The sequence below is a fragment of the Mus caroli genome, unplaced genomic scaffold (genome assembly GCF_978045245.1).
Source record: "Mus caroli unplaced genomic scaffold, Mus_caroli_1 scaffold_11, whole genome shotgun sequence".
NCBI classification, from domain to species: Eukaryota; Metazoa; Chordata; class Mammalia; order Rodentia; family Muridae; genus Mus; species Mus caroli.
The window spans coordinates 104985055-105125474 of record NW_028227266.1 but is presented as its reverse complement, the minus strand read 5'-3'; the positions used below and the strand labels follow the sequence as shown (position 1 = coordinate 105125474).

The 140420-nt window shown below is 48.9% G+C and overlaps 6 protein-coding genes and 1 pseudogene across 13 annotated transcripts; 3 read left to right on the top strand and 4 right to left on the bottom strand.

Moving 5' to 3' along the window:
- The first annotated feature begins 18400 nt into the window (after positions 1-18400).
- Alas1 (5'-aminolevulinate synthase 1) lies at positions 18401-31713 on the top strand. Its single transcript, XM_021171165.2, has 11 exons — positions 18401-18545; positions 19366-19585; positions 22298-22531; positions 23840-23989; positions 24286-24508; positions 26002-26186; positions 26888-27067; positions 27440-27604; positions 28940-29208; positions 30099-30261; positions 31455-31713. Exons 2-11 carry the CDS (start codon positions 19387-19389, stop codon positions 31613-31615), a joined length of 1929 nt encoding a protein of 642 aa, XP_021026824.1. The 5' UTR covers positions 18401-18545; positions 19366-19386; the 3' UTR covers positions 31616-31713.
- A 7120-nt stretch (positions 31714-38833) lies between these two features.
- Positions 38834-43072, bottom strand: Tlr9 (toll like receptor 9). The gene is made up of 2 exons (XM_021173346.2): positions 43006-43072; positions 38834-42190 (listed from the first exon to the last, which is right to left on the bottom strand). The coding sequence occupies exons 1-2, from the start codon at positions 43006-43008 to the stop codon at positions 39095-39097; spliced, it is 3099 nt and encodes a 1032-aa protein (XP_021029005.1). The 5' UTR covers positions 43009-43072; the 3' UTR covers positions 38834-39094.
- Positions 43073-50506: 7434 nt separating this feature from the next.
- On the bottom strand, positions 50507-62894 carry Twf2 (twinfilin actin binding protein 2). The gene is made up of 9 exons (XM_021172214.2): positions 62731-62894; positions 59090-59167; positions 54056-54234; positions 53585-53680; positions 53098-53202; positions 52871-52996; positions 51663-51813; positions 51437-51558; positions 50507-51077 (listed from the first exon to the last, which is right to left on the bottom strand). The coding sequence occupies exons 1-9, from the start codon at positions 62753-62755 to the stop codon at positions 50910-50912; spliced, it is 1050 nt and encodes a 349-aa protein (XP_021027873.1). The 5' UTR covers positions 62756-62894; the 3' UTR covers positions 50507-50909.
- Positions 62895-66680: 3786 nt separating this feature from the next.
- Positions 66681-71035, top strand: Ppm1m (protein phosphatase, Mg2+/Mn2+ dependent 1M). Of its 2 annotated transcripts, XM_021172167.2 has the most exons (10): positions 66681-66948; positions 67675-67798; positions 67959-68213; positions 68616-68728; positions 69076-69160; positions 69253-69371; positions 69535-69598; positions 69816-69923; positions 70035-70186; positions 70524-71035. In XM_021172167.2, the coding sequence occupies exons 1-10, from the start codon at positions 66725-66727 to the stop codon at positions 70666-70668; spliced, it is 1389 nt and encodes a 462-aa protein (XP_021027826.1). In that variant the 5' UTR covers positions 66681-66724; the 3' UTR covers positions 70669-71035. The 2 variants fall into 2 exon arrangements, with proteins under 2 accessions (XP_021027826.1, XP_085684097.1); XM_085827971.1 differs by lacking the exon at positions 67959-68213.
- Positions 71036-73170: 2135 nt separating this feature from the next.
- Positions 73171-75225, bottom strand: LOC147002142 (oocyte-specific homeobox protein 8 pseudogene; annotated as a pseudogene).
- On the bottom strand, positions 75036-95400 carry Wdr82 (WD repeat domain 82). The gene is made up of 9 exons (XM_021172222.3): positions 94925-95400; positions 89401-89498; positions 85474-85540; positions 82425-82524; positions 81844-81960; positions 81301-81456; positions 80824-80893; positions 79659-79801; positions 75036-77550 (listed from the first exon to the last, which is right to left on the bottom strand). Exons 1-9 carry the CDS (start codon positions 95083-95085, stop codon positions 77521-77523), a joined length of 942 nt encoding a protein of 313 aa, XP_021027881.1. The 5' UTR covers positions 95086-95400; the 3' UTR covers positions 75036-77520.
- A 10396-nt stretch (positions 95401-105796) lies between these two features.
- Glyctk (glycerate kinase) lies at positions 105797-111227 on the top strand. 7 transcript variants are annotated; one of them, XM_021172315.3, is made up of 5 exons: positions 105797-105811; positions 108190-108605; positions 108808-108959; positions 109518-109693; positions 109995-111227. In XM_021172315.3, exons 2-5 carry the CDS (start codon positions 108229-108231, stop codon positions 110859-110861), a joined length of 1572 nt encoding a protein of 523 aa, XP_021027974.1. In that variant the 5' UTR covers positions 105797-105811; positions 108190-108228; the 3' UTR covers positions 110862-111227. The 7 variants fall into 7 exon arrangements, with proteins under 7 accessions (XP_021027974.1, XP_085684096.1, XP_021027972.1 ...); XM_085827970.1 differs by lacking the exon at positions 105797-105811 and adding an exon at positions 106079-106095; XM_021172313.3 differs by lacking the exon at positions 105797-105811 and adding an exon at positions 107944-108043.
- Positions 111228-140420: the final 29193 nt, after the last annotated feature.

Here is a 140420-nt window from a genome sequence, read left to right as displayed (position 1 = left end):
CTTTGGGTCCTGGAGGAGGAGAGAGGAAGCCCTTGTCAGCCTCCCTGGGGCTCACCGTGTGGTCCCTCAATGGAAGTCCATCTGTGATGCCTCAGGATAAAGCCAGATGCCCATCAACCACCTGCTCAGCCCCTCCCACCTCTCTACCCTCACTGCATGCTCTACCCAACTAGGACAACTTCACGGCCACTCTCCCACCCTGTTCCCTGTAGTCCCCTTGCCTAACAAATACTATGAGGAATGGGAGGATTCCCGACCTCTACCTTGAACTTGGTCTTAAATGTCTCTATCCTTTATAGTCTCGCCTGATCTCTGAACAGGAACTTCCTCGGGCCAGTTTTATCTCCCCTGGGGCCCCCGTCTTGTTCTAGCTGGGGGATCTGAATTCCTGGAGGAAAGACCCATTTATGTCCTCTCTTCATCAGGTATAATGGGCAGAAGGACATGGGCAGATATGTGTGCACATGTCACCACTGACAATGTATGTGCGCATAGTAACGAATATTCTGAGGATGGGTGCCCTGCGGATCTATGGCTCTGTATCCGTGTGCATGTGTCTATGTGTGAGTCTATGGATTTATGTGGTTGTGGTGTGTGTGAGAGCGTGTGTGTGTGTGTGTGTATGTGTGTGAGTGTGAGTGTGTGTGTGTGTGTGCCTATGTGAGACTATATATGTACCCATGCCTATGTATTTCAATCTGGGCTTTTCTGGTGTAGCTGGAGAAAGGATTAGCAGCAGTTCTCTCACATGGGTTGTGATGCCTTTGTCAAACCTCTATCTCCAAACATATTTACATTATGATTCATAACAGTAAGGAAATTACGGGCTTAGGAAGTAGCAACTCCATGAGGTCAAAGCACTAGGGAGGTTGAGGAGCACTGGATGAGAGGGGCTTTCGTTCACATGGAGAGTAGTCCTGTGTGAGGGAACACAGGAGGGTAAGGGAAGGAGGCAGGGGAGGAGATGGACAGTGACAGGTTTGTTACTATGGTGAGTGACAAACACTGCCACTGAAAGTCCCTGGGACATTCACGCAACAGTGCCCAAGGCTTTCTCTGAAAAGTGAGCCAGTCCCATTGTCCACCCATTCCCAATGGGCACAATTGGGCCTGGCATTTCCCTTTGGTCCCACACATGGCCTCAGGCCAAGGAAAGACCTCAGGCATAGGATCTCCAGTCAGAGTAACTGGAAATAAGGTTTGTTAAGGCAAAAATGATAAGAACGAAGGAACCAGGTAGAGAGTCAGTATAAACCATTATTCTATATTCCATATGCCCATGTTCATGAGTGTGCTGCTGTCCCGTCATGCTCATGGGCACAGGGACAGAAACCTCTCTTTGACAACCTCTGTGAATTCACAGAAAGATTGGTACAGCAGCAAGCAGGCTGTGGCCTTGCCCTTTTTTCTCCACCCTCCCTGGCTCAGGGTCTGCCAGATCATGCCAAGCTTCTACAGATGTGACCAGATCGTCCTGGCCCTGCTCTGGGAGGTGTCAGCAGCTCCTGTCCTTGGGCCAGAATGAAACCTGGGGTCAGAGTACAGTGTGTGCCGGGTGAGAGGATCAGGACTCCTGTTGAGAAGACAATGAGTCTTCCTGGGCCTCTCTCTCTCTCTCTCTCTCTCTCTCTCTTCTCTCCTCTCTCTCTTCTCTCCTCTCTCCTCTCTCCCCTGTGGCCCCCAGAGCCTTTGAATGTTGTGCAGGGGTCATCAACCTCCTGTTCATAGGCAGTAGGGTATGCTGGGTATGCCAAGGAGGGGCACCTTCCCACCTCCATCCAGATGTTGCCTCTCTGAGCAGTATTTCTCTATGCTCCACCTCCTTTTTTGTATGGCTATCTTACCTTCAGTGTCCAGATATCCTTCTTATGAGCCCAGTCTCATCTAGGATAAGTTTGTTTAACCTGACATAACTGATATTTGCAACACCCCTATTTCAAAATAAGATCAGATTCGCCAACACCAGCGGATGCGGTTGGGTATCTTTTTAGGGCTGCTATAATGCCTGATACATGCCTACCTGTCAACAGGTGATGTCTTTTTTACATTAAAAAATGATTTATTTATTCTCATTTTATGTGCCTTGGTGTTTGCCTGTCTGTTTGTCTATGCGAGGGTGTCAGACCTTGGAATTACAGGCAGTTGTGAGCTGCCATGTGGGTGCTGGGAACTGAACCCAGGTCCTACTGGAAGAGTAGCCAGGGCTCTTAACCACTGAGCCATCTCTCCAGTCCCCAACAAGTGATGTCTTAAACAAAAAAATAGTGGCTAGGGGAAGCTGAGAAAGCTTAGACTGACAGAGTTTCCATGTATGTATCCACATATTCACACGAGCAGCTGTGTGTGTTGTGTGTGTGTGGGGGGGGCAATGACGTATGCACAGGAAGCAAAGCATTCCTCACAGTGTTCCACCCAAGAGGTCTGGGTCAAGTCACTGGAGGACCTCAGTTTACAGCCAGGCCCAGGGCAAAATAACAACTTCCTCGTGGAAAGGTCACCAAGCTTTAGTCCTCTGAAGTTTTCTAAGGAATGTTAAACAAGGCCACCACTGACATCATGTACAGATAGATCCACAGGAGCCTTGTACTTCCAAGGCTGCCCAAACCCACAGCTCTGTCTGGATGGAGGAGGCGTGTGTTGTTGGGGGAGGGTGCAGTCCAACTGGCATAGCCACTTGTGGAGTCAAGGATCGGAGAACCTCGGCGGAGATTATAGACATCCACCTCCAGGCAAAGAAGGAGTAGATCTGCCCCTCCCTAACCCTTCTGTAACTCTCAGACATCTAGAATCAGACTGGCTCAGCGAAACCTTTTTCCTCACAGTTGCCCGTGGGAGTCCTCCTGGGCCAGGTGGCTGGGTTGGGATGGGATGGGAAGGCTTGTGTCTCTCTGGTTCCTAGTCCAGTCAGAACCTTCTGGCTTCTGCCATGGGACAGCCTATGAGCTTATCAGGTTCCTGGTGGAGAGCTGGGTGAACCGAGTTCGTTTGCACTCCCTTGGCCTGTGTGTGTCTTCAGGAACAGGTCATGTTCCAGGATTTAGGACAGAGGTTAGCTGATAAGGCCCATGGAGCCCGTGATATGACCCGTAGGTCACTCCCTCTGCCCAAGTCTAGACACTTGTTTCCCTCTTTAGACTCCAGATCAAGGACTCCAGATCTGTCATGGACTCAGAAAACCCCCCAATACCACCCCACGCCCCACCCCACCCCCGCTGCTCCCTCCTATGAGATAGTCCCACCTTCTCCAGCCTGGCTGGTCTGAGAGGTCCAAGCTCCAGGAACTCTTTGAGGGTGCTCCAGGCACCCCTCATTTGATAGCAGCTCCCCACCCTCACCCCTGAACTGGACACTGTGAAGTGAAGCCATCAAAAAGCCTTAATTAGTCTCCTGGAGCTGACAGAGATGAAAGAGATCAATAAGTTCAGGGGTATAGAGGGAGCTTGAGAGCAAGCTGGGGAGGTACAGGGGATGGCAAAGGCTCTGGAGGTCATAGAGAGTAGACTCTAGGACAGGGGAATAAGGGGAGAGAAAGCCAAGAGCTTGCTGCACCAAGTTGGAAGGAGCATTGCAGACAGAAAGGCAGTGGTGGCAGGGGCCTCAGGTTGGGATTTCTTGGTTGAACTTAAGGGACAGAAAAATGAGGGGCTATCAACAAAGTGGCTAGGCTTTGCAGCTTCCTGTGAGGAAGTTGCTCCTGGAAGGGAGACTGCTTCAAGCTGTGGAGGGACTATGCATAGTTTGGGCTTTCAACAGGGTTCTCTGATCCTACTGTCATATGCCACAATCACACGGAAGAAGTTCTGGCCGAGTCAAGAACCCTGGGCCAGGGACTGGAGAGATGGCTCAGTGGTTAAGAGCACTGACTGCTCTTCCAAAGGTCCTGAGTTCAAATCCCAGCGATGCATGGTGGCTCACAACCACCGGTAATGAGATCTGATGACCTCTTCTGGTGTGTCTGAAGACAGCTACAGTGTACTTACATATAATAATAAACAAATCTTTGGCTTGGAGCGAGCCAGCAGGTCTGACCGAAGCAGAGTTGACCGGAGCGAGCAGAGGTCCTAAAATTCATTTCCCAACAATCACATGAAGGCTCACAACCGTCTGTACAGCTACAGTGTGCTCACTTACATAAAATAAATAAATAAATCTTTTTTAAAAAGGAAGTTTTAAAAATTTTCCCAGAGTGATCCCCAGAGGGCAGGGTTGTGGGTCCTAGGAGAAGCTCATTGTACCGGGAGTGTCTAGGGCCTTTTGTTTTCTGTTTTTGAAGCATCAGGGCCCAGGTTGTTAAGCACATTGACAAGTGTTCTTCCACTGAGCTAGGTCCCCAGCCCTTAAGGACTTCTCGAGACCTTTAACTCCACGAGACCGCACCAGAGGCTCTGAGGACGGGCCTGTGCTCAGCTGTGTGAGAAACAAGGCACACTTGATTCACTCCTCCGCCCAATGCACACAGCCTACTCACAACTCCTGCCAAAACCCACAGAAATGAAACAGCTCACCTTTCTTCAGCATTGATGAATTATATAATGTGTCAACTTGCCAGACCACAGAATGCTCTAGAACACCCAACAAACAATCTTGGCCACATGGAAAGAGATCAGTTCGGAATGTTGTTTGTATTCTCTGGCTCCCACCGTGTACCTGGCGCTCAGTGGACATTCAATTGCTCTCTGAAAAAAAAAAAAGAGCCTCCGTTGCCCCATGGTGGCCCTGATAGGACTTGGGTTAGGGACATATCAGTTGGCCTTTCCTCAGGCTCAGGGACAAGGGAAGTTGGCTACAGAGCCTCGTACACCAAATCTCTAGTCAGCCTGTGGAGGTTGAGCATTTGGACAGGCGGCCTTCCCAGAACAGTGACCATCTGTAGGTGCTAAGTGCCCACCCTGACTGAGTTCATTGCCTGGTCTCAAGACAGCTTCTCCTGAAGGCTTTTTTTTCCCCCTTTTGTTCCCTGAGCCCAATCCTCTGAGCACAGACAACATTATTTACAGAGGCTTTAAATGGGTTCCAGGGGCCATCTCAGGAAGCTGGAGAGTCACTCTTCCAGCTCTGTAGGCAACAGCACACCAGACCTGCCTCAGGGAACATCTTTAAGACCTCAGGAATGGCTGGATTCTCCTTGTTTCCAAGAATACCTTGCAGGGATCTTTAGCAACAGGCTTTGGACAATGAGATTGGAGTAGACACTTAGGGAATGCCAGAGGAGCCAAAGCATTGGAAGTGCCCCTATCATAGGAGCTGGGGGAGACTAGAACCTCCTCTCATTCCCATTCCTATTGGTGGGTGGAGAAATTGAGACCCAGAAAGAAAGGGGGGCTGTTATGGTCATTCAGTTTGATCATACTATCCCAGAGTCCACATTCTGGACAGTTTAGACTTTTTCAGGAGTACTGAGGGCCATCAGGACAGCTCTGAGCAGGGAGCTACTGAGGTAAAAGGAGGATGACAGGCAGGTCTCATGATGCCCCTGAATCCATTGAGAATGCAGTTGACAACATATTCCAGCAGTCTTCGGGGATCAACATGGTAGAGGTGAAACAGTATAAGGTTGTGACCCTGTTCATCTCAGCCAACTTGAGTCTGACATACCAAGCATGGCACTCTATGGCTATCCAATCTGGGGCTCACGTTGGCTACATTGTCATTTGTAACAATGTGACACTGTGGCTACTTCAGACAGCTGGCTTTTGTGGTGTTCTCCCTGTAAGCAGGGGCACCACGGGACCATGGACCTAAGTGATAGGTGATCGTGTCTCTGAGTGCTTGTGGTCTGAGACTGGGCACATATTCAAGAGCTGTCCAGGAGAGTTAGTGCCTGTGAATGTAATCAGCAGGTTATCCTAACAGGAAACTCACCATAAGATCTTTCAAACCTGAATTGTCACTTTGGAGTTGGCCAGGATTTTCTGCCTGGTAAGGCACAGGCAGACTGTGGGAAAACTTTTTGAAATACAGTTACCCAATATGAAGGGACTTATTATATAACACCCAACTTGCCTGGCCACAGAACATTCAAGATCACCAGTAGCCATCTAGTCAGAGAGGAAAACACCGGTTCAGAGTGCTGGATTTGTGGCCTCTGACTCCCAGACTGCACCTGGTGCTGAGTGACCACTCAGCTGCCCTTTGAAAAATGTCTCAGTTGTTCCCATGGTGACCCTGCCCAGCCATGCGGTCTAATGGACAGGCTTGAGAAGAGTATGGGAGAAGGGCCTTCAGGGGACACTGGAGTCTGAGGTGAAGATCGGCCACATGTGATGTGGTCAGTCTCCAAACCTCTACCCTAAGTCAGTCCTGAGGGGTTTCTACGGATTTCATACCCACAGTTTGCTGAACAGGCCAAGAGTGAGAATGGGCCTAACCAAGGGTCAAGGGTCAAGTGTAGCAAGAGGTTCTGCTGCCACTGCTGTGGACACGTTGGAAAGCTTGGATGACCTTACATGCCTGGGCAGCATGCATGCGGTGGCAGGGTATGCAGGCCTGGTCGCTTATGGAACCATTCAAGGCAGACTCTTGAGAGTGTCCAGGCAACTGGGTACCTGGTAAATGACCTCATTTCTGTTCCCCAGCCTCTCTTCAGGCTGCTTGCTGACTATGCATCAGCTTCTCTTTGCTGACACAATGTGCCCCAAGACTCTGGGACCTAGGAACATCCCCATATAATCCTCATTCATTTATGTACTGCGTCCATCCAGGCACTCATTTATTCATTCAACAAACACTCACTGAGCATCCTGGGGAAGATGGGGGCACCAGTTTGTTGTGACCCCCAGGTCAGGGTAATGGAGGCACGGCTCAACAGACCTCTGTGTGGGAGGCTAAGCAAAGAGGAACCTGGGGCTCACTGGGCTTGTGGCCGTTAGCTGGGGGGAAGCACCGAGCTAGTGTCACAACCAAGCCAGATGGACTCAGGAGGTTGAGTAAATATGTGGCAGTCCCCTCCCACCGGCATGTCCCCCAAGACTGGCTCTAACATAGTCGCCCTATGGAGCCTCAAGGCCTGCTTTGCCCAAGCTTGAGTCCCAAGGCTACAGAGTTGTCTTCACATCCTACAGAACAAGGCCCATCCATCTCTTGACTGGACCCTGCACTCGAACCTCCATGTTGTCTGTGCTGGGTGACAGTGTTACTGCTGTGGCAGGCTAGAAGCTGAAAGGTCCTCAGCCTGTCCCACGAACAAGCCCATCCCCCACCCCACTAACAGCCCATCCCACTAACTCCCTCTCCTCCCACCATCTTGTCTTTTTTTGAATAGCCTGACTCCTGAGGTGACCTCAGGCTGTCTCATCCTTTTCCTCCCTCATCCTGTCCCAAGAAGCTGTGTCATGGTGCTTCCCACCATGGCTCTGAAGAGAATCCACAACCATGGGATGACCAGACTAGGATCTCTCTACCCCTCAGTCTTCAGCAGATCCTATGGAGATAGCATCTCCTGGAAAGCAAGAACTGTGGAGCTCAGCCACAGCCCAGCAGTCCCGGTGGGGTTATTTTCTTGACAATTCATTTCCAGACAGATTATCACTGCAAACCACCTAAGAAGACTTTATCATGCAGGAGCTGGGGAGATGGCTTAGTAGTTAAGAACACTTTCTGCTCTTGCAGAGGACCTGGGTTTGGCTCCCAGAACCTACACAACAGCTTACAAACACCTGAAACTCCAATTCCAGGGCATCTGACACCTTCCAGCCTCTGAGGGCACACAGGAGGTGCATATACATGTACATACACTCATTCATACATACACATAAGAGTAAATAAATAAGTGGATAATTAATTGATTAAAGCATTTATCATCTCTCTGGGGATGTGGATCAGTTGATAGAAAGCTTGATTATCATGTATAAGCCCTGAGTTCAATCCTGGTACTGCTTAAATCAGCTTTTAGGTAGAGGCAGGAAGATCAGGAGTTCAAGGTCCTTGTCCACTACCTAGGGAACTGGAGGCCAGCCTTGACTAGAAATGCCACGACAAAAAAAAAAAATTGTCATCCAAATATTAACAATAGTGGCCTTTGCCTTGATAATCTATGGTTAGAGGGTCTCAATCACTATTCCTTGAAGTGTTTTAAAATGTTGTTAGTGTGTGTGTGTGTGTGTGTGTGTGTGTGTGTGTGCATGTGCATGGTATAGGAGTGCAGGCACACGTGTGACGGTCAGAAGACAGCTTTGGGGAGTTGGTTCTCCTCTTCACCTTCAAGAGGGCTCAGAGGATCAGGTCATTCGGCTCTCATGGCAAACACCTTTACCCACTGAGCCCACCCTCTATCTGTTCCCAGAGCTTCTTGGTGGTATCCATTTGTTTCTTATGGTGTGTCCAAGCCACCTGATCCCTTAGTGCCTGAAGTTGTTCCGGTCTACAAAGCAGGTAAGTGAACGAAGCTCGACCTCAGTAAAGAAGTGCCTCACCCCACCCCACCCCAGGAACACCACACTCAGGACCTCTAAGGGCTTGGAGGACTGGGAGCTTCCAGCTCCTCCCATAGCCTCCCAAAGGCGTCTATGCTGCACATCCCAGGTCCGTGTTTCAAATACCTTAGCTTCCTAGCGCTGCAGGGACCTGGGCCAAGCTTTCCGGCTGCCCTTCCTCTGTTGATTCCGATCTAAACCTCAAAGCCACAAGACAATTCTGGAGCAATTAAGTGTTGGTGTATCATGACCCCCTGCTGGTCTTGCCCAAGAATCTGTTAGCTCAGTACCAGGAATGGTAGCAGGGTTTCTGGCCTGCCTTCCCCCCACCAGTGTCTGAGGGCTTTCATTGAACCCAGCAGGAAGTCCCAGAAAGAGAGAGCCCATAGTGAACCCCTTGGATAGCTTGTGAGGAGGTAGGTGACAAGGTAGAGAGTGAGGTCTGCCTGGACTCCTGACTACAGTGCTGAAACTTCAGCCACTTTCTGGGCTGGAGAGATGGCTCAGTGGTTAAGAGAACTGACTGTTCTCCCAAAAGAGAATTGCCAGCACCCACATAGCAGCTCACAACCATCTGTAACTTCAGCTTTAGGGCATTCAACACCCTCACATGGACATATGTGCAGGAAAAACAATAATATATATATATATATATATATAATTAAAATAAGTAAATTAAGAAAAAAACAGAAGAGTCGATTTCTCAATCCTCAATTTTGTTATCTGTACCCAACAACTGATGCTTCCTGCCTGCTGCTCTTGGTACAGTTGAGCCCAGAAAGGCCTTGCCCCCCTGAGCAGCCTTGTCCCCCTGAGCTCTCACATCAATCTTGTGTAAAGAAGGTATCAGTGATGATTCTCCTGAGAAACAGAACTGATAGGATGGAAGGAAACGGAGAAATTGACTCATGTGATTTCAGAGACTGACAAGTAGAAGCGTGGGTGGACTGAACGCTCTGGCCAGACTTCTGCCTCAGCCTCTGACTCGAGGCTCACTCTAAGGAGATCTGTGTTTGCTCCAGAAGCCTTCAGCTAACGGATGGAGGCCCTCCCTCCTTATCCAGAACAATCTCCTCCATTCAAAATCAGCTGTGCATTGAGGAAGTGGTGGCGCACGCCTTTAATCCCAGCACTCAGGAGCCAGAGGCAGGCAGATCTCTGAGTTCAAGACCAGCTTGGTTTACAGAGCAAATTCCAGGACAGCCAAGGGCTACATAGAGAAACGAAGCAAAATAAACAAACAAGACCAGCTGGTCACATTGTGTTAGATACAGCAATATCCAGACTAGTGTTTAAACAGTTAACCCAACAACACAGCTGAGGTGACATGGAATAGGTGACCATGCCAGAACTCACTTTTGTGTGTGAGGAAATTGAATCTCAGGGCCTCTATTGACTGCTTGAGGCTGGAGAAGGGAATATTGAATGTAGACACTGGATAGTTGCTTACAAGGATCAGGCTTCAAACACACTCCTGCCTGGCTTTCTCCTGTCCGAGACGGGTAGTGACTGTCAGACTTCTGCTGTTAGAACTCAAAAGGGATGGAGATGTTGTTGGACCTAGGCAAAGAGGCAGAGAGAGGAGGATCCTATTTTCTATTTTTGGAGGAAAGGTGTGTGGCTTGGCTCCTTCCAGAGACTCCCAAGTTGGGGAAGAAGGCCAGAGCCACTGACCCTGCACAGATGTCAGGGTGGAGGTGGGTGGGGTGGGGGTGGGGGGATGGGTGGTGTCTTCAAGTGTGTGGGGTCTGGAAAGAGTCCTGCCTGCTGGGGTCTTGGCTGGCTATGGAGTGATCCTGGGACTCCAACTGGAGCAGGCATCCAGAGCATAGAAACACCTCCACTGAGACCCAGTACCCTCAAGGCAGTCACAGTCTGACTCCTGCAGCTTCTCACTTGGTTGGGAAAATGAGTCTTAAAGGCAGAGGCTAACAGTTGGCCTTATTCCCTCCTTGCTGGCTGTATACAAGTTATGTATCCTGGGTTCTGTCCCATTTAGGGACTAACTGTGGCATTGTCCTGTACAGTTTCTTGAAGGGGAACCTGAAGTTGGCAATAGTCACAGCATCTGGCCAAACACTGTAACATGTTCGCTAACTGCATTTTTAGCAACTGCCTGCCTTCCAACTGTCCTCCCTGACAAACCAAACACACCAAGATCTACTTCCCTTCCGAACTCCTAATCTCTCCCTCCGCACCGCCTCCTCTCTCTTTGAGACAGGGTCTCTGGTAGCTCATTCTATAGCTCAAACTGACCTGATCGCACAGCTTGTGTTTGCCTTTGCCTCCTGAAGGCTGGGATTAAAGGTGTGTGCCACACCACACTATAGCCTTTGCTCACTCCTCTCGGCTTCTCTTCTTGTTCTAGGGTCCCTCTCTCTCACAGAAAGAATATAGGGTAGCCCTTTAAATGCCTACAATAGACCAAGGTCCCAATTGTGAGTGATAATCTCATTGCTTAGGATAAATGGGGAAATTAAGGGGTCATGGGAAGGGAATGGAGGTGCTAGCCCCAGACTCTGGTCAAAGCCTTTCAGTTGGAGCACAGGGCTGATGAGATGGCTCAGCAGGTAAGGGTGCCTGCTGCCAAGCCTGGTGAGCTGAGATTGGTCTCTAGACTCCACATGCTAGGAGAGAGCCAACCTGAAAGTTGACCTCTCGTAGCCTCCACGTGCATGCCTTGATACATGTATGTCTCCTCCAAAAACGTTAAAAAAAAAAAACAAGAATTTCAATACAACCAATGGAATTTGCTACGAAGATTGCCTACACAGAGACAACACTCCTTTCATACAAAGATATTTTAATAAAAATGCTGAACTAGCAATGAGTTATGCTAAGGCCTAGGTGTCAGCTGTGAACCTTTCTAAAATCTCACAGGAAATTTCTATTTATAGTAAAAGATAGATCTTGACACCTCTTGTGAGACTCTTGTGACTCTCTGCTTTTAAATCTTAGACTGTAATCCTGTCCTGGGCACTTCTAGGTCTACCCCACCCTTTCATTTATCAAGAAGGACCATGTCTGGTGCGCTTCTGCATACCTTTGACCTCAGAACTCGGCAAAGGCACATGGATCTTGGAGAGTTTGGGACCAGCCTGGTCTACATAGTGAATTCTAGGGCAGCCAGGGCTACACAGTGAGACCCTGTCTCAAAAAGGAAGAAGAAGAAGAAGAAGAAGAAGAAGAAGAAGAAGAAGAAGAAGAAGAAGAAGAAGAAGAAGAAAGGAGAAGGAGAAGAAGAAGAAGAAGGAGGAGGAGGAGGAGGAGGAGGAGGAGGAGGAGGAGGAGGAAGCCATGTGTAGTGGTTGATGGTTCACACCTTTAATTCCAGAACTAGGGAGGTCAGGTGGGTCTCTGAGTTCAAAGCCAATTTGGTCTACACAGAGAGTTCCAATATAGCCAGGGCTACACAAAGAAACCATCTTGAAAAACCAAATAAATAAATAAATAAAGGACAAAGAAAGAAAAAAATTAGTTTCTTAGCAACCATTTGGGACGGACTTCTAAGAGCTCCCAATCATGTATGTGGCTTCTGCTAAAATGGTTAAGCACCACTCCCAAGAGGTCCATATCCACGCTTGGGTATGCCTTATTCTCCCCCCAAGACCCCCCCTCTGACCCCAGCACTTCTTTTTTTCTACCAACTTTCTATTTAAACTATGCTAAAACAACAAAACTTTAAACTTTCTCCCTAATTTAACTCAGCTTCATACTGGCTCATCCTGAAATTGTTTTCCTTATCAAAATCAAGTCTCTGTCTGTGTGTGTGTGTGTGTGTGTGTCCCTCTCTCTCCGACTCTCTCTCTGGCTTTCTCTTCCAGGCATCTGGGGAGTAGAGGTGTCTTAGTCAGGGTTTCTATTCCTGCACAAACATCATGACCAAGAAGCAAGTTGGGGAGGAAAAGGTTTATTCAGCTTGCACTTCCATACTGCTGTTCATCACCAAGGAAGTCAGGACTGGAACTCAAGCAGGTCAGGAAGCAGGAGCTAATGCAGAGGCCATGGAGGGATGTTCTTTACTGGCTTGCCTCCCCTGGCTTGCTCAGCCTGCTCCCTTACAGAACCCAAGACTACCAGCCCAGGGATGGTCCCACCCACAAGGGGCCTTTCCCCTTTATCACTAATTGAAAAAATGCCCCACAGCTGGATCTCATGGAGGCATTTCCTCAAGGGAGGCTCCTTTCTCTGTGATAACTCCAGCTTGGGTCAAGTTGACACACAAAACCAGCCAGTACAAGAGGTCTCTGGAAGAATTCTCAGGCTGGCAGGCAATGGCTGACTAACAGTGGAAATCTGGCTGCAGAGCCACCTTCTCATCTCTGTCAGACATCTCTCTCCCACTTTGTCTGATAGGCTCAGGCTTCTCTAGGGTCCTTTCTTCATGTTCCTCTTCCACAGGAGGTCCCCGAGCCTTCACTAAATCCTTAACAAGCCCTGGTAGTCCTGGACTTGCTTTGTAGACCAGGCTGGCCTTGAACTCACATAGATCTGCCTGTCTCTGCTTCCCAAGTGCTGAGATTAAAGGCCTATCTTAGTCTTAAAATAAGTTTGGGGCTTAGGTTTAGGCTTATGCTTGTTTTAGGTTGCCTCTCCTTGACATTAGGTCTTAGCTGTAACCAGAATCGACCTCATCCCTCCTTTTCCCTGAGCCCCCTGGCATACACCAGGTCTTTCCCAGTACTCTGTCTTCCCAGTAGCTCAGGAGGCCATCAGCCAAAGTGAGAAGAGAGTTCAAGGATAGCCTGTGTCTGGATGCAGAGGGGAAGGTGGCTAATAGGACAGAGGCTTGGCCTGGGAACTTGCCCACTGATGAGAATGCCTCACTAAAGTCTTTGGTGGGTGAGGGCACCAACCAGCACAGAACATTGTCAGGAACAATGACAAGAAACAGCCTCCCAAAAGAAATGGCTCAGTAGGTAAAGGCACGTACTGCCAAGCCAGAGGACACATACACATGTGCTCACACACTCACGCACACACACCCACAGCAACACCTTATTTCAGAAAGAGCAGGCCATGGGGCAATCCTTATCTTTATTCCCAGAACTTGGGAAGCAAGGGCAGAGGCGGGCAAGTTTCTGAATTCTGAGGGTGACCTAGAAAAGGAAAAAATGTTAACAGATTTGACAGTTTCCTTGACTAATTGGCTGTTCATCACCTACACATCATGGACCAAGGGGGATCATGTCATCACGAAGTTTCGGCAGGGGCATCTGAAGTGGAAACTTGGGGGTTCTATGGATAGTTTGGCTGGGGCAAATACGTGAAGGAACATTTTGTTAAAGTGGACTCAGGTGTGAAAGGCTAAGGGCTAGATTCTGGGAACCCTGGAGCCCTCTGGGCATCTTATCTCTAGAACAGTGTTAGAGGTGGATTGTCCACTGAGGATCCCAATCCAGATCTGCCTCTGGAAGCATCAACAGCCTTGTTCTGTCGTAGGAGCTCCACCAGAGAAGACTACTTAGACATGGGCTTAAGCCAGTAGAAAGTGGCTATTAGGGGGCTGGAGAGATGGCTCAGTGGTTAAAAGCACGGACTGCTCTCCCAGAGGTACTGAGTTCAATTCCTAGCACCCACATGGTGGCTCACAACCATCTGTAATGGAATCTGATGCCCTCTTCTGGTGTGTCTGAAGACAGCGACAGTGTATTCATATACATAAAATAAAATAAATCTTAAAAAAAGAAAGAAAGAAAGAAAGAAAGAAAGAAAGAAAGAAAGAAAGAAAGTGGTTATTAGCCAGCTGGCTGGGGACTACGCTAGGCGTTTGGTATCCCAGTGTGTAGCTCTGAGCTCTGAGTCTTTCTTGGTGTGAGCTTTGAATGGCATGCTCCAGTTAACAAGAACAGTAAGCAGAACTGTAGAAGAAAAAAAAAAAAGATTAGTACATTTTGAGACTTTCCCATAACTGTGGACTTTGATGGATTAGGCGTTTGTCTGTGAGCTTAGCTTTACAGCCTGAGTGGTATTTCCATCGTGGGGTCTGTGATACTAAGGTCTGGGGACCCGTCACAGCTCCCCTCCAGCTGGAGCCCCTAATCCCACCCTCAGCTTCATGAGCAGAAGTCAGGGTCTACACTATGCCCCCAGCCCCAGGTCAGCCAGGGCCTGAAGTCATTCCAAAGGCAGGGGCAAGGCAAAGCAGGTGCCTTGATCCTCCTGCTCTCTGGAAGCTCTGAATCCCATCTCACATAGCAGCTCTCTGACACTGAACCTGGAGTTCATGTCTCCAGCTCTCCAGGGCAGAGCTGGGCTGCCAGGTTGCCCCTCATTGACCACTGCACATGTGGGTATTGGTGCAATATGCCCTTCTGGTTCAAGGCTGCAAGCAAGCAGAGGCAGCCTGGGCTGGCCACGTTTGTTTTCTTTTTTAGTTTTGCATTGCTGGGCATTGAGTGCAGGACACTGAGTATGCTAGGCAGCACTGTTCCCTGTCAACGAGGGACTCCTTGAGGGGAAACTGAGGCCAAGAGAGTGGCAAGCAGTAAGATTGGCTAGTAAGCTCGTCATGTAGGGGGACTGCTGGAAACAGCTTGTGGGGCCCAGAGCAAGGGGTGTGGGGGGGAAGGCTCCGGGGCTTGACATTTTCTTTCTGCCTTGACTGCTGACCCGGTGTGATACGCAGCAGCCCCCCGACCGTGACAGTGACGCAGGCTGGCTGAGAAGTTAGAAAGGTCTCAGTGTCATTTCCAGAATGAGGGCTGACCTTGCTTGAACTCCAGCGGTTTGGGTACCCGTGCTCAGGGCCAGGGCAGAGGATAAGAGGAGCTTATACTGCATTTCAGGAGGGGTTGTGGGAGGAGGGAGGGAGGGCGGGGGAGGGAAGGGAAGGCTCCTTGGAGAAGGGAAGACATGGATGAAGAGAGAGGACGTAGACCAGAAGCAGCAGCACAGGAGAGAAGACGGCAGCTGGATCAGCAACAAGGCCCACCTGGGTACAAAGCCAAGGCAGGTGAGCCCAGAGCGGCTGAGGCCACTCCCACTTCGCAAAGGTGGACGCTGAGGGTATGGAGCCTTAAGAAACTGGAATGCAGCAGCACTAGGATTATAACTCGTAGACTTAGCTTTGTCCTTCGAGGTCTTAAACATGAACCGCTGGAGTGGCATAGCCAACACCCACAGCACCAGAAGGGTCATCTGTTTAAGATACAGATTCCTGGTTCAAAAACATGGAGGCGCAGTTTGAAGCTAGAGACTTACGTTTTGAGGAGAACCTTGGTAGCGGCTCTTTGGGTTCTGACACTGTGGCTCATTTAAGGCCTCTCTGGTTTAACCCCTGGCCCCAGCTCCTGGCTGTTGTATACATGTGGCCAAGCTCTGTAGGCTGACTCACATGCCACGCTCCCCTCCCACAGGCCTGGGATTCTCCACTCCTGACTTTACCCAGCAAGTCTCCAGCACCATGTGGACCCACCCCTCCAGCCAGCACCAGCGCCTGCTTCTCTTCAGGGAGCCTTCCTGGTGGCTGGAATCTCTCTCCTTCCGGATGACATAATAGATCCTCTATGTGGGATTGTTTACAACATCCTACTTCACTTTCCCCAAGGGTGGGCCTCTGAGCCCCCTACCCTCCCACACACACATTAAACAGGAAACATCCAGAGAGCTGGATACATACCCAGTTTAAACAATAAGCCTCTACAGTCACGACTTCACCCTCACACTCCCACCAATGACAAATGGGGCTGGGAGAAGTTTGCTAATGAGGAAAACCAAACCTTGGCCGTGAGGGCTGAAGCCAGTTGAGATTCAGAGCTGAGTTTAGAACTCATGTCCATTCTGCTACTCATCACTGAAACAGCTTCCAAAGACAGCCAGGCAGCAGGCACTATGACCCCATTGCCCAGATAAGGAAAGTGAGGCCCAGAGCAAATGCAATCGCTCAGCATCAGGTCTGACTGACTTCTGGTCCAAGTGCAGGGCTTCTCTCCTTTCCCTCTGACTGATGGCAAGATGGTAGGCAGAGCCCTTATCTTGGTGTGCCCACGGTGCCACTTTGGACTCAAGGGCTTCCTCCAAAGTTCCAGACTCACCACACCGGTCTTACAGTTAAGTGGCGATTCGGAGGGAGATCAGGAAGTACCTGGACACGCCTCCATCTTTATCATTCTGGACTTTGTTCTTCTTCTTGATGCCCAGCTGGGATGCCACAACCAGAATGGTTCTTTCCCCGATTGCAGGCGGGCAGCTCTTGGCTGGCACAGGTCCAGCCTAACCCAGTCTGGGGCAAGCTGAGAAGGGTGTGGAACGAGGAGGTCAGGTTAGCGTGCCTGAGAGACTGCCAAGCCCTACCCCTCAGGTGAGGTCTCGGGAGTTTAAAGGAGGCAGGACTCAGCTCTGGTCTCCAGGTGAGGAACCAGCCTGCCTCCACCTTAGGCTTAAAAGCCACTGTAGAATAAAAGCTAGGCTCACTCCTGTTCATGATTAAACCTCTGTTTCTCAAGGATTGGGCTATGCCCCACCTATAACCTTACCTACAAGTGGTTTTGTGCTGCCTGTTCCAGGAAATGGCAACCAGGTCTTTGTTTCAAAAAGTTATAACCGTCGGGCAACTCCACCTTTGTTTCAAAACGTGGTTGTGTCTCTCTGTTGTCATGACCACCTTATGACCACCTCGCAATCATGTCTGTGTTTCAGGAGATCCTTATGACTAACTTGTATGCTTATGTTCTGCCCCTCTAATCCCACCTATTTCGCCCACCAAATTCCCCATTTGGAAACACCCCACCCCTGAGCTATAAACACCTCATCTTCCTTATGTCCAGTGTTGACCTCTCAAACCCTGCCTTAGGGGAAGGCAGCCTGGGTACAGGAATAAGAAAAGCTTGCTTCAGTTGCTCGATTGCTTTCATAAATCTGACCGTGATGATTTGGGTCAGGGGTCCTTCTCCTCTCCTCTTTTGGATTAACCCAGGATGCCTTATTCTACACCCTTTTCAGCTTGTGCGTCACAACCAGCAAGGACTTTGGACAATGCTCCATATAAAAACCAAACCAAACCAAGAGCTAATTAAGAGTTGTGCCGCATGTTATAATCCCAGCATTTGAAACAGAAGCAGGAAAACCTACCAAAGTTGGAGGCCACCTTGGCCCACCAAAGCAAGACCCTGACTCAACAAAACAACAAAAACAGGGTCAGGGATGCAGCTCAATTTGGGGAGTCTTTGCCAAGCACGCAGAAGACTCTGGATTCAATACTCAGTGTTGTATCCTCTGGGTGTGGCAGCTCCTACCTGCAATCCCAGGACTGGGGAGGCAGAGACAGGATAACTCTAAGGTTGGCTACATAGCAACTTTGAGGTCAGGATGGCTTGACTACATGAGACCTTGTCTCAAAATAAAACCCAGAGCAATGACTTATAGCTGTTCAATCCTGTGTCAGGCCCCACGCTGCCATAACACCCTCGCCATCTGAGTGACCAGAACTGTGGAGCTATGAGCTTCATCTAGCCATTTCCTCCAATCGATCACTCTTTTCTTCAATTCCGACAAGAACGTGCCACCACTGGGCTCCCTTCTGTGGCTGCTTCTTCAATCCCGTGTCCGCAGCCTCTTAGCGCATCTTCTCCTGGGCCATTCTATTCTTGGGCCATCCATCCATGCAGCAAAAAAGGCCTGTCATCGAACCAAACAAAGCCAGGCAAGCCCTTCGTTGATAGGATCTTAAGACCCTGGCCCGAAACCCCTTCCTATATGCCCAATAAACCCATTTTTTAGCCTGTAGATTCCCTTCCCGGGTGGGGTTGGTTTACGACCTACAGCGGGGGCGCAGGAGTCTGACGCATGCGGCAGTTCGTGGAAGGTGACAGAGGGACGAAGGGAAGGGATCCAAAAAGGGACTTGCCCGTCCACCGCCCTGCGCTCCTGGCTCCCGCAGCGTAGGCCTGAGACACAGTCCCAGGAGTTGGAGAGGAGCTCATACAGAGAGGGACCTGGCACCCTGCCGGGCCGGCTCCGGCGCGCGCGTGCGCGCGGCAGGCCGCACCCAAGGCGCATGCGCGGCGGTCACTCTGGTTCTATATTTAGGGCCGCCAGGGATCGCGGCCTTAGGCTGCTCGTGAACAAGGGCACTTGTCGGTTTAGCGTCCTCCGCTCGAGTGCCTACCGCCGCCTCGTCGAGAGCCCGCGCAGGTGAGGGCCGCGCCCGGTGGTCGCGGGAACCCGGCGCGCCCCGCCACCGCGGCCACATGCCCCATCCCCCCTCCGGCCACCACCTTGGCTCAGCGTCCATCCCCTGCTCTTTATCTCTCTACCTCTCGGGCTACCTCAGACGCCCAATTGCGTCCCCTTCTGACATTCGGCATTTGACAGGCGGCTTCGGAACTTCTTTCCTACCCTTTCCATTCTGACCCCAGGGAGCCTCTGACTCACTGCTGACCCCCTTTCACCCCTCCGACTCTGCGTTGTCTGGCCCTGCCCCTGACCGAGTCAGCCCTGACCCTTCCCTTCTTTCTGCCTCCTTTCCCGGTTCCAGCTGTAGGGGCATGACCTTGTCTCAGGGACTCAGGGCTGGTCTAGATTCTACCCCCTTCCTCCGATTGCTAGCATCCCCGGGAGTTCTCCCTACCTGGATAGGTGACAGTGACTTCTCCCCTAGCCTCACTGTTGTTCCTGGGTGTGTGCTAAGATGTCTTAAACTACAATGTTCACTCCTGGAGGAGCCTCTGGCCTCCTACACCTGTTCTGCCTTGTTCTTCATCTCTTCTACACTCTTAAATATTAGTCGTCCCTACTTACTCTGGTAAACTTGCTTGGTGTGTGTGTGGGGGGGGGTGTTGGAGGGTTTCTGTAGAGGTAGAGAATGAAGAAGGTGTGTGACTGGGTAGAGTGTGGCTCCCATGCCTTTACTGAGCCCCATGTTGGCACCGTACTTAGTTTGGTTTGCTTCTGTATTGAGTGGGATGTGTGTCCGGGCCTCCCTTGACGTCACTCATCACGGACTCTTCTACAGGATCCAAGACACTTTGCAGACATGGAGACTGTCGTTCGCCGATGCCCATTCTTATCCCGAGTCCCTCAGGCCTTTCTGCAGAAGGCAGGAAAGTCTCTGTTGTTCTATGCTCAAAACTGCCCCAAGATGATGGAAGTTGGGGCCAAGCCAGCTCCTCGAACCCTGTCCACATCAGCTGTCCACTGCCAGCAGGTCAAAGAAACCCCTCCAGCCAATGAGAGTAAGTAGTTGGCAGGGAACGAACACGTCCTTGGTGGTGAGGGCCACTCTGAGGGGGCCTTATTCCATCAGGATCAGCCCTTGAGGGTGGGGAGCAGGGGGGTGTCATCTTGCGTAGCTGTCCCTCTGATTCCTGAGTTAGGGCCTTCTGGTGCTCCTGGCTTTAAAAGGAAGCTGCTCAGGGTTCTGGATTGTATACCAGGTCTGCTGGGCCCTGGCATTTTCTCATTGACCCTTTTCCTCAATAAAGATTTGGCCTCTGGCTTGTAAAGTAGTAATTTTAGACATCTGTCTAGTGTCTCGAGGCAGGGTCTCACTCTGTATCGTGGGCAAGCCCGGAACTCACCGTGTAGTCTCGGCTGACCATAAAGTCATGACCCCGAGTGCTGATGTTACAGGCCTGAGCTGCCACTGCCAGTGTGGTTCTTGCTTTAATTTTTTTTAAAAGATCTGTTCACTTTATTTTGTGTGTATGAGTGTTTAGCTGCACTACATGCATGCCTGGTGCCCCGGGTGGGGGGGCGGGTAGAAGAGGAAGTCAGACCCGCTGGAACTGGAGTTACAGATGATTGTGAGCCACCATCTTAGTGTTGGATAATTGAAACCAAGTCCTCTGGAAGAGCAACGAGTGCTAACCACTGCGCCATCTCCCCAGCCCCCTTTAAGCAAAAGCAAAGCAACAAACAAACTATATATATTATATATATATGGAAAATGTATATGACATTACTATTTTAGGGCTTTTTTTTCACCAGAGTCTCATAATATATATAGCCCAGATTGCCCTCCAACTTATGGCAATCCTCCTGCCTCAGCCTTTTAAGTGCTAGAATTATCAGCATGCACCACCTTAATTACAGTGCCCATTTTAATCACTGCAGTGTGTGATTCAGCAGCTTTGCATGCATGCACTCGTGTTCTGCCAGCACCAGAACTTTCTTCATTCTCCTAAACTAAACACGGCCATTAAACATTAACTCCCATACTCCTTCCCCTGGCCTGGCAGCCACCACTGCGCCACTGTGCCTGTTGCCTTACATAAGTGAGACATGGTGTTTGTTAGTGTTTGTCAGGGTGTGGACCTGTCTCATACAGATGGTGGGCTTCTCCTCAGAGTCTCCTGCCTCCGTGACCCGCTCACCTTCCAGGGTTCTTCTATTCAGTGTGGGCCTCTAGCACAGGAGTGTTTATTCTTCAAGTGGGCCCGACTCAGTCCTTCGAAGGATTTCCTGTCAGGACTTAGTTGTCTTTTCTCAGAATGTCCGTAGTGACCGTATTTTGAGGCAGAATGCTCCTTTTCCCTTCCATTGTCTACACTCTCACACAAACAGACCTGCATTCCTTGTAAAATTACGTTAATTTCAAAATACCATTTCTTGACTTCCCTTTATAGAGAATGTTATGGAAACTGTATTGAGACACCTTTTCCAAGTTGTAGAAAGAGCAGCCAGTGACTCATGGGAGTATTCCAAAATGATGAAGGAAGACTTTTCTAGAAGGAAGGTGAGCGCATTGCTCAAGGGCTCGAGGAGTGACTGTAACTTAGAGCACAGAGCCAGCCTGCTGTGCTAGGTCAGCAGCTTCCTTTGATGAACTTAGATGAGAAAGTAGGTGAGCCGTGTGTGAATGGAACGTGTCGGGCTCTTAATAGTTCCAAATAGTTTGAGGACAGTTGGAAGATCTAAGGGATATCCAGCTCTTTCTCTCTTCCTTCCTTCCTTCCTTCCTTCCTTCCTTCCTTCCTTCCTTCCTTCCTTTCTCTCTCTCTCTCTCTTTCTCTCTCTCTTTCTTTCTTCCTCTCTTTCTTTCTTAAGAAGTTTTTTCCAAAGGTTATTTTATTTTATTTTATATGAGTACATTGTAGCTGTCTTCAGACACACACCAGAAGAGGGCATCGGATCCCATTACGGATGGTTGTAAGCCACCATGTGGTTGCTGGGAATTGAACTCAGGACCTCTGGAAATCAGTCGGTGCTCTTAACCGCGGAGCCACCTCTCCAGCCCGAGAAGTCTTTTTAGAACTGGTTGAGCTTTATTAGGGCTCTGTTCAGAGCCTAGGAAGAGGCAATGACTGTGTGACAAGCCCCGGTTGCCTCGGAGAGTGTACTCTCCTGCAGTGTGCTGAGTGCCCATAGGATAGAAATTGCTGAGAGTGATCCACTGAGGAGCATTTGAGAAGAAGTGCACACATAATCACTTAGGAGGCTGAGGCAGGTGGATTGCTGAGGCAAGCATCATAGCAAGACCCTGTCTTACACAGATGAAGGGAGAACATTGGGTGGTGCTGGAGAGATGGCTCAGTGGTTAAGAGCACTGGCTGCTCTTCCGAAGGTCCTAAGTTCAATTTCCAGCAACCACATGGTGGATCTGATGCCCTCTTCTAATGTGTGCCTGAGACAGCTACAGTGTACTCATATAATAAAATAAATAAATCTTTAAAAAAAAAAAAAAGAACATTGGGTGGACTGGAAATATAAAATAGTGCTCTTGGAGAAGTCCTGTTGGTCTGAGGTAACCTGGACGGGCCAGTCAGCCCTTCAAAAAGCTACTGTCAGTTGAGGCAGGTGAGGACAGACGTTAGCAGCTTAACAAAGGTAAACCTGGGCGTGGATTATAGACTAGAGTGAGTATGAAGTTTGAGGCGATAAGGGAAACTTGCTCATGCACTCCATGAGCAGGACTGGGGCCTCATTCTTTCCATTTCCTTCCTCAGAAGAGAAAACTGCCAAAGCCGCAGTCCAGCAGGCTCCTGACGAGTCCCAGATGGCACAGACTCCAGACGGCACGCAGCTCCCGTCTGGACACCCGTCCCCCGCTACAAGCCAGGGCTCTGGGAGCAAGTGCCCTTTCCTGGCGGCACAGTTGAGCCAGACAGGCAGCAGCGTCTTCCGCAAGGCCAGTCTGGAGCTCCAGGAGGACGTGCAGGAAATGCATGCTGTGAGGAAAGGTAACAGAAATGTCTCAGTGGAAAGAGTGAGGCAGTCCTTGGGGCTCCTGGGACGCTCCGGTTTATATGCGAGCTACTACTAGGCCGTGTAGCAATAATGTGAACACCTCCTCCTTTGTACCAGGAAGGAAGGAAGGCCGGTCCTCAAGCTAGGCAGCCCGAACTGTATTGCAAAATGTGGAACTTGCTTTCTGGTGAGGGTGTAGGAGGCAGCCAGCTTCCCAAAGACATGCTTACTCTCTGGAAATAACCTGCAGTCTTGAGCCGATATCAGCAGTGGTTTGTCTCTTTGGTCCTTCCTACCCTTTGTCAGAGTAGAAGGTGGAACACTGCAGTAAGTGCTAGCCTAGGCTTCCCAAGCTATGTGTCCTGCTGATGGTCATGGAGGGACAACCTTAACCCCATCTGAGCTCCCAGCAGCCCCTAAAAGCCTCAGTGTGCTGAGAACGGCGGCACACACCTTTAAGTCCAGTGCTTGGGAGGCAGAAGCAAGAGGATCAGTGTGAGCTCTCGTCTGCGTGGCCAGGGCCAGGACAGCCAGAGCTGCATGGAGAGGCCCCATGGGGGAAAAAAGACGAAGCCTCTGTAGGCATTGCTGTCTATTAAAGAAGGATGCAGGAGGGGAGCAGGCGGCCTTAGGCTATACTCATGTGCATTGGAACTGGTTGGTAGCAGTGAAAACAGAGTCATTCTGAAGCCAGTTGGTGCACTAGACACTCCGAGGCAGAGGGGCTCGAGCTCCAGGCCATCCTGGGCTATAATAAGACCCCATCTCAAAAAGCCAAAAAGAAGCCAAGTACCGAAAGCCCATGTAAGAAGCAAGCTGAAGACAGAGACATTCCATATACTCCAGCACAGCATGGTTGGCTTTTTTTCATGAAGTAGGCAATGAGTTATGTGTTGGTTTTGTTTTGAGACAGGGTCTCACACTCTGGCATCAGATTTACAGAGATCTGCCTGACCCCACTTCCCAAATGCTAGCGATGAAGCCATGCACCAAGACACCCGGATAATAAGCTATGTTTGAAAAAAATGATTTTAATGAATATGGATGTTTTGCCTTCATGTATATCTGTGCACCAATGCATGCCTGGTCCCGAGGAGGCCAGAAGGGGGCGTCAGATCTCCTGGAGGTGTAGTTACAGACAGCTGTGAACCACCATATAGATGCTGGAACTTGAACCCAGGTCCTCCAAAAGAGTAGCCAGTGCTCTTAGCCACTAAGCTATTTTTAACAGTCTTCTTAGAAGGTGTCCTGAACTAAGAATAAAAGGTCTGTCCTCAGTACCTCCTGTTGCTTTGTTACAGAGGCTGCTCAAAGCCCAGTGCCTCCCAGCCTGGTTAACGTGAAAACCGATGGAGAGGATCCAAGCCGACTGCTGAAGAACTTCCAGGACATCATGCGGAAGCAGAGGCCAGAAAGAGTGTCTCATCTTCTTCAGGATAACTTGCCCAAGTGTGAGTCTGGTTGTCTGTGAGTTTGTGTGTCCGGCTAAATGTGACGTTGTGTGGTGAGGAAGAGTGGCGGCCACGGCTGTCCCTCGCTTGACTACAGTGGGCTTAGTGGCAGTGTGGCCAGCTGGGCACTGGCCTCAGTCTCCGGTACCCATTGTCTGCGCGCCGGACAGTGTGCCAAACATTCTAGTCTGGGATACAGTGCCCTTAAATGACCGAACTGAGATTTGAACCCAGGTCTGTCCTTAAAAAAAAAAAACAAACAAAAACGAACTCTCTTTTGTTTGTTTGCACTTCAGCTGTTTCCACTTTTCAATATGATCATTTCTTTGAGAAGAAAATTGATGAGAAAAAAAATGACCATACCTACCGAGTTTTTAAAACTGTGAACCGGAGAGCACAAATCTTCCCGATGGCGGATGACTACACGGACTCCCTCATAACCAAAAAGCAGGTGTCGGTCTGGTGCAGTAATGACTACCTAGGCATGAGTCGGCACCCACGGGTGTGTGGGGCTGTCATGTAAGTAGCTCTCAGTTGTCACCTACCACAGACGTTATTTGGCAAGACTTAGGTGGTTTATACAGCTAGACTTTTTTTTTTCTTTTTTTTGGTTTTTCGAGACAGGGTTTCTCTGTGTAGCCCTGGCTGTCCTGGAACTCACTCTGTAGACCAGGCTGGCCTTGAACTCAGAAATCCGCCTGCCTCTGCCTCCCGAGTGCAGGGATTAAAGGCGTGTGCCACCACGCCCGGCATCAGCTAGACTTTTTATGGGAGAACATTTAGTCTCTGAAAGTGCGCCACAGTGATCCACTCCTGTTCTTTGTAGAGCCTTTACAAGAATTTTGGGATTGAACTCAGGTCGCCAGGCTTTACAGCAAAGCTCCTTTACCTGCTAAACTATCACTCTTAGCCTTTGACAATCTCTACAGATGATATCTGGGGCAGAGGGTGTCTCAAAAGACAAAGATGGAAAGGCTGTGAAGGAAAAACCTAATGCTGACCTTGGTCCTCCAAGCACACACCCACCACACCCCACACTCACAAATACATAACACACAGGGGTGCACACGCATACACACGCACACACACACACGCGCGCATGCACACACATGAACACTTTGGGGCTGGCCATGTAGCTCAGCTACCTGTAAAACATCCCTGCTCTTTTAGAGACACTCTAACGTGCGGATAGTGGATAAGGCTAGTGCAGTAGGCCATGGTGAGAAGCATGCATGTGAGCGATACTAGATACGATCGACAGAATGCTCATTCTCCTGACTCTGCAGAGAGGACTCGTTTATACAGCGTTTAGAACCAAGAGTTTGAACAAAATTTTTTAAATAAAATAAAAAATAAGCTGGACATAGTGGTGCATGCCTTAATTCTGGCACTGAGGGTGCAGAGGCAGGAGGATCCCCGTGAGTTCAAGGCTAGCCTGGTCTGCATAGTGAGTACCTGAGGGCTACATAGTGATACCCTGTTTCAAAAACTAAAAAAAAAAAAAAAAAGAACCATGAGTTGTCTTGCTTGCTTGAGACATGGTCATAGGTTTGTGTGTGTGTGTTTGTGTGTGTGTGTGTGTGTGTTTGGTTTTTGGTTTTTTTGTGCTAAGATTACAGGTACATACTCCATGCCTGTGTATGCAGTACTAGGGATTGAACTGAACTCAGAGCATTGTGTATACTAAGCAAGTGCTCTATCAGCTGAGCTGCACCCTCAGCCCAAAAGTGTGTGTGTGTATGTATGTGTGTGTGTGTATAAGTGTATGTGTTTGTATACGAGTGTGTGTGTATTGTGTATCTCTTGTTATGTTATGTTCTTGTAAGTGTGTGGGGGGTGGAGGGGTGCCCTGAGGTCGGCATTAGGTTTTTCTTCCATGGCCTTTCCGTCTTTGTTTTTTGACACTCACTCTGGCCCAGTGCTGGGGTTGTAGAAATGAAGGCCCTCTGGGTTTTAAATGAGTTCTGGAGATGTGAGCCGTGGAATTCTGGTATTTTACTTGTTTTTAACAGGGAGACTGTGAAACAGCATGGTGCCGGAGCTGGGGGAACTAGGAATATTTCTGGAACGAGCAAGTTCCACGTAGAACTGGAGCAGGCACTGGCCGACCTCCACGGCAAAGATGCGGCGCTCTTGTTCTCTTCCTGCTTTGTGGCCAACGACTCCACCCTCTTCACCCTGGCTAAGATGATGCCAGGTAAGTACCAGTGGGACCTAGCACAGTTGAAGTTTCTGCATAATGACAAAGATGGTGTCTACAAAGAAGGCCCACTCCAGTTCAGCCTGTTGGCCCTGTGTCAGAGCGTCGTCTTGAGCACAAGGCGCTGTGTTGTGAGTTCCAGCAGATCATAGTCTGTGGTGGCTGACACATGAGGAGGCCCTGTCCTGAAGCTCCTGGCTCAGGAGTGCTTCATATTCTAAGACATTCCTCTAGCAGAGTGCTTCGTTGCATTTAGACATGTGTGTCTTCATAGCTTTTGAAGTGAGGTACCCATATTTACTACTATTACCTGTGCTTAAAGATCATTTTTGTTTTTTGGAAAGTCTCACAGTATAACCCAGGCTGGCCTCAAACTCTTGATCCCCCTGCCTCAGAATGCTGCGCTGTCAGGCATATGACCTTGTGGCTTTAAAGACAGTGAGTTAGTTGTCCATGGCTTTGGGTTTTTGTGTTTCCTGATGCTGAGATGGAACCCAGGGCCTCAGCGCCTGGGAATCGAGTGCTGAGAGTCTTGCAGCAGCCACGGTGCCTCTGCCTTTGCATCCTCCCAGTGCAGAAGCATGAGATCGTTACTGTGTGTTTCTAAGGCAGTATCAGCAGAAACAGGTTTGTTGCATGGTCCAGGACTCCAATTGTCTTGATGCCTCTGCCACTAAGTAGTACCTTTCTCACGTCAGGCTGTGAGATTTACTCTGATTCCGGGAACCATGCCTCCATGATCCAAGGGATTCGCAACAGTCGAGTGCCAAAATACATCTTCCGCCACAATGACGTTAACCATCTCAGAGAACTGCTGCAGAGATCCGACCCCTCAGTCCCCAAGATAGTAGCATTTGAAACTGTCCATTCAATGGATGGTAAGTATGTGCTGAGGGTAACCTGAAGCCTGGGATGCAGAACTGGGCTTGAACTGTTTGAAAGTGTGTGGCTCTGGGGACGTAGCTGCTTGACAGTGTCTGAGGTCCCGTACTCAACTCCAGAAACAAAAATAATATGTTTCCTTTTGGTTTGGCATTTTTTTTTTGCACTGGGACTCTGTAATTGAGAGATGTTATATGGATGGGTAACTGGGTGTTCTGTGCTGGCTGTTGCTAGATTATATAACCTCGTGGGACAAGAACTGGGGGAAGTTCATTTTCTCTCTGGTACTAAAAATGACCCCTTAGAATGTAAGGCACTTTGCTTTGGCACTCACCATTGTTACTGACATTTTCCTTGGCTTTCCTCAGGAGCAGTGTGCCCACTGGAAGAACTGTGTGATGTGGCCCATGAGTTTGGGGCAATCACGTTTGTGGATGAGGTCCATGCAGTGGGGCTCTATGGAGCTCGAGGTGGAGGGATCGGTGATCGGGATGGAGTCATGCCAAAAATGGACATCATCTCTGGGACGCTTGGTGTGTGCACGGGCTTTGTGGCTCTTGTCCTTTCACGCTGAGCTTTGGGTATATACCAAGGCCAGTTACTTGCTGGTCTAACTTGTACCAGGACCGGAAGCAGGGAGGTAACCTGTAAAGCCTGGGCTGTTTTGTGGTGAATTTTGTTTTCTTGAGATGGGATCTCAGCCTGTAACCCAGGCTAGCCTTGTTTCTCCCATTCTGAGTGAAGTTTTCCATCTGAGTGAATGCTAGCCCAGCTTTGCCAAATCCCTGGGCATGTGGAGGCTCACAGACTCCCACAGCTAAATATGACAGAAATTACATTTCTTGTCATCTGAGGTCATTCCACCCATACTTGACTCTTAGTGTAATGCTGGATTCAGAAGGAGGGGGGATGCCAGTGCTCTTCTGCCGGGCATTGGGAAATGCTGTGCTCTGTGCCCAGCACAGGGACTGCTCTGGCTCTCCAGCCCGCTCCTCTCCCCACGCTGGCACCCTGATGCCCGGGCTTCAGTCCTGGCCGCATAGCTCACTCGTTTTGTGGCCTTGGCTTATGAGCTGACCTTCTCAGCCTGTTCCTCATGTATACGATGAAAATAGCAATAGATCTATATCAGGATTCCTGTAGAGAAGGGAAATGACCTGTTTGCCTGTGGGAATGAATTGTTAAGAGGATGTAGAAATTTGAATGTTTTTTATCTTAAAAAACAAAAAACAATCCACCCAGAAGTTTATAAGGCAGTAAAAAGCCTGTGTAGTGGTCAGCTGAATGCCAAGCTAAAACCACACTTAAGTTAGGGTCAGCAAGCAAAACCCAGCACCTTCCAGCCCTGTCAAAGGAGTGAGAGGTCTGCCTCTCACAGACAGACCCAGAGATGCCAGGGCAAAGCCACCTTCCTATTCAAGTGCCAAATTCCAGTTTGTGATGTAGGCTTGCTGGAGGTCTATGCAGTAAGCCAGAAAGTGCTGGGCAGAGTAACTTTCCACTCCAGGAGTTTGAGCCTACTTAATCCTCTTGTGGTTCAGCAAAAAATGTTCCCTCCAGAAGACAAAGTTAAGGCTCCTGAGAACCCTTCTGGAGTCCTTAATCCTGAAACTTGAGATACAGATTATGTAAGGGCCTTGACCAGAACAGAAAACAATCCTGGCCCCAAGTCAGCCCTAACAGGTTCTGAGTGTTTGCACTCAGCCAGCAGATGCTAACTGCCGAGAAGCTCTTGTCTGCTTGAGATGCCAAGTCAGGCCCCAGTACTGCAGTTGGTGTCTTAGCTTGGTGACTGCCGCAAAGTCAGTTCCTGGAGGCTGTGCTGTGCTGCTCATGCGGGCCCAGCCTAACAGGACTTCTCCTCCCAGGTAAAGCGTTCGGCTGTGTTGGAGGATACATTGCCAGCACAAGTTTGCTGATCGACACCGTCCGCTCCTACGCTGCGGGCTTCATCTTCACCACCTCCCTGCCACCAATGCTGCTGGCTGGAGCCCTGGAGTCTGTGCAGATCCTGAAGAGCAGCGAGGGGCGCGCCCTTCGCCGCCAGCACCAGCGAAATGTCAAGCTTCTGAGGCAGATGCTAATGGACGCTGGCCTCCCGGTCATCCACTGTCCGAGTCACATCATCCCTGTGCGGGTAATGGTCTGACCACAGGAGGCTCTCCTCCACACACATGACACTCCACATGACAGCGTTCTGTTTCTGCCTTCCTGAAGGGGTTGGGTAGGGTGATTGAGGGCTGGAACTGGTGTCCAGACTGTAGTCAGTGGCCCTTTGCCATGTCTCTCTGTCTTCAACTGCCTGGCTTGACTTCACAATAAGTCTTTGAACCCAGCAGGCCCAAGCACAGTTCCCCTGCACCCCGCTTCCCCAGAGCACTGACCTTAGGACCTTAGCAGGGTAAACAAGAACATTTGTGTAGAAAACTCTAGAAGCCTAAGCATGGGCAGCTTTGAAGTGTGACTTTCCACTTAGTAAATTTCTTTCTTTTTTTTCTTTTTTTTTTTTTTTTTTTTTTGGTTCTTTGAGACAGGGTTTCTCTGTATAGCCCTGGCTATCCTGGAACTCACTTTGTAGACCAGGCTGGACTTGAACTCAGAGTGCTGGAATCAAAGGCGTGCGCCACCACGCCTGGCTTCCACTTAGTAAATTTCAAAGTCAGTTGCCCTTCCCTCTACATACCATGTCCCTGTTGATGTCATAGTTAATAAGAAAGTAGCTGGTATAACCAGAACTGGGCAGTACCTCCTGGGAACAAGGATGTGTGAAAAAAAAAAAGTCACTTTCTTGACCATGTAAGGTCTGGAGGACAGCCATGTGACAATTCCAGTATCGCAGCCCACCATGCAAGTGCCAGCTCCCTTAAATCACACGTGTTCAGGGAGAATTCCCCTCCCCCAGGCTTGCACGCTCTGCCACAGTCTGGCCTGGAGCCTGAGCCTTGTCCATGAACACTGTGTTCTCGACTGTGTCTGCCGGATTGGCCTTCCGTGTTCTGACCCTGCTCCTGCTCTGATGGGTCACAGGTTGCCGATGCTGCTAAGAACACAGAGATCTGTGATGAGTTGATGACCAGGCATAATATCTACGTCCAGGCCATCAATTACCCAACAGTGCCTCGCGGGGAGGAGCTCCTGCGGATCGCCCCCACCCCGCATCACACCCCGCAGATGATGAACTTCTTCGTGGGTGAGTTCACACAGAGCGATGGGAATCTCTACCTCACTGTAACTGCACTCCAGGGAGCCCACATGAGGCTCCCGCAAAGTTTTTGGTGGTATTTACCCTAATGCATTCAGACAAAATTGGTTTCTTCTTGTTCCGAGTATCTCACTGTGCCCTCAGATGCCACACAATGGAACTCTAAAATTAGACAGTAGCAAGCAACTCACTTTAAGGTTGGAAGATTCATCTGGAAGCTCCCAGGAAACATGCTGCCCCCCATCTCCTCTCTCCTGTCTCCTGCATGCACGGTTGTGGCTGTTCACACTTCCCCGAGCTGCTCTTCTTTCCCGACCTGTGATCCTTGAGGTTATCTGTTCTGGTGACTGTACTGCTCCCCCACCCATGTCCATTCCAAAGGCAGAGTCTGGAGTGACTTTAGCTGTAGGTCATCATGGCCACAGAGGAACTTTGCCCTCCTGGGCCCTCCCTCCCACGTCAGTATAACTTCCAAGGACGGATTTTATGTTCAAGATGCTCAGAGCATTTCTGTTCGATTTTGGTGCTGAGGCTGAACTTGTGGTCTTGGCACACTGCATGCACACTCCACCCCGGGGTCCACTCCCCCAGATGGCCCACCCCCCAGCCTCCCAGACATTTGTGTTAGTGCACTGGTATGCAGCAGCTAACTGAAACTGGTTTGTGAAGTGAGACCCAACTCTTAGAACAGTGCCCTTGAGATTAATTGACATACCATAAAAATTTACCCTCTTAAAGTAAAGGATCAAAGGGTTTTAGATATATGCACCCTGGTGAGAAGCCATCACCTCTGCTATGCCCTCACTCGTGTTCAGTTCCTTCTACCAAGTCCCTCCAACCCCTGGCTGCTCTCATTCTCTGGGCGTTTAGCGTGTTGGACCATGTGAGCGATGTGTGTCGCTGCTGCTGTTTTTCCTTACATACTCATCTGTAAGACTGTCTGTCCTGCTGCATCTACAGCCTAAGCTGGCCCAGAGCTCACTGATGCCCTCTCTCACCCGCCTGAATGCTAGCTCTGTTCCATGCGTCAGTGGATGGGCATTTGGGGTACTTCCACTGTCGAAGTCTTAGGAATGGGGGGTGAGCATTCACGTGCAGATTTTTGTGCGGCCATGCACTCTGATTCTCTTGGGCAAAAGATCCTGTGATGTTGAAAACAGCAGCCCTGTCTCTCCCCACAGAGAAGCTGCTGGTCACGTGGAAGCGGGTCGGGCTGGAGCTGAAGCCACATTCGTCAGCTGAGTGCAACTTCTGCAGGAGGCCCCTGCACTTCCAAGTGATGAGCGAAAGAGAGAAAGCCTATTTCTCAGGCATGAGCAAGATGGTGTCCGCCCAGGCCTGACCCTGACTCAGTTATTCACCAACCCCAGGCCATTACCATACCCACAGAGTAGCCAGAATTGTCTTTATATGTGAAATAAATTATATATTAAATCTTAATCTATAGTAAAGTCGTAGTCCTGGTTTTACTATAGAATAAACTGTAGCGTGTTAGGTGTTTCTGCTGTTGACCACTGAATGAAGAGCTGACTTTCATATGTGGTCTGTAGTATGGAGATATACATTGTAATGCCTGCCAGGCCACCTGCTGGCCTTAAACCTAACCTGGCAGACCCAGCTGGCACCCCAGAAACTACAAGCAGTGATAGCACCTGCTGTAGGGTTCCCTTCACACTTCTGCCTCAGACCCAGAAGGGGCAGTCAGTGTGCCCACAGTCCTGTCGCAGCTCTCTCCTGCTTTCCCTCAGCCGCTGCCTCAACCTCACACTTCCCACTGAAAGTCAAGCCTGAAGGAGAGCCCATCTATGCTTACCAAGGTTAGCAGCTAGCTAGCTCCTGACTCCTTGTCATGGCCTCTGCAAAGGCGATAGAGGCTTTGTGCATCTCCTCCACCCTCTGCACTTGTATTTGGGTCTTGCTCTTTTTATACAATCTAAAAACACCCCTCATCTTGTCATGAGTTTTCCCCCTCTGCTGACTGTTTCTCCCACAGGCCTGTAGCAGGCATCACCTATCTGAGCAATAGCCAAGCTGCCACCCAGGCTAGACCCTTCACAGCTGCAGCTGTCTCTGTCCTGCTGTTACCCAGGCTAGACCCCTCACAGCTGCATCTTGGTCCTGCTGCTACCCAGGCTAGACCCCTCACAGCTGCAGTTGTCTCAGTCCTGCCTTTGCACAGCCCTGGCCGATCAACCTGTCAGCCCTGTTCCCTGGGGAGGTTGCTTTTGGCTTGGCACATTTTACCTGTCTTGCCAAACCCAGCCACTGGCTCTGCTGCTTCTCCTTAGACCCTTCGGTGGCATTTGAGTGGTGGGCCTTGGACTTTTTACAGCTTTCCCATCCCAGTCTAAGCTGTGCCAATCACTGCTCCCAGGAGTGTTCCTCTTGAGCTGGGTGCTTCTGTGAATGTCAGTGGTCCTGCTCCACTCAGTGCTCCACTTCACACTCCCTGAGGCCTCCCAGTCTACACCGTGTAGAGAGCAGCCTGCCCCGCCAGCCTCATTCTGCACCAGGTCCTCCCTGGCTGGTCACTGGCTCAGGCTCTCCAGCTTCTCGTCGGGAGTCAGCCCTGTGCTCTCTTACATAAATAGCAGCAAAGCCTTTCAGGCCAGGCCACCACTGCCCTCACCTGCCTTTGCCGCCACCCCAACAGCAGTGTGAGTGGTCTTACAAAACCACAGACGGTGGCTACCGATGAAGCCTGGTTGGCAGAGTGCTTCCTAGTATAGACAAAGCCTGTCTCAAAAAAGAAAAAAGCGAGAACCACGTTTCATATAGAAACCTCTTGGGTGTTGTAAATGCGCTGCATCCTAGACTCCTCATGCCAACAGACTGGGCTCCTGGCAAACTCGCCCATTGGTCATTCCACCCTTGCGTGTTCGCTCTGCTTTGTAGTTGGCCTTCATGTCTGCCTGAGTTCTCTGTACTAGTCCTCTGCCTCAACCTCCTGCTCTGGATCATAGTATTGAGTCAAGACAAGTTTCCATGCCGAGGCAGGCAGATCTCTGTGAGTTCCAGGACAGCCAGGACTATGTAGAGAAACTCTGTCTCCAAAAAAAAAAAAAAAAAAAAAAAAAAAAAAAAAAAAGTTTTTCCTAAGGAGACCTCCCCAGGCATGCTAACCCAGCCACCCACTCTGTTGCCAAAATTCCTTCCCTTAGAAAAATGTATAAACATCCAACCTCTCATCCTATAGTCCCCATGACAAGCCAGGGAAACAGGTCATTAGGCTTCCTTACAGAGCAATGGGTGAGGGTTTATGGCCACGAGTGTGAGTGACAACACAGGCACACTGGGAAGTTGACACCCAGCTAGAATGATAGGTCCCCTAGACCTGTGAAGATGGAGTCCCCTCCCCTTCTCCTTTAGCCCTTCTTAGATACCCCCAAGCCACACGCAATTAGGGAGAATTACATACAACAGGTTGGGAGGGGTGGCTGGATACTTGGGATGAGAGTCCCATGAGCCCCCCCACAAGAGTCAACACTTCCAGCCATGATGCTCTCTGGCCAGCAGATGGCTGCAACCTGACACCTCCAAGCTTTTCTCTACCTCCCTTACCCACCCCCACCCCAGTGCCCTGGTCTCCCCACCCGAGGCTGCTTCCTCCCTGTTGTAACATGGCTTTGACGGTAGGTGCCTCATCTTTTCCATCCTGCCCCCTCCAAGTCCAGCACAGAGCCCAGGATTCAGTGGATGCTGATAAAACATGTACTGATTGGAAGAGGATCCCAAGGGCATCCAAATCCCTTAGGCAGAATAGGTGCCCTGAGGAAAGGCCAGGGGGCAGGAGGTGAGAATCCCAACCGTGAGGTCCATCTCACAGCTGTAGGTGGGACAACTGCATGTCCTAATTGGGCAGGCTTAAACGCTGAGGCTGGGCCTGCTGGTCATGTCCCTTTGCTTCACAGTACTGTGGCGCATGGCAGCATCATGGTCCCATCAGATAAAGGCATCCTACCCAAACGAAAATCACATCACCCCAGAACCACATCATGGTCCCTTCCTGACCGGCTTTCCCAGCTCTGCCTCTTTCCTCCAGCTTCCAGAGCTGTCCATTGTGCCTCCCGTTCCCACGCCTAGAACACCCTCCACCGCCTTTCCTTCAAGTGGGATTGTTTGCCTCTGGTGGGGGCACTGTCTGAATGCTTGGGCAGACCCACTGTTCCTCCATGAGACGGGAGTGCACATGAGACAGGTGAGCACATGAGACGGGAGTGCACATGAGATGGGAGTGCACATGAGACGGGAGTGCACATGAGATGGGTGAGCACAGTCTGTAGGTGCATTTCCCCCTCCTTGTTTCTTGGGGTTCTGAGAACACAGGATGGAAGGATCTGCAGGTATCAGATGAGACATGGAGATGTTTAAAAACATGACAATTGAGAGCATTTCTAAGCCAGGCTAGTGTGGAACTGTAGGAAGCCATAAGGTTCATTTTCAAGAATGTTTAGATGTTCAGGACACAAAGTGCCAAGAGAAAGGCTGAGTTGTTAAAACCTTAGTAGACCAGCAGGGGGCGTAGCTCAGTAAAAATAAATGTCTTGCAAGCATGAGGACCCGAATTGGCCCCCATCCCTCTTCAAAAATGTCATGTATGACGACGGTGCATTCCCATAATCCCAGTGCTGTGGAGGCACAAATCACAGAATCCCGGGGACTCCTTGGTTAGCTAGTCTAGCTTAATTAGTGAGCTTTCGGCCAGGAAGAGGCCTTGACTCAACGGAGGTGGACAGCGTCCCTGAGCATGACACCTGGGATGCCCTCTAGCCTCCACACGCACCCACAGGTGTCCCCTCACATGCGCACACACACACAGACCATTTAGAGCTACATGTGAGATGGACACACACTGATCTTGGAACTGCCAGAGAACAGCCTTGCTGTTTTGGGAGAGACAAGCCCGACACTGGAGCGAGCTTCCTGCTTCTGTTTCTGGCTGTGGTTGAAACAATCTCAGAGTCCCTCAGCGGGGACTTTCCCAGGCTCTCGGGCTGCAGACTCTAGTTTTGTTTCATGCCATGTTTTCTCCAGGCCACCCAGGTTAGAGCCTGCCTAGGACTTCAAAAGTCAGGGACCGTACTATCTTTTACTTAAGTAGATGAGAGGGGCATCATGGCAGAAGCCCCTGTACTTGAGTCAGAAAGAAGATACAGTGGCAAGAGTTCAGACAATAGCAACACACACACACACCAGTAAAAGAGGAAGAGGACTATACTTCCTTCATGGCTATACCCTGAAGGTACAGTGATGGGGGCGGGGGTGGGGGTAGGGGACAGGGCAGCTTGCAAAATCAGCAGTTTGTTTGTGGCTAGCTCGAACACTCTCACCCATCTCCCCACCCCACACTCCACTCCCACTGGCCTAAGCCAGCCTAACTGGTTCAGGCCTCCAGACCCCAATGCTATGGGCTTCTTCTTCTTCTTCTTCTTCTTCTTCTTCTTCTTCTTCTTCTTCTTCTTCTTCTTCTTCTTCTTCTTCTTCTTCTTCTTCTCTTTTTAGATTTATTTATTTTTATGTATATGAGTTCCCTTTAGCTGTACAGATGGTTATGAGCTATCTGGTTGCTGGGAATTAAACTCAGAACCTCTGCTTGCTCAGGCCCCGCTCGCTCAGACCCAAAAATTCATTCACTATTATACATAAGTACACTGCAGCTGTCTTCAGACACACCAGAAGAGGGCATTATCTCATTATGGGTGGTTGTGAGCCACCATGTGATTGCTGGGGTTTGAACTCAGGACCTTTGGAAGAGCAGTTAGTGCTCTTAACTGCTGAGGCATCTCTCCAGCCCTCTTCTCTGCTTCTCAAAGGCTGGATTTGGTGTGGTGGTGTTGAAGACAGTGGTCTTGGGATCAGGTTCCTGAAGGCTCCAAGCACAAAACTACCCACAAGTTCAATATACTTGTTGAATACAGACCTTGTCCACTGACAGCGGCTGCATTCTGAAGTCTGTGCTGTACAGAAAAAAAAAAAAAAAAAAAAAAAAAAAGAAAGAAAGAAAGAAACCCAGAACTGGGAGTGGTGGTCTACACCTTTAATCCCAGTACTCAGAAGGCAAAGGCAGGGTGATCTGAGTTTAGAGGCCATGTTGGTCTAGGTAGCAAGTTCCAGATCAGCCAAGGCTACGAAGTGAGTTCCTGTCTGAAAAATACAGGAAGATAGAAAGAAAGAAAGGAAGAAAGAAAGAAAGAGAGAAAGAAGAAAAGAGGGGGGAATAACACATGCAACGGGACAGCTCAGTGGTAAAGGCCCCACAATAAAGAAACAGACAAACATAATAAAAATGGCTTAGGGGCCAGTTACAAGACCCATCCAGTTAAAGCCCTTGCCTCTGTTGACACAGAAACACAAGTCTTGACATGAAGAAGAATAAAAGGTAGTTTATTCTGCAGCCAAATCCAAGTGACCATGTTCCAGGAACACAGATTAGATTACTTCAAACTCCGAGTGTTCCAATGTGGTAACAATTTGATGAATTTTTTTTTTGGTAGTAATAGAACAAAAAAAAAAAAAAAAAACACAAGTAGAATCGTGGAGGCCAGGCAGTGGTGGCGCACACCTTTGATCCCAGCACTTGGGAGGCAGAGGCAGATAGATTTCTGAGTTCGAGGCCAGCCTGGTCTACAGAGTGAATTCCAGGACAGTCAGGGCTACACAGAGAAACCCTCTCTCGAAAAAAACAAAACAAAACAAAACAAAAACAAAACCATGGAGTGATGGCACATGCCTTTAATCCCAGAGGCAGGGGGATCTCTGTGAGTTGGAGGTCAGCCTGGTCTACACAGTGAGATCCAGGGCAGCCAGAGCTATATTGTGTGTGAAACCCTGTCTTGAAAAGAAAAAAAAAAACAAAAAAAACAAAAAAACAAAAAAAACAATACAAGTCCAGGCACCTTTCAAATACACCTTTCAAATACACAGTAAGTTGGTGGGTTCGAGCAAAGTAAGGGGGCAGGTATGTCTCAGCTATTCATGTCGGATGCTACAGGATAACATTGGCTTTTCGTTGGTTGGAAACGGTTTTTGTTAAGTGATTTATCTGGTCAGTTAGATAAGTAGCCAAGGGATGACTACTTAGAGGACTAACCGCAGCCTAAGATAAATTATAATTAGGTTCCGGACCTGCACCATTCTAACTTCTGCACAATGGTTGAGGTTCAGGAAACAGAGAAACTCCTTTCCTGGAACTTATCTTCCTCTCCAGCTGAGTTCAATCTCTGCACCTGGAATGCTGAAAGAACTGACTCCTTTGTCCTATGACTGCCACAATCCAGTCCTGGCACTTGGACACGCCCTCCCCATACATACTTACAAAATAAATGCAACTTAAAAATTTAAAAACAAAATCTGGAATGGTAGTGCCATATCTTTAATCCCAGCAGGCAGAAAAAAGTAAGTGGGTCTCAGGCTGAGTTTAAGCAGGTCTTAGAGATAAGTGCATGGAACGGGCCTCGGCCCTCTGCAGCTAGATAGCAGTTTACTTAGGTGTCTTTTGATATCTGAACAGAGTGACTCAGCATGTCCTCTAGGTGGAAATGGGAAGGGACAGGTTATGAATTCATCTTAATAGGTGTGTTCAATCTGTGGCCCCCTGACTGATGTATCCCAGGTCCAACACAAAGCTATACATTGACATTTTTTTTTTTTTGGTTAGTTTTTTTGGTGTGATTTTATTTTTGCTTTTAACCCATTACACAGATGTCAAATGTGAACTATGTCATGTAGGTGACAATATTTGTCATGATGCCAAAAGGTGGACACGGGGCTGGGAAAGCAGCTTGGTTTGTACAGTGCTGGCCAGGCAGGCGTGACAAGCTGAATCTGATTCCTAAAACCCACGGGAAAAGGGTGGGTGTGGTGCGCGCCTTTGTAATCCAGGACGGGCAAGCTGCAGAAGGTGGATTGTTGGGGTGCTCTGGTCAGCCAGCCTAGGCTCATTAGGGAGCTCTGGGTTAATCAGAGACTCAGTCTCAAAAAACAAAATGTATAGCACCATGAGAATAACATGTGAGGTTGACCTCTGGCCCCCCACGAGCACATATGTGTACATGAACCTTCATACATATGTACACACATACATGCACCACACACACGAACAATACACATGCACACATGCACATTACACACACAGACTTGTGCACACACATACACACACACACAAAGGTTGAACACACCTTTGACTCTCCTCTGGCTCTCCGCTCCTTGCTGTTACCAGCCCAACCCTAATCAGGGCTGGCCTTCTTTGCCCAGCATAGGCTTGGCCACCAGAGCCTGCAAGCGTCCCCCTTTTTCTACACACCTAGGAATGAACACTGCCCTGCTTGGGAGTTTTCTCAGGACCTTGCTGAGGGTCAAAGACAAACTAGCCTTTCATCTTCTCTGCCCTTAAAACAGGTCAGTAGGTGAAGAAGGCAGATACCCTAGATCACTACAAGATAGAGAGGTGTTGACCCAGGCCTTCAGGGAGGGCAGGGCAGGGTATTCAGAGAACATGAGAGGAAGGGAGGGAGGGAGGGAGGGAGGGAGGGAGGGAGGGAGGGAGGGAGGGATACAGAGACAGACAAAGGGGGGTGGAGGGGCAGAGAATGAACTCCAGTCCTGTTCTGTGTGGGTTTGGTGTCTATCTTCACTCTCCTGAAAGATAGATGCATGGGAAGAAAATTACCCTTTACAGCCAACCTTTGCTCTGTGGGCCTGGTGGCTTGGTAGCATATATTGCGCACTTGCCAAATAGCGGTGTAGTAAGACAGAGCAAGGCAGGCAGAGCAACCCGGGAAACAAGCATGAAGATGCAGCTGTTTCCAGCTGTTGCTCTGAGCTATTCTGCTGTAGGTCCCCGGCAGAAGTTCTGGTTATAGAAGTGGCGGTTGTCCCTAGTCAGGGCTGTACTCAGCTGGGCCCAGAAGCCCCCCTGCCCGTTGGGCTGCTGGGGCCAGAAGAGCACACTCTGGCGGCAGAGACGCTGGCGCAGTCGCACGTAGCGGGAGCGGTGGGCATCCGGACGCAGGATCACCAACACCACCACGTCCTTGCGGTCTTCCAACAGGCGCTGCTGAGCCAGCAGGAAGCTGGTGCGTAGGAGGCCACTGACCCGGTCCGTGTGGGCCAGCACAAACAGAGTCTTGCGGCTCCCATAGATGGAAGCCCAGAGGTTCTCGAAGAGCGTCTGGCCAGGCAGCCAATCTCGGTCCTCCAGACACAAGCGTAGGGCTCGGCGACCGCGCCGCTCCTCCAGCCGCACCCGCAGCTCATTATACACCCAGTCGGCAACTGCGCTCTGTGCCTTATCGAACACCACGAAGGCATCATAGGGGAGAGCTTGGGCGCTGCGTCGGCTGCGGGCCAGCAAAGGTAGCCATGCCAGGCACAGATGAAAACAGTACCAGACGTCCCAGCCGCAGAGATGGTGCAGTATAGGCACCACCATGCCCACGGCCACAGCCAAGAGTGAAAGGCCAAAGCAGTCCCAAGAGAGGGCCTCATCCAGGCACAGCCGCAGGTCCTGCGCGAAGATGCTACGGCCCTGCAGCTGGCCGGGGCTGCCACACTTCACACCATTAGCCAGGCCAGGCACCTTGGTCTGCACCTCCAACAGTAAGTCTACGAAGGCTGCCCCACAGGCACAGTGCAGAGGGTTGCTTCTCACGTCTAGAACTGTCAGGTTCATCACGATGGGCCCAAACCAGGAGCGATCCACCGTCTTGAGAATGTTGTGGCTGAGGTTGACCTCTTTCAGCTCAACCGCCAGAGCGAAGAAGGCTGGGACCACAGAGACGATACTGTTGCTGCTGACATCCAGTTTCTGGAGGAGGGTGCCATTAGGCAGGGTGCCATTGGTCAAGGCCTTTAGCTGGTTGCCTGCCAGGTCTAGGACTTCCAGGTTGGGCAGGAAGGACAGACTGGTCCAGTTAAAGAAAGATAGGTAATTGTCTCGGAGGCTCAGCCGCTTCAGGCTCTTGGGGAGGTTGTCGAGGTCCTGGGGCCGGAGGATATGCAGGTTATTTTGAGACAGGTCCAGCTGCAGCAGGCCACTCAGGCCTTGGAAGAAATGGACATAAAGGCCCCCCTCATCCCACATGCGGCCCATACCGTTGCCGCTGAAGTCAAGAAACCTCACTGAGTTGCTGTCGAGATGTGAGGACACACGGGTATGAATGTCATTGTGTGCCAGGCTAAGGCTGTGTAGCATGGACAGATGGGCCACAAAACTGAAATTGTGGCCTATACCCTTCATGCTAAAGGGCTGGCTGTTGTAGCTCAGGTCCAAGGCCTGCAACTGTGGTAGCTCACTGAACGATTTCCAGTGGTACAAGTCCAGTTTGTTATGGGACAGGTCCAGCACCTGCAGATTTGTCAGCGGCAGGAACTGAGAGCCATTGACAGCCTGTGCAATGGAGTTGTGGCTCAGGCTTAGACACTGGAGGTGTGAGAGATTGACAAACATCTCTGGCTTGATAGTCACCAGGTTGTTCCGAGACAGGTCCATGGTGAACTTGAAGTTCTTACACCTGTCCATGAAGTTCTTAGAAGCAGGGGTGCTCAGTGGAGCTGGGTGAGGATCCGCAGACAACAGCTCCTCCTGCTCTGCATCATCTGCCTCTTCAGGGGCGGCTTCTGACAGCATTGAAGGCCCACTGATGCGATTGTCTGACAAGTCCACAAAGCGAAGGGCTCGGAAGGTACCAAAGATGCTGAGCTGTGCCTGGTTGATGAAGTTCATTTGAAGATGCAGAGTGTGGAGCTTGGGCAGATCGGCCAGCCATCTGAGTGTGTACTTGTTGAGCAAGCGGAAGAAGATGCCGTTCATGTTCAGCTCCTGCAGTGACACCAGGTTCTTGAAGGAACTTGCCAGGTGGAGGTGGGCAAAGGATACCTTCTTGCGGTAATTGAAGGACAGGTTGAGCTTGCGCAAGCGAGTTAGGTTTTGAAAGGCATTGGTGTGGGTGATGCTTTCATAGAGAAAGTTCTCGCTTAGGTCCAGCACTGAGAGGTTGACCAGACCTTGGAACCAGGAAGAGTTCAGTGTATGGAGAGAGCTGTCCTTCAGCACCAGGCCTTCCAGATGGCTCAGGTGATGGAAGGTCTCAGGGTGCAGGTGGAGGGACTTTTGGCCACATTCTATACAGGGATTGGGGGCATGGTCGCAGCGACGGCAATTCCCACCCACATCAAGTACTCGAAGGGAGGTCAGATTGGCCAGGTCTTCAGGCCCCAGCTTGACAATGAGGTTATAGGACACCAGGAGGTACTCCAGGCTGGGGGGCAGTTGGCGGGGCACCTTTGTAAGGTTGTTATACTTCAGAGACAGATGGGTGAGATTGCTCAGGCCCAGGAGGGCGCCTGGGGTCACCTTCACCGCTCCTGTGCAAGGGTTCTTGTAGTAGCAGTTCCCGTCCATGAAGAGAACGCGCAGTCTGTATAGGCCGGCGAGGCTGTTAGCATCTAGAACCAGGATGTTGGTGTGGCTCAGGCTCAGATTCACCAGGGAGCTGGGCAGTCGGGGCACAGTAGTGATACCATTATAGCTCAGGTTCAGCTCCTCCAGTGTACGCATAGCCAGGAAGGTTCTGGGCTCAATGGTCATGCGGCAAGAGAAGTGCAGGGGGCTAAGGCCAGTGGGTGGACAGTTCCACTTGAGGTTCAGCTGCCGCAGGTTGGACAGGTGGACAAAGTCAGAGTTATGCAGGTGGTGGATACGGTTGGAGATCAAGGAGAGGCTGGTGATGTTGGAGCAGGATGCTGCTGCAGAGAAACGGGGCACAGACTTCAGGAACAGCCAATTGCAGTCCACCAGGCCATGAGGCTTCAGCTCACAGGGTAGGAAGGCAGGCAGGGTACCCAGGGCCAGAGCCTCAGCCAGCACTGCAGCCTGTACCAGGAGAGACAAGGGGTGCAGAGTCCTTCGACGGAGAACCTGTGAGAGCCAGGGCTGAATGAGCAAGTGTCTACTGTCATTGTACACTCTTCTACCCTCTCTTCCACACTGGGACTTTCTTCAGGGCTTTCAAGTCCTCTCCAAGTGTCTCCCCACTGCCCCAACAACCAGCCTCCTTCTAGCTACTCAGAACCACCATTTGGGTTTAGGCACAGCCACTCAGAGCAAGGACACAGAACCAGGACTAGGCTGGAATCCAGGCCCCAGACTTGGAGCTTTTGCTCAGAACACAACCCGTAGCAGAGCCAAGACAGCCTCCAGCAGGCCTACTGGGGCTCTCCCACTTTCTCTTCCTCTCCTCTGGGGCCTCAGCTTTTTCCTCCTGACCACAGCAGCTGCCTGAGATCTGTACCTCCACCTCCACCCCCACCCCCTGAAGCCTTGCTCCACTAGCCTCCTGGATTCTCCTTGACCAAAATGCAGGGAAGACTGAACCCCTACTGAGGTATAGGTTGGGTTCCATCTAGGCTTTGACGGCACTTGCTGGCTCTTTCTAGCCCCCATCTGACTCCCCAGTCTGACTTGAGTACCCTCAACCTGCAGAGGGGCAGAAGACTCGGAATGAGCAGTGGGTGGCAGGTCTGCAGGCCAGGTGCTACTATTAACCGAAGTCTGGGGCTTCAGCCTCCCCATCCACCCAGCAGGTTCAACTCTCTGCTCAGGGGATGGCTTTTGCTCCAGTTCCCTTAGGGTTCCATGAGTGTCTCAAGGGCACAAAGCGGACAGTCCTTTCCATTGCTGTCCCTTCCCATGGTGCCCCTCCCCCCCAGGGGGGCTAAGAACTGGGGTCCTACCATGTTGGGAGATGGAGGATTCTCCCGAGGCTCCCTCTGACAAGCTGGGCGGCAGAGAATGATGTTCCACACCAGTGTCTCTCAGAGAATTGAGGAAGTGACACTTTCACTACAGCTTAGTAGCTACTTTGTCCCTACCCTGAAAGAGCAGGTGGTACAATGAGTCACACGTCATTTGCATAGTCAGATGGCAGACAGATAGCCCCCTCAACCCCTTCCTCTTTCCACTCTCCTCCCCACCCCACAATCAGCCATGAGGGTATCACATATGCCCCCCCCCCAAGAGCTGTGGGAAGGAACCAAAACCCAGACTCCAGCCCAAGGTCAATGAGAAACCAGATTTTAATAGCACCAGAGCTAGGCAGAGCACTGACCCTCGTGAGGAGGGTGTCACCGCACTCTCATGCCTCAGTGCCTGTCTCATGGGTGCTCTTGGGACAGTGGCTCTCTCACCTACTCTATCCCCAGAACTCTATGGAGAGCATCTGTGAGCCAGAGGCTGGAGCCAACATCTGCTTTCCTACTGCGGCAGCCTTCACATCTCTTCCAGCAATAGTATCTCCCCCTCTGCATCTCCACTTCCCGAAACGCCCAATCAGACTCCAGACCCCAGAGCACAGCAAGCTGCTGGAGCTTCTGAGGTAGGCTGTGGCTGGTCCAGCCAAGATTCTGGCTGATCTTGCTGTCATGTGACACTGTTCCTGGGGAGATGTGAGCAAGTGTGTACTCACCCAAGTGACAGACCAATGACAGACCAAAACCGAGGTACCACTGATGTCCAAGTTGGTTTACCAATGAATTTTATTGGAGTTACTGGTTGAAGTTTGGATGAGGGGTTACTAAAAGGAGCAGAGATGACTCAAAGACAGCTGTATCACCAAAGCATAGGTCATGGATACCACAGAAGCTAGAAACGGAGAGTTCATGGCACAATGTATTGACAGCTCAACCTGGGGCATTGTGGGAAGTGGGGATGCAGAGTGGGAGACACTATCCCAGTTGGACAGTGAATTGTCCAGGCAAGACAGTTGGTCTGAGCCTTTTTCAGGCAGCTCAGCTGGTCTCTGCTTCTTTCAAGCTCCTCTGTGCACCTCCCTTTGTCTGAGTGTGCTTCTTAGCAGTCTCTACTGTCCATATAAGCTTAGGGAGGACCAATTGCATCTGGTCACTTTCAGGAACTTCCTGAAGCTTTTTTTCAGTTGTTTATATCCTGAGGTGTTTTTGTTTGTTTGTTTGTTTGTTTCCTCAAGACTAAGTTTCTAGCCCCGGCTGTCCTGGAACTCATTCTGTAGCCTGCCTCTGTCTCTTGCGTGCTGTGATCAAAGGTGTATGCCACACCACCCTATCTCCCTGGGGGATGGAATGGTTCACCGGTTGGAAGCACAGCCAGGAAGTCCTTGTGCCTACAGAGATCGCCAGAGGAACCAGGAACGTTAAGCACACTGGGTTGTCTTTCTCGTGGGAAAGATGAAAAACCTGTTCTTCCGTGTGGAAAGGTGAGGGCAGAAAGTGATTAACCTTCTGGTGTTGTTGGGCCAGACCACAACAAGCTCCTACAACCAGGACCAGAGGTGGCCAGTGTTACAAAATATATAAATTGTGGTGGGAGTCAGGGAGTACTTGGCAGGCCCCTGCCAAGGAAAAACCATGTCCCCTGATTTAAGGGGGAAAGGAGGGGAATGGGGACCTGGAAAGGGGGTAGAGGCAGAGAAAGGGAGGGCAGTGGGGGAACGCTGAGGTAGCAATTAGTCCTCTTTATAAGCTGTGCCTCTGCTTCACCCGCTGCAACTGGTGGGTGGCAGGTGATGGCACAAGCCTAGGTCCTTGGGAGGAGCCTAGTGGAATCTGTTAACCAACAGCGAGGAATCTAAATGACTGTTGCAGCCAGAGACCCCTCCAAGCTCCCACAACCAGGACTAGGGATGGCTAATAGCCCAAATGACCTCTGTGCTATCTGTATGACTGAGACCAGGCCAGACCCATAAGCTAGTACAGGTAGCCTATTTCTAGAACCCATCTTTTCTTGGAAAAATGACACTACCCGGAGTTGAGTTTCAATGTAATTCTTCGTCCTTGTGCTTCAGGGATAGTATGACACCAGGTAACTTCCCCTCACCCCCAAATTATACTGGGATTAAATCCATTGGGGGGCTGGTGAGATGGCTCAGTGGGTAAGAGCACCCGACTGCTCTTCCGAAGGTCAGGAGTTCAACTCCCAGCAACCACATGGTGGCTCACAACCATCTGTAACGAGATCTGGTGCCCTCTTCTGGAGTGTCTGAAGACAGCTACAGTGTACTTACATATAATAAATAAATAAAATCTTTAAAAAAAAAAAAAAAAATCCATTGGGAATAAACCGCGTGTTATTAAGGCTTCCAAAGTCTGACCCAGGTTAACAAAGTCAATCTGCACCTGGTTTTCATTTTTTTTTTTTTTTTTTTGGTTTTCGAGACAGGGTTTCTCTGTATAGCCCTGGCTGTCCTGGAACTCACTTTGTAGACCAGGCTGGCCTCGAACTCAGAAATCTGCCATCCTCTGCCTCCCGAGTGCTGGGATTAAAGGCGTGTGCCACATGCCCGGCCGCTGGTTTTCATTTTTGTTTCTTTATGGCCGCTGGTTTTCAGTTTTGTTTCTTTATGGGGTTCACTTCCCTGTTTGACCCCTCCAGGAGCCTCCTCAGCCTTCCTTGGAGGTAAGTGCTATCCAACGCTGACCTACTTGGCTGTCACCTTCTCCTTTGGCCCTGGTGACTGGAGCTGGTTCTTCAAGCTCAAAGCCCCAGAGACCCTGGAGAGACATTAAGCCCTGATTCTGTCCCTTTAGAAACTGCCCACTGCTCACAACCTGTCTATCCACCTGCTGCCTGAGCTGACATCATCTCTAATCTAGACCTCCCCCACCACCACCACCACACACACACACACCCGTCCTGCTCAAGTCCCCTGCAGCCTGTCCACATTGAGCCACTGGAAAGGCTTGTTCAAACCTTTCTCTCTCTCTGTGATGGTTTGTATATGCTTGGCCCAGGGAGTGGCACTATTAGAAGCTATGGCCCTGTGGGCATGGGCTTTAAGACTTTCATCCTAGCTGTCTGGAAGTCAGTCTTCCACTAGCAGCCTTCAGATGAAGATGTAGAACTCTCAGCTCTGCCTGCACCATGCCTGCCTAGATGATGCCATGCTCCTGCCTTAATTATTATGGATGGACTGAACCTCTGAACCTGTAAGTCAGCCCCAATTAAATATTGTCCTTATAAGAGTTGCCTTGGTCATGGTGTTAGTTCACAGCAGTAAAACCCTAACTAAGACACACTCTCTCCATATAGGTGCACAAATATATGGAAATACATATGTGTGTATGCATACGTGTGTGTTGCCTGCATGTATGTCTAAGTACCTCTTGCTTACCTAGTATCTGAGGCAGTCAGAAGAGCATGTCAGATCCCCTGCAACTGGCACACACAGCTGTGAGCCGCCATGTAGTTGCTGGGAATTGAACCCAGGTCTTTTGGGAAAGCAGCCAGTGCTTTTAACTGCTGAGTCATCTCTCCAGCAGCCTCTGTTCAAAAACTTTCATTCTGGGTCCCTCCTCTGCCCAGATCTATAAAAGTAACTTTATTCTACTCTATTAATTGTTGGCTTAGAGGCTTTACTGCCTGCCCGTCTGCTAACCTAGGTCTAGTCCCAGAAGCTTCTAGCCTCTTTATAATCTTTTTGTCTGGGCCTAAAATGTTTTTAGCCTCTGAGACTTGCTGCTGAATAAGCTCACCCCTTATAGTTCTTTCTGAGTGCTGGCTGGCTGATTCAACTCAGCTGTTCTGGCTCAAACTCCTCTCCAAGCTCATTCAATCTAGCTTCTCTCAATTTCTGATTGAGATGCTCTGCTTGGCTTTAAACGAACTTTGGCAATATGTTCTAATCTTCTGGCTCCTTCTCTGGATCGTTCTGTCTTTAATGTTCTGTCTCTGTAAAATTCTCCCCATAAAACTGCCTCCCCCTTTCTCTCTGATGCTTTCTGTCTTATGCAGCTTCCCTTTCCTCTCTCTTCTTCTGAGAGTTGGGCCTATCCTAGTCTGTCAACTCTTTCTCTGATTCATCACTTTGTCTGCCACTCAATTCGACATCACTTTCAAACATAGGTGCTTCCTTCTACAAACTATTTTACCTTCATTGTTTGTGATTAAAGGTGTGCACTAAGGGTGTGTCTGAATCTCAGCCAGAGGGATTAAAGAATGTGCTAAGGACTGGGCCACACCACAACTAGAAACAGGTTTTTGTTTTGTTTTTTGGTTTTTTTTTTCCTCACAATCTTGGGGTTCACAGTGTGATCAAATATCCTGCAACACAGATCCTTCCATAACTATCCCGAGCCCTAGTCACTGTCCATGCAGTGGCTCTGTGTGCTCTGTCCTTCCACTTCTCTCCAGTACTGCATCACATAACACCCCTCAGCCCTTCCCACCGTATGATAAGTAGGTACTGTGTTATGACCAATCAACCCTTCCCACCTGTAACCCCAAGAAACCTCTGAGGAAAGTCGGGTAGCCTGTGGCCAGCTTACAGGTTCAATTTCTTCTCTCCAGTAAGAACCCACCCAGCAGGTTCTTGGAACTCCTCTTTATGTAAATGAGGTACCTCCACTGTAGCCAATAATGTATATTCACCCTGAAAATTCCTACCCACTCCTCAAGATTATATAACCCTTGCTCACCTCAATAAAGCTGAGCTGTCTCACTGAAGCTGATCCTGGAAGTCAATCTGCCCAGTATATCCCTGACATCTGAGCCCTTCCCTCTCCTCCTGCTTCCTTTGTCCTTGAGGCCAGTGGTCAGCAGCCTCCCGGTAGAAGGAAAGTCACAATCCCCCACATGATCCAGTTTGCCTTCTGCCTTTACACACATCACCCTCGCTCCGTGGGGGCTTTTCCTCACCCTCTGATGAACCTCCCAGCTCAGCTCCACACCCATCCTTCCATCAAGGATGATGTAGGAGAACAGAGTTCAAGGCCTGCCTGGACTACATAGGGAAACCCTGACTCAAAAGAAATATAGACAGAAGTAAATAAACCTGCCAGCCCAGATCTGGCTCTCCCGAGCACTGTGGCCAACCAGCCCAGATCTGGCTCTCCCGAGTACTGTGGCCGACCAGCCCAGATCTGGCTCTCCTGAGCACTGTGGCCGACCAGTCCAGATCTGGCTCTCCTGAGCACTGTGGCCGACCGGTTTTCAATTTGCATAGCATCTTTCAACAGCTACCACTCTATATCAGCCACCCTTCCTGCTTGGTTGTATACTGTCTTACTCTCCTGTTGAAATGTTCGTTTCTTGAGGATAAAAACTTCCATCCGTGTCTGCAGTGCTGTTCGGTATCTGCTGAATCTATGTACTGCCCACAGCACTCGGCTTTGGATAGGCAGTCTGAGTGAAATTTGAATGAATGTGAATGAATGAATGAGAATGAATGAATGAATGACCATTCTCCCGAAAGGGGCAGGGTTCTACACCAGTCTCCTGGCTCTCCCTCGTTGGAGTGGATCTCATAGCAGGAAGGGTCCAAGGTACCAATAATCTAGCTGACTCAGCAGCGTGAGAACCTTCTTGCCCCCCTGAGAACCAGTATTTGGGCTGAGTCTCCTGTGGATCTTTACCAGGGCCCCATCTTTTTTGTCCATAATCCTAGGGGCTTTCATAGAGGTTGAAAAGGGACTCCTGCAATGGGACAATGTCCTGAGCCAGGAAAAATGACAGTGTCCAACCAGCAGCTGAATGTTTCTCCAGCTGTGACAGGAGGTGTTTCAACCACTCTTCAGAGGCACAGACTACATCCCTGGCTACTGCTGAGTATCAAACATGGGCCCTTTCCCAGAGGTTAAGGGACTCCTCATGATCAGAGAATCAGCTCTTCACGCCCACTCATGATGCTGCATTTCTTGGGAATAGGAAAAGAGGCCCAGAGAGGGGCACAGGGCACTGACAACATGGTCAAGAACACACAGGACTGGAGACCCCCAGATACACTCTCTAGAATACCCACCATTCCCCAGTGCCTCGGTGCTGTGAAACCGCAGCTAGAAGGGCCCTTACCAGGGAGGCAGGAGCCAGGGGCAGCGCATACACCTTTCATCCCAGCACATAGGAGGCAGGAAGCAGGTGGCTCCCTATGATTTTGAGGCCAGCCTGGTTTATACAGCAAAGCTCCAGGCTAGCCAGGGCTACATAGTAAGAGTCTGCTTCAAGAAACAAAACAGAAAAACAAAAGCCAACAACAACAACAAAAAAAAAACGCAACTAAACAAAAATGTCTTCTTAGGGATCCATCTCCCAATTCCCCCAATCCTACATTATTGTCAGGGAAAACGGGGGCAGAAAGCTTGGAGGGCAAAACGTCCCTTACAAAGCAGATGCAGGGACTGTGGGTGTAGCTCAGTTGGTGCACTGCTGTTTTCAAGGCTTTGGATTTGATCTCTGATACGCCATAAACCGGACACAGTGGCACACACCTATAGAGATTCAAGATTATCCTCAGCCACACAGGCAGTTTGAGGCCAGTCTGGAGTCCATGAGATTCTGTCTCAAAATCCACCCTACACATGAATAAACCAGAGACAAAGCCAGGTATGGAGATGCACATTGGTACAGCCAGCATTGGGGAGGCTGAGGCAGGAGGACTGCCTTGAGTTTGAGCTCAGCCACAGTTATGTAACAAGACCCTGTCTTGCGGGCTGGAGAGATGGCTCAGAGGTTGAGCACTGTCTGCTCTTCCAGAGATCCTGAGTTCAATTCCTAGCAATCACATGGTGGCTCACAACCACTGTAATGAGGTCTGGTGCCCTCTTCTGGCTTGCAGGCATAAATGGAGGCAGAACACTGTATACATAGTAAACACATAAATCTTTAAAAAAAAAAAAAAAATACATGGAGCCGGGCATGGTGGCACACGCCTTTAATCCCAGCACTTGGGAGGCAGAGGCAGGCGGATTTCTGAGTTTGAGGCCAGCCTGGTCTACAAAGTGAGTTCCAGGACAGCCAGGGATATACAGAGAAACCCTGTCTCGAAAAACCAAAAAAAAAAAAAAAAAAAGTAAAGCTGGAAGAATCTGACTCCGGATTGAGGCGCGAGCCCACAGAAGCCAAGATTAGTGGAATCTGGTGTAGTCCAGAGGTAAAAACACGGCTAACTCTGCCACCAGCCGGCTCTGTGTGCACCATGGCCTCAAGATCTCTAAGAATAAATCTGCAAGGTTTTCTTTTGTGTTTTTGAAACAGGGTTTTGTTTGCTATGCTGCTCAGGTTGGGCTCAAACTACCACTTTTTTAAGCCGCTGAGTTTGTGGTAACTTGTCACATCAACCACAGGAAACAGAGACACCCAGATATACATAACCTCATGGGCAGGGCTTCTGTCTTTACACTCAAAGTATCTCCCACACACCTGAGGCTAGGAGGCCATCAGACCCCCTCTGAACGAACGGGGAAAGGCACCCAGTTCCCAGGGTCAGGCTCAGTATTGATTTAAAAATATTTTATTCTTTACAAAATACAGCATTCAACCATCCCTTCCTGTGACATCTGGCCCCTGCCAACCGTCCCCACCCACTGTAGCCAAAGGCTTCTGGGCTGGGCTGCAACCACAGCACGAAATTTTCTGGAGGCTAGGTTTGTGCCAAGGTGGGGTTTCCCCAGCTACCCTGTACACACAGATGAGAGGCAGGGACAGTGACAGGGCAAGGTCACACAGTGCTGGTCCAGAGGCCCTCAGAAGTAGCAAATGTGGTCAGCCACCTGCCCTCCTGTCCCACAGGAAGCAATTCCTTAGAGCCCAGGCTGGGGAGGAAGGAAGTCCAGGGGTGGCAGAGTGGCAACCCTGTAGTCCACGTGCCCGGCCCTGTTCCCAGTCCAGACACCTAGCTGTCTTCCCCATTCTCCCCAGGGCCCCGGATGAGGCGCTTGTGGCCCCGCTTGCCCCCGGGGCCTTTGGGCTTGGCGAACGCCTGCTTGAAGGCGTGTTGCTTGGGATGTACCTCGTCATAGAGGAACTCGGCTGTCAGCTCTGCTCCATCACCGATCTCAATCTGCATGGGTCAAGACAGAAGTCACCACTATATCCAGGGCCCAACACATACCACTCTCAGGGAAACCCCACTTCTGGAGTCACCCTTGATATCTGTCTTCTCTTAGGTAACTGCAGGATCTACAATGCAGGGTCTGTTACCCCGCTGACCTGAGTCACCTTCTCCTAGCCCCATCCCCACCAGACCTAGGAAAAGGAGGTGGTAAGGCGGTCAAGCCTTGGGCTTATGTGTGCCTTGGTTTGCCCTGGGCCTTAGGCTTTCCACCCATCCAATACTGCAGCAGTGAGTCTTGCAAGGACATAGGACTCCAGTGTCCCACATGGAGAGTGGGGTGCTGGGACCCTGGGAATAGGCCATACCTTCTTAGCTATCTCCAGCTGGAAGTCTTGCTCTACAGAGTCAAGGAGGCGGCTCTTGCAGCTGGAGTAGAGCATCCGCTCTTTGATGCTGCACTTGTACCCGGGCATGGAGTAGATGAACACTGGAGGGGACGACTCGGTGAGGTACCTGCAGACCTCCCCTAGCAGGCCCAAGCAGTGGCTTGTCATTGCTGCTCCCTGCCCAGTCCCTGTCATGGCTACTCACCCACAGATTCAAGAGTATCACCCTCATGAGTATGCTTGTATAGGAAGAAGTGGTAGCGGGCAGCATCTCGGGGAACCCGTGAGGGCAGCTGGGCCACATTTGTGGGTTCTGTGTGTACCAGCTCGATGGTCTCCCGTTCCAGGTCCAGCTTCTGAGGAGGAGCAGGGGAGGTATGAGGGTGCCAGTGTACCCATAAGGAAGCAGGATTGTTGGGCGGGTAAGAGTGTTTGGGGTCCCCATCTCTAGGGTCCCCTTCTCAAGGCTGGACCTCATCAGACTGCGGGGCTTATTCTAGAGAGTCTCTCCAGGTTTAGCCCCAACTCTGCCCCTTTTGAGGATTCTGCTAAAAAAAAAAAAAGCTCCCACTGAGATCCCTGTCTGAGGTGTCGTGGTGGGGCCTTGACTTCAGCAAGGCACTGCCACAGGTCGACTGTCAAGAGGTAAAGCCCCAGGAAAGTGTTGAGAAGGGAAAGGCATTCTTCTGGGGCAGAAGGTGCAGAAGGACTCTACCCGGGAAAGAGAAAACTCAAAGGAGCTACAGAGGAACTCTGGGAGAGGACAGGGTCAGTCCTGAGGGCCAGTGTAAACCATGGTGTCTATATGTTGTAAAGATGTATAGGGCCACATGCTTACAGGGTATCTATTGTGGTTAAGACCTGGGGGCAGGCAGAGGAGAAGAGAATAGTATGTTTTTTTTTTTTTTTCCCCCAAGACAGGGTTTCTCTGTGTTGTCCTGGCTGTCCTGGAACTCGTTCTATAGACCAGGCTGGCCTCAAACTCAAAGATCCTCCTGCTTCTGCCTCTTAAAAGGCATGCCCAACCATGCATGGCTTCAATTTTTTTTTTTAAAGAAAAAATTGAAACAGGGTCTGGTATAGATTAGGCTGACCTTGAGCACGCTATGTATGGACGACTTTTGAGTTTCTGACCCTCCTGCCTCTGCCTCCAGAATGCAGAGATTACAGGTGCGTGCCACCACACCCGGCTTTTTGTGCTGCTGCTGAGAATCAAATACAGAGTCTGGTGTATACCAGGCAAGCACTCTACCAACTGAGCTACAACATCCCAAGTCTAGGAACAATGTGGATTAGCAGAACAGCCCAGGAGACGGGGACAGGACTCTGTGCCCACTTGAAAATACGTGTAACCGGGAAACAGGAGGAGTCCAGTGTCTAGTTCGTGTGTGCTTGGCACGGCTGTGTACCCACCAGCTGGATATAGTTGACAGTCTTCTGTTTGAGTTGCTGAAGTGCCCGCTGGGCCTCAGGCTGCAGGGGGAAGGCCAGGCCCTGCAGCGTCTGGTGTTTACTTTCGACGCTGATCTCAGTCTTCACCTGGGGGTGGGGCAGCCATGAAGAAAACCTTTATCTATCAGTAGCCAGTTGTAGCCTACCAAGTTTAGGATCTCCCAACCCACATCGTCCCGTGCACACACCTCATTGATTCGGATCTGCTGGAGTTCTCTCTCGGCAGATGTCAGTGGGGCAGGTGCGGCACAGGATGACAGGTGCTTCTGGTACCCAGCCAAGGAGAGGTCATCCTGTGGGGGAGGGGCAGAGGTGTGAGTGGATACCCTGGGTGGGCGGGCGGGCAGGCAGACAGAAGCCTGCTGTGCATCTCAGCCTGCAGCTGGAGACTCCCCATCCTCCCATTTCTTTTATTTGAGACAGAATCTTATGTAGCTCTCAAGCTACATAAGCTGCCAACAGTGACCCTGAACTGCCAGCATTCTCGGCTGTCTCCACTTCCGGAGTACTGAGAGTCAAACCAGGGTTTCATGCATGCCAGGCAAACGTTGTATCAGCTATGTATGGTACATCCCTGTATTCCTATATCACCCTGAGCCTGGCACTGAGTTGCTCCGTGACCCTCACACAATGCCTCACCCTCTGGTCCCCATTCTTCATTCTGGCTTGACTAACCTTTACTGTCCCGAAGAGCTCATCCTTGATGTGGCCGCCTCCAAACTCCTTCTTCACGGTGGCGCGTGTGGCTGCATATAGCATCTTCAGCCGCACCTGAGATGGGGCAAACTGTGAGGACCTATGGGCCAAGCTGCTGCTCCAGGAGCCAACTGTGGAGCCCCGGAAGAGGGAGGCAGGGCTGATGGAAGCAAGTTATCGCACTACGCCCAGTAGGGGGCGCAGTAAAGCTGTATGAAGCAGCTTTAGCCAGCAGGGGGAGCCTCCACCCAAACTCATGGCGGAGTCGGGCTGACTGTACTGAGAGTCATCTTAGGAAGCCCAAGCTCCCACCGCAAGGCTCTGCAGGGTTTGGGGCAGAACCTAGCATCCCTTCCCTTGCCTCTTTAGGCCAGAGTCTCTTCGTCTGTTCTCCCCACTTCCCACCGGCCCCGGAGCAGGGTTGATGGGCAACGATCCCTAGAGACTCACCGGCGAATTGTCAGGTGACCAGGCCAGGAAAAGCCACTCGAAACCCTGAGCATTCTGCGAATCAAGTCGGAAGAGGAGGTAGCAGGGCTCTTGGGCGTCTAGCAGCGGCAGCACAGCCCTGTCGTAGTCCTGGTCCCACCGTCCCACTGGCTCCTGCGAGGCACCCAGCACGAGCTGCTCTGGGGGCAGAGGCCGGGTGAGCCCATGTGGCACATCCCACATTCTCCTCTGCCTGTGGACCTATGATCTCTGGATGTAGCTTTTACTTGGCCACTTCAACCCTCTTGCCCCTGCCCCTTCAAATCCCCAAAGTAAGAAGCTGAATTGCCAAGGGATGAACATGAATCAGTGAATTAGGCTTCGTGTCCCAGCTATGGGTGGCTCCCTTTGTACACCCCCACACCTGCTAAGGCTTGTTTTCAAGCACACTCAAGCACTTGTGCATACACAAGCACACAAAGGAACCCAGCTGTGTGCTCACCCCCCCAGCAACAATGCAGTCCTCTCAAGGAACTCCTACACAGGTAGCTAGCTGCGCGGTACAATCTTAACTGTACCTGCTCTCACCTCACTCAGCGCCTGGCTCCATCAAGCCCCTCTCAGGACAAAGTGCTAAGCAAGAGGCTGCCACCCCCAGCTTCAGCCCTCTACCCCAAAGTAAAAAAGCAATAGTAGCCAACTTTTTTTTTTTTTTTTAATGGCAGGGTTTTACTATGTGGCCTCAGTTGATGCTGAACTCCTAACCTTCCTGCAGCAGCCTCTTGAGGGCTTGAGGGCTGCCTGCCTGCACCTTTTCTTTTGCTTGCTTGCTTGCTTGCTGTCTGAGACAGGAGCTCATGCTGTGCAGACAGGCCTAGAACTGTGCTGCAGGAAGACCTTGAACTTTTTCTTTCTTTTTTTTTTTTTGGTTTTTCGAGACAGGGTTTCTCTGTGTAGCTCTGGCTGTCCTGGAACTCACTCTGTAGACCAGGCTGGCCTCGAACTCAGAAATCTGCCTGCCTCTGCCTCCTGAGTGCTGGGATTAAAGGCATGTGCCACCACGACCTTGAACTTCTGATCCTCAGAGCTCTACCTCCTGAATGCTGGCGTTCCTTCCAGTCATGTACCACCAATTCCACTTTATGGAGTCCTAAGGAGCAAATCCAGGGCCTTGTGCACACCAGTCAAGCACTCTACCAACTGAGTTACAATCCTAGACCCTTGTGGTTATTTTTGATACAATTTTGCTATATAGCCCAGGCTATCTTCAGACTTCTAATCCTTCTGCCTCAGCTTTCCTGGTGCTGGAAACATAGGAGTATATCACTCGGTTGAGCTAACAACCAACATTATTATTATTATTATCATCATCATCATCTATATATATATGCATATATATATATGACATATATATAACTATGGGTACATGCATACCACAGTGTATATGCATAAGTCAGTAGTTAACTTTCAGGGCTCAGTCCACTGTAAGTTTCAGGGACTAAACTCAGGTTGTTTGTTAGGTTTGAGCAGCAAATACTTTTACCTAAGCCATCTTGCTGGCCAGCCTGGAGCTGAGGCCTACCCTGTCTCTGGCCAAGTAGGTCATCCAACCCCAGTTCCAGGCTGAGACCTCATCTGGACACCATACATGTCCTTGGTCACACAGCCCAACTCAGAGGAAGAACTGGGCAAAACAGCGATCCCAGGTGGGCCTTGAGGGACCAGCACTTCACCGGCCAGCACTTCATGGGGCCCTTTTGACAGGGCAAATAACCTAGCTGCCCGAGCCTCCACATGTAAAGCCACCACCTCTGCAGGCCTTGGCTTCCTTCCCTGCCTGCCCAGAACTCAGATGGGAAACAGTGTTGAAAGCCAGCAGCTTTAGGCTGGTGAAGTTAGGGAAGAAGGCCAAAAGCTGTCAGATTTTTTTTTTTTTCTTTTTTTCTTTTTTGAGACAGGGTTTCTCTGTGTAGCTCTGGCTGTCCTGGAACTCACTCTGTAGACCAGGCTGGCCTCAAACTCAGAAATCCACCTGCCTCTGCCTCCCTAGTGCTGGGATTAAAAGTGTGAGCCACCACGCCCGGCTGTTGTTCATATTTTAAAAGTTTTTATTTTCTTATTTTATGAGTATTTTGCCTAGATTTACATATGTGTGTCATGTGTGTGTCTGGTACCCAGGGAGCTCAGAAGGTGGCATTAGATCCCCTAGAACTGATGTTACAGACAGTTGTGAAGCACCAGGTCAATACTGGAACCCGAATTTGGGTCTTCTCCAAGAGCAGCAAATGCTCATAACTCCTGAACCATCTCTCCAGCCTTTTGTTCACATTTTACAACCAGAAAGTTTGGGACAGGTGAGATAGCTCAGAGGGTAAAGGTGCTTATCAGCAAGCTTGAGGATGTGAGCTTAATACCAGAGAGCCACATGGTCAAAGCTGTTCTCTGATCTTCTCTCTCTCTCTCTCTCTCTCTCTCTCTCAGTTTAAAAATAAACCAGAATTTTATTTTATTTTTTGGTATCATGTAGCCCAGGCTGGCTCCTGACTTACTATACAGCCAAGAATGACCTTGAACCGTCTGATTCTCCCACCTGTACCTCCCAAGGCTTCATTTTTATATTTGGATACAAGTTTCTATAGTCTTGGCTGGCTTCCTCCTGTCTCAACCCTCTCCAATGCTGGGATTATAGGCCTATACCATCATGCCAAGCTATAATAGGAATCTTACATAAGGAGTGTTTCTTGGGGCTGGAGAGATGGCTCAACTGAAAGCACTTGTTAATCTCCCCGAGGACCTGGGTTTGGTCCCCAGAACCTGTGTGAGGCAGCTCACAACTGCCTGTGACTCCAGTACCAACAATGTCCTCTCTCGGCCTCCGTAAGTCCTACATGCACAAGCACGTACCCCCACGCAGACACAGATGACACACATATAGTTTTCTGTTGTGGTGGTTGTCTAAAAGCAGATCTATAATTTAATTTCTTTAGAAAAATCAGGAGTGCTGGGCATGGTGGCGCACACCTTTGATCCCAGAGCTCGGGAGGCAGAGGCAGGCAGATTTCTGAGTTCGAGGCCAGCCTGGTCTACAGAGTGAGTTCCAGGACAGCCAGGGCTATACAGAGAAACCCTATCTTGAAAACCCAAACAAAACAAAACAAAATACAAAACAAAACAAAAATCAGGAGCCCCACCCACATTCATCTAGATCATAAGCCCCTACCCCATGCATTCCTGGGTTCCCCGACGCTTGGAATGCAGAACTAGAGTGAGTCTACTTAGAGATCCCTTATGCTTCTGGGAACCACCTACGAGGGGTACCTTTCCTGGGAGGTTAACGGGCAGGGCTAAAATGGGAGGCCAATGAGCTCAACTGTCTCTTTAAGTGTGGGGAGCCCCAGGAGACCTCTATTTATCACCTCCCATAATGACCCCTACCCAGCCTCTGAGGACATCTGGATTTGAGGAGCCTGGACAAGGCCCAGCTTAGCTGTGGCCTGAAAGCCTGTGGTGGATTCTGAGTCTGGCAGGGCCTGCTAAGTAAACATATCACTAGGCTCATTCAGGGAGTCCAGTGCCAAAGGGCTCGTGACAGCGTGACTACTGAGAAGGCTGAAGGACCCTTGGAGGGTCTGGCCCACACCTACTCCCTACTCCCAGACTCTATACCACTCCCCGCTGAGGCCGTCACTGGCAGAGGGGAGAGGGACCCCTTGTCTTCCCATCCCTAATTCAGCCTCAGACGGATCCCCTGCCTCCTTGAATATTTCTACTTCAAGCCCTGGCTCAAGCCCCACACCCTCATATTACCTGGTAAGAACGTAGGGGCAGCTCAAGGCCCTGTCAAGCATGGTGTCACTCTAGCCTGCTCTGAGAATGAGCAAGACATAAGCTTTTTCTTCCCATTCTGGGGACATCTACCATGGGAAGGTCCATGGTATCTCAGTCCTTCTACAGCCAGCAGCCAAGCCAGGCCCAGCCAGGCCCAGCCAGGCCCAACCTGCTGACCACACACACACAACATATACACATACAACACACACAGAGCACATACACACACACACCACACATAAAACACACATACAAAACACTCACCACACACCACATACACACACTCCCCACACACCACACACATACAACACACTCACCACACACACATACTTACCTTCCCACACACCACACACATACAACACACACACCACATACACACACACATACACACACTCACCACACACACACCACACACTCACCACACACACACACATACACACACTCCCCACACACCACACACATACAACACACACATACACACACTCACCACACACACACACCACACACTCACCACACACACACACATACACACACTCACCACACACATACAACACACTCACCACACACATACACACACTCACCACACACATACCATACACATACAACACACTCACCATACACACATACTTACCTCCCCACACACCACACACATACAACACACACACCACATATACACACACATACACACACTCACCACATACACATACCATACACATACAACACACTCACCACACACACACACACACACACACTCACTACACACCACATATACACACACTCACCACACACACTCACCTCCCCATACACCACACACATACATGACACACATACCACACCAAATACACACACACTCACCACACACATAGACACACACACCACATATACATACCGCCCCGCCCCCCAGACACAAAACATACATATAGGAGGACTCACTGGGCCCCTACCACCTATCTAGCCCAATACTCTGACAAGGCTCATCTCAAACACCACACAGCCTCAGGCTGAGGTTGGACAGAACTGCAGGATAGGACTCTGTACAACAGGGTGCCCTCTACCCTCACTGCAGGACCCCACTGAGACCTCTCTGTGAAAGGCCTCATCACATTCTCAGATGCAGAGACTGAGATCTGGAAGGGGCTGGAAGGAAGCTGATACCTAGCTCTCCTATCCCCAGAAGTGACTGGGTTCGGCCTCCATTCCATGCCCCAGACTGTGGGGGACACTCACCGTCCTCAATGATGACTTTGATAAGTCGGATGGAGCCAGCCCGGGCCTTGGCAAAGAATTCCTTTAGCTCTTCAGTGGCTATAAGCACAAGAAACATAGTTGTTGTTGGTGAGCAAGCAGGCAGAGTGGGCAGGGAAGAGTTTGGGTCTGCTGGTGTCCTGTGGGGTCTGGTGGCAGCCAGGCTGGGAAGTGGGTTAAATATGGTTTCCCCATGTGACTGGGAACCTGAGATGGCCACTGAACATAAGCTCCCAAATTTAGCTAGCAGGAGTGGCAGGCGGTGGCCTGCTGGCCGGGATAGCTCTGATGACAGGAAGGACAGGCAGGAATGGACAGCTCACTTGAAGATGGACCAGTTTCTAAGACAAGCCAGGCTTGCCAGAATGAAGGGCACCCACTTGTCCCTGGACACTAGGATGATCTAGCAGTGACTCAACACCCACTCAGCTGATCAATATAAGTGGACTCAGTCTCATCTAGAGAGTCAAACAAAAACACATATACACACCCACACATACAAGCATGCACAAGTGTACACATACACACACAGGCACGCACAGATACAATCCTGGACTGCCAACACAAATACAGGCAGCAGACATAGCTGCAAAGTATGTCTACACCATGTGTACAGGCAAGATAAACAAAATATAGAGACATAAATTTGCACGTCACATGAATGTACTCGTAGTTCAAGCCCCCAGTCAGTACCAAAACAGGGGCTACCAGCCCTAACACAGCCCTATCAAGAGGCAATAACGCCTCGGACCTCAGGCAGTAAGGAAGGCTACCAGGAGGAGGAGTGGTGCCAAGGAAGAAGCCTCCATCTTGGAATTTGGGCATCAGAGATGGAAGGTGACTAATGACCAAGGACACAGTGCCAAGGTGAGGACCATGGGCACAGCTCGAGGACCATGAGTCATCTCAGTTCTCCTAATGGTGATAGAGAGGGAAGACACAGTCCAAGTGTGTAAGGGACCTGCTTGGAGCCTCTGGGTGAGTGTGACCTTGGGGCTGCCAGGGGTCAGAAGAACCCCGGCAGAAACACAGTTGGAGAATTGAGATCACAGAGTATTTTTAGGGCTTGGAGTGGGCAGCTGATGGGCAGCTTAGGGGCGGGTGGAGGGGCTTTAGGTAAACAAACTCTTAGTCTGTCCTCAGGTGCTCCCCGTTCCCTGCAGTGGCCTTATGCTTGAAGCTTAGGCACGAAGGTCACTGTGTGGCCAGGGGCCTAGCAGCTTAACAATTCCTTGGGGACAGAAGCATGGCTTGGTACTGTACACAAGGGGACGTAGCCCCACTGGGTATGCACAAATGATTTTTTTTTTTTTGGTTTTTTGAGACAGGGTTTCTCTGTATAGCCCTGGCTGTCCTGGAACTCACTCTGTAGACCAGGCTGGCCTCGAACTCAGAAATCCACCTGCCTCTGCCTCCCGAGTGCTGGGATTAAAGGCGTGTACCACCACTGCCCGGCATGCACAACTGATAAACTATGAGTAGAAGCTTTAAGCCTGATCTTTGGGGGCCCAGCTCCCCTTAGCTGTGTGACCCCTGACCTCTCTGAACCTGAACCTCATCTATAAAACACAGCTAATTCCCTCAAACTCAGAGGCCTGTGGTGTGTGGGAGAAAGAGCTGAGGAACTGGACTTTGCTGACATTTTTTTTTTTTTTAATCTTAAGGGAGCTGTGTTTTACTGATCCTCCTACCTGCCTAGACCTTGAGAGAGAGAGAGGCTAAGAAGCTCCCCAGAGGGAGAGGCAGACAAGCCCCTTCTACTGTTACCAGGGCATACAGAAAAGCCAGCAGGGAAAGTGACATCTCTTCCTACCCCACCCCAATGCCTCCCCAGTCACCATCAATAATCTAGAGGCCAGGCCTGGGACATTTGAGCCTCCTTCATCAAAGATTCATGCCTCCCCACCCCCACCTTGCCCACCTCCAACTCTAGCAAGCCTCAGGTTACTGTCCCTCTTGGGCCCCACTCTGAGGTCAGCAGGCCTACACACCTATGGCCTGGCCAAGGCTGGCACCTGATCCTCCATGGTGGTCTTTCTTGCCACTTCCAGCAGGCACAAAAGAAGATGCATATCCTCATAGGCAGGAGATTGGGAGGCTCCCCTGGGCAGGCCTGTCTCACTTCATAGGGAATGAAGGGATAGGGCAGAGCCTTGGCACAGGATCTGTAAGCAGTGTGTGTGTGTGTGTGTGTGTGTGTGTGTGTGTAGCACACTTTGTAGCACCTCCTCCCTCTTGGAGACAGCAGCTCAGACCAGACAAAGAGGAAGGAAGGGGCAGGCCAGGCAGCAGTTTACCCTGACAGTTCCCCACTTTGTGGCTGACTCAAGAAACCTGCTCCTCCATCTCTAGGAGAGGCTGGCCCACCTGTGGGTGGCCAGGCTTGATCCAGGTCCCTGCATACTCAGGACAAACAGGATGGGGATGGGCCAGGGCAGGGAAAGTCTCTTGGCTTGTCCATCCACCAAGCAGCCACAACCGCAGGCGGGGATTCCGGCAGTCAAGCTGGTCGATGGTGGTAGCCCTGGTCAGAGAATCATGATGTGGTGGTAGGAGTGGCTGATGGCCAAACCAACAAGCTGTCTGGGCAAGCAGCCTGGCCTTCCCTACTGGCCAGGGAAGCAGCCCTTCCAGGCCCATAACAAATGGGGACAAAATACCTGGCTCCCAGCTATTGCTTCTTTCTTAAGTCTCTCCAAGGAGGAAACTGGGGCCCTGGAGGGGGGCTATGGGTGTCACACCCTGGGCTGTAGAAGCTTCCTGTAGATGAGGGTGGAGGCAGGAGCTCCCCTATAAAGTCTTAATCCTGACCCTTTCCCCTGCTTCCAGCTTGAAGTTGGGACTTTGCAGGCCTGGCTGGAGCAGCAATAGAGAGATCACAATGGAAAAGGGAAGAAGTCAAAGGCCAAGGTCAGATGTGCAGCTCTCCCCATTCTACTTAAGAAGGAGGGCTCCATTCCAGCTTCTGTCCAACCTAGTCTGCAAGAGTATAGGGGTCCTGAAAGGAGAAAAGGTCAGGCTACCCTCTCCACACATACACACAAGCCCATGTCAGTCATAAGACACCCATGCAAGCACCCATGCTAATACACACATACTGAGATGTGCCTGAACTGTGCACACATGCAGATACCCACAGTTTCTGTGCATGCTGCCAGAAAACACTGATGTCTGAGGTGGAACCTAGAGTGTCCAAAACCAGCCACTAGTGCATGCACACGAAGAAGCCTGGACAGGCATAACCAAGTCTCACCCAGATGTGCACATACTGGACTGTATACAGAGAACATGTGCACACCCATGTACACTTTTCCAGATGTGCACATCCGGGTACACCCCACCTCCAGAAAAGAACAAAAATACCCAGACCAGTATACACAGGCACATCCGCCCCCAGTTGGGTACACAAGATACTTCCACCCTCGCTGTGTGCATCCATGTGCACCCACTCCCAGCTATGTACAACAGTCTGTTCTGCCCCAAGACGTGTCCATCCCAGGGACTCGCGGTTGCAAAAGAGAACAGGAAGCTTCCCCGGAGGGTACAAGGAAGAGAAGGATGAAGGGACCTAGCGCGGAGAACCAGCGCGGCGGAGCCCTTGTCCGCCCTCCAACCGCCCTCACCGTGGATGCCGGTCTGGTGCGCCATGGCTCAGCTTTCGGCTCGCCTGTGCCGTCGGAGCTCTCCGCTTGGTCCTGGCCCGGCTCGACTCGGCTCGCCTGGACCCAGAGCTCCGGAGGATGTGGCGACGGCACCGAGCCTCGCGCAGCTTCCCGGGCGGTGCCGCAGGACCCGCCCCCAGCGCGCCCCGCCCCCGGAGGGCGAGGCGGGCAGAGGCGGGCATTGATGCCGCGCGTGCGCGCAGCGGGCGCCGGGGTCCGGATGGCCCTGTGCCCGGCCGCTACCACCTTCATGGCCAAGAAGGGGCCCCAAGGGATTGTGTGGGTGGTCGCTTGTAGGCCAGGATCCTGGAGGTCTGTGGGCGGATCCGCACTTGGGCGTGGGAGGGGCTGTGAGCTTGCTGCCGAGGAGGTTTGAGAGTGAGGGCCGATCCAGGCGTACCCGTTTGTGATGGTGAGGTGATCTCAGTGTAAGTGGGCACTCGATCGTGTGTGGTCGTGAATGTGAGTGTGTGTGTGTGTGGGGTGTGTGTGTGTGTGTGTGTGTACTGATTTCCTACCAGTCATCAGGTGCACGGTGTCTGGAGCCCAACGCTGAGAAAGTGAATGGCCATAGGAGGAAATGAATTTTGGAAGGAATATGGTAGGAGAGACCGAGGTGACCTAACAAGGCTGAGGAAAGTTTTCCAAAAAGACGGTGCATGTGCTAAGTGTGACCCCGTGGTGGAAGGACTGGAAGTCAATTTGAGGAACTTCCCAATTCCTAATGACCTTGCCTCTATTCCCAGCAGCCTTTCCTACTGCTCTTACAGACTAACGGCCGAATAGCAGCTAGTACTCGTTAACCACAGAAACATCTCTCCACCCTGGACCTTGTTATTAAAAAATAGATAAACGGGACTGGACAGATGGCTCAGTGGTCAAGAGCATTAGCTGCTTTTGCATAGGACTCAAGTTTGGTTCCCAGCACCCACAAGACACAACTGTTCCTTCTTCTGGTCTCCTGGGATTAGACACGGACATTGTGCACATAGATACATGCGGGCCAAACACCCAGACACACACCAAAATATTTTTTTTTTACTGAAATAAATAAAAACTTAAAAAAAAATAGATAACTTAATGAGAGATGGCTCAGTCAGTAAAGTGCTGAGTTAGCATATAATTTCCGATTCCCAGCATCAGAATGAAGACACTTGGCTTTCCCCCTGGACTGTGCAGGGAGGCTGGGGACCTTGGCAGAGGGAGTTTGAGGAGACAGGTCAATACCTACTGGGACTCATTTGCTTATTAGTCAGCCAACCCAGCCAAATGGAGAGAAAGAGAGAGAGAGAGAGCGCAATAGAGGCTGACTGGCTGGCATCCACCTCTGGTTTCCACATTGCACTCTAACATACACAGTGTATGTATATACTACACACACACACACACACACACACACACACAGACACACACACACACACCAAATCTGTGAGAGAACTCAAGCAATAACTAGTTCAAATGGAATCCTTGGGTTGGCTCAGCTGATAGAACATTCTAACCTGCGTGACATGTGTGAAGTACTAGGTTTGATTCTTAGCACTACATAAATCAGGTATGTTGGCAAATAACTATAATCCAGAACTAAGGAAGCAAAGGCCTTCAAGGCCATCCTGGTCTACATGGTTAGATTTTGTCTCGTAAGTAAATAGGAAGGAAGAAAGAAAGAAAGGGGGGTTCAGGATTAGCCTGGGCTAAGGAAGGAAGGAAGGAAGGAAGAAAGGAAGGAAGGAAGGAAAGGAGAGAGAGAGAGAGAGAGAGAGAGAGAGAGAGAGAGAGAAGACAGAGAGGTGGGGGTTTCAGGATTAGTCTGGGCTACATAGTGAGTTCCTGGCCAGCCTGGGCTACATGGGACTTTGTCAACAAATGAAGAGGTAAAAAAAAAAGGGGCTGGCGAGATGGCTCAGTGGTTAAGAGCACCGACTGCTCTTCTGAAGGTCCTGAGTTCAAATCCCAGCAACCACATGGTGGCTCACAACCAACTGTAATGAGATCTGATGCCCTCTTCTGGAATATCTGAAGACAGCTACAGTGTACTTACATATAATAAATAAATAAATAAATAAATAAATAAATAAATAAATAAATAAATCTTTAAAAAAAAAGAGGTTTAAAATAAAAGGTGGTGAGGTAGAAAACTGGATAAAGGAAACAGGCCACCCACAAAGATGGATGCTGTCCCACAAGTCGATAAGGAGCTGCTTGCCTGGTCCGTACTCATTAAATACATGAAAACTGAGCTGTATGTGGAGTCTTACTTACCTGTAGGCAAACATTTTAAAACTTTGACAAGAATTGTGATTGTCAAGGCTGGGTAAATAGGTGATGCAAGCTTATGTAAAACAGTGTGGTGATGCTCTTGATTGTAAAATTAATTATCCAGATGTGGAACCTTTGAGCTTGTCTGTGAGGGCATTTCCCCAAAAAGTTTAAGAAGGAGGGAAGACCAGGCCTGAATGTGAGCAGCGCCCCCTGTGGGCTGGGGTCTGAACACACCTCTTCCCGGTGGCAGACACTCATGACCAGCGACCTAGCATTCCCGATTCTCTTGCTGCTGCGGCTGCGATGGAGGGAGCTATTCTTTCTGTAGTTGCTTTTGGCAGATACATTGTTATAGCAAAAACTAAAGTAACTAAGGAAGATTTATCATATGTATCCTTCTCCTCCTTAGTTGGAAGCAGGGGTTGGGAGTAGGGAGTATCTCAGACCTTGTCCCCATTCATAGCTGGGTCAGGCGCTATCAGAACTACTGTTACATCCGGGCTCAGCAGTCCCTCTGTTAGCACTGTCCTCCTATGCCCAGTGTGTGGCTGTTACTGGGTGGGTTCAGTAGGGTAGCCCCCACCCCAGTTACTGGGGTGCAGCTGTTTCCCAAGAACCTTCCTCCTTGTGCAGGAGGAACTGCTGGCAGAACAGGGCTGACTAACTAAAGGAAGAGAAGCCTAATGAGTACTAGGCTGGGCTTAGGAGCAGAGCCAAAGGCAGGGAACGCCTCATCCATCCATCCTTAGGCCTTAGAGACTTTAAATTGGTTTCCTGGAGGAGAAAAGAGGAAGCGAAATGGCTTGAGGGGTGGTCTGATTCAACTACACTGTCATACTGGGAACCCTGGGCGTCTAACACTTCCCCTCTGTGGGCCTGAGTCCTCCCTTATGAAGTGGAAATTGAGGCCTTGCAGAGGGACACCTAGACTTAGGTGACAGAAAGTGACAGGCGCTCTCCCCCAATAGTTATAGCTATTTAGGGGTAAAGGGACATCCTGAGCCAGAGCGATAACATGGTGAGCGCCTTCTCAAAACAAAAGAGGTTGGTGAAATTCTTCACTTCCCTCAGTCCAAGGCTGCACCTTAAAGCAGGAGAAAGGAGCTACACTCCCTCTTAAATTCCCATAGGTTCCTCTTGTCCGTCACTCGCACTCCAGGGAGGCACTTGTGCAGGCGAGAAGCCATCTTAACTGTAGGGGCAGACATTTGGGAGCGGACGAGGGTGAACAGAACTCTGGAGCACTCTGAGCCCGGCTCTTACTCACACCTCCAAGGACATACTGTCCCAGTCCTCCGTCGCTAAGCAGGGCAAGACTGTTTGTTGTAAGCGCCCGCCCAGCACCTATTCTGGATGACTCTCCACGGTTCCTAGAGTAGAGGGAAGGGCTTCCACTCTCAGAGGATCGAGTCCCACAGGTGCGGGTGAGCCTTTGTGCCTTCTCAGTGGTACTCTGACTCAAGCAGGCGTCTTCACTTCGCTAGGCCTCAGTTATCCTGCCTGTAAAGTGGGATATGTGACCACATCCCCTTCTTACAGAAGGCCAAAGAAACTGGCCGCACACACCGGGGCCGATAGGCGGGATGGGGCGTGGCCTCTTACCCCCCCCAGGCTCCACCCCCAGGCCCGCTTCCTCCCAGTGGCGGGCGGGACCCTGGTGTCCCGCCGTGCGCGGGCAGCCCCCGGCCGCCACGCAATGTCCGCCGGCTGGTTCCGGCGCCGCTTCCTACCCGGGGGTCCACTTCCAGAGCCGCGGCCAGCCGGGCCGCGCTCCAGCCCGGTGCCCTATCACCGGCCCCGTTTTCTACGCGGCTCCGGCTCCAGCCCGGGAGCCACTGACGCCTCGCGCCGCCCCGATGCCCGGCCGGTGCGCAGCCCAGCACGGGGCCGCACACTGCCTTGGAACGCAGGCTACGCAGAGTGAGTGTCCCTGCCCCCCGCGTTCCCTCCGGACCCTCTGCCTGATCCCGTCTGGTTCTGTGCTGACCTGAAAAACCGACGGGTGTGCACATCCCCGCTAACCCTCTTCTTGTCTTCAACCTTGACAGCATTCCTCCTTTTTCTCACTTTGGCATTTTCTTTCGAGAAGGTTGGAGGTCCCCGGGAGGGCTCGCACCCGGCTGGACCCTCCTTTCTTCTGGCCTCTGCAGATGTATGTCCCACCTCGCACCTCACTTAGGGTTTGGCCTATGCTCTGTGGGATAAGGTTGAGACTGAGGTGGGACTTCCCAAACCCTGGGCCAGCACAGTGACTAAAAGGGGCAAGCCAGCGAACAGTTAGAAAACTTATACGGCTTGCAGAACAAGCATGAGGATCTGGAGTTGGGATCCCCAGCAACCTTGTTAAAAAGCTGGGAGTGGCAGTCGGAGCCTGAAATCCCAGCACTCCGGAGGCAGATGCAGGAAGACTCCCGGACTTGTTGGCCAGGAATTCTAGCTGAATCAGTGAGCCCTGATTTAGTAAGAGACCATCCTGTCTCAAAAACTAAGGAGGAGGGCAAGCCACTTCTGGCCTTCGTACAAACACACACACACACAGTTGTCCAAGTGTGTCAGGGGACAGCACCAAGAAGCAGTTGTCCCAAGTGGAGTCTCTGTGCCCACAATGACATAGATGAGACATCACAGTTGATTTCGTGGCCTTAGGGTTATCAATGCAGAAAAATCTGAATTCAATGAAGACCAGGCTGCTTGCGGGAAGCTATGCATCCGGCGATGTGAGTTTGGGATCGAAGAAGATCAAGAGTGGCTGACCGTGTGCCCAGAGGAGGTGAGCACTGCCTTGCCTGATCCCCGCTGTCAGGCGTGTAGTCCAGGATGTGCAGGTTGATTCTCCTTCTGCCTTACTGTCTCATGTCCTAGTTCAGGCTGGGCCAGGGGGACATCTGGGGAAGCTTGGCGGTGCCTGACACAGAGCTCTTCCTATGCAGTTCCTGACGGGTCACTACTGGGCACTGTTTGATGGGCACGGTGGCCCTGCCGCAGCTATCTTGGCTGCCAACACCCTGCACTCTTGCCTTCGCCGGCAGCTGGAGGCTGTGGTTGAAGGCATGATGGCCCCTCAGCCCCCCATGCACCTCAGTGGCTGCTGTGTCTGCCCCAGTGACCCCCAGTTCGTGGAGGAAAAGGGGATCCGGGCAGAAGACTTGGTGATAGGGGCTCTGGAGAACGCCTTCCAGGAATGTGTGAGTGGGGCCTATGGGGAGAAGGGACATGTGCCCCCAGGGACTTAAAGGACTCTAGGTATAACGGCACACCATAGTTACCATTCCTCGGACTGTGGAGAGGTTGCTGGTCCCTTCCTTCCTGGTAACAGCCCCATGGTCTTCAGCTTACCCCTCCCATGTATCTAGTTCCTACTGTGTGCTAACTGCTCACCTGTACATGCCGTTGGCCCTCAGTGCAGGCGATGGTTTCTCTTCCTGTTTTGAATTACACTTCCCTTGTGTAACTCTCTTTACGAGGTATTCAAGAGTTAATGGCCAAGCATTTTGAGCTGAGATGCTGTGGGCCTGCTTGTGGGAATGCCATTGTAAGGAGTCGGGGGACTTTGGCGCGGTAGCTCTACCAACCTTGGTTTGCTCCAGGACGATGTGATTGGGAGAGAGCTGGAGGCCTCAGGACAGGTGGGTGGCTGTACAGCCCTGGTGGCGGTGTTCCTGCAAGGGAAGCTGTATGTGGCCAATGCTGGGGACAGCAGGTGAGTGGACCATTGGAGGGCAGGCAGGGCTGTGGGCAGGAGGGTACCAGGGGGAGTTGAGACAATAAAAGGAGGGTTAGAAATGAGGAGGACTGGCTGGCCAAGATGGATTTGTACTTGGCATAAGCCAGCAGTAAGGGTGGACAATGATGCCAAGGCAGGCAGGGGCCATCGGTGCCATGCTAAAGGGCTGTACCTTTACTCTATAGGTCTTAAGAGTCCCAAAAGGATTTGAATCAGGGATCACAGTGACTTGAATTGGCCCCTGGTTGGAGAAAGAGAAAGGTGACCATGGGTGAGTATGGTGGTTCCTTCATAAAGCTCTTCTTTCCCTCCAATCTGTTTAGGGCCATCTTGGTGCGGAGACATGAGATACGGCTGCTGAGTTCTGAGTTCACCCCAGAAACAGAGCGGCAGAGGATCCAGCAGCTGGTAGTACCCTTGGCAGGGGGACCCCGTCCGGGTAGAAGACCATATAGGGCCCTGGGAGGGAGCCTGATCTGAAAGTGACCTCCCCCACCTAGGCCTTTACCTACCCTGAGCTTCTGGCTGGAGAGTTTACCCGACTGGAGTTCCCACGGCGGCTGAAGGGGGATGACTTAGGGCAGAAGGTTTTGTTCAGGGATCATCACATGAGAGGCTGGTGAGCCGGTGGGATAAGGGCATGAGGTGGGGAAAGGTCCAGGGTTCTGGCTCACATGTGTGGCCTGAGGCAGGGAAGGCACGAAAAAGCTGCTTGGGCTTTAGGATGGGAGAAGTTTCAGTAGTGTGTAGGTCTTTGGCTGATTCTAGGTCTGCTCCTGCAGGAGCTACAAACGAGTGGAAAAGTCTGATCTCAAGTATCCACTGATTCATGGACAGGGTAGGCAGGTCAGTGCGCACCCCTCCTCCCCGCCCTCCCAAGAATCCCTCATTAGTTGTTCCTAGAAGGTGGGATCGTCTTTGTCCCTTGCTAGTGACTGTGTCTAGTATTCTGGGGTCCATCCCGTCATGATGTTTCTCTCCTAGAAGCCACTGTTCATTCTGCCCCTTTGTGCTCAGCTGTGAACATGGGATAAGCTGTCATCTCATCCCTCCTTCCCCCCAGGCTCGGTTACTGGGAACACTGGCAGTCTCCAGAGGGCTGGGCGACCATCAGCTCAGAGTCCTGGACACTGACATCCAGCTGAAGCCCTTCCTACTCTCCATCCCACAGGTGACGGAGTAGTGTCACCCACCCCAGCTTCCATCTGCCCAGAAAGGCAGAGAATGAACCTGGCAGGAGCTGGGAAGGGAACACTGTAGGATTCTTAGGCTTAACTTGCAGGTGACTGTGCTGGATGTCCACCAGCTGGCAGTGCAGGAGGATGATGTGGTTGTCATGGCAACTGATGGGCTCTGGGATGTCCTGTCCAATGAGCAGGTGGCACTGCTTGTGCGGAGCTTCCTCACTGGGAACCAAAAGGATGACCCACACAGGTACTGTAGCTTGAGGGAGACCTGACTGGACCAACCTGGGTTGGTGCTAACAATAGCACCAAGCAGCTACAGCTGTGAAGACTGCTAACTCAGGGCAAGTGGTCTGATCAGGGCCCTCTTGAGCTTCCCAAGGGAGAGGGGATATGAGCGAAAAAAACCCAAGTCTGGTTGCTAATCTAGTTTATGGCCCTTTCAGGCCATTGCTTGTTGCTTGTCCCACAGTTTCACTACATTTAGGGGGCCTCCCAGGTGCCCTGCCCTTTGCACGGTGTGTTGGAGGGCTAGCCTTGGTCTTCTGCTCTATAGCCAAAGTACAGCTGCAGGGTGGTCTTCACAGGTTCTCAGAGCTGGCCAAAATGCTGATACACAACACTCAAGGAAAGGACAATGGTGCCACCGGAGAGGGGCAGGTATCCTACGACGATGTCTCCGTGTTTGTGATTCCTTTGCACAGCCAGGCCCAAGAAGGCAGTGGCCACTGAGGACTCACATACTGCATTCTAGAACCTCCTCAGGACCAGTGCAGACTCAGCATATGTCCACTGTGGCCAAGGCAAGCCCCTGCCTGGCCTGTTCAAAGCCACAGCCCAATGCGTATCAGGTCCCACCTTCTGCAATGGTAACATTCCCTTGGCAGAGGTACTTGATAGCACGTGGCATCCGTGTTAGCGCCTCTGCAGGATCAATGGTTAAGGGCACTAAGAAGTCTCGGGGAGTAGGAACTTTGGGTCCAACTCGTGAAATTTCAAGTTATTATTCATTTAACCATCCATCCACACCAGGCACCTTCTTGAAACCTCTGAGCAGTTTCACATTTGCTTAATTAAGATTAAAGCGATCTTAATTTTTTTTCTTTCTTTTCTCTCTCTTTTATTAAAAGATGGGGTTTCTGAGAGGCAGGCGGATTTCTGGGTTCGAGGCCAGCCTGGTCTACAAAAGTGAGTTCCAGGACAGCCAGGGCTACACAGAGAAACCCTGTCTCGAAAAACCAAAAAAAAAAAAAAAAAAAAAAAAAAAATGGGGTTTCTGTTATGTAGTTCTGCCTGTCTGCCTGTCCTGGAACGGCTGGCTTCAAACTCAGAGATTACCTGCCTTTGCCTCCTGAGAGCTGGGATTAAAGTGTTGTGTGCCAGACTGGATCAGCCATTTTGAGGACAGTTCCTGAAACCTGTTCAGATCCCGCCTTGCTCTCTGCCTGTGAAGGGCACAGGTCCCAGATAAACTTTGTAGAGTAAAATGGGCAAGAAGTCTCCAGCATTGGCAGGGCTGACTGTCACTGCTGGGAGCCTTGCTGCCAATCTGGTTGCTTTCCTCCAGTCCCAGGCCTGCCCTATATACCAACAGTGTCTGTGCTGTTCTCCAGCCGTGCCAAGTACAAACACTTCTTTCTCAGCAAGCCAGTTCTGTGTTTCTAACCTTCCACTTTTAGCCAGCCTAGCGCTATCCCCACCCACTCTACCCTACCTAGCCTCAACAGACTCACATGCAGCATTCCCTTCAGACACACAGCCAACATGTTATTATGTTTGCATGTAAAAGCCCCCGTGAATCATGACTGCTCACAGAGCTCTGCCTGACAATTTTGCCGTTTTTCTTGTGGCCTCTTTTTAGTCCTACAATGCAAACCTGCATACAATCAGGACTGGCCCCATGCTCAGCCCCCTCGCTGTTGCCAGGAAATAAGGCCTTTAATTACCTGTGAACTCTGGATTGGAGGCACCAGAAGGGCTGCCTTTTTACTTAAAAAGAAGAAAAAAATTTTGCAAAAATTTCACTGTGAGGCCTTGTTGGTTCTGGATCGTGGCCTTGGCCTTGGATCTTTTCGGCTTTTGCCTCTGAGTGATAGGTTTCTCACTCTATAGGCCAGGCTGCTCTGAAAGTTACATCGCCTTAGGTGACCTCAGTTTTGTGACCCTCCTCCCTCAGCCTAAGCACTGAGATCGCAGGTGTGGACTACCAGACTCGCTCTTTAGGGTGGCCTGATGTGAGCACTTTTTCTTTCTTTTTTTAAAAAAGATTTATGTATTATATGTTAAGTACACTGTAGCTGTCTTCAGACACACCAGAAGAGGGCGTCAGATCTCATTTCGGGTGGTTGTGAGCCACCATGTGGTTGCTGGGATTCGAACTCAGGACCTTTGGAAGAGCAGTCAGTGCTCTTCTCCTTTGAGCCATCTCGCCGGCCCGTTAGTGAGGGCTTTACATAAGGCTGCTTCCCTCTTCATCTTCTCCTTAACTTGCCAGTGGGCAGTGGTAGCACATGCCTTTCTTTAGTCCCAGCACTCAAGAGGCAGAGGTAGGCAGATCTCTTGAGTCTGAGGCCAGCCTGGTCTACATAGTGAGTTGAGGGATAGCCGGGGCTTCACAGAGAAACCCTGTCTCAACCAAAACCAAACCAAACCCTCTGTCACCATCTAGAACTTGCTGAGGCTCAGAAGTACCTGTTGAAAGAGCTTTACCTGACTCACACTTAGTGTACAACCAAGGGGGCTTCAGACAACATTCAGCTCTAGACTGCAGTGAGGGAGCTGGTGGTAGGCAGGCTTGTGCAATTAATTCCTCTGGGACGCTCAAGACACCTATTTCCTCATCTTAGATTTCATTTCCTACTTATTATTCAGGGAAGACAGGGCAGAGCACTGGTATTTTCCACTTCCCATGTAACTTGTGGACAGACCCACCACACCTTGCCCCTGCAGCCCCAGGCAGGCAGCTGACAGATGCTACAGCCTCACTGTGCAAGTTTAGCTTCCTCTTTTTTTCAGCACATTCCTCCACATCCTCTCAAAGTGTAGGCAACATCCTGTGCCTGCCTCTTGCCCATACCAACTAGTAAGCCAGGCAGCTCAGCCCCACAGCTTACTGTCTCTTCCTCTTGCTCACACAGTACAACCAGAGAGGGCATACCATGTCTACTGCAAGTATGTCAGTGTAGCTGCAGTAGGCTTTTTTTTTTTTTTTTAAATAACTGCACATGTCTTTAATAAAACTTACCAAAGTAAAGTATACAATAAACAAGAGGGACCAAAGGGTTCCCAGAAATAGGGTTAGGCAAAGTCAAGGACAACGGATTTGGTAAACACCACAGTATCTAGGGGAATGTCAAATCTTTAGAAGCCTTGAACACAGAACTGGTCCTGGGATGCAAGTGTTTTAGTCTACATGGATCTTCAAAGTGGCATCTTTTGAGGGAGCTTGAGTCCTGCTGGCTCTATGAAGGTGGCAGGATGCTGGAGCTTTGGCTAGGGCTGGGTCTTATCTCTGGAGCTGAGTCTGATGTGTTAACTGCTACAGATTGAACTGGGTCTATGGCTTTTGATGGAAATGGGCCAGTGGTTGCTGTAGTCTGTATGGGCAGCCAGCACCACACCCAGAATGTTCCCCAGGCCCAATCAAGATTGAAGAAGGGATGGGAAGATTCTAGAGGAGCTGGGTGGGAGGGAGCCAACATCTGCTAGGCTTGGGGGACACAGGATCCCCAGTGGCCCCAGCATTAACGGGGCATGACCTCCTACAGTGAGCGTGGGCTCTCCCACCTTGATTCCCAGGTGTTTTTAGATGTTCTTGGGGATGCACCCAAAAGTATCTAGACCTCTGGTTCTTAAACTATATCTGGAACTGGTATTCCATCATACAAATGCTTCGCGCTGGCTCCTTGTGTCGCTCGAAGGAAGAATACTTGGGACTTTTGAATAATTCTTCCAGCTTACTCTTTTGTTCCGGGCTATACCTGGCACACCCTCCCCACTAGATAGGAGCCTTGTGGGGGGGAACTTGTGGTCTTGGAAGGACCTGAGGAGCCACAAGTGGAGCTGAGGGACAGGGGCAAACCTGAAAGCCTGGGTTCACTGGGGATCCTGGAGACATTTGTAGATCTTCAAGTAACGGGAGGATTTGTGGTATTTGGAGATAATGAGGCATTAAGGGGCCTGGAGGTACTTGGTGGCAATAAGGCACTAGCAGGGCTGGAGGCATTTGGAGGATCTGGGGACAATGGAGCTCTACAGATCCAATGTGTAGGTAGAACTGTTGGGTGTGGGAGCATTCTGCATTGGAAAGCCTGGAAACGCAGTAGCTGCTGCCAGGCAGTATTCCACTTTATAATTTGTGACTCTGGAGCAAATGCCATGGCATGTGTGGCAACCTAAGGACAACTTTCAGAAAGTGGGTTTTCTCCTTTCACCACAGGATCTGGGGACTGGACTCAGGCCATGTTTGTATGGTTATAACTTTCAGCCGCAGATCCAACTTGGACATCCCACCAGGCCATGAGGGCTCTAATTCTTAGAGCAGTCTGAGCAGGAGAGCCAACATAGTCAACTAAACCCAAGCCAGAATATTTTCTTCCACAAAGTTCAAGGTCAAGGTCTTCACCTATTCTGATCCAGTCGAGGAAGCAGCAATCCTAGAATTCCAACGGTTTCCAAGGCATTAGCCAAGCTGTGGCTCGGCAGGTGCTACTGCCAGATGCTCACCTCTGATCAAACAGGGCCTGGGAGAATGCAATTTATTCTAACAAGAGCTTGCCAACCTGATCCAAGTTTGAGGTAAACAGTGTGGGACACAAGGCAGGCAGTGAGGTGGTCTCTGAAGAATGGGGTTGAGTCAAGCTTACCTTTCCTAGTCACCCATTACTGCTCCTGTGGTAATTTAATTGGCATTTGGAGTTAAGGGACTGACTGTGCCTGGGAGGGGTGTGTGTTTCTGTTGCCCAAAGGCCTAAAGGAGGGCCAGCATTTCCACCGGAACCAGGACATGGGAACAACCCATTCTGTCAGAAGCGAGTCAGGGAATGTTATAGAAACTCAATGGAAGAGACTGTAAACCATAAAATCCCGTTTACGACTGATAACATGGCAAAAAAAAGTTTATATGTTAAGTACAAAAAGGACAAAATTGTATGTACAGTAGAATAACAACTATGTAAACACCAAAGTTTATGCACAGAGATATCTAAAGGAACATTTAACATCAAGATTTAACAGTGGTACCACTTGGGTGGCAAACTGGTTCTTAAAGATCTTCCAATTTTCCTTCATAAGCACTAATTGTCAGTTACAACAGGGAATAATTTATTAAAAAATACCCCAGTGGCTGGTGGTTGAACAGTGCAGTGTCAGCTGTCATATCAGAGGGCAGTGAATACTTCCCAGGGCCACATCCCCAAACTGCCATCTCTGCTTTCTCCCTCTTTCTTATTACCCTGTGACCATATAAACTCCAGCTGCACCTTTTCCTACCGATTCGGAGCATAACTCAGCTCCGTGGCCGCAGGGCCCAGCAGAGACCGTGAGGCAGTATGTCTTCCAAGAGTGTGATGCTTCAACCCCTGGATACTCAAGACAGTTTTCCTGCGTTCAGTTCAGGCAAGCCACCATATTAATCTACGATTACAGACATTTGCCTTCAACAGTTCTTTCAAACATGGAGCTCTGATTGCCTGGCTCCTACTGTCGGTCCATCCTGGGAAGGCAGAATTTTATATCAGGATTGTTCAGCAATACTTAACAGACTTCAGTGACAGTCCAACTTTTCAGTTGGAACAAGTCAAAAGCATTGGTGACTGGACGGCTATCTGCGACTGAACAGAAGCAGTGATGGTCTGACCACGCTAGCAGCTGGGTACTCTTGGGCAAATCACAACCTGTTGAGTCTTGATTTCTGGATTTGCAGGGATAGTGCTTGCATCAATGTTTGATGGCCGTTTGTTCTACTCTATAAAGCTGCCGAGCTGGGAAGAGAAGGTCACCTGCAACTCATCTAGTCTGGGCCTAGCTAAAGTCTCTCAGGAAAAAGCAAGAAAAAGGGCAACAGTGTAGACACAGCAGGTGACAGTGACTTATGGTTGGCCAACAAGTTCTGACAAACTAAACACTGTGGTTCCAGCACCCTGTCCCTAAATGCCACAAGCCAGGCACAGAAGCCATGCAAAAGTGACTGTCACACATACACAGGTGCAGACAGAGCATAATCAGGCAAAAAGGAATCTAATACTGTAGAGAGGGCCCCAAAGTGTGGCTTAAAGAGCACAAGGGAGTCACCCAAGGCCCCCACTTAGCTGCCATGAAACAGCAAACACTAGAAGCTCTGCTTCCCGTTGTATCCCTAAGGTTAGCAGAGAAGAATAACAGTTGTGGCACACACTATCCACAGAGTCATTCTTGGCTGCAAGGTTCCCTCTCCCTTGATAATCTAGATGAGAGACAGGCATATACACGTATGTAATGTGCATGTCTGCACAAATGTATTAAAGTGGACACACACAGTGTTCAAATACAAACAGATCAAGGGTCATATATAAAAAGGCTAAATATAACATATAACACAGGCCTAGAGCCAGCTCTTGGGTAGGAGCTGGAGAAGATGAGGGGTTTCATCTGTTGACTATGTACACAATTTGTGGTGGGCAGGGAAGGAAGGCATCAGTGTAAACAACTCAGACTCGTTCCACAATACTGGCCCACAGGAGAACGTGATGTGACTCAGGTACAAAAATAAACTACTGCTTGCTTTTGTACAAGCCAAGCTCGGTAGGACCCCCCACAAGAGACTGTGGGATCATCTTGATGGGGTAACTGCACCAAGCTGCTAAACCTCTCAGCTCTCAGAATTTACCTGCTACCCCCTTCCCTCCCTTTCAGACTCTTGGGCCTTTTGTTAGCCAACATCTAAGCCCAAGATCTGCCCCACCCACCTATACAAGAATACCAAAACAAACAAACAAACAAAAAAAAAACAAACAAAAAAAGAATACCACATAGCCTCCTGACAAACAAGGTCCTTCTGTACCTGTCTCTTTCTTTGACCCCAAGGTATATGAAGACTTATTTTTATAAATGTTTGGCACCTAAGAAACATGATGGTTGTGGAATAATGCCACAATTAATTACACAGGGAGACCCAGTAACAAGACATGCAGGGTGAGGGCAAGGGGTGCTGAGCTGCCCTAGCATCTCAAAACCAGAACCACGGCTTCCCATGCATTTCTGGGGTGAGAAGGATGTGCAGAAAGTGGGGACTTCACTGGCTCCTCAGCAGCAAGTACATTCAAAATTGAAGGGGTTCAAGAGCCCCACTGTAACCTAATCATAAGTCTAGTCATACTCTGAAGAGCTTGGCGCAGTGAGAGCTGGAAAGGCTGAGTGCCAACTGAGTCTGCAGCACCAGGAGTCCTTCTGAAGGTGCTCAGCAAAGTAACTCATTAGAGCGGATGGACAGCACATCCCTGGGAAGGCCCTGTGGAAAGTGATCAATCAATCCCACTGTCATCTCAGTCACCTCTGGCTTTTCCTGTTGGCCGCCCTCACTGTATAAATAGCCCAGCAGCATCAGGATCAGTCATCAATGGTGGGCAACCAGAAGGCCTGGAAGGAAAACACAAATCAGCATTTAGGCATCTTTCACTATGGAAGGTTTTTGCTACCTACAGCATCAGTCAAGGGGCCCAACCCCAATAGTGAAGGAATTAGGGTTTGGTGGACCTTATCCTGACTTGTCTATAAAGTCAGAGACTCTGAAAGCTGGCTCTGTTTACTTCCAACACTCACTCTCTCCCTTGCGCCCACCACAGGCACACAGTGTGTTAAGGAAACAGTAGTACTGTGTAGGTAACCTGGCCCCATAGCTAATCTCAAGATGGCCTCAATCATACCCCCTCCTTCTGAAAAGAAGGAAGGGCCAGATGAGATGGTTTTGTTGCCTTTGAGGGCTGGGTGGCCTTTTGGCTTTACGTGTCCTATGCTGATCTCAAACTCTTATATACTCAAAGATGACCCCGAACTGATCTTTACCCCTCTACTTTCCAAATGTTTAGATAATAACAGGTATGTACCAACGCAGCCCAGCTTAAATTAGTTTCCTTCTGTTCTTCCAGCACTGGAGGGATTGACCCCAGCCAGGGCTTTATACATAGCAAGTAAGTGCTCTAAATTCCAATTTTCAGCCACCGCTACATTTCTTCTGGTTTTATCTTCTTGGTTTCTAAAAACAAGAAATGGGCGAAGTGCAGCCCTGGCTCAGGCTCAGGCCTGGATATCAGGGGAAGAGTGGGCACTGTGCTCTGGATAAAGGCAATGAATGCCTCATCCATGTGCCTACTTAGAGACAGACAGACTTCAAGGGAAACTCTAGGGAGACTAAGACTCACCTATCACCCATCTCCAGTTCTGTTTTCTAGAGTTACATCTGTGTATTTGTACACACACCCCCATCCACACCCCACCATGGTGCATGAGTAGAGGCCAGAAAACAATTTGTGAGAGTTGAATTTTCTCCTTCTGAGTTCCAGAGGTCAAATTCAGGTTATCAGGTACAGCAGTGAACATTTCTATACCTCCAGAGCTTGACACAGGGTCTCATATAACCCAGGCTAGACTAAACTCCTGGTTCTCCTGCTTCTACCTCCCAAGTGCTAAAATTAAGATGTCTGTTATTTAGCCTGACTGAATTTGATCCCTAAAATGACAGACACTGTGGAGAGAACCAATTCCCACAAGTCATCCTCTGACCTCTATATGTGTGCACGGCACATGTTCAAGAATACACAAAATAAATACAAAATAAAGCTGGGTGTGTCAACACATGCCTTTAATATCAGTGCTTGGGAGGCAGAGCCAGGAGAATCAAGACAGCTAGGTCTACAGAGAGACCCTGACTTGAATGAGAAATAAATAAAACACACACACACACACACACACACACACACACACACACAACCAAAGTTTAGTGGTAATTATGAACCACATGAAGAATTTTTGTGGAATTCAATGGAAAAGAATTTGGAAACAGAAAGGTCACCAGGCATGGCGGTTCACACCTCTCATTTCAGCATTCAGGACTAAAGCAGGTGGATTAATGTGAATACACAGTCAGTTTGGCTAGAGAAACCTTATTTCCAAAAGCCAAACCAAAGCAAAATATTCAAACCCCCTGAAAGGTTTCACCTATAAAAGGTTGGTCAGAATAGTTTCAGTAGTGAGAATAATGTCAATGCCAAGAAAGCCCGAACAGGCCAGGCCTAAAATCTGGGGCCAGAGCAAGATATGCCCTATAAATCTCCTAGGAGAGCGTAGGGGAATCCCATCTTACAGCTTTTTCTTTTTCTTCCTTTTTCTTTTTTTTTTTTCCTTTTTCCCTCTCCTCTCTCCCCCAACCCCCCTCTCTTTGGAGACAGGGTTTCTCCATGTAGCCCTGGCTGTCCTTAAACTGGGAGATCCCCCTGCCTCTGCCTCCCAAGTGCTGGGATTAAGGGTGTGCTCCACCACTGCTGAGTAAGTCCCAGATTACTGGAAAAGGATTTAAAGTAAAAAGAACAGCCTAGTCAGATATCTATGATGCAGGGTAACAAGAAAGCCACCACTTCTGAAACAGGAACTTGTACTATGTGGAACACAGCTTACTTACTGTCTGAGGTACCCACCACCCCAAATAAAGAGAATCTCTATATGGAAGCCATCTCTCACTGTTCACATACCATGTTGGAACAGGCGCTGGCAAAGGTCATAAACTTGGGGTTGAATTGCAAACAGGTAATGGGACCAGTGTGTTTGCCATCCAATACAGCCACTTTTATACCACTCTCTCCGTTCCAGACGTGGATTTTGCCGTCTTCCGAACCTAAAAAGAATGATTAGGATAGTAACACCTTAAGAGGTAAATAGAGACAAGTAAGAAAAAGAGAACTGCAATCTGATAAGTTTCAGGTGCATTCCTCAGCAGAAACCAAGAGGACAATGAAGGGACACAGGCAATTGATCTTTTTTTTTTTTTTTTTTTTTTTTTGTTTTTCGAGACAGGGTTTCTCTGTGTAGCCCTGGCTGTCCTGGAACTCACTCTGTAGACCAGGCTGGCCTCGAACTCAGAAATCCGCCTGCCTCTGCCTCCTGAGTGCTGGGATTAAAGGCGTGCGCCACCACGCCCGGCTCAATTGATCTTGACCTAATTATTTGTTTCCTTCTGTTACATAGTCCAGAGGAGCCTTGAAATCTCTATGTAGCCCAAGCCAGCCTCAAATTCCACCTTTCCTGTTTCTGTCTCCCAATCACAGCCCCAGGTGCTGGTGAGTAGGTGTGCAGGAGTGTTGCACCGTTCGTAAGTCAGTTCCCAAGTGACTCCAACATTCCCATCTAGAAACGGGGCTAAATACCATGAGCCTGCTGACATCTAGCCAGCAAGACTACTGAACGCAAGGACTGCAGTAGAGCAGTGCTCTAGAGCCTAACTCTAAAGCCCGGGAAGGGAAAACCAGCACACTGCCAGTGCTAATAAGGAACTCATGCCAGTGTTAGGGCCCATGCCTGCAATCCCAGCACTTGGGAGACGGAGAATCAGAAATCCAAGGTCATTCCCGACTACATAGAAAGTTCAAAGTCAGACGGCTATATAATGAGACCACTGCAAAAAATGAACAGAGGCATTGAGATGGCTTGGAGGGTAAAGGTAAGGATTGGAGAGTTTGACCCATTGGCACTCCAATGAGAAAAGGGACTCCTAGAAGACCCCACACACATGCCACTACATGGATGCTTATGTGTACTAAGTAAAGGAATCTCCAAAATCTGAAGGTACTTTCCTTAATAACAAACAAATGCAGCGTATCAGAAAAATAACAACAACAACAACAACAAAAGGCAGCTCACCGATCATAATAAACTGTGAGTCTGGAGTAAATGAAGCTTCGAGTGTCACAGCTTTGCTGTTAGCATAACCCTGAAACAAAACAAGAATGTTTTTCATTCTAGGACAGGTAATAAAAACCAACCCAACACATAAACCCTTCCCACCAAAGGTCTCCATGCAATGTCACTAAGACCAAGTGTAGCTGCTCCCACACAAAACACTCCCAATCGTAACCCCATATTTAGGAAGGAGATGGGGGAAAAAAACCAAACTTGTTTATTTTTACTAATATTATATTTAAAAAGTATCTTGGGTCACTCTTTAAGAGAGAAGTAAATGGCTCCAATTCAAATGAAGTAAAATTCATGCCCAAGAAACTATAAGTCCATACCTCATCACTGAGTTTAACTATTGGTTTCTACCATCCAGCAAACAGCATTCCTGGCCCAGGCCTTATGAGCAAAGAAACAGCCATCATTCAAAAGCAGTCAGCTCACCCCAAATGTGTGCATCACCACACCCTTGAATGCGTCAATAAGACGGATAAAGCTGCCGTTGGTGGAGATGAGTATCAATTTGCCATCATTGCTGAACTTAAGTCCTGTCCACTCACAGGTCCGATCATACTGCATCTTAAATGTTGCAAATGGTCCCTGCAAAACAGAAAAATAGCAGTCCCCACACTGCACACACATCAGTCCTTCCTCTATTAGAGCTCCTTTTCTAGCCTTTACATTTTTTTCTTATTGTCTATCCTACGCATCTAGATTCTTCCCAAGTGGACAGCAGAGGGTGAGTCACTGCTGCTCTGTTAGCTGCCGTTTGCCTTGGCACCACAGGAAGGCAGTCTTTGTAGACAGCTCTCACAATGTGGAGCATTGGCTAGCCTGGAACTCAGGGAGATCCACCTGCATCTGCCCTGGAGTGTGGGGATTAAAGGTGTGTGCCACCATGCCCAGCCCAGAAAGGGTTCTCAAATGTCCAAGTTACCCTTAAATTTTCTGCAACCCCAAGATAGCTCAAGGGGTTCAAAGATTTACCTTATCAAAAGAACGAAGGTCATAAAGCTTGACCATTTCTGAGTTGACGCCCGCAGCAAAAATTAACCCTTCTGGATCAAAGGAACAGACAGGTTTGCCCTGTAGATGCATGAGGCCCTATGAGAGAAGAGGACAGACAGCGAATTAATAACTGAAGGAGCCATTACTTAATTACTGACTTTTTCTATTTAAAACTACGAAAGGGATAGGAACTGTACCCAGCCTACCTATAAAAGGTTAAAAAGTAAACAAACAAAACTCTGACTAAAATGTAAAAAAGTCACCATACGTTCCAATCACCTTATCTACAACATTACAGAGTTCCAAGAGAAACAAATTCCTTGAGGCTAAGGTTCTAGGCAACCTTCCTTTTCAAGCACTACGCCACGTTATAATGCAGTCTGCTCTGGAGTAGGATATCTGCGTATCAAGCAGTAGCCAATAAGAAAAGGGTTTGCTGCCTTCTAACATGACTCTGGGATCCCAAAATGGAACCACTGTTGTCTCCCTTAACCGAGAGGGAGAGCTGCTAATGCTTTCCACAGAAAATGCTCAAAAATGTCACTGTGAGGTACCATTACCTGGCAGTTAGGAGACCGGAGATCCCAGAGTCGAATGGTCTTATCAAGAGACCCAGAAATGAAAGTGTCATCCACAGGTGACATGGACAAGGCCACCACCCTGCAATGTATCAAGATAAATAGGAGTTGAAGCAAAATATGAGCAAAAATCGGATGTGAACCCTAAACCACTCTGCCTGCCTACATATACCTGTTTTCCCAAGACTAACATTTTAGGAAGCACACACAGACTTATCTGAAGCAACCAAGAACAGCTAACACAGTGAAGAAAAGGAAAGCCTCCATAAAAGAAAAAAAGTGCCATTCTCAGGCTGGAGCTATACAGCTCAGCAGTAGTGTTAAAAACAAAATATGTGCGTTACTGAGAATCAAAAGCACAGTGAGCTACTAGTCACACCCACTATGGCTGTCATGAAAGGCTGGCTCAGTGCTGAGGTGAGGAAGATGGTGAGACTTAGGACTCCTTACATCCCACTGATGGAATAGGCCTTACAGATGCTCTATAAAATCCTTCTTCAGGATGGGTGCGGTGGCACTTGGGAGGTAGAGGCAGGTGGATAGATATGAGTTCAGCGCCAGCCTGATCTACATAGTGAGTTCCCAGCCTGACCTCCTGACCCCACAACAGAGAAGCCAAAACCCAATCCAAACCTTTTCTGTAAAGAAGGTTATATGACTCAATAAAGTCTACTCCTACCTATATATACTTGAGCAAAGTCAAAATGTCTACACAAAAATGTTCACGTTTTTACAGTAGCATTATAAATGGGATAACACAAGCATGCACTAATTAACAAACCAGCAAGATGTCGACTACAAAACCATGATACAACATTATTTGAGACTAAGGAGAAACCAAGTGCTAATTCGTATGACAACAGGGATGAATTTCAGAAACATCATGCTACATGAAAGAAGCCAAACACAAAAGTCCACATTTGATGCCATTTACAGAGAAATCTAGAGACAGCACTTAGATGAATGGCTGCTAATGGGTACAGGGTTTCTCTTAAAGGTGATGAAAATATTCTGGAATCATAGTAGTGGTGAGTTCTTACTACATATATACATACATAGATCACTAAATGTTTCTTACTTTGAGATAGGGTTTTATGTAGCTCACGTCACATTAATAAAAACAGAGCAAGCAGAATGCAATTTTGTCACAGTGTTTAGCTCCAAAAGTTCAGAGAAGGTCTTAGTTGGTATAAAAGGGACCAGCTGATAAGCACAGGTAATGTAAGAAGAATCCAAAACCTGGCCCTAAGGACACTTACCTGCCAGGTCACATGGTGCCAACATCAGAGCAAAGTGCATGACCCGTGGCCTATCCTTTGGCCTTACACAGTAACCAACACTTTCTGTCTTCCCCAACACAGAAATACCCCATCTTCTTTTCTTGTAAGTGCAATTTTTTCACTGAATTATTTTGAGTGGGAAGGCGTTTGAGACAAGATGTTAATATGTATCCCAAGATAACCTTTAATTTACTATGTATCCAAAGCTGTTCTCTAATTCTTAACACTCTCCAACCTCATCCTCCAGAGCACTAGCTTACAAAAATGGACCACCATGCTCAGCTAGAGTGCACTTGTCCTTTGCTTGCTTTTTTGAGACAGGATCTCTCTGCATAGCCCTGGTTGCCCTGGAGCTTGTTGTGCACACCAGGTTGGCTTGGAACTCACAGAGACTCTGCCTCCTGAGTGCTGGGATTAAAGGTGTGTGTCACTGCACCCTACAGAAGAGCCACTTCTAACAGGCAGCTGAGTCATCTCTCCTGTCATCCTTTAGGCATGCCATGGCCCTCTTTAAGTCAGAACAGTTGTAGCGGCTGTCAAGGAACCCTCATTAAGACCCTGATCCTTCAAAGACACATAAGAGTTGACAATTACTTGGGAGAGGAGGGAGATGCCATTTCAGTTGCCCGTGCTCCTATAAGCAACCACAATTACACTTACTGGCTCACAATGTGAAGATCTGGGTGGAATCATTTCTTTGGCCTATTGCTGAAGCCCAAAGATGAACAGATAGATAATAAAGGTGACACAGTACCTGTCAGGGCACCACACCACACCACACAGCTCTGCATCATCTGTATTATATATGTGTTTAGTCCCAGCACTTAGGAGGCAGAGACAGGCCAATCTCTGTAAGTCAGCCTGGTCTACACAGTGAGTTCTAAGACAGACAAGGATCCTGTCTCAAAAAGGTGGAGGGAGGGGGAGCTAGAGAGACGGCTCAGTGGTTAATGACCTCTTCTGGTATGCAAATATGCATGTAGACTAAATACACACACACACACACACACACACACACACACACACACACACACACAAATAAAAACAAACATTAACAACAAAAACCCTTTATATATGGGACATTCTTCATGTACAGCCCAACACAAATGCAGTGGAAGGCCTCATAAATGCAAATGGTTCTTTTGTTAAGAGCTATCTGGGATTTGGTGTTGCTAAATACCAAGTCTAATTTTTATAGCATGAGTTTTCATCTAATGACTTTAGTCCACATGTTTAACATAAGACACAGACACACAGATTCTTGTATGGCAAGCATGGCCTTGCATTGAACCACACTTAACTCCTCTTAATTATATTGACTTTCTTAGTGTGGGGAATTGAATCCAGAGCCAACCACATGCTGAGCAGGTGCTTAACCACCAAGCTAAACTCCCAGCTCCTTACTTAAGCCCCATCCCCTACCCTACCTTTCAAGACAGGGTTTCTCTGTGTTGACCAGGCTTTCCTCAAACTCACAAATCCACAAAACTCACAAATCTCACTTCCGAGTGCTGGGATTAAAGGTGCACTACCACTGCCTGGCACCTTATTTAAATTTTAACAGATTCTATAGTTATCTTTGAAGCCCCATCTCCTGCTTCCATAACCTCAGTAAACCAAGCGCTGACTGAGATCCGTTAACAGGATGAAGAGGAGGGCTGGATTTACTTACTAACAAAACCTCTCCTTCTCTTCCATTCTCTAAGTTACCCAAGGGATGAAGGAAGCATGCCTGTTGCACTCTGTCTTACCTCTTACTGTGTCCAGGAAAGTATCTGATGTATTTATTGTCATGCAAGGACAAGTAACGAATAGTATCTGTAAGAAAACAAACAGCGGATGACATTGTAGTATTTAAATGAAATTTATGTTGCATTTTTACTTTTGAAAAGACAAGACCTAACTAACAATGTACTATATTCTCTCACACAAGCAAATTACAGATGAACATGAACAACCTCTCTCAGCAGCTTGAATGCATAAACAGATTCATATAACTCCAAAGCCTAATTTTCAGTTGATGGCATTTATAGCGACATTAATATCACCATTTTGGGACCTAGGTGTACAATTCAATGGTGATGTGCTCACCTAGCGTGTGAGCAGCTCAGAGTTCAATCTGCAGCATTGAGGCGGCGAATTTGAGAGTTAAAAACTACATAAAAAAAAATCACTTTTTTGTTACCAATCTTTGTACTCTTTGCAAGTAATAATTCAACTTGTCCTGAATAAGTATTTCCTAGCAAGGGGGAAAAAAAAAATCACTATTTATAGACACTAATTTTAGCTGTCTGAAAAGTGATAACTCTTACAATGAACACCAGAAGGGAAAATTAGAGGGCTATACAGTTAGTTTGTGTAAAGTTGGAACTACTACATAGACAGACTCTGTCAAAGAAAGAAAAATCAAGAAAGGAAAAAGCAGTCTCTCTAGAAAAGTAAGCAAGAGGGGCTAGAGAGATGACCCAGCAATTTAGAGCAGCAGGCTCCATCCCAGGAGCCACATGGTTTCACAACCATCTGTAATTTCAGTTCCAGGGGATCTGACATCCTCTTCTAACCTCCCCAAGCACCAGACACATACAGGATACATAGATATACATGCAAGCAAACCATTCATACACATAAAGTAAAAAATTTAAAAAGAAAGAAAGAAAGAAAAGATAAGATTACACTGACAGCAGAATGAAGTGAGGCTGGGTATGCAGCTCAGTGCATGGTGCACTCAGTGGGTGAGGCCCACGGCTTAACCCCTAACACCACAAAGGTAAGAATAAAATTAGAAAGTACTATGCCCCTAAAAAAGATAGAGAAAAGCTGTAAGTAGTGACTCTATAACCTCACCACATTGGAGACCAGCATGGGATACATTTACTAAAGCCCTGTCTCAAAAACCATACTGAAACATCAATGAAAACAAACAAAACAAAAAATAGGAAGAGAAACAAATAATACAAAACATGGCACCAAAGTGCAGGAGGGAAAGGCAAAAAGCCCAATAAAGAGGTCCAAAGAACCAAGTGGCTTCAAGAGTGGGCTTTGTTTTGAGACAGGGTCTCACTCTATAGTCCATGCTAGATTAGAACCCATTATATAGCCCAGGTTAGTCTCAAAAAAAGCAGCAATCCTCCAGCCTCATTCTCTCAAATGCTGGGATTACTGATGTGAGCAACACACTTAGCTTGCAGGGATGCTTTCTAATGAGAGGGCATTTACAATAAGAGAGAAAAAAGAACCCTTTCTATATATTCTGTAACAGTTTCAAACGGTTTATCTGAACAACTCCAAGCCTCTCAAATGACAACCACAATGCATTTCTGGTTATTCTAGTGCCAGGAACTACTCACCTGACCTAAAGAGAGATCCCCTCCCATTACCTGGAATCCCAGAGATGAGCAGGGCTTCACCATCTTCTCCACCCCATTTGGTAGCTGGTGCACTGTTCCTGGCAAGGCAGTGGCCTGTACAGTTATCTCCTGTACCGGGTGGTATCATAGACCCTCAAACTGTACAAACTACTACCTCAGCCTGGAATCAGGCAAAAGAGAACGGAGCGCTGGAGCAGCTCTGCAGGACGCACTTGAGGAAGGAAAGGCAACATCCCCACAGAAGAGGCCAGGCAGCAAAGCTGCACCCACCACACATTTGCCTCATCTTTACCATATTTGGGAGAATTGTTTAATCACTTAGAAAAACAACCCAACAAAAGAAATACACCAGTCACTTATATATATTTTTATATACCCTCAGAATTCTAGTATTTATCCTTATCCAAAAGCATCGGTGGCATTGCCTACTTAGAAAACTACATCTGACACATACATGAAAAATAGAGATGCACTAAAATCAAGTTCAAGTACAGAAGTCTTATTAAAGAAAGACTTCTGCCTGCCCATTTGCTTTGAGGAATGTTAATATAGCAACCTAGGCTATCCTTGCTGAGTGGCTGGGCATGGTGGCGCTCGTCTTTAATCCCAGCACCAAGGAGGGTTCCTGTAAGTTTAATTTTAAGACCAACCTGATCTATATACAGAGTACAAGGCCATCTGGGGCTACAAAGTGAGAGCCTGCATCAAAACAGGGAGGGAGGCAAAATAAATCACTGTGGTTATGAGCACACACTGCTCTTGCAAAGGTCCTGAGCTCCCTGTCCAGGGTCCACGTCAGACAGCTCATAAGAGCCTGTAACTCCAACTCCAGAAGCTGACAGCTTCCAGACTCTGTGGGCACCCATGTTCACATGTGCACATACCACCTCCACACACATACACAATCAAAAAAAAAAAAATCATTAAGAAAAAAAAAATGTACTGCCAAAGGGATGGCTCAATGGTTAACAGTGCTTGCTGTTGTTCTAGAGGTCCTGAGTTTGGTTAACACCCACAGCACGTGGCTCACTTGCCTGCAACACCAGCTCCAAAGGACCTGATGCCCTATTCTGGCCCAAGGGCACAGGCACACACCCACTCAGAGATGTACACATACATAAAGAAAAATCTACTGTGCCTGCGATAGCAGCACAGACTTGTACACTCAGTACCCAGGAGTATGAAGCAGAGATATCATGAGTTCAAGGGCAAACTGAATTACAGTAATACTATCTCAATAAAACAAAATGAAGAAATCTTACTGCAAAAAGTGCATTAGTAAACTAGTATTAATAAGGCTAAAATTAGATAAAATAACAAGCACGTGACAGTTCAACCACTGAGACAGTTTTGTTAACTTAGGGACTTATTCAAGGGGAAATCAGTCAAAAGCAGATACTAGTTATTAAAAAGGAAGTTTCAATTCTTAAAAAATACCTTTACTCTAAAGCAAAACAAAAAGTATTCCTGGAATTTACAACCACAGAGTCACTGCACCGTGTGACACAAACCACAGAAGAGCTAACCTCTTCTAACTATTTGGATGTCTTTTTGTTCCTCTGTTGTTTTTAAGACAGGGCCAAGCTACAAATGCTCAATGGCCCAGGTAGGGCTCAAGCCAGGGCTCTGCTGTGCACCCACCTCCTGAGCGCTGGGGGCACTACTATTCTTAATCTCACACATTTGGTCTCCTTTCCAGTCTGCATTTAGTACATTTGCAAATTTTGTTTTATTCTCCCCCTCAGTCAGAAATGTAAAGGTTTACCCCAACCCCCTGCCTTTTAGAAGATCTCACCGTGTGTGTGTGTGTGTGTGTGTGTGTGTGTGTGTGTGTGTGTGTGTGTGCATGTGCGTGCGCATGTGCGTGCCTTGGCTAGCCTGGTACTCCCACTCCTCCAACCTCAGACTCCCAAGGGCTAGGAATATAGAGGTAAAGTGTCACACCTGGTTTAATACACATACAGATTCTAAACGGCAAGCCTGGTGATTTACTAACTGCTGTGCGTCACGGATTTCTTTGTTTTGCTTTTTAAGTGTTCTTTCAAGTTTCAAGGAGTGCAAATCATAAACACAACAGGGTACTTCCTTTCCTACTCCACACTGCAGACATTTTATATTTTCTGTTCCCAGTCCTTCCAAAGTGCTAATGGCTTGCTTCCAGCATTTTTACTTTCAATGATATACTCAGCACTGCTAACATCACAGAGAAACATTTAAACCAACTATAACCAAAGTACAAGTTCTCATGAAGAGTTTGTTAGAGTTTTTCAAAGAAAGCAACACTGTCATCTCCTAGAAAGGCTTGCTTACCGTCTATTTTGTTAGAGCTGTAAACGACTGTGTTGGCTGCATGGGTGTATCTGATGAGGTCCACACCGTACTTCTTACTGTACAGGGTTCTCTTTGGTCTGATGAACAAACAGAGGGGAAAACAGGAACCATCAGAATCCACTATCACAACATTCGAGCGCTCCATCTAAACTGCAGCGCCTGAGTGATATGAACAGGGCAGAGTCCGAGAAGACTTAACCTAAGTCTCCTTGAGTCTCCTGCAAGTGCAGTATGAGCTCTTAACCACTGAGTCACCTCTCCAGCCCCCATCTCTTGAAAATCAGAATCAACTCTAACAGCTACTGAAGAATAGTCTTTCATTTGTGAACACCAAAGCCCAGGTTTGAAAATAAAATATAGAATATTAATTCAATCTTTTACTACAATATTCAAAGGGGGAGAGGATCTCAAGGGAGGGTCTTCCCTGCCTGCTAAGTCATTTTGTAATTGAGGATGGCTTTGAACTCATGATCCGCCTGCTTGGGCTTCTCTAGTGCTAGAATTATGAGAGTGAGCTACCACACCTGGCTTCAAATATAAACTTTGGGAAGACAATCTACTTGAGAAAAAAGTACACAAACTATCACAAACCAAGAATCACAACAGAGGGATATGAGAGTACCTCAGAGCCTTTCCTAAGCCTTTCACTTAGCAAGCACTTTCTTAAGGCAATGATTTATCACAATTGAAACCAGATGCAACACTGCTTATGTTTCTAACATAACTTGCTCTAGAAGATGTCTAACTTTCTTATCCAGAGGTAGAAAGTAGCAGCAAGTCTATCTCTCCAACAAAACTACTGGATGGTTCCTTTTGCCTTTACTTTCATGTAAATGTGTGTGTTTCCAACCCAAAGTTCAAAATTAAACTTTGTGCAAGTCCCTTAAATGCAAATCTTGATCAGATAAATGGGCTCTCAGGAAAATCTACAACCAAACTTTCTGCTGCAGGCTATTTAAAGTAGGCAATTTTTTAACTCAAATATCTCTAGTGCTCCATTTGAATCAGGCCAGAAAATAAGAAAATCTTTTAGAGTGTTTTATACATTTATATTTTAGAAGAATTTTAAGCTAGACATGGTGGCTCACATCTGTAATTCCAGTCAGAACTCTAAAGGCTATGGCAGGAGGACCACTACAAATTCAAGGCTAGTCCCAAATACAGAATGAGACCCTGTGAGACCCTGTCACAAAGTATCCCTCCCAGGAATATTGTAGTAAAAGATTGACTAGTGCACTACTAGTCACCAAAGTGTTTGAATTTATGCAAAAGAATGTTTATCTTCTCAATGTCATATTATTTTGGAACCATCGGGTCGAGCAATCAGATGACCCAGGCTGCCTACAAGTCAATTTCTGTACTTTCAATTGTTAAGGTCAGAGAGGGTGAGGCCTTCTGCTTCATGAAACCTATTCTGAACAAGAGTTCTTTATTGTACTATACTTTCTATATGCCTGCCTTTTGTGAAATCAAATACTATCAGGTCCAGTCTACTTTTTGAAGCTCTGCTCTGCAGTCAGTACTTGGTAAGTACTGACTGAGTACTAGGTCCAGTCTACTGTCTGAAGCTCTGCAGTTAGTAAGTACTGACTGATTGAGGCTGAGCATGCCGACTTTGCATCTATCAGTGGTAACAGTGAATCCTAGTATTTCAGCCTATCTACAGTAGAAGACAGGGCTGAGATATGGCTCAGTCACAGAAGGCTTGCCCAGCATGCATGGAGCCCTGGACTCTATCTTCAACCCTTCAAGTAAACAGTACACTAAAGCATGTGGTATTAAAAAACCTGGGTTCCACTAAGATATGGTCTGTATGTCTTACATAAAAAAAAAAAAATCCACACAAAACAAAAAAACATTAATAGATGTGTCCTAATGAAAACTAATTCAGTTTTACTCTAAAAGTAAGAGCCTGGCATTAACAATGGATATATTTTTTTTATGTGAACTTTCCAAGTATTTTGGCAAGCTTCTTTAAAACTATGATTCTGGAGGCAGATATGAATAAAGAAAATAATAGTAAAGCCAGCTGCTGGTGGTGGGATACATGTGTATAATCCAGCACTTGGGATCAGGAGTTCAAGGCCAACCTTGGACACATAGAGTTAGCCTGGACTACATGAGACTACTGTCTTAAGGCAAACTAAGCATATGTGCACATGTGCGTGTGTGTTCATAGACAGAAAAAATTTGAAATGTTTTACCAATCACAAGCAATACCCCCTATATATCCCTTCAAGTCGAAGGAAGGGATGAACATTTAACATTTAATGGACAAACAAAACCAAAACCTTTCACAATCGCTTTCTGGGCAGGTGAGATGGTTAGATAGAGGCTAAGGGCACTTGCCGCCAAGCTCAATAATCAGAGTTCAACCCCCTGGACTCCCAGGAGGGGAGGAAAGCAGCCAATCCTGCACGCTGTCTTCTACCTATACATGCACAGCAAGCTCACACACAGAGAAAGTGTGTATGACAAACTACTTTCAATTAAAAAAAAAAATCCTTTTAAGCCAAGACGGAGGCAAGAGAATTGCTGTTGGAAGCCAGCCAGCACTATAGCTACAGACAAAGTTCCACTGTGGGGTGTAGTATCTTAAAAACAACAACAAAAATCAGCTGTGTTTTAGCTTTTTCAAATATCCAAATTCTACTACTGGTATTATCTAATAAAGATGTTACTTCCGGGGCTGGTGAGATGGCTCAGTGGGTAAGAGCACCCGACTGCTCTTCCGAAGGTCCAGAGTTCAAATCCCAGCAACCACATGGTGGCTCACAACCATCCGCAACGAGATCTGGCACTCTCTTCTGGAGTGTCTGAAGACAGCTACAGTGTACTTACATATAATAAATAAAATCTTTAAAAAAAAAAAAAAAAAAAAGATGTTACTTCCAAAGAAACAGTAATTTTCTTCTACTGTTGGAATTATTGGATTATTCTTCTATATATATATTTTTACATTTACTGATTTTATGTATATGAACATTTTGTCTGCTTGTATATATGGGCACCCTATGCAGGTCTGATGCACATGGAATCCAGAAGAGAACATTAGATCCCCTGCAACTGGAGTTAAATGTAATTGTGAGCCTCCACGTGGGTGCTGCTGATTAACCCAGGTTCTCTACAAAATTAACATGCGCTCTTAACCACATGTTAGCCATCTCTCCAGCTCCTGGATTTTTTTTTCCCCCCACAAACTTCTCTCTCTATAAAGATTTCTTTATGTTATTTATAGGAGTACCCTTGTAGCTGACTTCAGACACACCAGAAGAGGGCATTGGATCCCATTACAGATGGTTGTGAGCCACCATGTGGTTGCTGGGAATTGAACTTGGGACCTGGGAAAGAGGTGCTCTTAACAGCTGAGCCATCTCAAGAAATCAGAAGTAGGGGTCAAACCCTCTGGAACTAGTTACAGATGGTTACAAGCCTCCATGCAGGTGTAGGAGTCCACTTGTTCTTCTCTAAGAGCAGCAAGTGCCTGTAGCCATCTCCAGCCCTTAGGTTCCTTTTTGGGACAGCTGTTCAAGCTGCATTCAGATTTGCACCCCAGCCTCCCAAGCGCTGAAATTATAGGCACTGCTGGACGCGTTCTTTTTTCAACAAAGTTCTTTGGAGCACTGTAACTTTCTGTAAGTTTGTAATCATGTAAAAAGGTTACATGCGGGCTGGTGAGATGGCTCAGTGGGTAAGAGCACCCGACTGCTCTTCCGAAGGTCCAGAGTTCAACTCCCAGCAACCACATGGTGGCTCACAACCATCCGTAACGAGATCCGGTGCCCTCTTCTGGAGTGTCTGAAGACAGCTACAGTGTACTTACATATAATAAATAAATAAATCTTAAAAAAAAAAAAAAAAAAAAAAGGTTACATGCCTGAATAAACATTTTTTTCCAGTCTTAGTATTTTATTCCTTTGAATAGGATATGCATTTCCATTACAGGTTTGGGGGGAAGATTCTAAGCTATGTATTGCACCAAACATGTCAGATAAACCAATTTCAAATTACTTGTCGTTCCAAACAGAATCAAATGGTCAGATCAATGTACGATAATAATCAATACATGAATATGAACATCAATTCAAATAACTATTTGTCCAGCTAGTAATTTTCTCTTCCCCAGGATCACCACTGTAGGAAACTCTCCCACATACAGCAAGCTCAAGTCCAACGACAGTTACGTAATACTTTGTTGGAGCCCCAGCGAGGAAACCCATCAAGGACAATATCATATACAGCTCATTCTACAACAGCTTTACTTTAGATAAACTCAGAGACAAGTTCCAAAAGAAAAGTATTATTTGAAAAAATAATAAACAAAAAGAACAGCTGCAAAAAGTAGAGAAAAAGCCAAGGATTCAAACACAGGTAACTTAACATAATGTCGAAAACAGTAGCTATTAAACCAAAAACCTCCTGCTTAGGAAGGCCAGCTGAAGTTGACAAAGGGAATCAAATTTAGCCTAAACTAGTTTCTGCTACAAGAGGTCACTGCTTACTTATCGAGGATTTGAACTTCCAGAGATGAGACAGGCAATGTCTTCCTCACACCCAGGTTATGAAAACGGCAAAGATACACAAATTCTCCAACTAACATAATTTCCATAACCAGTTCCAGAATTCCAAAACTTTGATAATTATAAGCAAACCACAATCTGGCCGTTATTGTGTGTGTGTGTGTGTGTGTGTAACTGTTTTGAGTCAGGGTCTCTCAGCTATGAAGTCCAGAACTCAGGGTCTGACTGCCTCTATCGCCCAAATGCTGAGATTACTGGCTAGGCAGCCAAACTTGGTTTTTTTTTGTAATGCAAAACGAAACACTAAATTGTTCCGGAATGCTTTCTTTGTTTTAAAGAGAGCTCACATTCTGACCAGAATGGGGCGGCCAAGTTCTCAGGAGTCTGGCAAAGAAAAGTTTCCAAGAGTCTGTTTAGCAAGTTAACTGTAAGCCTGGGTATTGGTACTGGGAAAGGACAGCAAGCTCACATGGGCACAATCGATAAATCCTGACAGCTTAAAAACTGCATCCCGCGGGGCTTGATGGCAGAAAAGCCGCGCGGGAAGCTGAGGGGTAGGGGGCGGGCACCGTGCCAGGGCTGAATCCAGGTCACCGCGGTGAAGGCAGAGAGAGCTGGACGCCACTGATGGACAGAACACAGCTCCTACCGTTCTGCATCGAGCTCAGAGTCCACCCGCACATTCTGACAGTCGCCAGGAGAGTGGAAAGGGCTATCCGTCCGGCAGCAGGGTGCAGGACATGGCGTTTAAAGGTCAAGGTCAAGGTGGGGTTTGGCAAGCGGGAAAAGCGCGCTCGGAAGAGACCAAAGAACTAAGAGCCATCATCATCTTAAATAGGATCTCCTGCAGCACTGCGGGATGGAGGCGGCCCTGGCAAGAGCGCCTGCACCACATGCCTGGGGTTGGGGGTGGGGGCTCAGTCGGGGACCAGCGACAGAGGGAAGGAGAGGGGCACTTGGAACTCGGCCACTATCACACTCACTTGCCCTCCTGGCAGTCATAGAGCACGATGGAGTCATCATCGCTGCTAGAGATGACCGTCTCGCCATTGGGACTAAAGTCAAAGCAGTTGATCTTGTCTGAGTTCTCGCGGAACACCTTGGCGACGCGGAAGCTCCGGAGCACGCTGTCGGTCAGCTTCATGGCGGCGGCGGTGGCTGCTGCTGCTGCTGCTGAAGGCAGCGGCGGCGCAGGGCCGGGGCGGGGCCGAGAGGCGAGCGAGCGGGCGGGCTGCTCAGGGCCAACCCCGGCGGTGCGGGCGCCGCGCTGGAGGCGAACCGAAGGACGGCTGACAGTGGGGCTGCCGCGTCCTCTTCCTCAGGCGACGCTCTCTTGCCGGGACAACGGGACCTCGCTGACCGTTCTTCTCCGGAGTCACTTCAGGGCCAACCGGCGCTCCGCCGGCTCATTGTGTCCGCCATCTTGAAGGGAGAAGCAAAATCAGAGGGCGAGGAGCCTGTGCCGCGGCGGACGCCGGGAAAGGGGGCGGGGCGGGAACGGAGGCGCGAGCAGGGGGAGGGGGCGGGACGATGACGTCAGCGGGGCGGCCTTCCATTGCTCTTGAGGCCCCGGAGCCGGAGCCCGCGGTTCTGTGGTGTGAACCTGCGGGCGTGGAGCATCTAAACCCTCTCTCTCGAGGGCAGGGCTTGAGGTCGCCTCGGGACTAGTGCCTTTGTGGGTGCTCTCAAGCCCCGGGGAGACGCTGGTGTCTCTGGGGCCGCAGGTCCTGGCGGAGAGGCCTGCCCGTGTGTGGGTGTGAATCAGGTGAGCCCATCACCGACTGACTTAACCACTGCACCGCCGAGCCAGGAGGCTTCGATTTGTTAGTTGAGTGAAGTACAACATACACTTGCACGAAGTTTTAAGTGGCATTTTCAACTGGGTGTATATTAAACTTCAGAAGCTTGTAACTTCTTTGAAAATTTTATGAGAGTCGAAGCGCATGAAGATCCCTAACTTCTAGTGCGGGAGGAGGGGGAAACTTAGGAAGGGACATTTCACTCACTGGTAGGTGATTGCAAAGGCGTGACAACCAGAGTCCCCTTATAACCTGGGTTGACAACGACGAAATGGAACAGAGAAAAATTGGAGTCTTCTTGAAAAATGTGCGGGTGTTGCATCTCAGGTCCTTAGGTTAAAAAAAAAAAAAAAGGTAGCTAGATAGAACTGGAAATGGTTGGCTGAGGGAAAACGACAAGATTGTAAGTTTGTACAGCAGTTGTCTCCTGACAAAGGGCAGAGCTCCCGGCTACAATCTGTTCCGGGGTGTGAGGAAGGGAAGGAACCAGTTTGCGTGAAACCTGAATGGACGGCAACTTTCCAAATTGCAAATCTGTTCTAGAAAAATCTTCCACAGGTGGTTGCACTCAATCCCCAGTGATTGCCTTTGAGCTTAAAAAGGGTGATCCAGGCTGCCATGGAGCTTGAGATAGCAAGGACAGATCTGGTGCCGTGTGCCCGACTTGCTTTTGGAATTGAAGTTTTCTGAAGAGCATCTATAGTAAAGATCCTGCAGACTGGCCGACTACAACATAGCAATTGTGGAGACATCAAATGTAGCCAAGAGCCAAAGGATCTGGAACTATTTTAGGCCTCTTTAAAAACTAGTGTGTGTGTGTGTGTGTGTGTGTCTGTGTGAGTGCGTGCACACGTGCTTTTACCTTCTGAGCCTTCTAAGGTGGCCTTGCTTTAGACTTTAAATAGCCATTTACTCTAACTTCTAACATTCTCCTAACTAATAAATTCCTTGAGAGACATCATTCAGTTTAGCTTCATTCACCCTAAAGCTAAGATGGCTGTAACATCACCTGAAATCTAGAATTTCCCTACTATACAGCTTTGCTGTGCGGTCCATCTACTTGATATTTTCACAAATATAATTGATCAACCTACTGAATCTGTTCTGTGACTACAAATTTGTGTAATCTCTTCTAGGTAGAACCTGTTATTAAGGGTAAATTGACTCCTAATTCCTGGGCAAAGCTGTCCTTTTATATCAGCATTTGGGAAGCAAATATACCCAGGAGATGCCACTGTGTGTGTGTGTGTGTTTGGAGGGGTCTGTTTTAACATACAAATTTGACTGTAACAACAGCCTTAATTTACCAAAATGTTCTCAACCAAAAAAAAAAAAAAAAAAAAAAAGCCTTGAAAGGTATCTTTGAAAACTATACCCTGTACCTTCTTTAGACTTCACTGTTAAAGCTCCCTCCCGAGATTTAGCATCCTGTTTTTAAAATGGAAAAAAAAATAATTTTTTTCATATTTTTCGATGGTCACTTGGATTCACTTGCTGGTTTGGCTCCCTGCTCTGCTATAGTGGGCTTGCCTGAAAGTGACCCAAAATGGTTAGCTAGTTCCAGGGCAGAGGGAAAGCTGGAGTTAGGAGTGGACTGCATCACTTTAAAAAACAAAACAAAACAAAACCCCCCCAAAATAACGCTCCAGGTTCTGTGTGGTGGCTCCCACTTCTCATACTAGTGCCGGTCTATGTTAGGGAGGTGGGAGCCAGCCAGGGCTCTAGGGTAGGCTTTGTTTTTGTTTTTAAGGATGACATAAACAGGATGGCTCAGGGGTTAAGAGCCTCAACTGTTCTTCTAGACGTCCTGAGTTCAATTCCCAGCAACCTCATGGTGACTCACAACCATTCCTAACAGGATCCAATGCCGTCTTCTGGTGTGTCTGAAGACATTGACAGTGTACTCACATACATAAAATAAATAAATACTTTTTTTTTTTTAAGATGAAACAAGCCAAGATCAGCACTGGGTGTAGTAGTATACACACGGAATCCCAGCACTCAGCAACTAGGCAGGACTCTCTGGAGAACAATCTATGATCCATAATAAGACTACTTAAAAACAAAAATCTAAAAAGCAAACAAAACAGAAAAAGGGGCTAAGCACATGGCCTGTTGCTCAGGTCCACCCTCCAGAGACACGTGCCACCTCTCCATTTTTTTTTCCTTACAAATTCTAATTGAGGTACACTTGTGCTAAAGTGCCCAGCAGGGTTTCCTTAGAGCCTTGGGATAATTAGAGTCAGATGGCTTCTTTAGGCCATTTAAAAGAGGGTGTGTGTGTGTGTGTGTGTGTGTGTGAAAGAGTAACTGCACCTGAAGAAAGGTGGGATTTTAGAACACAATTGTGGTGGTGACTGTGTATAGACTGTTGCAGATATGGTGGATTGTTCACATAGGACTGCTGCAAACCCCCTGAGTTTATTGATTTGCTAAGTAAATGCTTCCTTTCGTTCCCCCAAGGGGAGCCCTTGAGGAAATAAGTGTTCTACGGGAGACTTCGAGATAATATTTTATATCAATCTGAGATTATAAAATCATAATCTCTTCGGTGGCAACCTCACTGATGATTTTTGTTGGGTTTCAGATCCAGGACAAGTGGCTGGGGTGCCTATTTAACATATCAAAGCATACTTGGCCTCCACATTTTCCCAGCATCCCTCAGTCCCCTATCTGTTGCAATGCATGACTGGCATACCTTCACACTGCCTTGAATTTTCTAGCCCAGGGGCTGGGCTTCCCTTGTTGGGTAGAAAAGACCTATTAGTTTTATTTACCATCTATCTGTCTGTATGCCTATCTGTCTGTCCATCTATCCATCTATGGATCTGTCTAAGACCAATGAAATGGGTCAGGGGTGAAAGTGCTTGCTACCAAGATGGACAGGACACCAGTTCATTATGGAGCCCATTGGTGGTGGGAGAGAGCAGACTTCCACAAACTGTCCTTTGCCTTCTATGCTTGAGTTGTGGCATGTACACACACATAAATGAATAAATATAAAACAAAAGCTGCTTTTCTTCTCTCTCTCTTTCCTTCTTCCTTCCTGCCTTTCTCTCTTGTAGTTTGACCCAGGGTCTGATGACAAGGTCTTGAAGACAGCAGACACCCAAGACTGGATTCACACAATGCTCTGCAACTCCAACTTTGGCCTTGTTCCCAAGGCAAAGGGCAAGTAACCATTCATATTTAACAAAGTCCATTGTCGGCAAACAATGCTGTCTTGTTCTGGGGCAAAGATATGGACTGACCGGGGGCAGCAGGAACTGCCTAGACCCGAAGCTCTTATCTTGACTCCAACAAAATTGTCTCCAAAGTCTTAAAAAAGAAAAAACTTACTGATAATTAAACTTACATTAAATCCCATGGATTCCACACTTGCAGATGGGTTCAGCCTATGATGCGTAGATCTGAACTGAGTATGTAAGGACTTTTTTGTCCTGTGGTTGCCTCCTAAACAGTTCAGTGCAGCAATTGTACAGCATGCATATTGTGTTAAGAATTACAAAGGGGGCTGGAGAGATGGCTCAGTGGGTAAGAGCAGTCAGTGCTCTTCCAAAGGTCCTGAGTTCAAATCCCAGCAACCACGTGGTGGCTCACAACCATCTGTAATGAGATCTGATGCCCTCTTCAGGTGCTTCTGAAGACAGCTACAGTATATTTATGTATAATAATAAATAATTAAATCTTTGGGCCGGAGCAAGCAGGGACTGAGTGAGCGGGGCCAACTGGAGCGAGCAGGTTGACCAGAGCTAGCAGGTCTTAAAATTTCAATTCCCAACAACCATATGAAGGCTCACAACCACCTGTACAGCTACAGTGTACTCACTGTAGCTATTTTATGTACTCACATACATAAAATAAATAAATCTAAAAAAAAAAAAAGAATTACAAAGGAGGCAATTTCAAGTATACAGAAAGATATGTGTGGATTACGTACAAATATGTGTTATTAATATCTATCTATCTATCTATCGATCGATCTATCTTTGGAGCATAAACCAAACAGCTAAGCAGGCCAAGGCAGTTCCACGTGAGAGAGGTTTATTGTGCAGAAGCAAAGGGGCAGTGAGGCGAGTAGAGGGGCAGAGAAGAAAAGAGAGGAGGAGGTGATCTCCTGATTTATACAGAAAATGACGTCACACAAGTGAGGGTGGGAAGTGAGCCAAGTGGGTTGTGGGATTGAGGGTCGTTGGCCTGGCAACGCAGGTCAAGGGTCACATTGTTAGGCTTGGGCTTGGAGTGTCCTGGTACTAACAAATACTAGTTTAGGGCTGGGTGTGGTACCCATGCCTTTAATCCTGGGGAGGCAGTCACTGGTAGATCTTTGAGTTCCAGGACAACCAGGGCCACCCAGTTAGACTGTGTCTCAAAAACAACACAAACAAAAATATTTTAAGTGATTTTAGCATCCATGGGTTTTGGTATCCATGGGAATTATGGAATCCATTATTGGTGGAACTATTGTTAAAATAATAAAATATTTTTAAAATATTTGATTATTTTATGTGTGTGGGTGTTTTGGCTGCATGTCTGTATATGCACACATAGGTTCACACCAAGGCCAGAAGGAGTTAGATCTTCTGTAACTGGAAATACAGATGGTTGTGAGCCACTGTTCTGGGACTGGGAATTGAAGTCCTCTGGAAGAGCAACCAGTGCTCTTGGCTGCTGAGCCGTCTCTCTAGGCCAAACTTCTGTCTATGTAGCCTAGAACTCATTCTGTGGACCAGGCTAGTCTCAATGTCACAGAGATCCACCTGCCTCTGCCTCTTGAATGCTGTCATCAAAGGCATATGCCACCATGCCTATTGGTGGAGATTATTGCCAGATATTAACAACTATGAAGCCCTGGTGATTGTGTGGTATAATTCTTACCACCAAAGGGACAACTGGGCTCTGGCAACCCCTTCTCAGTTCTACAGTGGAGCCGCTTCTGTGAGAAGTTTGCACCTTCCACTCCACCTGCCTCTATCTCCTGAGAACTAGGATTATAGGCATGCACCACTATGCCCAGTTTTATGTGATTGCTGGGGAATGAACCCTAGGCGCCCATATGCTCAGAAGTGCTCTGCTACAAAACAGTATGCTCAGCCCAAGAAAGGTTTTATTTGGAACAACTTTACATGTTGCAAAATAGGAGGCTACCACTTAGGCTGTCCTGTGATTTAGAGGTTTACATCTTTTCTCTCCTCTCCTCTCCCTCTCTCCTCCTCTCCCTCTCTCCTCCTCCTCTCCCCTCCCCTCTGCTCTCCCCTCTGTCCCTCTCCCCTCCCTCCCTCTCCCCTTCCTCCCTCTCCTCTCCCTCCCTCTTCCCTCTCTCCCCCTCCCCTCCTCTCCTTTCCTTTCCTCTCTTCTCCTTTCCCTTTTTCCCTTTCCCTTTCCCTTCCCCTTCTTTCCTTCCTTCCTTCCTTCCTTCCTTCCTTCCTTCCTTCCTTCCTTCCTTCCTTCCTTCATTTTTTAAAAAGAAAAACATGTAAGCTGGAGAGATGGCCCTGATTGCTCTTCTGAAGGTCCTGAGTTCAAATCCCGGCAACCACATGGTGGCTTACAACCAACCATCCATAATGATATCTGACGCCCTCTTCTGGAGGTTCAAAGACAGCTACAGTGTACTTACATATAAAAAATAAATAAATCTTTTAAGAAATGAAAACATACGTTTATTATTTTGTTTGTTTTCAGATAAAATCTCACTAAGTACTAGCCCCGACTGACCTGGAACTTGCCATGTTGAAAAGCTAGCCTCAAACTTGGTATGATCCCCTGTGTCTGTTTCCTAGGATTACAGTCATGTTCATCCAGGCTTAGCTATATAGGACCTTTTGTATGGGACCCAAAGGCCCAAGATATCAAGGACAAATGTAGGACAAAATAGACGTTTGAAGCAGCGTTAGGAGGGACAGCTTATGGAGCTGATGACAGCCTGAGTTCTCTCAAGTATTCCATAAATTAAGTCAGTTTTGGGCTGGTGGTTTGGCTCGATTGTTAAAGAGGCTTGCTGCACAGCTCTAGTGGCCTGGGTTTGATCCCTGGAGGTCATGTGAATGTCCATGGAGAGACCCACACATACGCACTTGTGTCTGTACATAGACATGACAAACGCGCGCTAGTAAATAAAACCTTTCAAGTCAGTTGCATTTTCACTGTGAATTTTAAGAGAGATCTTTTGCAAAGGTTTCCTTAGGAGTCATCACTGCAAAATGCAGTGCTTGCTTCAAAGGGTCAAAGAGTTTGTTCTGAGCTATCTATGACTGACTGTGACCAGGGGATATGGATTCAAGCTGTTCCACAGGCATTTTCCACCACGGAGGCAGTTGTATGACAATTTTATAGTCACAGAAGAAAGTATCAGTCAGGTTTATGATCCTACAAAACAGGTCTGGTCCTTACCAAAGCAGGAAAGCCTCTGCTATAGGTCTCAGATGCTGTCTGAGGAAGGCGCTCTTTGTTTTGGATTGGTAGACGCTAATGGGCTATTATTAAATGATAAGTTACTGTACTCCAGGGGTTTTACTTCAAAGTGATGTTAGGTCCAATAGAGAGGCAGGGTAGAAATGTCTGGTAAGGGAACTAAACGGTTTGGCATGGCAGCTCACAAAAGAGGCTGAGGCAGAAGGGTTGCCAAGAGTTCCAGGTCCCCATCTCAAAACAAAAACAAAACAAAAATCTCACTAAAATATGGGCTGGAGAGATGGCTCAGCAGTTAAGGGCGTGTGCTGCTCTTCCAGAGGACTCTTGTTCAGCTCCAGGCTCCCGTGTGAGGCATCTCACAATTGACTGTAACCTCACTTTCAGGGGACCTGATACCTCTGGCCTCCTTTGACACCTATACTCATGTGTATGTACCCTCACAGAAGCACACACATACAAATAACTAAAAATGTAACAAATATCAAGGAACATCAGGTCCAAGCAACAATAAAAACTCAGGAGAACCAAAATTTGCTCAAGATATCAGCTCTAGATGTGTAACATTATAATTCTCCAGAATCATAGAATTCCAGTCAGTAATTAATCTCCAGACTCTCCCATTTAGGTATGGCTTCAATCCACCGACAGCTGCTATTGTTGGAAAATTTGTCTATCTCTAAAATTCCTGTTGAAATTCAATCTTCAAATAAAGAATGTTAAGAAGCAGGGTCTTAATCAGGTGTGGAGATGCAAACCTTTAATCCTAGCACTCCAGAGATGGGCAGGCAGATCTCTGTGAGTTTGTTCTATACAGTGAGTTCAAAGATAGCTAGGACTACATAGTGAGACCCTGTCTCAAAACCAAACCAAATCAAATCAAACCAAACCAAACCAAACCAAACCAAACCAAACCAAACCAAACAAAAAGTGGGGATCTGGCTAGGTCCTGAGGATATGTCCATTGTAAATGAGATTAACACCTCTTCTAAGAGACCCATCCACCCTCCACCATGTGAAGTAATTGTTTATCTCCTCTGGAGGATACAGTGATATCATTTTAAAAACAGAAATAAAGCCATGGCCAGACACCAGACCTGCAGATGACTTGCTTATTATTTTTTTAGATTTATGTATTTATTTTTTTGTATATGAATACCCTGTAACTGTCTTCAGACACACCAGAAAGGGCATCGGATCCCATTATAGATGGTTGTGAGCCACCATGTGGTTGCTGGGAATTGAACTCACGACCTCTGGAAGAGCAGTCAGTGCTCTTTTTTTTTTTTTTTTTCGAGACAGGGTTTCTCTGTATAGCTCTGGCTGTCCTGGAACTCACTTTGTAGACCAGGCTGGCCTCGAACTCAGAAATCCTCCTGCCTCTGCCTCCCAAGTGCTGGGATTAAAGGCGTGAGCCACCACGCCCGGCCAGTCAGTGCTCTTAACTGCTGAGCCATCTCTTCAGTCCAACTTACTTATTTGTGTGCATGTGTACATGAAGGCCAAAAGACAACCTTGGGTGTTATTCCTCAGGTACTATTCATTTATTTTTTAAATTAACTCATTTTTAAATTGTGTGTGTGTATGAGTGTTTTGCCCACATGTATGTTAAGTGCACAGTACTGGTGCCCTAAGAGGCAGGAAGAGGGAGGGCACTGGCTTCCTTAGAATTTGGAATTAGAGATGGCTGTAAGCTGCCATTGGGGTGCTTGGAATAGAACCCCCACCCTTTGGAAGAGTAGTAAGTGCTCTAAATCTCTCCTCAGTTCCCCCACTTCTTTTGAGACAAGGCCTTACATATCCCAGACTGACCTTAAACTACACAGACAAGTATGACTTTGGGATCCTGATTCTTCTAATTGTGGAGATTATAGGCATGTACCACGAAGCCTGGGTTAGGTGATGTTGGGGATCTGACCAGGGCCTTGTGCATGCTAAGCAAGTCCTCCCTCCATCAGCCGAGCTACATTCCCAGCCCTGTCTCCACTAAAAAAGGAAAGACTTTCTTATGTATGTGTTCTGCCTCACATGTGTATGTCTACCACATGAATGCCTGGTGCCCGAGGAGGCCAGAAGAGGGCATCAGCTTCTCTGGAACTGGAGATCTGGATAGTTGTAAACCCCTTGGGTGCTAGGAACAGAGTAACAAATGCTCATAACCACTGAAACATCTCTCCAGCTCTCTGTATCCATTTAAAAAAAAAATACTCCACTACTATCCCTAATCTAGTCACAAGATGCATCTGATAGCAAGACAAGGAAACCCACTGCATGGTATTGAGTTGATCTAATTCTTTTTTTTTTTTTTAAAGTTGACTTCTACATCTTTTATGTCTGTGTGTGTGTGTTTTTTTTAAAGATTTATTTATTATTTATATGAGTACACTGTAGCTGTCATCAGACACACCAGAAGAGGGCATCGGATCCCATTACAGATGGTTGTGAGCCACCATGTGGTTGCTGGGAATTGAAGTCAGGTCCTCTGGAAGAGCAGACAGTGCTCTTACCCACTGAGCCATTGCTCCAGCGCCCCCCCCCCCCCCCCCGCGTTGATCTAATTCTTATGTATTTCTATTGCCCTCCATACAAACAGAAACTGCGATTTCCTTTTCCCCTCCTTCTTTCTTCTTCTTCTTCTTCTTCTTCTTCTTCTTCTTCTTCTTCTTCTTCTTCTTCTTCTTCTTCTTCTTCTTTTTAAGGATTTTGAAACAGGACCCCACTGAGCTGCTAAGACTGACAGGAAACAGCAATGTCTTCAGTTGCAAAATGGAAGGGATTTCACAAAAGGAAAAGAGGTAATGTGGAGTGGAGGATGTGGCACATAAGGAAATTTTGACAGGGTGTGGGGTGGGGTGTAGCGGGGTCGTGATTGAGCTTCTCAATTACACAGCAGTGCACACCTGCGACTTTAGTACTCTGGAGCCTGAGGCAGTAGGATCATAAACTTGAAGTCAGCCTAGGCTACAAAGTGTGTCTGTGTGTGAGGTAGGAGTCGAGGTTAAAAAAAAAAAAAGAAAGAAAGAAAGAAAACTTTTAAAGGAAACACGTTTGAAAGAATTCTTTCCATCAGGAAAGGATTTTGGAGTGTTTTTGGAGCCCAGCCAATAGTTCATTTTTGAATGTGGGAAAAAGGCACGACTGGATCATAGTGGACACAAGGTGAGAGCAAGGGTAGGAAGAAAAGGCTTAGGGGTCATTTTGTTTACAGTTTGCTCATGTGTTCAAAAATCACCGAACAGAAATCTTTTGCTGAGTTATCTGTATGTGGTGGCTTACAGAGAAAAGAGGTAAGCATCAATGAATTGTCATGGATGTCTTTAAATCGCTTTCTAGAGGGGTGTGTTGTAGCTCTCGCTGATGTTTAGCCCTGTCCGGAACCGAACAAGAATTCAGGGTGTATTTAACGGTGGACTAGATCTAACAGGATGAACAGGGAAGGCTCATTACAAATCACTGAGTATCCACTGCAGGAACACAGAAACCAGAGCCCCCCCCCCCCCTCCCCCTCGCCTCTTTTCAGGTTTTCTCTGACCGTCAGTGAGGCAGGAAAGTTCTAAACCAGGCTCTCGGTCTCTAGGGAGACCTCAGACCAGCCACTTCCGGATTAATCCCCACCCACAGAGAGCACTTCCGGTCTCCAGCGCCAGAAGCTGCGGAAAGGTGAGTTTGCGTCTCAAGCAAATAAATGGTCCTTGGAAGTCGTTCCTGGCCCGGACAGAGACCGATCAAGGCGACAGCAACCTCTTAATCTTGCGACATCTTGCACTACACGACAACATTTCCCTCGAGAAGATCACAGGCTCAGCCTCGGGAGACGTCACTTCCGGTCACCTGGCGGTTGGCCAATTCCGGACGTGATGTCAGCTCCACTTGGTTCCGGAAGGAGTCGAGCCTGGTCTTCGCCTATCCTCACTTACCAACGCGGGTGCAGTGGAGCTGGGAAGGTGTAGTGTCTTAAATAGAGTTGGGAATTTGGCTCCTGAAAGTGCAAGTCGTCCAATTAACTTTAGACTTACCACAACGTAATTTTTAGTTATAAATAATTCAAACTATACTGGTCATAGTTATAATAAAAATTACTTATCCAAAATTCAAATTTCACCAAACACCCAGTTCTTAATCTGGCAATTTTGGACTTGAACTTTTTTTTTTCCCTTGAATTCTAATAGGGACCTTCTAGGCTTTTGCCCCTCTGGGAAAGAGATACAAAGTTCACCTAGGGCTGAGCTTTATGTTTTGGATGCTAAGATGTGTGAATCAATCCCGGGGAATCCCATACATGAAAGCTGAACATGTTTGCAGGCGTCCCGCGGCAGTGCCCGGTGTATTCCTTTTTACAAACAGTAGTTTCTGGGAAAGCTAGCTGGGAACTACAAGGCTAAAAGGCGGAGGTCTGGCAGGCGCTACGTTGTTTAGGAGCGGGATAAACTGTTACCTGGAGTTTTCTCTGTCAGCTTGTACAGAGAATCAGAAAGCCCGAGGTGTCAGGAAAATACAAGCATCAGTCTCCCAGCACTATGGAGAATTGGATGACTTTATGCATGCTAGGGAAGGTCTCTCCCACAGGACTACACTTTCTTTTCTTTTCTTTTTCTTCTTTTTTGGTTTTTCGAGACAGGGTTTCTCTGTATAGCCCTGGCTGTCCTGGAACTCACTTTGTAGACCAGGCTGGCCTCGAACTCAGAAATCCGCCTGCCTCTGCCTCCTGAGTGCTGGGATTAAAGGTGTGCGCCACCATGCCCGGCTTGGACTACACTTTCAAGTTCCCTGAGAGTTAGGCTTTATTGTGTCCCACATCTTGCAAATGAGCTCAGTGTGAGAAAAGATGTACTACTACGCGCTTTAAAAAAAGCTAGAACCCCATCCCTAGACTTCACCCTCTTCCACCCATGCTTACGGATACAGTTGTCTTTCTACCTTTTTAGGGGCTTGAATGTAGCTCAGTGGTAGAGCGCATGCTCGCTCGTTATATGGACAGCCCGGGCACAGTCTTCAGTACCCTCCTGTCCCTAAACTTAGATATCTTTTTGCAGCTGAGTCTTTTATTGTTCCTGTATAGTTACGCTGTAGCTTCCCGACCTTTACCCCAAGACCTTTCTGTCCTTCACTCTGCCCAGTGGAGAAAATGATTGTTTGGGCTTCATTACTGGAACCCGGCCTTTGCCTGCTCTAGCAGTGGGCTGTTTTTGCTGTAACTCAGTGGTGTAACTCAGGACTTGTTTTTTGCTATCATGGAGCCAGAAAGGAGTGTTCCTGGCACGGCTGATCATGACCAGCTGTATGGGGACAAGGGTGTCTGGTCTTGTCCTGTAGATTGAGCCCCATAGAAAATGTCCTTTTGCTTATAACCTGGGGACTTGCTGAAGGTTTCACCTTGAGTGAGATTTTGTAGTTACTCTTGATTCGTGCCTGGACCACTTGCTGAACTAGCCTGAGTCCTGAGCTTCCTTAGGCTGTGTGCACTGGTAAACCTGCAGCCTTTCCACATGGACCCAGCTTTGCCAGACTGGTTGTATGAGCTAACAGAGCAGGCTAGAGGTCAATGGACTCAGGGTCAGTTGGCTAGACAACCAATAGCCTTTTTTTTTTTTTTTTTTTTTTTGGCAGTTGAAGTGGTAAAGGAACGTCTAAGGCATAAATGCCAGAAAGGGGGCACTGCCGTGGTGTGAGGGCTTTGGAAGTACAGGATGTGGAAATAGAATGGCACAGGGGCCTGCTGGTAGGAACGGCATCCTTCATGAATGATTAACTCCCAGGCAAAGGAGGTGACCTAGGAGGAAGGTCCACTTAACAGGAACTTTGGACTTGGGGCAGAGTGTCCAGAAGACTGGTGTGTGGCCTACAGAAGAGGAGGACGTGGCTGGGCATCAGGGCTGGGCTTTCAGGACTGGTGTAAGATCAGGTTTGCTGCAGGCTTCATGACTTCTCCACGTTTCATTTCAGGTTATGGAGTCCGCCAGTCCTGAGCCCTCAGAGGGGTGGTCATGATAGATGGTGGGGTTCTGTCCGTGGCCTCACTCCTTCTCCTCCCTCTCTAGGCAGCTATGGACACGAGGCTGTGCTGAGAGAAGTGGGGCATGGCTGCGGCCCTACAGGTCTTGCCTTGTCTCCTCCGAGCCCCGTCCCGTCCACTCCTCTGGGGGCCCCCAGTGGCCCGGATGACCAGTGGTATGGCCTTGGCAGAACAGGCACGGCAGCTGTTTGATAGTGCAGTGGGTGCTGTGCAGCCAGGCCCCATGCTGCAGAGGACACTGTCCCTGGATCCTAGTGGCAGACAGCTGAAGGTGCGGGACCGGACCTTCCAGCTGCGGGAAAATCTCTACCTAGTGGGCTTCGGCAAGGCCGTACTGGGCATGGCAGCTGCGGCCGAGGAGCTGCTGGCTCAGCATCTTGTGCAGGGTGTGATCAGCGTACCCAAGGGGATCCAAGCCGCTATGGAACATGCTGGAAAGCAGTAAGAGTCTCTGGGCGCAGGGGGACGCCCTCTACTGTCCTTTAGAAGAACACCTCCCTTCCTCTTTGACCTCCCCATCTCCTGGGTCTGGCCTGTTTTCTAAATAGGTTATCAGTGGGCTGCTTTCACCTGTCCAGCTGAGAAGTCAGGTGGAGGAGAGGAGCCCACACCATCCCTTCTCCGTCGTTTGCTCCCTCCTCAGAGAGATGCTGCTGAAGCCACACAGCCGCATCCAGGTGTTTGAGGGTGCCGAGGACAACTTACCGGATCGGGATGCACTCCGGGCTGCGCTGACCATCCAGCAGCTGGCAGAGGGGCTCACTGCAGACGACCTGCTGCTGGTGCTCATCTCAGGTGTGGGAACAGACAGGGGTGCCCTGAGTACCATATGGTCCCAGGGTGAAGTCGGGACCATGGCAGACAGTGAGGAACCTGGAGGGTACCTAGTGGGTGGTGTCAGGTTGGTCACCTCTCCTCAGCTGGAAGTTCACCCTGCTGAACAGTCTGTAGTGGTGAAGGCACAGCCGGTACTAACACTGACACAGGTCAGAACCTTTGGAAGACATTGCTGTCTGCAGCGGTGTTACTCGTGCTCCTGAAGCTGAGTTTCCAGACCCCATGGAGCTCTCTCCTTGCTTATTTGCTATTTTTTTCTTGCTCTTTCTTAGTTACATTTTTTAAAAAAAATATTTTTGTGGTATTGGGGATAGAGTTCAGGGCTTCACACAGGCTAGGCAAGCACTTTGCTAGCAAGCTTCTCCTGGGATCTGGCGTACCCCTACTAGGGGACAACTTCACTCTGTGTCCACAAGGGGGCACTGTAACCCCACCTTCTTAGAGGACCTTCCTTACGGCCTGCCTGGTTCTCTGGGTCCGGCTGTCTCTTCTCCCTGACACTCTCACTGACTCTAGGTGGGGGCTCAGCCCTGCTGCCTGCTCCTATCCCACCTGTCACGCTGGAGGAGAAACAGATGCTCACCAAGCTGCTGGCAGCCCGAGGAGCCACGATCCAGGAGCTAAACACCATCCGCAAGGCCCTGTCGCAGCTGAAGGGTGGAGGGTTGGCTCAGGCTGCCTATCCTGCTCAGGTGCACTAATCACTTCTTCAGTAGGCCCTGGGTTCCCAACACGTGGCAGGGAGATGAGAGCTTAAGCCAACCTATGAGTTGGCAGGGGCCTGGCCTGAAAAGTCCCAGGAGGAAGCCTAGAGAGAGTAAGAGGGAGGCTTCCTGGTTAGGTGATCTGCCATCCCACCTGAAAGTGGTAAGACGTGGGTAGATGTGGGCAAGGAAGCATACCAGATGCTGTATACCCAGGCCCAGTTTGTCTTTAAGGGCCCCGGCACACGGAGGAGGCAAGACTGAACCTTATTTTGTGGCCTTTGTCTAGGTGATAAGTCTCATCTTGTCAGATGTGATTGGGGACCCTTTGGAGGTGATTGCCAGTGGCCCTACGGTGGCCAGCGCCCACAGTGTGCAAGACTGCCTGCATATTCTAAACCACTATGGCCTCCGTGCTGCTCTTCCCCGCTCTGTGAAGACTGTGCTCTCCCGAGCTGACTCTGACCCCCATGGACCACACACCTGTGGCCACGTCCTCAATGTGATCATCGGCTCTAACTCTCTGGCGCTGGCTGAGGCTCAGAGGCAAGCCGAGGTGCTGGGCTACCATGCTATGGTGTTGAGCACAGCCATGCAGGGTGATGTAAAAAGAGTGGCTCGGTTCTACGGGCTGCTAGCCCGGGTGGCTGCAGCCCATCTCACTCCATCCTTGGCTGAGCATCCCTTGGAGGAGGAGGCGGAACTCCATCAGCTGGCAGCTGAGCTCCAGCTCCCGGACCTGCAGCTGGAGGAGGCTCTGGAAGCGGTAGCAAAGGCTAAAGGGCCGGTCTGTCTCCTGGCTGGTGGTGAGCCCACGGTGCAGCTGCAGGGATCTGGCAAGGGCGGTCGGAACCAAGAACTGGCCCTGCATGTGGGAGTGGAGCTGGGAAGGCAGCCACTGGGGCCTATTGATGTGCTATTTTTGAGTGGAGGCACTGATGGGCAGGATGGGCCTACAAAGGTGGCCGGGGCCTGGGTCATGTCTGATCTCGTCAGCCAGGCTTCTGCTGATAGCCTGGACATCGCCATCTCCCTCGCCAACAATGACTCGTACACTTTTTTTTGCCGCTTCCGGGGAGGAACACATTTGCTGCACACAGGGTTGACAGGGACCAATGTTATGGATGTCCACCTCCTGATTCTTCATCCTCAGTGATGGCATCGCTCACCATGTGAGAGTGTAGAAGAGGCCTTCAAGGGCAGGGCCTCTTAGGAAGGTCAAGGGCCGATTCCCAGGCCCCACTGTGCCTCAGGACTCCCTCCTCGGTGGCTCCGCCCGCCTCCCTCGGATCTACTCTATGCTTGTTCCCCCAACTAGATTAGAATATGGGGGCTTCTTTCTACCCCTAGTTTCTGTCATGATAGCAGGTAGCCCTGAGGCCCAGCAGGAGCTTCTTGGCTGGTCACAGTTCTCATTTTCTCCCTGGAAGCCTTCCTGCCCAGGTCCTCAGCCTGTCTCTTCCATGGAGCGAAGGTAGGGCACTGAAAATAAAGAGAATGTTGTGTGTGTGTGTGGGTCTCAGCTCATCTCCTCTCAGTGCCTCTTTCCATAGCACAGATCCTCGGGGGGCTGCTGGGCAGGGACCCGTGGTGTGGTTCCAGCAGTGGTGCCAGTACCTCGAAGAGTTTCTCACACTCTTTTTGGCTGGGTGCACACTCAGGGTCTGCTGATGGCAATCTGTGACAATTGAATCTGTCTCCTAGCAGCATCAGTGTGGGTTAACAGGACAAGCTTATAGTTGCCTACTTAACCCTGACTCCCTGTGGTAGCCTGATCATGGTTTCCCTCTCCTGCTGTTGCCTGACTGGGTGGAGACGATCCACTTGTCACCATGGCTCTTCCTTCTGTATTTGGACCACTCTCAGCTTTCCCCCTCACCCTCTGGTTATCAAGGGGTATCTTCAGGCTGCAGGCATTGAACTTGTTCTCCTGTGCCCACTTTTCCCAGGCTAAACATTCCATGTTCCATTGTCGTTCCTCTGGGTATCCGGTTGGGACCCTGGTGCCAGCATTTCAGTGTGTGTCTCAGCACTAGAATGGTAGGTCAGAGCAGTGAAGGAGCTCAGCAGTCCCTCACCCCATCCTGTCATAGCTGGCAGAGGTGAGTCACTTGGCTTGGCCTGCAGCCACTGGCCTGGTTTGCCTCGAGCCCTCTTGTTCCACATCAGAGCCCTCTGTTGGCTTATCCTCACCGTGCGCCATGGCTCCAATCCCTATATGAGCGAGCAATAGAATCACATAGGAATAAAAAGCCATAGAGAACAGTGAGGCCTGGGGTGGCCCCTGTGGGCCCTTCTTCCATCGTGAGGGTGTGAGGGGCTCTAGGTCAGAGCTGATGTGTCCTGGGAAGGGCCTCCCGTCTCCACTGGGCTCTGGACAGTCTAGCTAGAAGTTGGGCCATGGCTTGCAGACCTGGCTCCTGTGTGTTCCTAAGACTGAGAAGGAGGTAAGCAAGGTGAGCCGGCTCTGAGGACCAGACAGGCTTAGGGAAGTGGAGGGGTTTGTACCATTTCTTTCCTTCTGTCCTTGTGCACAGGATCAGAGACACTGGGGTTCTGGTATCCTCTAGGAGTGACTCTGTCCCCGTGTTCTTGACCTTGGGAATGTATTCCCATTGGACACTGAGTTGCAGGCCAGAGCTTCAGGAGAAGAGCTTTTAGCCCCATCCTTGGTGTCTCTGTGAGGTAAACACGTGAGCAGTGGACACTGGCGTCAGAATGCATCCACAGTGTACCCATGGGTGCTTTTCAGAGTAGGTTTGCTCGTGGGGACCACTGTCACCATTGCCTGCTGAGGGCTTCGCATATAGAATCTTTTTGCTGGAGGCTCCCCGTGTCTGCCTTGGTCACTTTCCTGTACCTATGCTCTCAGAGTCTGGGGGCCAAGGTCTGAATTGGGCCCCATTATAGTAAACAGCTCATGGGCATAACCTTCTATATTTACTCACCTATATATCTGGTCATTCTAGATGATAGAAATATACAAATTCCTCACAGTTAGAGCTCAATAGGACTGTTTTTTTTTTTTTTTTTCTCCATCAATATCAAGTATGGAGCCAGGCCTGGTGCACAGGCCTATAATCCCAGGTACGTGAGAGGCAGGAGAACTCATGGCTAGCCTGAGCTACAGAGTGAAAGCCAGCCTAGGCAACTAAGAGAGATCCCATTTTAAAGACCTTTAAAAAGGGCCGGGCAGTGGTGGTACACGCCTTTAATCCCAGCACTTTCGAGGCAGAAGCAAGCGGACCTCTGAGTGTTTGAGGCCAGCCCGATCTACAGAGTGAGTTCCAGGACATCCAGTGCTACCCAGAGAGAAACCCTGTCTCACCAAGAACAGCAACAGCAGCAGCAGCAACAACAACAACAAGAGGTCTGGGAATGTCAATGATACTTACTATTCTAGCATGTGTGAAGCCCTGGGTTTAGTTCCCAGCACTGAAAAATAAAATAAATAAATGAATGAATGGCTATATGCACATGTGTCTTACTAATTGTGTATTATTAAAGACACTCCTTTGGCTCTCAGCTGCCGTTTCTCCCGACTCAGGTTTTTGCTGCCCAAATCCTTACTTTGTCGTCACGTCCTGATACTTTCCATGGCTTGAGGATTTGGCCACAATGGTGCTCAGGCCTCCTTCACATTAAAGCCTTCTCATTCTCTGCACTTGGCATGACTGTGGGTCTGGAGAGCCTTTTGGGGTCAGCTTAGGTCAACCCATTTATCCTATGGCTGGAGAATTAGAGGAGATGGTTTACCAGGGACTGTAGAGCAAGTCAGTTGCACACCAGGGATGTGAACCTGCTTTGGGCCTTTGATATACATTCTCTGCTGCCCCCTGGGGCTCAGATACCATGGGGGCCAGCCCAAGGCGCAGCCAGAGTTAGGGGATGTGCCATTGTTTTCCGTGTTGCCCTCAGTGGTTTGAGGATGGTGGCATGACCATACTTAGCCTCTCCAGGGATCTGTAAAGCAGATTTGTTGGTCTCTTTGTGGTCTGGAGGAGCAGGGTGTTGAGTGGTTTAACAGGAGACCCCACGAGTGTGAATGGTGGGCATCTACATAAATGTGTGCACACACCTGAGTGTGCATGTGTAGGGGTTTGTGTCCAACCAGTCACCGTGTGTACCTCCACACTGCTCTGCTCCACTCCAAGGTGTAGGTGGTTTGCTGTATTTAGAATTTCAGGAATATTGTGGGACATGGTGGGTATGGACACCTTAAAGGCTGGCAGAGGCAGGATGGCAAAGGGCCCTTCCCTCCCTCTCCCCCTCCTTCCCTCTCTACCTCCGTCCTCCCCTCCCTCCCTCCATCCTTTCCTCCCTCTCTATCTCCCTCCTCCCTTCCCTCTCGTTCTTACCTTTGCAAGTTCCTTATGGCCTCAGCCCTGTAGCCTTTGTCTTCATTTAAGCATTGGCAACTCTGTTCCTTTTTTTTTTTTTTTTAAATTTCTGAGGCAGGGTCACTGTGTAGCCCTAGCTGGCTCTCAGTTCAAAGAGGTCCATTTGCTTCTGTCTCCCCCGGGCTGGGACTAAAGGTTCTGCCACACCCAGTTCATTGGCAACTCTTTAGATGCTCACTTTGGAATCAAGATGAAAGCCCAGGTTCAAACATCCTTGGGAATGAATGAATCCCTCTGTCCCTAGGAATGTCATCAGTGTCGTGAGGGTATGAGCGGTAGTGTATCAGTCAGTGGGAACGAGGAGTCTGTGGTCGTGTAAAATCTCCCTAGAGTGGCACTACAGTGGCCTGGAAGGCCCATTAGAGTAGGAGTTGGGTCCTAGGCCCTTGTCCTGCCTTGCTACCTGTCCTGCCTTCTCCTTCTGGTGTTGACTATGCTTGTGCCCTGCTCACCTCTGGTGGGCTGGGGTTATCGGCACCAGATGAATCCTTTGAGGAAGCTCCATGCAAATCGGAAGCTCAGGGAGAGAAGGAAAAAAAAAAATTAGGGCTAATAGCCAGGGCTGAAGAGATGGCTGCTCTTCCCGAGGACCTGAGCTCAGTTCCCAGCCCCAACACAGCGGTTCACAGCTGTCTGTATTTACAGCTGCAGGGATCCAACACTCTCTTCTGGTCTTCGTGAGCACCAGGCACATACATACATACATACATGCATACATACATATGTGCAGGCAAACCACTTATCCACACAAAATTTTAAAAAATGAAGTCTTTAAAAATAGATAATCTTTTACAAAAATCCCAGCTATTAGTATCTTCCAGAGATAACTGTAAAGAGATCTCAGTTTAGAGAGGCAAGATTTGAGCCAGCAGGACACTGGTGTTCATGGCCAGAAGTCAAGCAAGCTACCTGCCGCCTACATCCGTTTGACATTAGAATGGCATTAGCTGTTTTTGTTTGTTTGTTTGCTTGTTTTAAGCATAGTCTCTCATATAGCCCAGGTTGGTCTCGAACTTGAGATGTAGCCAAGGATGACTTTGAATTTCTCCATCCCCCCTTTCTCTGTTTCATGAGTACTGAGAAGACAGATGTGTGCCTTTGCCTACATCTGTGTGGTGCTGGGGATCAAGCCCAGGGCTCGTGAATGATAGCTGAGTACGCTACCAACTGAGTTACATCCCAAGTCCCTCCTCCTTACTTTATATGTGTCTGGGAGCATCTGTCACTGAGCTCTACCTCCAGTTAAGGGTGGCACTTGAGTTATGGGAGGTACAGGAGCTGGTGTGTGTATGGGGAATTAGCTGGAGCTAGAGTTAACTGCCTCTCTTTAGCAGCAAGATGGTTCCCTATATTTCAGGGGGGAAAAGGCAAGGAAGCCTCTCTCTCTCTGAGTTTGGCTCAAATATGAGGAACATAGGGCCAGATTATGGAGGGGCCGACTGGCCTGGGCCCAAGCTGGGTTAAAGGATTTGGAGTATGTTTGGGGAGCCATGGGTTGTGCCTGTGGGTGAAGGGGTTAAGTCCAGACACCCAGTGACTTAGGTAGACTTCCATGTGATATAGCGCTATATCAAGCTGACCCAGCCTGGGAGGGGTCGTTTCCTCTGAGAGGCAGGGATGCCTAAGGATCAAGCCTCCTAGGTAACCAGTAGTACCAGTCCCCAGTAGTACCAGTCCCCAGTAATACCAGTCCCCAGTAGTACCAGTCCCCAGTAGTACCAGTTCTGAGGTTTTGCTTGCCCTCTTTCCCCTGGCTCAGGCTGGCCTGTAGTGGCTGGAGGGTGTGGGCCAAAAAGTGAATATTTGGGTCTGTAGTGAGCTAGACCAGCTCCATCCGGAGGTCCAAGGGACGGGGCTAGGATTCGTGGCAGCAGCTGTTGCTCTACTAAAATGAAGTTCTGGTCAAAGGTGAGGGAGAATTGGCCTCTGTAAATGGGTATCCTAGGTCCTCAGTCCTTAGGCCACCACCCTTAGTAACTACAACTCAGGGAATCACATCCATTCCCATGATCTGGTCCGCTACTGGCACTGGGTGGTTCGGAGAGCTGGAGGACCTGGTCCTACCCCAAACTGGCAACCTGAGCATGCACCCCATTGAGGAGGTCCCCCGTAGGTCACTATTCTCTCCTACGCTCTTCTGGCTCTCCTGCCACCAGCAGAGCTCTTGGGACTATGAGCTTTTCAGTCCTAGTCCAGCTCAGCTGAGAGGGGCCAGGTGGCTCTGCTCCTGTCCCTTTCATTCAGTCCGCTCACTGCCCAGTATCTTCTGATGCTCCAGATGTCCCAGAAAGTGCACTTGTAGTGCACTCAAGAGCCAGGGTTCCTTCTCTAGCTGTTCCATCTCCTCACCCTACTTCTCCTACAGAGCGCGGATACCTTTCTGTCCCTCCCAGTTCCAGAGAGCTAATTGCAGGAATACCGTTTCCTTGCCCTTAAACGCCAGGAATACTGTCCTGGGCATCGGGTCTGGGCGGGAGCTGATCAAAGACCCTCAGAGAAGGGAACGATGCCCCATCTCCTATGGCTTTGTGAATCTGGGGTCGGTAGCTAAGCTGGAGGAAAGCCGGGAGCTGGTGGTAGGGGAGAGAGCTCTGCCCCGCCTCCTCCTCCACCTGGGCAGGAGGAACGCCCCAGCCCCAGTACATGCCGAACTATACAACCAACCCCACCTCCACCCCGCCGCCCCCGGACAGGCACTTGTGAGGGTCACAATGTGGTCAGCGTGGTTGATGCCCCCTGGCAATCTCCTAGCCGCAGCCTAGCTAGAGGTAGGAAGGACTGGGCGTAGACTCAAACCTTCAAGGGTGGGCTGGTCCGGTGTCCCAGCCTCCTCCTTCACTCTATCGGATCTCGCGCGGGTCTCCCTCAGCCGTGGGCCATCAGCATTAGCTGGGTACCAGGTCAGGGACAGCCTGCCAGCTCCCTTTTATCCGTTTCCCTCCACCCTGCTCTTGCTGACCAGTAGGGCACCTGCGGCTAGCACTCTGCTGCTTCCGTTGTCCTGGGCAGAGAAGTGATATGGCCCGGGCTACCCACTGTCCCCACCTGTCTGCCCCCCAGGGCTTCGGCTGCCCCGTGCGTGTGTTCCCGAACCCCCGGCTTACCTCAGTGGCGCTGTCTCCTCACTGCAGTGTGGGAACTGTCCCGAGGAGCCGGTTCTCAGCTGAAACAAAGAGGTGGGGGAGAAAGAGGGGGGCAGCGGGAGAGGGAGAGGGTGAGTGAGCAGGCGAGGACTGAGGAGTGGAGGGTGGAGGGGGAAGAGAGAAGGGAGAGGGTGAGGAAAGAGGGGAGGATGAGCTGCCACTGCCCCTGCGGAGAGAAAGCCTGACTCTCCGAACTGGAGGGCCAAGAAAGGAGGGAAGAGGAAATCGGGAGGGGGCCAGGCCGAGAGGAGAGAGGGGCGGGGAGCAAGGGCAGGGTGAGGGGATTGGGGCAAATATGGGGATGTGGGCAGAAGAGGGAGCATTGGGGGAGGAAGGGCTGCAGTGAGCGGTGGGGTCCCACCCTGTCCCATGCCAGGTTCTGATCTGAGACTTGAATGGGTACAAAGCTGTGCAAGAACGGGGGGCGGGTGGCTGGGAGAGGGACTTGCCCGGCAAAGGATAAGGGCTAGTGGGCTGGCTTGGGAAGCCAGGGCCAGCCACAAAGACAAGAGAACAAAGGTGTCTGAGGGGAGGAGTGGGACCCCTGCTGACCGCAGGTGCACCAGCCCGGAGCACACAGAGGAGTGTCCTGAATCCACAGCAGGTTCGCAGGGGCTGTCAAGACTAAAGTGGCCCCTCAAGGTCCAGGGGCTGGGGGAACAGGCAGGGTTCCCTTTCCTCGAGAGCCCTGAACACCCTAACCCACACTCCAGGACTGGCCACACATCAGGATCCCGGTGCTACTGCCTGTGATGGGGAGTGGGAGGAGACAGTCGGGAGCGGGGGGGGGGGGGGGGAGTCTGAGGGGCCCCAAGGGAGAGGGAGAGGATGGTGGATATATGGAGGAAGCAGAGTGGTGGGGACCCAAGCAAGGAAAGACGCAGTAAGGTGGAGGCAGAGCATTACCTCACAGACCCTCCCAAAGCAGAGGCCTCCCACCCACCCACCCACCCCATGGACCTCCTGGGCTGCCTGTTGCAGAAAGGTGAACTGATACTCTCTGCTGCCAAGCTGCTGTGATGAGCAAGGACACTCACCGCCTGGGAAAGGTGTCTTGGCTGCCAGAGCATATATTAGTGCTGGGGGAGTGAAGAGGGGGCCCCTGGGTAGCAACCAGGAGTGGGCAGGTCTCTCCTCTTAGGCTCTGAAGTGCAGACGCTCCAGCTGCCCTTCCACCAAAGAAAGCTCACTTCCGGTCCACCCTGAGGTTCCTCATAGTCATTTTCTTGGAGGGAGGGGATGCAATACGGGCTGTGTAATGTTGTGGTGATGGTTGATGGCTGTGGGGAGCTCCAAACTACAGGGTCACATCATCTGGCTGCCAGAAAAGTCTTCTCCTGAAGCCTGGAGCGCCAACAAGAGAGAAGACTTTATTCTCTTTCTTATTACTTCAAAAACAGCAAAAAGCAACAACAGCAACAACCACAACATTAGGGCTGGACTCATCATCTTGCACATGCTAGACAAGCATGCTACCACTGAACTACATCCCTGGTCCTTGTGTGTGGTATATGCATGTGTGCATGTGTGCAGGGATGCTCTCATCATGTGCATGCATATGGTCAGGGGCTGACTGTGGCAGGTGTTCTTCAGTGGCTTCCTCACCTTTTTTTTTTTCAAACGGTCTCATGGAACCTCATGTTTTTGACTTGACCAGTAACTCCCTGGGATTCGCCTGTCTCTGCCTCCCAGTTTCAGGGGTCATAGGCTCATAGCCACACCTGGCTTTACTTGGATGCTGGGAATATGAATTCTGGTCTTCATGCTTGTCCAACAATTGTTTTACCTACTGAGCCTCATCTCCAGCTGCTTGTCTCTCCTCCCCCTTTTCCTCCTCCTCCTCTTCCTCCTCCTCCTTTGTCACCATTGTTATAATTATTGGAGATAGGAACTTGCTAAGTAGCTAGGCTGGTCTGGGAACCCCTATGCAGCCCAGGGTGGACTTGCAATCCCCCTGCCAGAGCCTTCAGACACACACACAAATATGCCTGCTACTTATTTTACTAACAAATGATTTTGAACTTTAAAAAAATTACTAGAATAAGAATAGTATGAATGTGGCACCCATATATCCTTGGGGATATATATCTATCTATTTAGTTTTTTTTGAGACAGGGTCACACACCCTAGCCCAGTCTTTGTTGGTACTTGCCATATAGCTGAGGCTGGCCTTGAACTTGCAGTAGTCCTTCTGCCTCAGCTTCTCCAGTGCTGGCGTTTCAGACACAAGGCATTGTGTTTAGTTTATTCAACTTTTAAAAAAAAAACTATTTTGATTTTTTTTGTATGACATGTATGTCTGTGGACCACATGTGAGACTGATGTTAATGGAGGTAGAAGAGGGTAATAGATCCCTAGAAATGGACTTGCAGCTGGTTCTGAGCTGTCATAGGAAGACTGGGAATCAAACCTGAGTCCTTTGCAAGACCAGCCAGCCAGTGCTCTTAACCATTGAGCTGTCTCTCCTGTTCTCAACTATCCTTACTATTCAACAGTTATTAGTATTTTGCTCCATTTTCTTCCATTTGTATATTTGCCATTCATGCATTCACTCTTCCTCCTAACCAGACTCCAGTTGTTTACACAACTTGCCTGCTTTTGAAAGACTGGCTCAATGGCTTGTCTTTTATTGATGGAGCCAGAGGAATGAAGCCCAGATCATGTTGAACGAATGAATGAATGTCTGTACAGTCAGTGAATGAAGGAGTGGGTGTCACCTACTGGGATCCTGAGACCTGACCGGGGTAGGGTGAGCAGTGCTCGGCTGCAGGCCTGGGAGGGAAGTGAGGGGAGCGGGAAGGAGATTTGCCCACCAAAAAGTGAGCATGTGGTATTTGCCTGGTGTGGAGTGGAAGCATATGTTTGCGGAGATGTGGCAGGCAGGCAGGCAGGCAGGCAGGCAGGCAGAGGAGCTGTGAGAGCGAACGGTCATGCCAAGGCACATTTGGGCACACTTGAGAGACAGATACTGTCTAGCTCTGAGGTGGGAGGGAAGCTGCTGGCGGCCTGCCTGAGCCTCTAACTCTGGGACCCTGTCTGTCCACAACTCCATGAAAGACAAGGCAGGCACAGGGGCCACTTGGCAGTTGGTCCAGGCTCAGATAGTGGGAGGGGCTGGATGGGGATTCTAGTGCTTATGTCTTGGTTTTTGGCATGGCTTTATTTTTTTCGAGACAAGGTCTTATGTAGCTCCAACTGTCCTAGGTTTATAGGCATTACTGGGATTATAGGCTTGTACCACCATACTTGGCTTCAGGGGTGACATTCTTGTTACCTCTCCAATGTCCCCTTACTTCAGATGGCTGCTTCCAATTCCTAGCCAAAGAAGTTTTGTATTGGAGTCATTGGAATGGGTCAGTGGGAAAGGCATTGGCCACCAAGCTTGACAACTTGTAATCTCTGAGACATGTGTGATAGAAGGAGAAAACCAACTCCCACAAGTTGTCTTCTGATAACCTTGCAGGAATGTGCGCGCGCACACACACACACACACACACACACACACACAAAACACTAATAATAATAGTAACGACAACAACAATAGTAGTAGTTTCATATTTAGGAATCACCGCTCAAAGATGTTCTAATTTCTTGTGTTCTGCTTTTCTTCCTGCCTTGTGAAGGCTGGCTCCTTCCAGAAGCCCTCTAGACTACTTCAGCACACGCTGCTCCACACATCTCCCCGGGAATGGCGGTCCTGGTCATTCTTTTGCTAATACACATTGATTTTTACCTCTAGCAACTGATCTTTTGCTTGGTCAGCAGCTTAGTTCATTCTTGCTTCCTAGGCTAAACCCACAACTGGATTTCAAAGATGAATGCTAGTTAATGGCTGTCTTGGTCCTGTCTGGACATTGACAGGTTCCCTTGGTTTCTTTGATGCCCCCTATGCCCCAAAAGTCCATAAGCCCAAAGGTCCTGGGCTTCTTGAGGTGGGGGACAGCAAAGGAACCCTATTGAAAGCAAAGTCTAGCTCATGGCTACTAGATTGCTGGGACCAGAGCAAGCCTTTGACTTAGTTTTTTGGTGACTTGGTCTGTACTTTTGCCCAGAGCCCGTGCAGGCATACCCGTCCAGAGTTCTCATCCAGGGTCCTTCCTGAGTTTCACCAGGTGACCCCTGGGAAGGTCTATTACCTCTGTGTGTTACCTCCAGAGCACCCTCATCAAAACCCAAGAGATACAGGGCTCCTCTCCCAGTGCCTATCCCCCGGAAGAGATTTCAGCCAATTAGCACATACAGTATTTACTTAATTAGGGTAATGACATAATTAGTGTAACTTGGGCTCCATCACATGGCTTCAACATGCAATTAGGAGCTGTCAGCGGGAGGCGACATTGTGAAAAAACGCTCATTCAATTTTGGTTCCAGCATAGAGGCCTAGCAGCTGCCTCTGCTCTACAGTGGGTGGTGGCGGGTTGCTGTGTATGTGCTCAGAGTGTGTGCGAGAGAAACTGCCAAGACTCCACAGCCTGAGGCAGAAGAGCAACCAGGGCAGAAAGGCAGTTTCTCTGGCTGATGGAGTCCTGACAAAGCCTGCTTACTCCAAAGATGATGGGTACTGCTGCTCCAACTCAATAGCAGGGAATAGCAGCAGTGGCCAGCCTTATGTGGCTGAGATGGAGTCCTTTGCCTTCAAGTTCTCTGCCTGGATTGTCACCTGAAAGGCAGGCCTGTCTTGTCTTTCTTTAGAGAGTTGCTGTTTTGAAGGCACCACGGTCTCACACCCACAGATCTGTTGTTCCTTCAGGGTGGCACCAAGGGACCCTGATTGACTGTTGGGATTGGGTCAAGGATCCTAATTGGATGAGAGAAGAGGCTGAGGCTCAAGGTGGTAGAATTAGTGATAGTAGGGTTGACTTGTGGGTGTAGCTTGGATCGGATATCCAATCCTGGATAGGGAGTGAACCTTTTCTGGGGTTATGTAAACACAAGTAGGCATCGGCAACAAAACAACGATGCCATTAAAGTCACCAGTGTCACCCCAGCTTAGATGATGTCTTCCTCATGACGCCATATAGAGGGTACTCTCTTCGGTTAACCTTCTTGACCAGTGATTCTTTTTTTTTTTTTTTTTTTTTTTTTAAAGATTTATTTATTATATATAAGTACACTGTAGCTGTCTTCAGACATTCCAGAAGAGGGCGCCAGATCTCGTTGTGGATGGTTGTGAGCCACCATGTGGTTGCTGGGATTTGAACTCTGGACCTTCGGAAGAGCAGTCGGGTGCTCTTACCCACTGAGCCATCTCACCAGCCCTTGACCAGTGATTCTTAACCTTCCTAACACTGCGACCCTCTCATACAGTTCATTATGTTATGACGACTGCAACCACAAGATGATTGAATTGCTACTTCATAACTGTAATTTTGTGACTGTTATGAAACCTGATGTAAATAGTCAATATGCTACCCTGAAGGGGTCGTGACCCACAGGTTGAGAAACCATTCGATTACCTCCCCAGCCTGAAACCATATGCAGCTAGTCTGGCAGAATTACATTCACCTGGGGGGTGGGGTGTGTGTGGATAGGACAGAGTGTCTGGAATCTCAGGTGACAGTCTGTGGGTTTCCCTACCTGTTTGTTTTTATGAGGAAATAGTAACCTCATCTTGAGGGTCACTTGCAGGTATTCTAATGAAGATGGTTATGCTTGGAAGATAGTATTCTACAGCACAGGGTATATGATACCTTTAGCTGTGGAAAGTCTTCTGCCCTGTGGGATCCTGTGGGATCCTGTGGGATCCTGTTCAAGGCAGGAACAAGGCAGTAACAAGGCAGTCAGGCAGTGGTGGTGCACACCTTTAATCCCAGCACTCGGGAGGCAGAGGCTGGTGGGTCTTTGAGTTTGAGGCCAGAGAGTTCCAGGACAGCGAAGGGTACACAGAGAAACCCTGTCTTGAAAAGTGAGAAAGACCAGCACTCGGGAGGCAGAGGCAGGTGGATTTCTGAGTTCAAGGCCAGCCTGGTCTACAAAGTGAGTTCCAGGACAGCCAGGGCTACCACAGGGAAACCCGTCTCGAAAAACCAAAAAAGAGAGAGAGAGAGAGAGAGAGAGAGAGAGAGAGAGAGAGAGAGAGAGAGAGAGAAAGACAGAGAGAGAGAGAGAGAGAGAGAGAGAGAGAGAGAGAGAGAGAGAGAGAGAGAGAGAAAGCATGCTTTTGGTCACTAGTTGATCATTTAGCTCCTAACACTTTCTGCCTCTCCCTGTCTCCATCAGAGGCTAATTGGAGAGCTAAAGCCCACAGCTGCATTCCTCCACCTCAGCTTTCAGTGTCATTACTGAAGGTCCACAGGGTACTCCTGGCTCCTGTCGTGGCTCCTAGCTCCTCCTGGTAAGTGGCACCAATGTCTTCATTTCATAGATGGGAAAACTGAGACGGCCAGAAGTCCTAGGAAAGACCTGTGCTAAGTGCCTTAGTCCTGCAGCTCAGGGTCTCCCACACAGAACACCTGCAACTGGGCCCACTCACTGACCACACAGCGTTAGACAGGAGAGAGGCTCAGGTGAGAACATGGTCTACTAAAATGGGGGTGCTGTGGAGACAATTCCTATCAAGCATGTGTGTCTGAGGTGGTCCCCACATGGAAGGAAAATGGGAATTCTGCAGTTCAGAAGACAGAGGGACTAGCTGGTTAGAACTGTCTCCCCAGGGGGTACTGACCCTCAGGCAGGTGGGTAACCAGGAGGAAGCTGGCAGACAGCCTTGGTTGCTGGCAATAGTCAACAATATTAAAACTCCATTATGGGGTCAGATTTCTATTAAGATCAGGACATCATCTGTGAGATGGTTTGATGAAATTCACTTTGCGAGAGCAGAAAGCTGTAGCGCCCGTGCCTACCTATGGCCAGGGCCCCAGACGGTCCTGAGCATTCGGCTTAGCTTGCCGTGGCTCCCTTGGGCTTTCCTGCCAAGGAAGTGAAGACCGGTGTGGCCGGCAGTGGAACAGATGGCGCGGGAGCAGGAATGTGGGCTGCTGAGAGGTTCTGCTTGCCTGTTAGGGCAATCAGCCTTCAGTGCAAAGTGCAAAGGCCTCATGGCTTTTTTGAGGAACCCACGACAGCTCACGCGGCTTTGAGGAGGAGAATGGAAAGGAGCCGGCTGGGACCTGGGACAGGCCTCTGGGCTTTATTCTGAGTGGGATGGAGAGCCGCCAGAGGATTTTGAGGACTGAGTGCATACTGAGAAGTGGTGGGACCCTAATACTTGAGGCTATTATCTAGAGACAGGACCCAGGGTACTTCAGGTGGTCTGGCTGTGTGTGCGCCAGAGGGCAGCACTTCAGTTCCTGGCTTGAGCAAGTAAGCCATTTTCAGACGAGGAGGATGCTGGGAAGAGCAGGCTGGTGCCCAAGCAGTGGAGGATACTGACTGGTTCTCGTTAGGGTTGGGATACCTGACGGTGCACCGGGCTTGAAGTACTAACACATCTCTAGTCACATTTAAGCCTGGAGTTCCAGAGAGTGGGCTGCCCAGCAGAGAGCGTTCTGTAGCTCATTGTTAGCTAGAGAAATGCTGCACTATATAGCAGGACTGTGGTCCCTATCTAGCCCCAGAATCCAGAGGTCTAAGTGAACTAGTGATTCAAGTGAACTAGTGATATGGGGCCCCCAGTAGGACCAAGACTAGAACAAACAGGGTGCCAATAGGGAGGTCCCTGCCCTTTTGTGTGCATGGATGTGTTTGCATTTGTATATAAGTGGGTGTGCTTGCCTATGTTGGGGCATGCAGAGGCCAGAGATCAATATTGGGTATCTTCTATTTCTTTCTACCTTATTTAATTAAAAAAAAAGACTTATTTGTGGGGGTTGGAGTAGTGTGTCAGTGGTTAAAAGCACTGGTTGTTCTTCCAAAGGACCAGGGTTCGATTCTGAGCAGCCACATGGTATCTTACCACCCAGTTTCAGGTGATCCAATGCCATATTCTGGCCTCTATGGGCACTGTACACATGTGGTACGCTAATACATATGCAAGTACGCACACACATGAGATATGTAAAGATTTATTGGAATTGGAGAGATGGCTCAGCAGTTAAGAGGACATACTGCTACTCCAGAGGACCTGAGTTCGACCCCCAGCAGGTAAACCAGGCAGCGGTACAGCTGTAACTTCCACACGGGGGGGGGGTTCCTCTGGCTTCTGTGGGCACCTGAACATATGTGCATATGTGCTCATATCTACACACACACACACACACACACACACACACAGAGCGCTGGTAGATCCAATCAACACCCCCCTCCATACTGGGGTTGAACCAATGGTATGCATGCCAGGCAAATGCTCTCTCCCTGAACTCCGTCCCAGCCCTCTTTCCAGTTTTAATTTTGAGGATGAGTCTCAATCAATTCCCCAGGAAGGACCTGAACTTGTAATCCTTCTACCTCAGCTTCCTAACTAGCTGGGGTTCCAGGCCTGCACCACTAGGCTAGGCTACCCCTTGTGGCCTAAAATGCTTCTCCAAAGGGTCACTCGCCTCCACCCCCCCTCCAGTTAGCTGTGTGTCTCCCCCAAAAGCCTTTCACCTCTCTGTTCCTTGGCCTCCCCATTACGGGAGACAGAGGAATTACTCTGAGTCTTTTTGTCCTCTTTTGACAGCGATCTTGGAATAGGAAAGTTCTGCCTGTTCACACCATCAGCTGGTTACATTGTGGCTTTGGTCTCTTCTCAGGCAGGGTAGAGAGGGTGTCCCTGCAGGTGTTATCTGTGACCTCTACTTTGCCTCTACTCCTGGGACCTCAGGTCCTTCAGGCTCACTCCTGGCAGACAGGCATCCTTCCTGGGTGTCCCTTGTGAAGGAGGAGGTGGCTGCCACTGCCACCGCTGAACCATCCTCCAGGTCCACACTCCTTCATGCCAAGCACATTAGTGGATAATTAAGTAAAAATAGGCCTTCCGACCAGTGTAGCTCATTAAGACCTAATTTAGTTAATTAGTTCCAGGTGTGGATGGCGAGGCTCAAGCGAGGCAGGCGGCTGTTGTTTGCTGTAATTGCGTTTTCGAAGCCAGAGCGACAGTGGCGATGATGCTGTGGAAGAGGCAGTAGATTCCTCGGAGGCCTGGAAGGCTGCCAGGGTGCTCAAGAGGCTGGCCCTGAGCTGGGAGGGCCGGGAAGAAGAAGTTCCAGCGGGCTGGAGCCCACCCACAGAGAGAGCAGATGAAAGTTGGACCGACCCAGAGAGCCCTGCCACTTACACTTGCCCACTCTGCTGGGTGAGAGGTGGTGGCGGTGGGTCGCTGGTCTTTGAGACTAGCGTTTGATTTCTCTTACCCACCCATTGTGGACATCAGGAAAGTCTGTAAAGTGGCTGCTCTGAAATGGAATATGTGACCAGGACTGAACCCTCGGTCACCCCCCACCCCACCCCACTATTTGGCTCGGCTCTCCAACTTTGGTCTCTTCTTTGCAGGTATGTGAGTCTTAGAGATGTCCTCCTTTGTGGCTCAGGACAGGAGTTTGGAGGCAAGGCAGATAAATTTGGAGCATTTGCCGAGTCTCCGCACCTACTGGCCCAGTCTGTCTCTCACTCCAAACTTCTCCCTGAACCCACTTTCTCCAGTGGCTGTCAGATGTCAGCCCTGAGGACAGATGGGTGGGACAGCCTCCCAGTCTTGACCAGTGTAATTTGTCCACTGAGCTGTTCATGGACTGTTAAGGAGTGGGGAGGAGGAGCCTGTCATTTCCTCGGAGTCTCAGAATGGGGTTCTGAGCCGCCCATAAAAGGACTATGGTGTGGTAGGTGAAATATTTGGGAAGCAGAATTTGGGGTGCACCCCTGGCTTTTCTTCCCACCTGTGCCGTCTCATATAGCTCTTGAAATTTATCATTAAAGACACATGGAGCTGGCTGATGGTGCGAATGCCTTTAATCCCAGCACTTGGGAGGCAGAGGCAGGCAGATCTCCGAGTTCGAGGCCAGCTTGGTCTACAGAGCTAGTTCCAGGATAGCTGGGCTACACAGAGAAACCCTGTCTTGAAAAACAAACAAACCGGGGCTGGTGAGATGGCTCAGTGGGTAAGAGCACCCGACTGCTCTTCCAAAGGTCCGGAGTTCAAATCCCAGCAACCACATGGTGGCTCACAACCATCTGTAACGAGATCTGACTCCCTCTTCTGGAGTGTCTGAAGACAGCTACAGTGTACTTACATATAATAAATAAATAAATCTTTAAAAAAAAAAAGAAAAACAAACAAACCAAAAACCCTCCAAAACAAATAAACAAACCACATGAGAATTGGGGAACTGGGGAGGCATCTCAGTTGGTAAGGTGCTTGCCATGTAAGAATGAGGGCCTGTGTTTGATCCCCAGAACTCATATAAAAATGCCAGCATGGTGGCAGGCACTTATTCCAGTGAGGAGGAGGAGGGAGAAGAGGAGGAGGAGGAGGAGGAAGAAGAGGAGGAGAAGGAAGAGGAGATTTATTCAGGAGGAGAGATAGGCAGATTCCCACGGACTCACTGACAAGCCAGCCTAGTCTATTTATTGAGCTTCCGGCCACTAAGAACCAAATCAACAGGAAAAGCCCCTCATACTCAAGGTCTGACAAGTGGGGTTGCCCCTGGGCCTCCACATGCACACATACACAGGCATGTAGGAGAGTGTGCACACATGTGAAAGGCATGTAGCTCAGTGGGTAACTCAGCCTAAGGCCTTGAGCTCAATGCCTAGCACGTACACGCATACAAAATGGCACAGAGTCACTGCGGTGGTACACATCTGTAATCCTAGCATTGGGGAAGGAGAGGCAATATCGCGAGGAGTTCAAGGCCATCTCCCACTGCTTATTGAGTTTGAGCTTGGGTTCATGAACCCCAGTCTGAAAGCAAAACAAAACAAAATTTGGAGCTTGTGTAGGATAAATCTCAGTGCTTGAGAAGCCAGGAGGATGTAAAGTTTGAAGCTAGCCTGGGCTACGCCCACCTTGAGCTACATAGTGAGACCTGTCTCAAGACATCAGGAAAGGGAGAGGAGTCCCTGATCCCCAGGGGTCGGCTTTGCCCAAGGTTTCTGTTTTTCAAGTGGCTTTTGAAACCAGGCACTAGGCAAGCTCTCTCCCACTGAACTACATCTCCAGCCTAACTGAAGGGTTTTGACGTAATTGTTAGAGCTGCCTTGAAGATAGGCTGCGTAGAGACAATACTCCCTTTTTCTGAGCCAGATCTCAGACTTGTTGAAAGAGCTAATGAGCCACACTTAATGCCAGTAGCATGATCTTTCAACCCCATGACCCTTGATCTTACCTCGTTACCACTCCTGAACCTTCAGGAACCAGCTTATGGTTTTATTTACAAAATACACCCTGTAAGGTAAGAGAAATAAGTTAAGCGCATGTTTAATTTAATTTTGAAACTCTGCCTAGTCCTCGAGTCTGATTGTAAATCATGCCCTTTGAGTGACATAGCTTAAAAAAAAAAAACCACAAAAAAGTACAGCACTCTGTATTGCCAAAGACAACCCCAATGTGTGTCCTGGCTCTTGAAAGCTGGATGCTTGGAGCTCATGGAAAATTTTTCTGTCAGCTTACTAGCTGGAAAGTATGTCAGGCAGCTGAGGTGGTCAGAGCCTTTTCCAATCAGCTGTGTGGTTCGGTGACTTTTGGGCAGCATAGTTGGTCTCTGCCTCTTCCAGGCAACTTGGTTGATTTCCCTCCTCTAGGTAGTTGGTTTGATTTGAGAATGTCTCAGCATTCCTTACAGCTTCTATATGCCTGGAAGGGAGGGGCCCATTGTATCTGGTCAGTTTCAGGGACTTCCTGAAACTTTTGAGTTGTTAGGAGATTTCTTGCAAGATGGACTGTTTCATCTCCCTTTAGCACATCTTGCATCTTGAGGAGCTTCCCTTCTTAATGGAATGTTTTAACTTGGAGCAAACTGTTTCATGACTTGCCTGATGGTGTCTTCTCTCAAGTGTAGATTTGTGGTCAAATGACAGATATCACATCCTAACTGCTAACTCACAAACTGCTCCTCAGGCCTGCAGATCTCAAGAACAAAGACCATATTATTTCTTGGGACTATTCCTATCCCTGATTATCTTGGACACGTGCACAATCTAGAGGGGGTGGCTTCCCTGAGGCCCTCTCTGGTCACCAGACTCATGGTGTTAAAAGAAAACATATACCAGTTTCTGAGCAAGACCAGTGTCAGGTGATCTGGTCTCAATGCTTGGCTTTAGTTTTTCACCATCAAGAGTCTATTCCCGCCGGGCGTGGTGGCGCACGCCTTTAATCCCAGCACTGGGGAGGCAGAGGCAGGCGGATTTCTGAGTTCGAGGCCAGCCTGGTCTACAAAGTGAGTGCCAGGACAGCCAGGGCTATACAGAGAAACCCTGTCTCGAAAAAAAACCTAAAAAAAAAAAAAAAAAAAAAAAGAGTCTATTCCTCCATTCATCCAAGGATTTCGGTTGCTACCTTAAAATTGGATACCTCTTGCTGAATGGGGACATTACAAGGTAAAAGCAGAGTGGAACAGTTTGACCCGCCCCAGAGGGACTTGAACAGGAGTCATATTGTCCTTCTGAACAGCAGAATGACCACATAAAGCAAATAAAAACATACTTTATGGCAGTGAAGTCACCCATTGTTTTTAAGAAATAGTTATCTTGAGGATTAACTCATGTCCCTGGTGGAAAGGTTTTTGTTTCTCTCCAGGTCTTGAGCAGCCCTTGGTCCGTGGTGGAGAAAGGTGCAGGGGTTTGCCTGATGGAAGTCTGGACCTAGGAGAAGCAAGCTGCTGCATGTTATTAATTAATTGACTTTAATTTAGCTCTGGATATATTTAACATGATTTTTTTTTTTTTTGAGAAAGGGTTTCTCTGTGTAGCCCTGGCTGTCCTGGAACTTGATTTGTAGACCAGGCTGGACCTGAGCTCTCAGAGATTTGTTTGCCTCTGCCTCCCGAGGGCTAGGACTAAAGGTATGTGCCAACACATATAAAAAAGTATTCAAAGCAAGGAGATAAGGAACTTACTGCAGATGTCCAAAAGGATTGCAAACGGGCCTTGGGGAGCCACTCTAACATGGAGCAGGGTAAGAGGCAGATCCAAGGGGACACTGGATTATGTTAAAGTTTTTTTTTTTTTAAGATTTGTTTATTTATATCTTATGTGTATGAATGTTTTGCCTGCAGGTATGCCTAAGCACCATGTGTGTGCTAAGGCCAGATGAAGGTGTCAGACAGGTCCCTTGCACTTGGAGTTAAACAGTTGCAAGCTACCACAAGGGTGCTGGAAACTGAACCCAGGTCCTCTGCAAGAGCAGCAAGTTATCTTAACTCCTGAGGCACTTCTCCAGCTCCTTTTGTTTGTTGAAAGCCTGACCCCTGTCTTCTGTCTTTCCAGTGAACTGGGGTCACCAAGATGAATGAAGTCTTTATTTCATTCTGGATTGAATTAGCTAAGCTTTTCTAGGAATCATCTCTTTGAAGAAGGCCCCAACCACCTATCCCTCTGCTGAACTTTCTTTCCTTTCTTTTCTTCTTTTTTGAGTCGGGATCTCACTGTGTAGCCCAGGCTGGCCTTGAGATTTTGATCCTCCTGCTGGAAGCCTTCTGAGTGCTGGAGCTGCAGGTGCTGGGTGCTTGGTCTCTTACATCTCTTGATCACTTGCTAGACTGGAGTCTCTAAAACCCTAGCCTCAACCACGTCTCTCAGGTATTGCCACAGTGCTGAAAACCTGAGAAACACAGGTCTGTCAACCTATGGACAGTTTTTGAAGAAGTTGGGGGGATCATACTCAGGAATGCCATCCATCCATCTCCTTTGAGATACGGTCTCTGGGGTTCACCAGGTAGGCCTCTACCCTCATGATCTGTCTGTCTTTAGTTCCCCAGAGCTGAGATTACAAGCTCATGCCACCATGCTCAGTGTTTTCAGGTGAGCTCTGGGGATTGAACTTAGGTCTTCATGCTTGTGCAATGAAGACGTTATCACCTGAGTCACCCATCCCTGGAGGAGCTCATCTCTACTTACTATGGGGGAAAAGAAACGTGAGTCTAGATCGTAGGTTAGACCGTGACTCAGGAGAAAAAGGGTTGAAACTGTGCCTTCTGGTCAGCTGACACTCCAGTGGCTACAGAAATCAATTGTTCTGGTTTTCTTCAGAGACCTTGTTGACTAGGGTCAGGTCATAGGTGGTGCCAGTTCCAACTGTGAATACCTGCAAGGCTCTGAGGGAGAAATGTAGATTGGGTGCTTTGAGTCCCAAGGAGCTTCTGGGAGCCTGCTTCAGTCCTTGTGAATGTCCTGACCCATAGGTGCCTCCTTGACCATACTAGAGTCTTCCATCTGGTGCAGGAGTTTGATACCCAATCTACTGTTTTAACCTTCTTCTCTTTTTAATTCTCTTCACCAAGACATAGCTTCATAATTTCCTTTACATTCCTCTCCCTCCTTCTGGGAGTTCCTTTCTGTCTTATTTTCTTCCTTAAATTTACATTTTGTAACAATACTTACACGATTTCTGAATTAAGGTTAAATTACTTTTTCCTCAATAAATACATTTATGCTTTTCTTCTAATTTTCTCCTCAAACTGTAGCTTAATATCTTTTTGTATTCTGGGCATATAGAATTGCACTTGCAAATTGGTTTTTTTTTATATACCAACAGCTTATGATAACACTTTTATGAATAGATTAAAATATATATTATTTTCCTAAGCATATTTGAAATTAATTTAACAATTGATCTAGCAGTTTTCTAATTACTTGAAAATACCTTGGATTTTTTTTTTTTAAGAAAAGAGATTTACTTATCTTTATTTTTTATGTGTATGAGTGTTTTGCCTGACTGTATGTATGTGAACCCTGTACATGCCTGGTATCTGCAGAGGCTAGTAGAGTATATTAGATCTCAGGAACTAGAACCACTGTGTGAATGCTGGGAATTGAACCAGTGTTATGTGCAAAAGTACCATGTGCTCTTAACTCTCCTGGCCATCTCTCCAGTTGCTCAGATAAATCTATCTCTCTACCTGTCTGCCTCTCTGTCCATCCATCCATCCATCCATCCATCCATCCATCCATCCATCCATCCGTCTATCTATTTGAGACAGGGTCTTGTTGTATATCCCAGTCTGAAACATTCTTTCCTGTGGGGCAGCTTATTAATATGAGAAGTGAACAACTCAATATAGCTTCAGGAAGTCCCTGAAACTGACCAGACTTAGTAGGTTCCTCCTTCCCCAGTAATATACAAACAGAAAAAATGGCTGAGAATCACTCTCCGAGGAGTCAGGCTGTAAAGACTCCGAGATAAGCCTGGCTGCCTGGAAGAGGCAGAGAGCAGCTGAGCTGCCTAGAAGAGGTTTAGACTATTTGGAGCCACCTGGGAAGGACACTCGCCAATCTGCTTGCAGGCTGTGCAGTGTGCTACGACTTCCTGCTTTTCTGGTGGGTTTTGGTGATGCTTTCTTTGAATAATTTCTGTTCCTGTAAGTAACTCCCTAAAACCTCATTTTGGTTTGCCAAGTTGAACTCTGGTGGTATCCATGGTTTGGTCTATCATGGGCTCTCTATCTGAGGTGAATAGTGGTATGTGTTGTGTCTCCCAGGACAGGTCACAACACCATCACCTTGTACTTTCATTTACACACCTGTTCTCAAGTCTTTCACATCTCGTAGAGATGATATAATCTCGATGGGGGCAAGGCAGGCATCATAATCCCACATCTGTACATCTATAAAGGAGTTCAAGATACTCTATGGTGGCGTGAGCTACCGACACTGTTTAAAAAGCAAACTGGCCAGGAAAATGGTTCAGTGGGTAAAGTCTTTGCTGTGCAAACATGAGGACCTGAGCTAAGAGCTCTAGCACCTAAGTGCACCTCTAACCACAGCCTGGCAGATGTGGGGAGAAGGCGGGCAGGTCCTGAGGGTCACTGACTGGCCAGTCTAACCAAAATGGTGAGCTCTGGGTTCGGTGAGAGAACATGTCTTTAAAAAAAAAGGTAGGGAAGCTATTGAGAAAAGGTGTGCTTGCATGTGTGTAAAACACACACATACACACACACACATACCCCAAGAAATAATTCAGGTGAAAGTGTATCCTAACATCTCTGAAGACATCATCTCTATTTTACTAGCAAATATAAATTAACTTATTTGTGACCAAAAGACATCCAAGTCAATTAAACAGTTTGAATTTTTGTGACTAGTTTGTAAAATGACAGTTGAGTCCGAATTCTGTGTAAGGTTGGTGACCAACACTTTTCAGGTAACATAACTGACATAGCAGCCTGAGTAGATTTTTGGGTTTATGTGTGTTCAGGTTCGTGTTATAGTGATAAAGCAGTTGTGTCTGGGACAGAGGTCAGAGGTCAGAGGTCAGAGGATCATTCATAGCGGTTAGTTTTCTCTTCTACCCTGTGGGTCCTGGAGATTGAACTTAGGCTACTGGGCTTGGCAGACAGTACCTTTACCTGGGAGTCTTCTCAATGGCCAAGTAGCTTGTTGTTTTTTTTTTTTTTAAATAAAGAATTATTTTTATGTTTACAGGTGTTTTCCTGCACGTATGTCTGTGTACTGCCTGCGAGCCTGGTGCCTTAGAGGCCAGAAGAGGGCGTCAGATCCCCTGAGACTGGTTATAGATGGTTGTGGGCTTCCCTCTGGGTGCTGGGAGTTGAAACCTTTCAGCTCCTGATCCAGCCCTTTGGCCCTGAGCAGCTCATTTTTAAGGAACCCCTTTTATTCATCTCTCCTATTTTCTTGGTCTAAATTCATTTAGTTAAAAATAAAAACTCAAAAGGCTTTAAATTTTTTTTTTTAAAGATTTATTTATGCACATGAGTACATTGTAGCTGTCTTCAGACACTCCAGAAGAGGGCATCAGATCTCAATCCAGATGGTTGTGAGCCACCATGTGGTTTCTGGCATTTGAATTCAGGACCTCTGGAAGAGCAGTCAGTGCTCCTACCCGCTGAGCCGTCTCTCCAGTTCACTTTAAACGCCCTCTTCTGGCCTCCAAGGCACCAGGCTCGCAGGTAGTACACAGACACACCTGCAGGAAAACACTGTAAACATAAAAATAATTCTTTATTTAAAAAACCCAAGCTGCTTGGCCACTGAGAAGACTCCCAGGTAAAGGTGCTGTCTGTCAGGCTCGACGGCACTCATGCTTTTCTGAGAGAGAGGTGAGTCACTAATTTGGGATATATTTCCTGTGGGTCTGAGGGGGCAATTGGTCAGACAGATGTTGAGTCTTCCATCTTTGATTTATGCACACAAGGCCACAAACATAAGCTCAAAGCTACCCCACCACAGATACCACACTGGGCACAACCAACAACTATTTCTGTGCTTAACATTCCCACTTTCAGATGCCAGAGAAAGAAGTTTCTGACATGCAAGTCACAGTGTTTTTACTCAGGGCAGGAACCTTTCTGTTCATACAAGTCTCAGTTTGTTGCATCAGGGTGTGTGTGTGTGTATGGGTGGTAACAACTGGGTACCCTGTGCTGTGATAAGAAGGGCAAGAGAGAGTTCCTGGAACAAAATGGAACAAAAAGTCTAATTAAGAGACAAAGTGTTAACACAAGTCTGACTTTATTATTTTAAATAAATATACACACACATATTCATATATACACACATATATACATATATATACACACACATATATATATACATATATATATACATATATATATGTATATATATAAATTTTTTTTTGAGGCTGTCCTGGAACTCACTCTGTAGACCGGGCTGGCCTCAAACTCGAAAATCCTCCTGCCTCTGCCTCTCAAGTGCTGGGATTAAAGGCATGCGCCTCCACTGCCTGGCTAATATTTATAATTCTAATTTATATGTGTGTGCCTACATGAATTTGTGTGTGCCTACATGAATTTGTGTGTACCACATGTGTGTAGTTGCTCATGGAGGCCGGAGGAGGGCATCCGATTCTCGGGATCCAGAGTTACAGTCCGTTGTAAACCACCTGATGTGGGTGCTGAGTACTGAACCTAGGTCCTTGGCAAGAGCAGTGAGTGTTCTTTACTTTTGAGCCTTCTCCCCAGTCACAAGATGACTTTATTTGAAAAGCTATCATCTAACAAGATGGAAGACCTTTATCTAAAGTCTATTGTAAAAAAATTTTTTTAAAAAAGTCTATCTTATGGGGAGGCTGACATAGGGGCAGTGTGCACAGGAGAAGCCATCTCAGTGCTGGGTTCTTCTCACAGGTGTAAGTTTGTGGTCAAATGACGCACATCTGATTCTAGTTCCTTCGTCAGACGTACTTCCCAGTTACACAAAGCTCTTTTGAGACAGGGATTACTATGCGGTTCAGGATCGCCTCAGACTCACAATCTTCCTGCCTCAGCTGTTTTGCAAAACGTAAGAACAAAGGTCACCCATCACTTTCCTGGGTATTTTTGACATTACACAATGGCTGTGCTGGAGGGGACAGCTGTCCCAGATGCCTCCTACATGACAATGATAACGACAGTGAAGAAAACGTGATTCCTATTATTTTGAAAGTCAAGGGTCAGGTGAGGTTAAGTAGGGAGAGGGGCACAGGATTTGCTCTCAGTGCTGGCTTCATTTCTGGTGTTACCAGACTGACAAACACCCATCCAGTCTCTGGGATGCCACTCATGAAAGGGAACTTCCATTACTCAGGAAGCTCAGCTACTGGGTTTGGAGAGGTCAGAGGGTGACACCTTAGGTGTCATTCCCCAGGCCCCCTCTTCCTTTTGTTTGAGACAGGGTGTCTCATTGACCTGGGACTTGGCCAGCTAGGCTAGCCGTCTAGCCAGTGAGCTCCAGGGATGCACCCGCCTCCGTCTCCCATCTTACCATCATGTCACTGTGTGGTACAGGCACACACCACCATGCCTGGCTTTTTAGTGTTGGTTCTGGGGCTTGAACTTAGGTCCTTATGATTGCAAGGCAAGTGCTTCCCTGACTGAGCCATCATCTGACTGAGTGGAAACAATAATAGCCATTGTCCCATGTCTTAGTTAGGGCTCTATTGCTGTGAACAGACACCATGACCAAGGCAACTCTTATCAGGGAGAATATTTAATTGGGGCTGGCTTACAGGCTCAGGGTTCAGTCCATTATCATCATGGTGGGAAGCACGGTAGCATGCAGGTGGACATGGTGCTGGAGGAGCCGAGAGTTCTACATCTTGATTAGAATGTAGCAGAAGGAGATTGCCCTGTGTTCTACACTGGGGGGAGCTTGAACACATATGTGACCTCAAAGCCTGCCTCCCCCGGGACACACTTCCTCCCTCCAACAAGGCCACACCTCCTCCAACAAGGCCACACCTCCTAATATTGCCATTCCCCCTGGGTCAAACATTCAAACACATGAGTCTATGTGGGTCATACCTATTTAAACCACCATACCCTTCTAGTGTGAGGATGACATGACATTATGGGTATAAACCATTTGGCATGCTGCTAAAAATCTCAATAACCAGTCCCTGGCTTATAGTATCAGTCAGTGACAGAGGTAGACCCTGTCCTCTTCTGGTCTGGGTCATCCAGTGATAGAGCCTTAGCCTAAGTCTAAGCATTCCTGTTGACTTGCCTCTTGCCTCTTTATCCCCGGAGCTTAGCTGTGTGGCCAGTCATGTGGAAGAGGTTCATGGGAAGAGGAAGTGACATTCTTGGGACAGCACAGTTGTGACGAGATGCAGGGGCCACTCTGCTGGTTTCCAGAATCTGGTTTCCAGTAGATTCTCTGTGCAGCATCCACTCTCAGGTTACAGCAGCAGGGTCAGGCCCAGCCACTTGCTCTGTCCCTCAGGCCTCTCACTCTGGGGTCCCAGTGGTAGCTGAGAAGGGTAGGTTCACACTGACTGAAGTGTCTGTTCACAGGGATCTCTGGGACAAGACAGTAGACCCTGGCATGTATGTCCAGTATCTCTGGTGTTATGGACCCTTCCTGAACTGATGTGAGAACTCCTTGCCTGGGAAGACAGGGATGTCTACCCTCACCACATAAGGTCTTAGTGACAGACCAAAGGGTGATTCTACAAAGGCAGTGAGTTTATTAGGCTCACTCACAGAGCACCTACGAGGAGCTACTGACAGGAATATGGGTGACCTCTAGAGTACACACACTGGAAAGTTCACCCAGCATGGATGATGGCTTCACTGTATTTGCATAGGAGTTTCCTCAGTTAACCTTTCCCAGTTTCTATAGCTGCTCTAGCACCTCCTGAAAGGCATGCACATTTGCGGCAGAATTATATACACACATATGGTTCAGAGGATCAGTTGGGATCTCAGGTGAGGGTCTCGTGACCCTTCCCAACCCCTCCTTCTCTGAGGGAATGAATGTCAGCAACCAGTAGGCCTGCCTTGGATGGTCATTTGCATGGGGGAGGGAATAGCTGATCTGATGAAGATGCTGGTTGCTGTCCTCAGGATGCCTAGAGTCCTTCCTTCCACAGCACTGGATGGGTGCTGAGCTCAGGACAGGAGGCTAGCAGGACCTCCTGGATCCCCTCTAAGCCCAGAAGATGGAGTCCAGGAGAGAACAAAGGGTGAGCAGGGTGTGGTGGCACAGGCCTTTAATCGCAGAGGCAGAGGCAGAGGCAGAGGCAGAGGCAGAGGCAGAGGCAGAGGCAGAGGCAGAGGCAGAGGCAGAGGCAGAGGCAGAGGCAGAGGCAGAGGCAGAGGCAGAGGCAGAGGCAGAGGCAGAGGCAGAGGCAGAGGCAGGCAGATCCCTGTGAGTTTGAGGCTAGTCTGGTTTATGAGCCACTTCCAGGATAGCCAGGTCTGTTACACAGAGAAACCCTGTCTCATAAAACAAACAAACGAACAAAGGGTCCTCCTACCCCATCTCAGTAGCTAGCCTGCCGCCCTGCCTCCAGCGTCCTGCCCTGTCCCGTCCCAGGAGCCCTCATCTGCTGGGCTGTGGTTTCCCTCCTGCTTCAGCTCAGGGGTTCTCTAGCACAAGCCAGGGCCATCTCAGGGGGGCTTTTAAGGGCTCAGAGAGGGTGCTGATCTTTCTTTACCACTCTCAGTGACTCAGGCCTAGAGCAGGGAGAAAGCAGCCATTCTGGGGGCTGTGGAATCGTGCAGGGGTGAATGTGGAAGAATGGGAAGGTAAAGCGAGGCCTCTTGTTTTCTCTCTTCAGAGGAGAGATCTTATCACACATTGATGGGGGCTGGGTTATGACGGGAGGCAGAGCACCGTAGGCCTCCCTCTTCACAGGCTCATCAAATTCTTGTTTCCTCCCCACAGGAGTGTCAGGGAGAATCGATTGTCAATATTGTGGGTAACGTTTGGGGGCCTGAGCCCTTGAGGACCTGGGCTTCCAGCAATCCTGGCTTTGCCATTTGCTCACTGTGGGTAGGATTCAGACTAGGGCCCAGCGTTGCTTTATGCCTCAGTTTCTCCAGTTGTACTTGGAGGTAAAATGCTTGTTTGGCCCATACTCATTCGTCTCTCAGAGCCACAGTGCACCATGGGAATGGGGTGATCTGTAGCTCCATTCACAGATGGGAAAAGGAGGCCGAGAGGTGGGTCAGGAGAGCTTGGGCCTGAGGGTCAATCCCAGGCCGGAAGCTCCGGCTCTGAGAATGTGGCCAAGCAGCTTGAGAAGAGGCTCCAGGGGGCCACTGGGCAGCAGAACCCAGCCTTTTCACATCTCTAATTTTCTTTAGTCTACCCTCCAGTCCCTCATTGCCTGGGGTTCACAACTCCATCCCAGCTGAGGCTGGTCCCTTCCCCCCACTTCCCAATTATGGTTGTTCACAAAAGCTGAACCATGACCAGACAAAGGGACAGGGATGAAAGTGTTGGTTGTCATGGCAACCTGGTAGGGTTGCTGGGACCCAGGGGAGGGGCCTGGCTGTGTGCCTGAGCCCATGCATCCCAAGGATCTCTGAGCATGAGCCAGGGTGGCCCAGGGGCTCACAGGAATTCCCCTTCTGCCCTGAGCCCACCAGAGCTGGCTATACAATGACAACTTCACCCCCCCACCCCCCCATGGGCAGCACCTGCTCCCTGGGTCTCCCCTGGTGGCCCTATTATCCCGCACCTGCTGCTTCCCCACCTGCTCCCTATTCTTAGCCCCCTCCCCATAGCACACCCTGTTCATCACTAGGCCCAGCTGCCTGCTCTGACAGCCAGCCAGGAAGGGGGTGATAGAACCAGGAGAGGTAGCATGGAGGGCCCAAGGACAGAGGGTCCAGAGGCCAGTCCAGCTCTGTTTGACTAGTGTGTATGCTTACAATGGACTCCATCTCAGGGTCTCAGTCTCCCTACCTGTGAAGTGGGAACAGCAAGCCCTGACCTCAAGTTTCTACAAAAACTTTACTGCTTGGAAGATCTTAGGCCATCGTGTTCCAAGATCTGAGTTCTAGAGGACAGCCAGGTTGGGGAGAGGAGGGAGGTGATGTGCCTTAGGCTGTATTCCCAGGGCTATGTCTGTTACACTACAAGGAGGCCAGGGCATTTCTCGGATTACTGAAGAGTCCTTGGTGGGCTATTTAGTAAGGTGTGGACCCAGCCTGGGTGCCAGGCAACAGGTGGATGAATAAGGAAACTGTGGTTATACAACATGGAGGCTTATCCTCCCCCAAGAATCAGTGCTGTGTGGAGGAAAAGAGATGGGGCTGCAAAGCCTTGTGTTACATCAAAGAAGCCAGATGCAGAAAGACAGAAGCCACGATTTCTCCCACATAGGATCTAGATTTAAATATATATATATTAAGAGTAGAAAGGGGACTTATGTGGGGAGGAAGGTATCTAAGGGGGAGGGAACAAGAGAGGATGACAGGGGGGGGGGTTTAAAAGACATATCACGTGTTTTCATATGTAAGGCTTAGATTTTAAAAGTGCATGTCAAAAAGGTATCTCACATGGAATCAAAACTACTTACAGGAAAGAAGTGGACCATGAGGACAGAGAGCGGGACAAGGGAAGGTGACGCAACCTTCACGTGCATGAAGATGCTAATGGTTCATATTTTATATGCTGAAGAAAAAAATCAAAAGAACTAAAACAATCCCCATAGTTAAAACAGAACAAAGCAGAAAAAAAGAATCACTTCTGGGGCTGGAGGTGATGTTTCTGAAAAAGGGTCCTGAGGAACTGAAACCACAGTGATGTGTCACAGAGAAATGACAACTCACTTGTAAGCTGTCATTAGCCAAATGCTCTGACTGATGTTAGGATTAAGTGGAAAGTGTGACATTAGCTGATATTTATGTT

Excerpts from the sequence above, each read along its gene's own strand:
- Alas1 (XM_021171165.2), top strand. The coding sequence starts at position 19,387 with ATGGAGACTGTCGTTCGCCGATGCCCATTCTTATCCCGAGTCCCTCAG. Across the intron at positions 27,605-28,939 it reads CATCATCTCTGGGACGCTTG|GTAAAGCGTTCGGCTGTGTT; the intron begins GTGTGTGCACGG and ends TTCTCCTCCCAG. Across the intron at positions 30,262-31,454 it reads GATGATGAACTTCTTCGTGG|AGAAGCTGCTGGTCACGTGG; the intron begins GTGAGTTCACAC and ends CTCTCCCCACAG.
- Twf2 (XM_021172214.2), bottom strand. The coding sequence starts at position 62,755 with ATGGCGCACCAGACCGGCATCCACG. Across the intron at positions 52,997-53,097 it reads AGCAGATCCGAATCAATGAG|GTGAAGACTGAGATCAGCGT; the intron begins GTGTGTGCACGG and ends CCCCACCCCCAG. Across the intron at positions 51,078-51,436 it reads AGCTGGAGATAGCTAAGAAG|ATTGAGATCGGTGATGGAGC; the intron begins GTATGGCCTATT and ends TGACCCATGCAG.
- Ppm1m (XM_021172167.2), top strand. The coding sequence starts at position 66,725 with ATGTCCGCCGGCTGGTTCCGGCGCCGCTTCCTACCCGGGGGTCCACTT. Across the intron at positions 69,161-69,252 it reads GGCAGAGGATCCAGCAGCTG|GCCTTTACCTACCCTGAGCT; the intron begins GTAGTACCCTTG and ends TCCCCCACCTAG. Across the intron at positions 69,924-70,034 it reads TCCTACTCTCCATCCCACAG|GTGACTGTGCTGGATGTCCA; the intron begins GTGACGGAGTAG and ends CTTAACTTGCAG.
- Wdr82 (XM_021172222.3), bottom strand. The coding sequence starts at position 95,085 with ATGAAGCTGACCGACAGCGTGCTCCGGAGCTTCCGCGTCGCCAAGGTG. Across the intron at positions 82,525-85,473 it reads TTTCCTGGACACAGTAAGAG|GGTGGTGGCCTTGTCCATGT; the intron begins GTAAGACAGAGT and ends GATACATTGCAG. Across the intron at positions 77,551-79,658 it reads CCAGCGCCTGTTCCAACATG|GCCTTCTGGTTGCCCACCAT; the intron begins GTATGTGAACAG and ends TTTTCCTTCCAG.
- Glyctk (XM_021172315.3), top strand. The coding sequence starts at position 108,229 with ATGGCTGCGGCCCTACAGGTCTTGCCTTGTCTCCTCCGAGCCCCGTCC. Across the intron at positions 108,606-108,807 it reads ATGGAACATGCTGGAAAGCA|AGAGATGCTGCTGAAGCCAC; the intron begins GTAAGAGTCTCT and ends CTCCCTCCTCAG. Across the intron at positions 108,960-109,517 it reads GCTGCTGGTGCTCATCTCAG|GTGGGGGCTCAGCCCTGCTG; the intron begins GTGTGGGAACAG and ends CACTGACTCTAG.